Genomic DNA, 144,179 nt, shown 5'->3' with positions numbered 1-144,179 from the left:
CAAGCCACAGGCACTTGTATATCCCTCATGCCCACACTATTGAAAGAACCAAACTCATGTTATTAATCCTCTAAAGAGGATTTATGGGCAATATGGACATTGTACCCAACGAAAAGAGGGGTACACACAATTTGCATTGGTGTAGAGATGACCCATACTGATGCTATCACAGGTCCATCAAAGTAACAAAGTGCTCAGATTTTCAGTCTTCTCATCTATAAAACGAGGGAGTTAGACAAGTCTCTCTCTAAGGCTGTCTTTAACTCTGAGCTTTTCCAATTCTCTGATGCCAAAGGTGTTTGAGATTCTGTTCATTGTTTTTTCTCCTCCGTATCTTCAAAGTAACATTAGTTTACCACCTGTTATGGACAAGACTCCATGCTAGGGCAAACTGTAGTCCCTGCCCTCAAGGAGCTTATACAATATTCTGGCTGATGAGATCCTTTGATGGATCTGTGATCTCATGAACATGGCTGCTCCCTCTAATGGTGCAGAACATCCATATTTTCCTATCCTCTAGAGCTCTTACCCATGCCCCTCCCCCAATTCTTCATGCTGTTGGGAGAATTCCTCTAGATTTCTTGACACTGTTTGCATACTAAGGGAACTTTGGGTACCAATGGACTGGTTGTCCATATGTGTACCTGTCTTTCCTAGATGTCATTCCTTGGACAAAGAGACAGGGGGAGCCTCAGTAACAAACTCAGACCTATACTTAAATTCATTCTCAGCTGACCCTTAAGTAACCTTTATGACTCAGGCCCAATTTGAGTTCTTGTCTGGGGCTCACAGCTACGTAGAGATTAACGTAGTGCCTCACCAATGCTCCCCAACAAACACACAGAAAAGATAGCCTTCACTAGGTCAAATGCATATGGGTATATTCCCAGAAAAAACCCACAAACTCCTGCTAGGTAAAAAATGAATAGGACTTCTAGCCAAGACCAGGTGCAGATCTCTGGGGACAGCCAATATCACCAAATTAAGACAGCTTTCTTAGGTCAAGGCAGCATGGTAAAGTGGATAAAAAGTGATAGATTAGAAATTAAAGGACATGGATTCAAATTTTGATTCTGGTGCTTAATACTTGTGTTACCTTAGCCAACACATTTAGCCTCTCTGATTCTATTTGCTCATCTATAAAATATAGGGAGCAGATTAGATCTTAAGGTCTCTTCCTAAGATCATGGAGTACACACCTAAGAAGTGTTTTGTTTTGTTTTCATTCATTCAACCCTAGCAAAATTCTAAGGTAAAGAACTAACTCAGCTCAGTGGGTAGAGTGCTGTGCCTGGAGTCAGGAAGACTCATCTTTCTGGGTTCATATCTGGCCTCAGATACTTACTAGCTATGTGGCCCTGGGAAAGACATTTCATCCTGTTTGCCTCAGTGTCCTCATCTGTCAAATGAGCTAGAGAAGGAAATGACAAACCACTCCAGTATCTTTGTCGAGAAAACCCCAAATGGGGTCATGAAGAGTCTGACATGACTGAAAAACAATTCAACAGCACCAGAAGACCAAATTACCAGTAGCAGATATATTGTTGCTATTGTACTTTTGTGGATAAGGATGGCTCCCTTCAAGTTGTAGGTCATTATCAAGCATACCCTATCTGTACTGCCATAGCTACTACTTGGGCAAAGCCCCACAAATTTCTGGTCTCTTTGTCTCTGCTTCTTGGTTTTCTAAAGTTGGATGAACTTGCTGTTTGCTTGAAGTCCCGACAGGTATTTGTTATCAGGGAACCTCCTGCCTTATTTGTGCTTCCGGGCTAGGTATGGCTTTCATGACTTTTCCTAGTATTATTTGTTCCCTGTCCTCCTTCTGCTTGATTGGGAAAGGTACTCTTTCCTCCTTGGTCTAGTGGTGCTAACAACTGAAAATGGAACTAGGAGAAAGTGTAGTGGGCTTTGCCTCAGGGCACCAAGAGTACTAATAGCATATAACAGTATTTTCCCCACCTTTAACTTAGGGACAGTGCAGCTTAAGAGTTAGTTAGTTAGAATAATTCATTTAAATGCCAGGCTAATTTGAGTCAAAGGTCACTATTTGAATAAAAAGAATTTTGTAAAATTAGTAACTGAATGAATGACATACGGCTAAATCCCAGATTAGTGAAAATGGGGAATCCCCCAGAAGTAGTGCATTATTTGAATTTACACTGTATATTTCAATTGAACTGGAACCATTTACCATATTTTGTGTAATTATGACATCAAATACTTTTGAGTACTTCAGGTGATTCCTTACTCCCACTAATCCAGACCCAGCTGGACCTGGAAATTTTTTTGAAAATCTTGTTTTTGAAATCTTTTTTAAATTTTGAGTTCCAAATTCTCTCCCTCCCTTTGTGAAATTCTTATTTTACCATTTTCTTTGGTCAAATCACTTCAAATATTCAAATGCACAATGTAAGAAAATGTAATGGAAGATTAACTGGCTTGTATGAAATAAGAAATGAAATGAACAGTGATGTTTAAAATAGAATAAAGTAGGAGGCTGTTGTGTAGTATGCTTCCCTCTCCATCACTACCTCCCTCACCATGGCCATACCCCTGGTGAATGGCTACCCAGCCTGGTTCTGCCCTTCTCCCCAGTCCTTCTTCCCCAGGCAGCAGTGTCTCCATCACACTCCTCATGATGTCCTAGGGTCTTGGTCTTCTAACCTCCACCAATAAATCTGTCTTTAAAAGTTGACTTAAAGGAAAATTTTGTGAAGCTTTCCCTAGGTGTTAAAATTGCTAGTTACAACTCTGCTGACAACTATAGCAATGATTAGAATGTGAGAAAGAAAGAAAGAAAGAAAGAAAGAAAGAAAGAAAGAAAGAAAGAAAGAAGGTACAGTGGAAACAGCACTGGCTTAAGGACTAGAGTTCAAATGAGACTTCTTGAGGGTTTCCACCCATGTGACCTCAAGCAATTCATTGAACCTTCATGGATTTCTATTTCCTCATTTGTAAAATTAGGGGGTTACACCTAGATGACCTCAAAGGCACCTTCCAGCTCTAAATAATGTGTTATGAAAGCTGAGAAAGAGAAAAGGTTTATGGGAAAAGATGACATTTGAGTTGGGCCTTGAGAGTTGGATGATATTTCACTAGGCAGAAATGTGGCATAGGGAATGGCATGAGCATAGGACCAGAGCTAAGAGAGTAAAAGATGTGTTCTCTTTGAATGTCAGAGAGAAAGGTTGCAAGCTAAGGAAGATCTCAGAAGACTGGCATCTAAGGTTTTTGGCCAGGTTTATGTGGGGAAATGGGTTCCTACAATTATTTAATCTGTCACGTTGTATCCTCCCTATTGTTCCTTGCATATACAGCCCCATTCTCATAAAACAAAATTAAGAAAGAGAGAAGAGAGAGGAGAGAGGAAGGAAGGGAGGAAGGGAGGAAGGAAGGAAGGAAGGAAGGAAGGAAGGAAGGAAGGAAGGAAGGAAGGAAGGAAGGAAGGAAGGAAGGAAGGAAGGAAGAAAAGAAACCTAGTTACAAATGGCATAATCACTCTGAAAACACTTTAAAATTCCATGTGGAATTTCAAGTGACCTTGACCCTTTGCTATTGCACGTATCAAGGGGAATAACACAATATGGCTGGAGACATGTCATGCTTGTTACAAATTCTCAGCTGCCCAAACTATAAACCATATGTGGGAAAATAAAACTTAGGCCTGGGAGGTTTTAAGCAAGTGATTAAGCTATGAAATACTGGTTTTGAATTCCAGTACTATCAATGGTTTTGAGTTCCAAACAAATTGCTAAAGAATGTAGTCAAAGGGGCACTTTTAACCTCTTGTTGAGATACTCTGGCTGGAATGCCTGTTATTATTAGAAAAATAATCTAACATCAAAGGCATGAACAATCACCAACAGTTCCTATGCTGCCCCAGTGCTCAGGCTGGTAACAGGAAAACATCAAATGGAGGATAGAGCATGGATCTGTACTCAACAATAATCAAGTATTTCTACTGCAAACAGTTGGTTTCAAGTCATGTCTCACCCATTCATCTAGCTGATGAAATGCAAAAGCTAATTGGACTTAATATGCACGATGCTGTCTACCCCAGCTTTGCTCAGCCAAAAGATGACAGCTCAAATGACAGCAAGGACTATACTGGCAGAATCTTGGACTTGGACCTTAGAGACCACCTATTCCAACTCTCTCCTTGACCAAAGAGATGAAAATGGCTTGCCCTAGTAGTTGGCGGTACAGGGTAGCTAGGTGGTACAATGGATAAAGCACCAAGCCTGGAGACAGGGAGACCTGAGTTGTTTGGGGGTTTTTTGTCATGGGTACCCCATAGTTTATTTTTTAAATTTTATTCTGAACCTTGAGAAATAGAACAAGAATTTCCATAATATAGTAGAATAGGAAAAAAAAGATGATTGCACATGAAACCGCCAATCTATTATGCACAACTTGCTATTCCTTTTAAATGTATATTAAAGTTATCATGGAACATTTTTTTCCTTATTTCTCCCCTCCCACTCCCCCTGCCCTAGAGATGGCTACCATTAGACATAAATATGTATATTGTATAAAATCATTCTATACATACTTCTATATATCAGTTCTTTCTCTGTATGCAGACAGCATTTTCTTTCATGGGTCCTTTGTAGTTAATTTGTATATTTATAATAGTCAAAATGTGTTCTTAAAACAATATTACTGTTACTGTATACAACATTCTTTCAATTGTGCTCATTTCATTCTTTGTTATTTCATGCAAGTCTACTCATGTCTTCTAAGATCACTGAGTTCAGCTTTTCTTACAGTACAGTAGTATTCAATCATGATCATATTACCACAACTTGTTCAGCCATTCCCCAATTGGTTTCTGCAATTTACCAAATTATTAAATTATTAAATTTAAGACCTAAGTTCAAATCTGGCCTCAGACAGTTAATAGTTGTGTGGCCCTGGGCAAGTCATTTTACCCTGTTTGCCTCAGTTTCCTCATCTGTCAAATGAGCTGGAAAAAGGAATGGCAAACCACTCCAGTATCTTTGCAAAGAAGTCATACATGATTGAAAAGACTGAACAACACCAGTTAGTGGGTGAGCTTAGATTAAACTGAAGTCTCTTGGCTGCCTGACCAGTGTTTCACTACCCCAACTTTCAAGTAATATTCAGCTCTGTAGCAGTCTCAAAAACATGATAGGAGGGAAACCAAACTGTGCATACCCTTTGATCCAGCAATACCACTCCTAGGTCTGTATCCCAAGGAGATCATAAGAAAAGGAAAAGGACCTACATGTGCAAAAATATTTATAGCAGCCCTTTTTGTGGTGGCAAAATATTGGAAATTGAGGGGATTACCGTCAATTGGGAAATGGCTGAACAAGCTGCAGTATATGAATGTAATGGAATACTATTGTGCTATAAGAAATGATGAGCAGAACAATTTCAGAAAAACCCGGGAAGACCTACATGAACTGATGCAAAATGAAGTGAGAAGCACTGCTAGTTCTCCAGTGTCAGGTCCCTGAAGGCAGTCATGGACATCAGATAATTCCTAATTGATTTAGGAATCACCTCATAGCCGTCTCCTACTCATGTATATATCTTTTTTCTAGGCAGGTAGAACCCATGCCTTGCTTTAGCTAAAGGTAATGCTATGGCAAGAAGCTCTGTGGTACAGTTGATTAGAGGGCTGTCCTCAAATCCCCCCTCGGACACATCTTATTTGTGTGGCTCTGGAAAAATGACTTAAACTTTCAGGGCCTCAGGCAATGCTTTAGAGTTTAAGTCACTGAATCATTGTTGATCTGCTTTGGTAGAGGAAGCTTTTTAACTGGAAGGCTCCTACTCAATTAAATCACAGCTCTGGACCCCCGCCAGAAGAGCCATACTATTTAACTTGAGTTAAATAGACATGACAGTGTTGATATCATACTATCAGTATTAGAGCACGTGTTCTTTCTGTTAATAATCAGTAAATCTTAAAAAGTAAAAAGTGACATTTACTCTATGTTAGGTTATTATATGGTTTTCCTTTGGGGAATGGGAAAAGGTATATTTTATGGAGGAAATTGTTTGGTATTTGTCAAGAAATATCAATCATATAAAAACAAAAATATGTATTATATATATACACATACACACACATATATACACATATACATCTACGCACACACAAACATATATATGTATACATATACATATCTATATATCAATAAGCAATGTATATAAAGTAGGCTTGAGGTCCCAAAGACCTTTGCTCGAGTTCTGTCACACATTAGCGTAATATAACCATAAACAAGTCACAACACTGAAACGTCCAAAGCAATTAATTAAGATTATAATTTATAATAGGGGCATAGTTCCTCTACGTCACCAGAAGGAGTTTCAACACTGAGAGTCCTCTGCATGGATAAAAGCACAGGATCAAACTGAAGACATTATAAATAAATAGAAAGCAATGCAATAGGTGGCTCAGGGGATAGTGTGCTGGGCCTGGAGTCAGGAGGACCTGAGTTCAAATCCAACCTCAGACATTTACTAGCTGTGTAACCCCGGGCAAGTCACTTCACCCTGTTTGCCTCAGTTTCCTCATCTGTCAAATGAACTAGAGAAGGAAATGGCAAACCACTTCAGTATTTTTGCCAAAAAAAACCCCGTATTGGGTCATGACAAGTAGGACATGACTGAATAACACAGAGTAAATTTTATTTATTTAGGAGACACCTAGATAACTCAGTGGATAGATAGCACTGGACTTGGAGTCAGGAAGACCTGAATTCAAATTCTACTTCAGAGACTAAGTAGCTGTGTGACTCTGGGCAAATCATCTTAATCCAGTGAAGAAGGAAATGGTAAACCATTCCAGTATTTTTGTTAAGAAAAGCCCATGGACAACATTGGTTTACATTGTGGTCCATGGGTTCGCAAAGAGTCGGACAAGACTGGACAGCAACAATAATTCAATAGAACCAAAAAGCATACCATACCACTGGACGTTTTAATCCAATTAAATCCCCCTCCCCCTAAATGTGTGTGTATACATCTACAAACATAGATATACATATATCAAAGGCAGCGACTTGATTTGTATCTAGCTGTGAGCTGGTGGCGATTGGGTACTACTACACAATGCGATCATCTGAAGGGCAACACTGTCAAATCTCATCGCTATAATTGAGTTTCTGTCAAAGGGAAAGTTTTTCCCCTTGATTCTGGTCCAGAAATTAGAGACTAAGTCAGCAAGCACATAGAAAAATAGTCTTTCTCAACAAGGAGGAGAGACGCCTGTTGTATGGTCTCATAGGCCACATCAGCTCCATCACTATCAAATTTATCAAAACCTAATGGCAGTCAAGGATATGTTGCAAATGCGTGGTACGGGGCGACCAACAGAAAGTGTACTAGCATTGGAATATGGAAGACCTGGGTTTGAATCTAGGACGTGCTACTTACCCCTGCGTGACTTTGGGCCAGTCAATTAATCTCTCTGGGCCCTAGTTTCCTCATTTGTATGATGAGGGGATTGGACTAGATGTCCTCTAAGTCTCTTCTAGCTCTATTTCCCTATTCATGGTGTGAAATAAGGTAGGTTGAAACCAGAAAGACCCATCTCCCAGGGCCTATACGAAAGGCCTTGTGCCAAGAAGCTATCAAAGGCAGGTTGAAGCCAGAAAAGCAATACATCGGGGGAAAAAACTAAATTTTACCACAAGCATCTCTTAAGTACTAGTTGTATACACAACATTATGCTAGACACTGGGGCAGATACATTTAGATAAGTTATATCCCTGCTCTCATATAGCTTACAATCCACTAGGCTACCTCACTCATACCGAAAGTGAGAGAATGACTGGTCTAGTCAAGTGCCTGAGGCTGTTTTTTCTTTTTTTCTTGAATGATTTTTATTGATGTCTTTTGTATTTTGCTGACATTCTCCAGGAACTGAATGAAATGGACCCTGCTTTATCTCCATTAGGCAATTATTTGGCCTGGGGAAATTCAAGGAACACAATCCACACACCAAGAATCAAAATAGTTTGGATTATTATGCTACTACCAATAGAAATGCTGATAGCATTTTACATTTTCTGAAAATGTGTTTTTTGTTTTTTTTGTTTTTTAGGCAATTGGGGTTAAGTGACTTGCCCAGGGTCACACAGCTAATAAGGGTCAAGTGTTTGGTCTGAGGCCTGATTTGAACTCAGTTCCTCCTGACTTCAGGGCCCTTGCTCTATCCACTGCGCCACCTAGCTGCCCCTATTTTCTGAAATATGTGAATGGGAAGTAAGATAGATCAGACAAAGGCACTTAATTGTGATTTTCAGAGCTACGGTATTTATTTCCTTTCCCTTCTCTCCCAGATACACTATGAGGAAGAGACAGCTAGAAATTGAGCAAGCTGGTTCCCACTGGCTTTAAACATTTTATTGAGTCACTCACTGTGATATCACCATTTAAAACCTTTAAAGAACTGCTGAAGGAGCACATAGTCTGCCTATCTCAGAGGTGATGACAGGCTGAATGGGCAAAGTTCTAGTTCATACAAGGCCCAGGACATTGGCATTCCTGCTGCTGCTGGAACATCTTCTGCCCCAAAAAGTCAGGCTGAGGTGTAAGAGGAAAGTCTTTGCAATGTGAACCCATTGACATTCCAGTCACATGACATGGCACCAGGTTGAATGACTACCACCAGTTGTACTATGAGGGTTTCTTCTTTTAACTATAAGATTTTGCAAGCCTGGAAGTTCCAGCTATACAAAATAGATTGCTGGAGGCTTTCTGGTTTTCACTAGCACCCAGTTCATTTTATTGTCATACATCAAGGGTGGGTTGGATCTAAAGGAAAATGAAGGTTTGCTTTCCCATCTCCGTATAATTTCCATTTTTCTATTGTGGGGGCTTTGTCACTCTAGGGGATTCCAGAAAGCATTGTTCAATCCTTATGTAGCTAATCCTTTCAAAACAGTAGGTGCTTTAGCAATAAAGTGGGGTGAGAGGAAAAAATTTCTCCACCTGAGCAGACAATTTATTTGCTCGGAGCTAGTCTTAGGGATGAGGACTGGTGGAAGATGAAGGGTTCAGGAATAAAGTGCTAGACTCATGATCAGGAAGACCTTTCAGATCCTGCCTCTGATAATTCTGTGGTCCTCAGCAAGTCATTTAATGTCTCTGAGCCTCATTTTCCATATCTACAAAATGGGGAAAATACCTACACTATCTATCTCACAGGGCTCTTATGAAGCTCAAATATGACAATGCATTTGGTAAACTTTAGAAATCCAAATACATATGTGTATGTATGTGTGTATGTGTATATATATATATATATATATATATATATATATATATATATATATATATACACACACGTATATATACACACACGTATATATACACACACATATATACACATGTATATGTATGTATGTATACATATAGAGAGAGATATGTGTATTATTCTTATTGTGATCAGTGGAAAAGAGGGAAGATAGCTTTGATTTTGCGGAAAGTCTCTCTCTGTCTCTCTCATATACATATATATATATTATGTACTTATGCATATATATGTGTGTATATATATATACACACATATATATACACATACATATATATATACATATATATATATATATATATATATATATATAAAATTATTACTTAAGTTCCACCATGATCCTGAAGAAATGGATAATAGAACCATAATGAACAGTGCCAGACCTCACATAGTCCCCCTTAAGTTGATAACTCCACCTCTCTGATCAGTCTTATACTATGGGAACCGATGCCTTTGGGGCTTGGTGCATAAAACATGGTAAATATGGCATGTCCTCTGAAGGCTCAGTTGCTGATGGTTTGAACTTTGGTAACAAGTTTTTTTCATTCCCCACTATCGTACAGAACTAAGAGGAACATCTATCTATATTTGGGTAAAAGTGAAGGGAGGAAATCAGGTGAAGGAAAGTCCCAGTGGCTTAGCTAGTCTCAGTAGAAATTCAAGATATACCTCTTGTGACAGAATACAAAGTAAATATCAAAGTTTTACCCTTTGTAAATTTTAGTGGCTGTTAAGTATGGCTGGTGGAAGCTTTAATTCATCCAATGAACTAGAGACCCAATGGGTACAATTCTTTTCCTTTCCTTTTTTTTGGGGGGGGGAGGTACTCAAGGCTTTCTTAGTAGTCACTCCCCTTTCAAAGCTGTGGTATTCCCTTTCAAGTACCTTGTGGGTTTTCAGGTCAAAAGGGAAGAAACTGCATTGGCCTTGTTACTTATTCACTCCCACAACTATCAGGCTTTTATATGTGAGAAGTATCTGATCACAAGAATCAGCCTCTTTTTCCTTCAAATGCACTATCCTCTCAATTAAATATGTAGTTTGAGCCCCCAACTAGTTTGAACTGACAAAATACAACTTCGGATTAATAAAACCCCAAGACTTTAAAATCTGATTCTTTCCCAGGGTTTTCTCCTTCCTGTCTCCCCAGTCTCACTGCTAGCAGAATTAGCATAGATTAAATGGCCATCTGTATTTTAATATATTGTCACACGCATGCTGAGAAAACACAAAATGATGTAGTTTATAGAAATTTGGAACTTTAAAACTGGCCAGTGACTGCTATTCCAGGTGGGAAGAGGGGAGTGGCAGCTGACTGACCTTCCATCCAGTTTTTCATTAGAGAATGGGTAAAGCAACAGAATAGCTGAGTCAGACAACAGGTGTGAGGTTCTCGCCCCATCCCCACAGGCCCCCTGCACAGGGAAACCTGGGGTAAGAGAAATCTCCGGTTCTGTGCCCCTCCCACAGGCTCCCAATCTTTAGTCCCCCATTCTTGTTTTTTCACATCTCTTCACTTGCTTGGCTTTCTCTTCCCAATACGGCCCTTTCAAGGTCAATGTCAAAAAAATGCACTCTAGGTTTATCCTTAGGTGGGCAGAATCCTCGTGCAGCTTAAAGAGTTAAAGAAAGGGGCCTAAGGTAGTTCTATCCCTGACCCCCCTGTTTTATATCTTAGCTCTCTTTGAGGAACTCCAAAAGGTGGGCTACACATATATTGGGCAGCTCTGTGGTACAGAGCACTGTGCCTGGAGTCAGGAAGATCTGAATTCAAATCCAGCTTCAGACAGTTACTAGTTGTGTAATCTTGGGCATTTCATTTAATCCTGTTTGCCTCAGTTTTTTCATCTGTAAAATGAACTGGAGAAGAAAACGGCAAACCATTCTACTCAGTATCTATGCAAAGAAAATCCCAAAGGGGTCATAAAGAGTCAGACACAACTGAAATGACTGAACAACAAAAACACATATATAATCTTACTTGAACCTCACACAACATGGGCAGCTAGGTGGTGCAGTTGGTAGAGCAGTAGACCTGGAGTCAGGGAGAACTGAGTTGAAATCCAGCCTCAAACATTTGTTAGTTGTATGGCCCTTAGCAAGACATTTAACCTCTGTCTGTTTTAGTGGTTTCCTCATCTGCAAAACGAGGATAGTAATAGCACCTTCCAGGGTTGTTGTGAGCGTACATTGAGCTAATATTTGGACAGCATTTGGCAAACTTTAAAGCATTATAGAAATTCTATAGAGGGAGGGGGAAATGAGGCTCAGAGAAATGAAATGACTTATTTATCCATGGTCATACATGTAGTACATGTCAGAGAGAGGGTTTGAACCCAGGTCTTCATGGCTCCAAATTCAACACCCTCACCATCATGCCAGGTTGCCTCTTAACATATGCCAGAGTTCTAATAAAGCTAAATTTGCTAATCCACCCTAGTTAATTGCTTATTCTCATAGTCTGTGACTTTACTTCTTACTAGTCATTGGATCATAGGTAGACCTAGAGCTTAGAAGGGACTTTAGAAGCCATTAAAGCCAGTCACTTCACTTTACGGATAAGGTAAGTGAGCCCCTGAGAATCTGTGACTTATCAAAAGTAGTAATAGCTAATAATCAGATTGATGTCCTTTGACCCCAAATTCCATTGCTCTGCTCAGGGTACAATGGTCACCCCATTTCCTCATCTGTAAAATGCAGATTATAATATTTGAATCATAGTATCATAATTTCAGAGCTAGAAAGGAAGAGGCTATGTCATCCAACTTCCTCCTCTTGCAGATGAGAAACCTGAAGTCCTGAAGTCCAAGGAGGGGAGGTAACTTGCCTGACATCATACTAGTAGTTACTATCAGAGGCAGAATGTGAAGCCAGGTTCTCTTACTCTGATTCCTAGATCTTTCCACTGTATCACCACCTCCATGCTTGTGTGTCCTATCTCACAGCCCTATTGTGGGCAAAGTGCTTTACAAGCATTTAAACACGTTAGGAGTGAGCCATTTTTATTGATTGCAGAACTGATAGGCAATTCTGTCTGATGATGACTTTTTTTACAGTGGATTTTGATGGTTCAACTCTAAATCTATAATCTTAAGTAACTTTTATTTATGTCTGCTACTACAGAATAGGAAGTCTACACCTTTGGTGCAGTTAATAAATCCTCCACGGGGAAACTACTTAACTTGTAACTTCACTGTGTCCTCCCAGAGTTATCACCTATATTAGCTGGAATTAAGACATCTCAATTCCAGTGATTCCAAAATTTAGCAATTTGATGATATAGAACTCTAAACCCTCCACGGAAAAGATAAGATCTCTTAACAAGGCAGAAGTAGCTGGAACCACAAACCCAACAGTTTGTCCCATTGGTGTTTCATAATGTGGTTGCTTTTCAAAGAGCCGTCTCCTTCTTAACATCCTCTTCCTACTTCAACACCCACACTTTACCCTTAAATTACCACACCACTGAATATCAGGTTGGCCATAAACCATGTCCCAAGAATAGGCAAACAACTGGTTTGAGGACTTTCTGGGATTTCAGGGAAATCTTGCCTATAAATTCTCATGCACAGCTAAAGAGGAAACTAAAACAAAATTCAGATACCATCAACTTTGTTGTTGTTATTCAGTCATGTCTGACTCTTTATGACCCCATGAACCATAATGTTCATAGTTTTCTTGGCAAAGATACTGGAGGGGTTTATCATTTCCTTCTCCAGTGGATTAAGACAAAGGTTGAGTGACTTGCCCAAGGGTCTTACAGCTAGTAAGTCTCTGAGGCCACACTTGAACTCAGATCTTCCTGACTCTAGGCCCAGTGCTCCATCCACTGAGCCAACTAGCTACCTCCTACCAGCAGCTTAGTGTAAATTCAATTGTGAACCCTGGTTGAATTTGGGCATAGATACAAACAAGTTTTATGACTCCACCAAGGAAATCCTAATCGTAAGAAAGATTGTTGGCCCTAGGTTCAAATTCTGACTCTGTCACTTACTATCTATGTGACTTTGGACATGTTAATTCACCTATTAAAACCTCAACTTCTTCATCTCTAAAATGAGGTTGGACTAGATGATCTTTGAGTACTTTCCAGACCTAAAACTATGATTCTATGAATATCTTTATACTTCCATGCTTCAAAGATTGGTGGTTTCATTGGTGTGAGTACTTCCTTCATCAACGTGTGTCATAAGCACCTCAGTAGAGTGTCTTCATGAGTTATTGTGGCTGAAAAAAAATTACCATTTGGCAGCCAGCCTCTGGAGATGAACTCCCTGAACTTTGGTTTTTACACAACAGACAAAGTCCATCGCTGGGCTCATATGCAGTCTTTCTAGATATATAGATGTGCTTCCCAATGCTTCCATGTGGCCTCTGAGATCCCATGATCACCTTTACATCATTACTTGCATGTTGTTTCCCCCATTAGACTATGAGCTGCTTGAGATCAGGGACTGTCTTTTGTCTTTCTTCGTATTCCTAGCATTTAGCACAGTGCTTAGGACATAGTAGACCCTTAATAAATATTTGTTTGTTTGTTTGTTTGTTTGTTTTTAGGCAATTGGGGTTAAGTGACTTGCCTAGGGTCACACAGCCAGTGTCAAGTGTTGGTCTGAGTCCACATTTGAACTCAGGTCCTGCTGACTTCAGGGCTGGTGCTCTATCCACTAGCTGCCCCTCTTAATAAATATTTGTTCACTGAGTGACATCACCATAAGGACTAGAACCTTAGTGGAGGGGAAAATGTCTTTCCCTGAGGATAACCCAATTCAGCATTCCTTTACTACTTGCCATCTATGCATAAGATCTTCCCTCCACCTCCCACCCCCACCCCTCACACTACTCTATGCAGTGTTCTGAGCTAACTAGGGCCTTATGCCCTACTCTTTGACAAATATTAAACAAGGTACCCCAAGACACCACAGAAGAAAAAAATCAAAGTAAAAGGTTTAGGTCAGAATAATTGGATTTTTAAAAATAGAACAATTTAAGGTATAGAATAAGAATTTCAGAGCTGAAAGGAATAGTAGCAATCATCCAGCCCAATCCCCTAAATACTACTATTGAGAAAACTGAGTCCCAGAGAGTTTCAATGATTTGCCTAAAGTCACACAGTTAGTTAGAGGCAGAACCAAGACTCAGGTTGACTCTAATGTTCTTTCCACTACTTTAGGATTCCCCTTGCCCAGTCAAGCCTATGTTTGTGTGTTATAGGGACTAAAATCAAACACTTATCTGTGATGGTAGACCCTCAAGACATCATCCAACGAAAACACAGATTTACTAAGATTTCTGATGTTTGGTAGAGAAACATCAAGACATAATGAATAGAAAAATGCCTTTGGATCCAGGAGGAATGGGCTAGTCTAGAGCGGGGAGTTCCATGTTCATTATGAATCCAGTGAAGTGGCATGAATAAATGAATGAAAAGTCTTGCCCTTGACTTGAACGCATACTGGCAAGTCACAACTTCCCAGTACTCTAGGCATCTCTAAAGACTGTGAGCTGTATCAACAGGGAAAGTTACTCATTGGGAATTCCATATACCAGTGACATTATGAATCCAGATCCTATCCCTTTTGATATTAGTAGAATATAAACTTATTGAAGGCAGACATCATCTAGTTTTTGTATTCCCAGGGCCTGTCACGTTGGTGGCACTCAATAAATAATTCCTGATAGATTTATTGAATAAATAATAATAATGATAATAACAGCTGGCATTTTTTGTAGTGCTTTAAAGTTTGCAAAATACTTTCCAAATATTATCTCATTTTATCCTCACAACAACCCTGGAAGGTAGCTGTTATTATTGTCCCTATTTAACAGATGAGGAGAACTGAGTTGGACAGAGGTTAAGTGACTTGCCCAGGGTCATGCAGCTAGAAAGTATCTGAGACCAGGTTTGGGGTCGGGCCTCCCTGACTCCAGTTCTAGCATTCTACCCACTGGGCCTCTGAATTGTCATAAAACAGATGTAGATTGAACAAAGATTTCTCCACATAATGCCTTTTCGTGACTGACATTCTATTACTAATTATGGCACCGCATATGAGTATCTGTGCAAACATTTAAGCTTGACTCATTATAGTTTCCTTCTCATGTTCTCACTGGCCCTTGTCTTACCACACATCTCCTCAGTGGGGTTGCTTCTATTGGCAAAGGGCAGCTGAATGGTTAAGGAAAAGAATCAAGACATTAGTTCTTTCCAGTAATTGTAACAAGACCAAAAATAAGTGGTAGAAGTTGTAAATGAAAAGCAGAAGTCTCTGTTAATTCACTCTGGGGATTGGTAAGTAATATTTTAAAAAGTCACAGAGCCAGAGCTGTGGAATCAGTTGCTAGAAGTTTCCATGCTGCAGCAGCCTCAAGAGCTAGCTTATTTCCATATGTTGAGAAAGACTAGCGATCTTGTGACATTGATACTGTGGTTGTACCGTGGTGGGCCACCCCCAGGTGACAGATAATATAGAACTTAAGAGTGATTTTAAGGTGGTGAGAGGATATTTGAATAGGCTAGGCTAGAGCATGTGGTATCAGGGCCATGGTGAACCCAGTGAGGTGGGGATCTAGACTCCAAAAAAGAAAAACCCTGGACTTTCCCACATGGCCACATCTCTGGGTTCTCCTGAGGCTATAATCCCATCAACTGGCCTTTCATTGTGGCTATGCCCAATCTCTGTTACCCTTAACTTAGCCTGGCCCTCCATTGTCTTACCTCCCTATGGCCTCCAGCCATTTCCCACCCTTAATCCTAGCTAGGCTCCATTCTCCCTAGGCCACATGGTCCAGGTCCCTGGAGTTCTATTACCTCATAGACTACTTGGCCACTCCTAGATCCCTCCCATAGTCTTTCTGTATATAAGATCCATCTCCTCTCCATTAAGATGCTTTAATTCTTATAATCTAGCCACTGCTCAGATTCTTAGAATCTAGCCAATAGCTGACAGACTCAGATTCCTCAAGAGTCTGGCTAATATGGTGGATCTTTAATAAACCTTGTCTTTGGCTGAAAGAAAGGTTGGGTAGAATTCTTTCCATCAGGACCTGCGTGTTGTGATCTCGGGGTCCCAGAACCCCTACACCTCTAGATCTCATCAAGATGAATAAATGAATGAAAAGAATATATTAAGCACTTATTTCACGCAAAGCATTGTGGTAAGCTCTGGGCATACAAATAAACCTAAAAGCCATGGGAATATCAGCAATTTCCAGACCATTGGCACATTTTCTCCCCAGAGTCATCATCTAGAAGAGCAGCATCAATGGAGAGGAGACTCACCTCTACCACCACTGCCAACACATCATTGTGGACAATAACATTGTCCACCGAAATGATCAGATCAATTCTGTGTCTGTCTTTAAACTGACCTTATTTATAGTTAATTGATTTTGTCCTGTTACTGCCTAAGTCATGGTTCTTTGTTTCTGAACTTAGTTCAGAAATTTGGCTGGCCTGTAATGAATTAAGTTGAGAAATCCAGTTCTTCTGTTAATCACTATTCTATTCTTGCTTCAAGAAAATCCCTGAGAAGGGGCAGCTAGGTGGCGCAGTGGATGGAACACTGGCCCTGAAGTCAGAGGGGCCTGAGTTCAAATCCGGCCTCAGACCAAACACTTGACACTTACTAGCTGTGTGACCCTGGGCAAGTCACTTAACCCCAATTGCCTGAAAAATTAAAAAAAAAGAAAGAAAGAAAATCCCTGAGGGTTGCCAATGAGGAAATCTAATCTAGTATCTTTACACCACCAAGCTATCCATCTGATCATCTTACAATGTTGCTGTTACTTTGCACACTGTACATTTCACTTTGCATCAGCCCACGAAAGTCTTTCCAGGTTTTTCTGAGAACATCCTGCTCATCATTTCTTATAGTACAATAGTATTCCACCCTAATCACACACTACAACTTGTTCAGCCATTTCCCAACTGATGGGTATCCCCTCAATTTCTAATTCTTTACCCACAGAAAAGAGCTGCCATAAATATTTTTGTATATATAGGTCCTTTTTCTTTCTTTAAATCTCTTTTGGGTTACAGACCTAGTAGTGGTATTGCTAGGTTAAAGGGTATATGCATGGTTTTATGGGGCTGGCTATTTCTAATTAGTCACAAGGTCATGTCAGGTATTTTAGGACAAACTGGCACCCTACCCAATTTAATAATCCGCTTCACTAAAAGTATACAACAATTTCATGCCCTATTCTCATAACACCACTATCTTACTAATTTAGCACATGAAATCATGTCAAATCCTCACATATAACATCTCTTCCCCCATAAAATTTCCACAATAAAAATACTAGAAATAGGAAAAAAATTTGCAGTTCTTTATTAGGAAGACACTTATTTCTAGGAGTCTGGTTATTAACTTTCTGCACATCCCTTGGTAAATCATATCACTTTGGTGGGCCTCAGCTTCCTCATTAATAAAATGAAGGATTAGACTAAATAATCTTGAAAGTCCCTTCTGGCTCAGGTAATGAGCAGGCTGATGAACCTTCTTGAGGGCCTATAGTTGTAGCACTCTTTGGCAACTGGTTCCTCTAAGAAGCTAAAATCATTGAGTCATAGATTTGGAGCTGAAAGAGGCTCCAGAAATCACTTAGTCAAGACCCCTCATTTTTCTGATGAGAAAACAGGCTCAGAGAGATTTAATCATTTGTCCAAGATCACATAGGCAGTAAGGTATAGGACTGGGATGTGAACCCAGTCCTCTGGCCCCCAAATTAGGATTCTTTCCAACCAGTGCTATGCTAGTTAATGAGAGAGTCCCATGGTGTAGTGGATAGAGTGCTAGGCCTGGAGTCAGGAAGACTTATTTTTCTGAGTTCAAATCTAGCCCCAGACACTTACTCCATCATTCATATGAGTTTAAAGGGGGATAAGGGAAGAGAGATGTTTAATTTGCTTCTTTTTTATCCTGCCTCTTTCTTTCCTTCTCTGGTAGGAAGCCTGCCTGCTTATACATTTACTCTGGCAATATTATGACTAGTTTTTTTAACTTTATTTATTTTTTATTAATTTATTTTAATTTATCAATAATCAATTCCATAAGCTTTTGAGTTTAAAATTTTTCTCCCCCTCAGTCCCACCTCCCTTCCCAACACAGCATGCAATCTGATATAGGCTATACATATACATTCCTATTAAACATATTTTTACATTAGTGATGTTGTAAGGAAGAATTAGAACCAATAGGAGGAACCACAAGAAAGAGAAAACAAAACAGAAGAAAAACAAATAGCAAATACTATTCTTCGATCTGCATTTAAACTCCATAGTTCTTTCTTTGGATGTGGATAGCATTTTCCACCATAAGACCTTTGGAGATGTCTTTTAGATGCTTGCATTCCTGAGAAGGGCTAAGTCTATCAACGTTAGTCATCGTACAACGTGGCTGTTTATGTACAAAGTTCTCCTGGTTCTGCTCACTTCACTCAGCATCAGTCCATACAAGTCATTCCAGGTTTTTCTGAAGTCTGCCTGTTCACCATTTCTTATAGCACCACAGTATTCCATTACATTCATATACCCCAGCTTGTTCAACCATTCCCCAATTGATGGGCATTCCCTAAATTTCCAGTTCTTTGCCACCACAAAAAGAGCTGCTATAAATATTTTTGTATATGTGGATCCTTTTCCCATTTGTATGATCTCTCTGGGATATAACCCTAGAAGTGCTATTGCTGGGTCAAAGGGTATGCACATTTTTATAGCCCTTTGGGCATAGTTCCAAATTGCTCTCCAAAATGGTTGTCATTTCATTACTCTACCAACAATGCTTTAATGTTCCAATTTTCCCACATCTTCTCCAACATTTATCATTTTCCTGTTTTGTCATGTTGGCCAACCTGATAGGTGTGATGTGGTACCTCAGAGTTGTTTTGATTTGCATTTCTCTAATCAGTAGTGATTTAGAGCATTTTTTTCCATGTGACTATAGATGGCTTTAATTTCTTCATCTGAGAACTGTCTGTTCATATCCTTTGACCATTTATCAATTGGGGAATGACTTGTATCCTTATAAATTTAACTTAATTCTCTATATATTTTAGAAATGAGGCCTTTATCAGAGACACTGGTTGTAAAAATTCTTTCCGAATTTTCTACTTTCCTTCTAATCTTGGTTGCATTGGCTTTGTTTGTGCAAAAACTTTTCAATTCAATGTAACCAAAATTACCCATTTTGCATTTTGTAATGTTCTCTATCTTCTGTTTGGTCATGAATTCTTCTGTTCTCCATAAATCTGATAGGTGAACTATTCCTTGCTCTCCCAGTTTGCTTACAGTATCAGCCTTTATATCTAAATCATGAACCCATTTTGACTTTATTTTGCTATATAGTGTGAGATTTTGGTCTATGCCTAGTTTCTGCCATACTCTTTTCCAGTTTTCCCAGCAGTTTTTGTCAAACAGTGAGTTCTTATCCCAGAAGCTGGGGTCTTTGGGTTTATCAGATAGTAGATTACTATAGTCATTGACTACTGTTTGCTACCCAGCTACTGAATGACTTCCATAAGAGTCACACACCAGAAATAAAAGGTCTAATGTACCTTCTAAGAGAAGGACTACCTTAAGGCAGGGTCATTGCTGAATGTAAATGACTCATCTACCACTTACTCTCTGGGTGACCCTGAATTTTTTTTTGCATTTCTATGTTCATTTTCACAGGCTGTCCCTCATGTCTATCTTCTCTCTGCCTCTTGGCTTCACTGATATCCTTCAAGCCTCACAAAAAAACCCAATTTCTTCAAAAAGCCTTTCCCAATCCCCTTCAATACTAGTGCCTTTCCTCTGTGATTATCTCCAATTATGCATATGTATATGACTCGTTTGTACATAGTTATTTACACAGTTTCCCCCATTACACTATAAGCTCCTCAAAGGCAAGGGTTATGTTTACCTTTCTTTGTACCCCCCAGAGCTTACACAGGGGTGGGGAATCTGCAGCCTCGAGGCCACATGTGGCCCTCTGGGTCCTCAGGTATGGCCCTTTGACTGAGTCCATGAAGTCTGGATTCAGCAAGGTTGCCTGCAGATTCCCCACCCTGGCTTAGTACAAAGCCTGGAGCATACTATGTTCTTAATGAATACTTGTTGACTTGACTTGAAGAAGCCCATTGAATTTCTATGAGTTTGCATTTCCTTATCTGTAGAATGAGGAATCTGAACAGAAGATGGCCTCCAAAGTACTTTCTGGGTTCAAAGTTATGATTCCAATATCTTTTGATGTCAATCTTCCAAGGATTAGGCTGGACATGGACTATGAATGATAGATAACAAGGGGATTTCTGTTATCCATACGTCTAAGGGAAATCTGGCAAAAGCATGAAGCTAAGAATTTCTTGACTTGCCTTAATGATAATCTCATCCTTCAAAAGATAAAAGAGTCAATAAGGGGAAATTCTTTTCTGCATCTGATTCTCACTAAGGAGAAACCGTTTATGGGAGTGGAAATGATGAAACCTTAGGCTGAAGTGAGCACTCCATCTTAGAATATGTAACAGAGAAAGAAAGGAAATCTGGGAATAGCCTGATGTGCACTCCATATTTTGGGATAGAAGATTTCAAAGCATTCAAAGAAAAAATAAGTAGGATCCCAAGAACTAAATTCTAAAGAGGAAATCAGCTCATGAATTTTCAAGAAATTCTGAAGACAAAAAATAACCAAGGCCAGTAGGGAAGAAAAGGAGCTGTTCCATGAGGAATTCAGTAACCAACACACACACATACACACACACACACACACACACATACACACACACACACACACATATATGTGTATGTATATATACAAAATATATGTGCATGTATGTATATACATATATATGCACAGGTATGTGTATGTATGTACATATACATATACACAAATATAATAATAATAAAACAAGGGGATAAAATTTAGAATTAATTCAAAAGCACCATATGGTCTTATAAGAATTGTTTCAGGATAGAATAAGCTCAGGAAGAGCTACAGTTGATGACAAAAGTGAAGAAAAAAAGGGTTTTTTTGGGGGGGGTTAAAACTGTAATGGGTGGGAAAGGAGGATCAAAAGGGAATATGATGAAATAACAATAAATTCCTTGACACTTACTTTGTTTTCTCTGCCAAGGAGAATGACCTTTGAAATGGAAAGGACAAAAAGTGGCTAATTAGTTGTCAGACCAGTTGGAGGCAAGTCAACTAACTGGTTGATACCAAAGATAAGTAAGGAGATAACCAGAGAACACTTAGCTGCCTTGAGGAATACAAGTTACCAAGCATAGGTGAATAATATAATGTACAGAAAACACACACACACATCACTGGCAGATATGTTTTCTGAACCACTATCAGTGATCTTTGAAAGACCCTGGAGAATGTAACAGGTTATTCAGGACTGAGAAATTTCCCCGTTTTCAAAACAGAGAAGAGAATGAAATCAACAAACTGTAGGTCAATGGGCTTGACTTCAACTTCTGGCTGAATTCTAGAATGTACTGTTCAAAAGACTATTAACGATACTCTAGAAGGGAAAAGGTGACCAATGACAGATCATGCCAGACTAACCTTATTTTATTTTTTAAATAGAATAACTAAACTTATAGATCAGGAGAATGCTATACATAGTTAACCTACCTCTTAAGGAATTGTTTGATAAAGTAGCTCATGTTAGTCTTATGGAAAATATGGGGAAGTGAGCAACATGACAGCATAATTGGGTGAATTCAGAATTTGGTTGAATATCTAAATCCAAAGACTAGTTAGTTGGATATCAACTTGGAAGGGGGTCTTTGATCTAATGCTTCAGTGATCTGCACTTTTCCCATTGCTATTTAGCATTTTTATTAATGAATTCTAAAAAGGGGCAGAAAGAGAATATGCATTGTGCCAATGACATGAAGCTAGGAATGATGGTTAATATATTAAATGTGATCGGTCAGATTTTTTAAAAAAGACCTTGACATGGTAGAACTTTGAGCCACAAAGGCGAGAGACTAGGCAGCTAGCTAGGTGGCTAAGTGGACAGAGAATTGAACCTGAAGTTAAGATGACCTGAGTTCCAATCTGGCCTCTGATACTTCTAGTTGTGTGACTGTGGGCAAGTAATTTAACCCTGTTTGCCTCAATTTCCTCATCTGGAAAAGGAGATGGCAAGAAAGCCCCAAAAGGGGTCATGAAGAGTCAGACACCACTGAAAAACAACTAAAACTTTAAATTTATGACCTAGTAAACTAGGAATGTTTAGCCCTGAGATGAGGAGACTGAAAGACATATTCTAGTTTTTCGAGTATCTGAAGGCCGGTCATATGGAAGAAATTAGACTTGTTTTGCTCAGCCACAGAAGGCAGTACTATAACTAATCAGTGAAAGTTAAAAAGGGGGAGGAGAGAATTTACTTTTGACATAAGAAAAACCTTTCCAACAACTGAAGTTACCCAAGAGTAGAATGCCTCAGATGATCATGAATTCCTGAGGTCTATAACACAGACTGGATGACAGCTTGTCAGGTATTTTGTAGAGGGGACTATTTTTTTAGGTACAGGTTGGATTAGATGGATTCTGAGTCCCCTCCCAACTCTGAAATCTTGTGATCCCATAATACTGTGACTTTCCAATCTCATCTCTCTCATCTAAGAGAAACTCAATTGTAAAAAGCTATAGAGAAATTATTCAGGGAGCTTCCATCTCTTTTCTCTTGACCTTTACCCTGACTATCCCCTGGGCCTGGAATGCTCTGCTGTCTCACCTCCACCTTTTGCTTTTCCTGGCTTCCTTTAAGACTCAGTTCAAATCCTATCTCGTTTGGGAGGTCTTTACCAGTCAACTACAGCTACTAATGCCTCCCCCCTCTCAGAGTGCTTTCCATTACACCTCTATATGTCTTATATCTGGGAGAGATATGGTGAAAAATGCACTTGATATTTTTTAAAAATTTCTCAAAGCAAAACAAAAATCTTTCCTTCTCATTAGGACTCAATCTTAGTTCCCTGGAAGGGTTGAAAATAGGACCTTCTATATTTCAAGTTCTTTACCAATTTTGAAGGCCTTGACAGGTTGTTTCTTTTTCATAGATGGGTCAGTTTAAACAAGAGAAGCTTTTGTTCTATTTACCACCCCCACCAAACATACTTCCCCTGTCCAGATGCATGGCCCATCTACTGTCCTCTTCAAAGAAACCTATTCTAAACCTGCCTCGAACTGAAGGTGGAGTTGGCCTTAATGTTAAGTCCTCATGTCAAATATCTAGAATGTTAGTTGTCTGTCAAGTAATAATTACAATCCTACTTCTTAGGCCTGTCCACATAAGACAAACTTGTAAGGGTCACTTAATTATAAGTGGTCTCTGAAGGCTCTTTCACATTGTTAACTCTTACCATAAGAGAAAGGACTCCAGTCAAAATATGCCCTGTATAGAATATAAGGCTTAACAGTTTCAAGAGGCCAAAGAAAAATGTATATGCTTTAACTATAGTCATAAGCTATTCATTTTTCATGGAATATTTGAACTTGTATTTATTTATTGCTTTGCCCTGCTTTTTTAACAATCAGGCTGTTGAGACCAGTGACCCTTTGTCAGAATTCTATTTTTTATTCAGTTTTCCTTGTTCATATTTAAGAAAAATCAGTATTCTTCTTTCTGCCTGATAATACTTTTTTAGGGAAGGAGGAAAATAGAAGAAAAATAATCACAAATTATTTACCAAGTAGAAAAAGTACTTTTTCATGAGAGGCAAGAGTGATGCAGTGGGTTTAGAGAGCTTAATTTAGCATCAAGAAAAAAAAAATCAAGGTTCAAATCTCACCTCTGAGACTTATTCACTGGGTGACTATGAACAATTCACTAAATGTCTTCAAGCCTAAATGTCATCATCTCTAAAATAGCGGCAATAATAATACTCGTAGGACTTATTTCACTCAAGTTGATTCTTAAGGGGCAAGTGGGCTAATATACTGCAGACTTTAAAGCACTATGTAAATATTATTATTATTATTATTTCCACCTTCCCACCTCTGTCTTCCCTGGATTCATCAATTCCTCATTTTAAAATGGTTGAGTGGAGTTTGCTTAATGGAAAACAATTATAACCTTGGGAGAGAGACCAAACCACTGAATTTTCAGGAGCGTATACTTGAAAATAAGGAGGTAAAATATTGCTAGGTTCAACTTGTTCTCTCATAACAGGAGTACCAAAACGATCAGAGAAAGAGCCTCAGAAAATACTTTTAAGGAAATGCTTGAAGGAAGCCATCTGTAATTCTAAGTCATTTGCTCTCTAGGAAGGGTTTTGTTTTCCCAATGGGTTTTTATGCTACCCTTAGATTCAGAGGTTAGATAGAAACCTTAAGCAGGAAGAAATTTGGGGCATTCCCTTAATGATTCATCCATATCACCTAGTTATGCAATGCAATCATAATGGTACTGATAACAAAATACCTAGTTTCTGTGACCTACACTAACCTCCTAGACCATTCATTCAAGTCTGAAGACAGTTGAAGAAAAATTATTTAATATATCAAATGTAATCAATTCCATAATCTCTTCCACATAGAATTAAGTCATAAAGACTACTCAAGAATCAGAGAGTGAGAAAAAGGAAACCCTAAATTTACCCTACTACAACTTTAAGAAACAACCTCTGATTCTCAAAGGGAGTTTTTAATTTCCTTGTCAGACACTCTTGTCCCTCACTTTGGTTTCATTCAATGAATAACATTTATGAAGTATATCTGCACCCCAAAAAAGTGACTAGTTGATGCAATCACATTGATAATTCAGCACTTTCCTTAAAAGAACACAAAAAGCAAAAATTTTCCCTTGAAAAAATGCAGGGGTATTTTAAACTACATTGTCTATATTGGTTTTCTGTATTCATCAAACCTACTGAGTAATTACTTAAATTATTCAATGACAAAAGTAATATATGATGGCTCCCTAGCTCATTCTCCACAGTAGCTGTCCCAGAACTTTTCTATTCATAAGATTATATATTTAGGCCTGGAAGGGAACTTAGAGGTCGTATAGTCTAACTCCTTTCATTTTACAGGTAAAGAAACAGAGAGTGTCCAAAGAGATTAAGTCATTTGCTCAAGGTCACAGGTAGTAAGAAAAATAACAAGGATTTTTGCCCAGATGATCTGATCCAAATGCAGTAATTTCTCCACTGTAGTTCACTAAAGGTGAATCTATCCAGTAAAGAGAATCTAGTTAATGAAGTAAAAATGACGAGAATTTTGGAAGCTTCAGTAACTCCATATTGCCTCTTACATAAAAGAAAACCCTTTTCTGTTTCCAGTAGAATATGAGCTTCTTCTGAACGAGGACTGTGTATTTGTTTTTGTACACACTTTAATATTTTGTATACCTGGCTCCAAATACAATGCCTGGCAAGTAGCAGGTGATTAATAAATGCTGATTGATTGAAGTGACCACTACATCTTAGAATTCATACTGAAAGAGAAGAAAGTTTAGTCATAATGACACACTCTAGATTTTGTTAGAGCAAATTTAAAGACTTTGGAGAAAGAATAGGATCACAGTCATGAGAGATAGCAAGAAACTCAGGGGTCACATAACTCAACCCCCTTCCCCATATCAATCACTTTTCAGGTGACGGAACTGAGTCCCAGATTGGTTAAATGACTTGTCTAAGGTCACATCAGTAGTAAATAGCAGAACCAGAATAACTCTACTACTAGACTGAAAGTTCCTTTAGGTCACAGACAATATTTGTCTTATTCCCTTCAGTCTGTAGCAAGGTGCCTCATATATGTCTGGTGCTTGATTCTTATGTTCTGTTAAAAGGTGCTAGGTATGTATATTCCATACACAAGTCACAATATCCATTCTCTAAAATAAAAGTTTTTAAAAGTGAGGGAGAAGAAATGGAAGCAGTATCAGATTTGACTTGGGCTCAACAATCACTACAAATGGAAACTGTAGCCATGAAATAAAAAGACCCTTCTCCTTGGAAGAAAAGCTGTGGCAAATCTGGACAGCCTACTAAAAAGCAGAGACGCCACCTTGCCAACAAAGGTCTACATAGTCAAAGCTATGTTTTTTCCACTAGCAACATATGGCTGTGAGAGTTGGACTATAAGGAAAGTTGAGTGCCTTAGAATCAATGTTTTTGGTTCATGGTTTTGGAGAAGACTTTTGAGAGTCCTGTTGAACAGCAAGGAAATTAAATCAGTCAATAATACTTTTAAAAATTAATGCAGACTATTCACTGGAAAGTCAAATACTAAAGCTGAGGCTTAAAAGCTTTGGCCATATATTGAGAAGAAGGGACTCATGGGAAAAGACTCTGATTTTGGGAAAGATTGAAAGTGAAAGGAAAAAGGGAATGGTAGAGGATGAGATGGCTAGATAACATCGTGGAAACAACAAACATAAACTTGGATAGACTTCAAGAGATAGTGGAAGATCGACGAGTCTGCCATGGGTCATGAAGAGCTGGATATGATGGAATAACTGAACAACAACAATATTGGATCCACTAGGTGAGGGAAATCTGTGGATAGACTTCAAAAGGTCCATGAACCTGGACAGGAAAAAAAAATAGATCTTAATTTTCATTAACCTTTTATTTCATTTGTATTCTTATGTGTTTAAAAACATTATCCTGAGAAAGGGGTCATGGGCTTCACTAAACTGCCCAAGGAATCCATGACACAAAAAAGGTTAATAATCCATCCTCTAAGAGAAGGGAAGTCCTGCTAACCCCTAGAGTCCTCTTTCCCTCCTGCCTTTCCCCCTTCATCTTTCCCTTTCCCCTGGGCCATCCCGGAACTCATCTAAACTTCTTGACTGCTTACATAGCTTGAATGGGAAGGGAGTCAACAATGCTATACATTTTGACAAAGTCCTTAGCATTGCTACTGCCTCTGAAGGTCCTCTAGATGTTACCATCTGTGCTATCTACTCCCTGGAACATTCTGACCTACTGTAATCCAAACCCCAAAGCCCATTGATATGGCACTCTTTTCTGTGTCATGTGACTCCTAAAATCTCCAACTCTTAGTCCTTAGCCATGCTTTCTAACTTCTTTCTGCTTATATCATTTGCATGAATTAACAAAACTGGGTAGAGGTCATTGGATTTTAAGAGCTTCCTAACAGTTTCCATTGCACCCTATAAAGTGTCACAGGAATACAGAACTTTGTGTAGGCAAGTCATTTAATCTCTCTGAGCTTCAGTTTTCTCATTTCTAAAATGGGTATGATAGCATTTGTGCCACTTACTTCACAAGGCTGTTATAAGGAAAGTACTTTTGTAAATGCCAAAGTGCTATTAATAAATAATATTTATATTAAATATGAGTTATTAGTAATCATAGGATTTAGAACTTGATGGGACTCTTGATATCATCTATTTCAACTCCATCCTTTAATAGATGAGAAAAAACAATGCCAGGAGTGTTAAAGTGATTTGCCTGAGGTTATACAAACAATACACATCAGAGATGATTCATATCAGCTCCTTTTACTCCAAATTCAGTATTCCTTCTACTTGGAGAATGTTGCCACTACTATTATGATAACTTTCTAAGTGGTGCAATGATAAAAATAACTCACATTTATATAAAGTTTTAATATTTACAAAATACTTTATACTGTTCTAGCTTCAGGGGCTGCAAAGTCAATAAATGAATCAATTCCTCTTCTCAAGGAACTTACGTTTTAACAGTCATACTACAAACTTGTGGCCATGTATGGCCACATGAAATCATCACTAACCTTTTTTGTTTTCAGGGTTTCTCCAATTTTTTATCTTAGCTTAAGAAAAGGAAATCACAGTATAAAATAACATAGCAATATTTGCTCAAATATTTAAGAAGTATGATTTTTAAAGTATGAATTCATGCTTCCCAAGAACAATTTTAAAGCCCCACATTTTGGTCCCACCAGGGCCATTTTTAATATTTTATTCCTCTTTTTCCAGAAACAGGGAATTACCTAAAGGTTTTGAAAGGTCTGTGCTTTTAAGGTGGATGAATCGGAATCAGTATGGCTAAAGTCATCCATTACCAAACTGTATAAAAGGTTGTCATTCACCCCTTAAAAAGCTCCTAGAAAATGCCCCTGTGGGACATGTCTATGGGGATAGAATAAACGAACTGGCAGCTAACACTTGCTTCCCCCTTTCCTACTTTCCCAGTCCCCCTTGCAGTCCCACAGACTCACCCAATTTTCCAACTGGCTAATGAAATGCTGCCTTTTGGGCCTCACTAGTGACTCCTGGAACATTCAGTGACTTGTTGGGCCTAACTGTTGCCTGGCCTAAGAAGCCTGTGAAGAACTTTGCAGAAGAACTTTCACTCTCTAGGCTTCGTCTTCAATTTGCTCAGAAAACCTCACTACTGTTTGCCTAGAAAGTCTCAGTTACTGCCATAAAGTCTATTTCCTGGACTGTTTTTTTCCTTAGGCCTCTTTTGCATGTTTTCTCACCATTGTTTCCTCAGGAACATCGAGTTCAATTCCTTTATTTCCGTAAGGGGAGATTCTGTATCACTTCAAAAGCAAGAAGCCTTTGATTTTAAGGGCCAAACTAGTTCCATCAAAGGGGCTTTCCAGGATGAGCCGTACACTTAGGGGTGCAAATGACAGGGAAACCCTTTTGTGTTTCTTAGTCTCCCAACCAACCTAATTATTTCCAGGAAACAGTGAATAAGAGACCCAATGGAGAGTTGCTAGGACTTTATGAACCCCATGACTGTAGGAGAAAAAAAAAGACTGAGTCGGCAGTGATATTTATGCCTATATGCAGAGGTAAGAAGGATGGATCGTGAGGTGCCCAAAAATGGGAACAAGGAAATGGAAAGCTGATGGGGAAAAAAAAGGAGCTGAATTGTTAAGTCAGCCAGGCTTCCAAGGAAACCATGCATCCTGTAAAAGTCTTCACTACTTTTTTGGTCCCCTCTTCTCCCATTTCTTCTTCTGGTTACCATCAGAACCAATGTATTGGAGTTAAGAGACAAAAAAGCTGACTAATTATTGACCAAACTAGAAAACTCATGGAAAGGATAGCATTTTGGGTTTTCTAATCCTATTTTTGATATAGTTTTTGCAAAGGGCTGAACTGGCATTCATCCAAGTGAAACATTTCTAAAAATCTTGGATTAAGGACCAACTTTGAATATGAAAGATGAACCCATGGGGTTCAGTTTAGTGAAATTACAGAAGAACAAACTGTACCAGAAAAGAAGTTAGACTAGGAATTAGTTTATCTCACAATCAAATGCTTCCTATAAGCTCCAGGCTCTAGAAGTTTCACATGACTCCTTACATAATCCTCCATATCTTTTCTTAGTCTCATTATCATCAAAGCCAAATATAGCCAGACTAGTGCAAAACTGAGTAGTGGATGAAATAGCAAAACAATATTTGGATAGCACATTTCAGTGTTGTGTACAATGTCTAGAGGGAAAGGAAGGAATGGAGCTCAGAACCTTATATTATCTAAGAGAATTAATATAACAACTAGCAAATATTTTGTTGTTGTGCTTTGTTCATTTCACTAAGGTCCAACTCTTCATGACCTCGTCTGGGGTTTTCTTGACAAAGATGCTGGAGTGGTTTGTCATTTCTTCTCCAGCCAATATTTTGGCAGGGATCAACTTATGTAATAATTTTCCATTACCACCCATTGCCATCATGCAAATGGCAGGTCTTTAAAGGTTTGGGATATTACCTTTCCCCACTGTGGAATGTCCTCTCTCCCCAGTATATTTGCGTATTGAATTCTACTTATCTCAACCTAAATAAAATCTCTTCTGTAACATTTTCTCTGATTCTCTCAGGCACTAGTCATCTCTGCACTTTCACAATACATTATTTATATCTCTGTGGATGCTTCCCCCCCCCTTTTTTTTTTACAGTTGCATGTTTTATATTTCCTACTTTTCCCTCTTTTTCCATTAGACTGTAAGATCCTTGAGAGCAAGAACTGTTTTTTACTCATCTGTAATGTGGGGATGAAATTTACTTTGATAATTATTGTATCAAATAAAATCATTTATTCAAAGTGTCCTATAAACCTTGAAATACTATATAAATGTGAAGTATCATCATCATCATCATCATCATCATCATCATTATTTTCACCAATATTACCAATAAGGGTCAGGGGCTTCAAAAGAGAAATGTATATTTAGGAACTGAATAGCTAACTAAGAAAATGGAATCTGCCAGCCATGGTGGTGCATATTTGTAATCCCTGCCACTGAGGAGGCTCAGGCTGGTTGATAGCTTGAGCTTAAGAACTCTGAGCTACAGTGTCCATACTAAGTTCAGCATTAATATGGTGAATCCCTAGGGAGCTGGAGCATCATTAGATCACCTAAGTTAAGGGACAACCAGCCCAGGCTGGGAACAAAAAAGGTAAAGTTTCCTTCCCAAATCAGAGTAAGATCCGGCTTGTGAGAAGTATTTGCATTTTCATCCTGGGCAAAATAGGGAGGAAGAGAAACAGGAGCAGGAAGGAGTGGAGGAAGAGGAGAAGATAGTGGAGAAGAAAAGGAAAAAGAAGAGAAGGAAGAATAAGAATAAGAATGAATGAATGAATGAATGAATGAAGAGAAGAATAGAAGGAGGAGGAAGATAAAGAAGAGGAGGAAATGGAGGAAGAGGAGGAGGAGTGGTGCAGAAAAAAGAAGAAAAATAAGAAAGAGGAGAAGAAAAGGAGGAAGAGAGTAGAGAAAGAGGAGGAGGGTGGAGAAAAAGAAAGAGAAGGAAAAGGAGAAGAAGAATAATGATGAGGAGGAAGATTAGGAGGAGGAGGAGGAGGAGGAGAAGGAGGATTAGGAGGAGGTTTAAGAGTGGAAGTAAAAGAAGGAAGAGGGAGATGAAGAACAGAAGGTGAAGAAGAAAAAGGAGGAGGGGGAAGGGAAAGAGGAGGAACAGGGAGTGGGGGAGAAGCAGGAAAAAGGGGAGGAGCAGAAAAGAGGGAGGGGGAGGAAGCTGACAAGGGGACCATGGTTTAAAAATATAGGTATGATTTGCTCTTAGTGAAAGATGGAGTATGTATAATAATGGCTGGTGTAGACTTATTTATCTGGAATCTTGTGATTCTAATCAATAAGACCTTAAATCAATGAGGGCAGTAGAGATAGAGAACTACCCACATCGATATGAAAAGACTGAGGAATCACAGAAAGTAACAGGGAGAATATAATAGGAAGAATAGCAGGAGAAGACCAGTAAGTAATTCATGAGAGACAATGTTCAAGAAGAGAATAACAATAGAATTCATTAGATATCTATAAAGAAATGTAAAAAGCAAGGATACTAAACAGAGTGATCTTAATGAAAGAAGGTAAACTTAATCTCAGGTACACATGCCCGATAATTGGTAGGATTGGACTGTATCTAGAATTTGGTTTTGGAAGATACCCCTTTTTCAAAAGAAATACCGTATATCAAATTTGAGGCATGTGGGGATAGAGTAGTATTTTGTGAATGGGATTTAAATGAAGCAGAGTTGCTCAGAGTTGTCAACCTCCCTCTTTCTTCCTGAGTCATCAAAGTCCAGTAGCAGGACAAAAGTTAAGACAATTGGCAATAGTCCAAGATGCAGTAGGTGACCTTGATGTCTTCAATGCTTGACCAAGCTCTAAGCATAGCACCTGTTTCAGCTGCCTTCATGGCCATTGGAACAAACTGTTCTCATCCACCCATTCTTTCAGGGGAAGTCTTCACAAGCTTGGGGTATATATCCACCTAACTCATCAATGAATTTGAGGTCTGTAGGTTACCCTCAACCTGGTTTAGACCATCTGCCATGATGATTTTACTGGGGTGTGGCTGCTTTGCATGCTACAGACTCTTGGAGCCACAGGTAAGAGGTGGGTGAAAGGTGGACACCAAAGGTGGAAAGCAGCCCTGAAAAGGGCTCAGCAGCCCTCACACCAGAGGTACTAGTCCTTCCTGAACACCCCATATATCCCAATATTGTTATATAGGTATGCTAAAGGCCACCTAGATGAAAAGAGGAATTAAATGAAAAGTTAGACAAGTAGATTGTAAACCTGGCATGGAAGCTGCCATAGTATTTTAGTTCTAATGCTATTCCAGACTGCAAGGAGAGAGATTTAGTGTTCAAAGTAAGGGAGATAATAATTCCACCACAATTTTCCTAGTTAGACCACTCTATTATGTTGAGTTCTGGAAGCTATATTTTAAGAAAGACACCAATAAGCTAGAGTGTCCAGAAGAAGTGAACTACTCAAGTAAAGTCAATAAGCATTTAGAAAGCACCTACTATGTACCAGATACTGTGTTCTGGGGATACAAAGAAAGACAAATGATAGTCCCTATTCTCATGAAGTTCATAGTCTAATACGGGAGATAATATGCAAATAATGTACAAACAAGTTATTTACAGAAAAAAATGTAAATAATCAACAGGGAAAGTATTAGAATTAAGGGGAATCAGGAAAGGTTTCCTGTAGAAGGTGGGATTATAGCTGGGATTAGAAGGAAGCCAGGGAAGCCAAGGAACAGAGATGTAAGGAGAGAAAATTCATGGAATTCAGTGAAAATGCTCCTAGTCAGGAGATAGAGTATGTTGTTTGAGGAACTTCCAGGAGGGCAGTGTCACTGGATTGTAGAGTATGTGGAGAAAGGGAAGGATTAAGAACACTAGAAAGAAGGAAGTAGGTCATGAAAGTGGGCTTTGAACACCAAACAGAGGATCCTGAGAATGGGAGCCCTTGGAGTTTACAAAGTAAGGGTGATATGGTCCGATGGTCAGGCCCTTGAGGAAGATCATTTCAGTAGCTGAATGGATGGATTGAAGTGGAGAGAGACATGTCAGGGAGACCAGCCAGCAGGCTATTGCAATAGTCCAGACATGAAGCAATGAGAATCTATCCCAGGGTGATGGCAATGTCAGAGGAAGTATATTTAAAAGGGGATATATTCAAAAGATATTATGAAGGTAAAATGAATAGAACTTGGCAACAGATTGGTTTGGGGGGAGTGTGAGAGAGAGTGAGGAACTGAAGATAATACCTAGGTTGTGAGCCTAGTTAACTGGGAAGATGGTGGCGCCCTTGACATAATAGGGAAATTCAGAAGAGGAGAGGGTTTGGGGCAATAATAATCGAGTTCAGTTTTGGACATGTTGAGTTTAAGATGTCTAGGACATCTATCTAGTTCAAGATGTTCAAGACGTTGGAGATGTGAGACTGGAGGCCAGCATAGAGGTTAGGGCTGAATAAGTAGATATGAGAATTATTAGCATAGAGATGATAACTGAATCAATAGGAATTGACGAGATCAATGCAAGAAGGTAAACTTGACCTCAGGTACACATGCCTGATAATTTATACATGTATGTATACCATATATATATATATACACACACACACACACATACACACACACACACACACTCATATATATGCATATACATATCACAACAACTCTAAGGAAGGTTTGTTTTATTTTTTTGCAGTTAAAGAAGTCAAGGCTCAGAGAGCTCTTAAGTCTCTTAGAACTTTTCCAGGATCACACAGGTAGTAAGTGTCTGAGGCCAGATTTGAACTCAGGTTTTCTTGACTCCAGAATCAGAACTCTATACACTGAACCATCTGTCTACAAAGGGGGAACCTGCAGTGGAAGCATAATGCTAAATGGTTATTGAAGTCCTTTGACATATTTAAGAATGGGGGAAGAAGTAAGGGGACTGATTTACAAGGTTTCGTCAAGCCAGAGACAGGCCAGCCATTCATTGGGTGAGTAGTGTATGAATGGAATGTTAGTTACTTGGTGTAGAAATAGCAATTGGTCCAATTTTTTTTTTAATCATGTGAATATTGGGAAGGAGTGAGAAAAATGGTGAGCTTGGCCTGAGTTTTCTCTCTTTATCTGGTGATTGTAGTACATGAGATGTTCACAAAGTCATTTTGGGTCATGTCTCTTTCCTTTCCAGGTTGCATTTCTGACTCATCCAAACTTTCTCTAAAATGCCCCAGAAAACCTCTTTACCTTGGAAGCTCACTCCACCACTGCACTTCACACAATGGAAGTACCCTCTGCTCCTTTGGCGTCTCCCTTTGATTACTGGGTTCTCCAAAAATTTCCCTTTTAAAGAAGATGCCTGGGCCAAGTCTTCATTTCTCTAAAGGCTACACTTCAGACTGTCCAGGATTCCTATATGGTAATACCCCACCCTTTTCAGCTTCCTTTTAAGTGTTGTCCCTCCCCATTAGAAGTAAGTACGTTGAGGGCAGAGACTGTCTTTCTGCTTATTTTTGTATTCCCAGAACGTAGCACAATTCCTGGCACAGAGTAAGCACTTGGTAAATACTTGTTGACTTGTCTCATGTGAATAAATGCATATACATCTATAATGTACACAATATGCTCCCTACTCCACTTAAAATCATAGTGCCTCTCCCCATTTCCCAATTGTGGTGGGTCAGTGCTTTCCAAACTCCCTACAAGGCAAGCACATTGATGCACCCTAAGGATTCCTATGCATTTCCATCTGCCCTGATGTTGAACTTGAGAATCCCAGGGCCTTTCTCTCCATCCTTCAGCTGAATCTTCATATTTGTGTCTTCTCACCCAATTACAGTACAAGTTTCTTGAGAACAGGGACTATTTTCTTTTTCTATTTTTACCTCCACTGTTTTAGCTCAGTATCTGGCACATAGTATTTGATTTTTTTTTCATTCGTTCATAAGGAAGAAAACAAAGATGATGCCAGATCAGATCCAACCTAGTACTTTTCATTTGAATCATTTCTTCCTCTTTCTTTCCATTTATAGGGAAGGCATCCTCATCCTGGTGACATCACATAGCAACCTAACAGTTTCATCAACAAAATCATGAAGATAGATTATCCTCCCCCTCACTTTGGATGGGATAATAATATTACAGAGCCTTGGGAAACAGTTACAGAAACTATAGCCACCGGCTATGAGAATCATGGAAGAGTGCCCGATATACAGATGACCCTAACAACCTTCCTTCCAACCCATACCAGCTGACTCATGCTCCAGGAGCAATGATGAGAAACTTTAACATTTCTAAGACTCTTCTAGGATATCATGCTCCATACTTTTTTCAGTGATCAGGTTTAATTTGCTTTCATGGCTGATAAGCTAGGAAGGCATCCATGATAGAAGCACACATCACCAGGCAACTACCAAAGCTTTGAAGTAGAATTCTATTCAATGTTTGATGGCCCATTTGGAGCACAATTTATTGCAGCTTCAAAGCTAAGTATAAAAGAGTACAAGACCTTTGTTTGAACTCATGAATGAATTTCATAGGTTATGAATGATACACGATAGGGAGAAGGGATTCTGATGAATATTTTAGTAAGATCTTTAATACAAGGTTTTAAGTCCATTTAGCAGGCCACCCCATGTGAGATTACCTAGTATAATTTATGAACATATTCTTCCAGTTAAATGATTGATTTGAATACTAGAAGAGGTAACAATCTCTAAACCAAAAGCCATGGAGAATTTCCTACAGGGTTCCTTTTATAAAAGGCCTAAATTCATGACATTGAGGACCGCCTGGCTTCCAAGCATTAACAGCATGTTTTGTTATGCGTTGTAGGTGCTTAATGAATATTTGTTGGTTTGAATTGATTTGAAGTATTGGTTCATGACTCTAGTTTTATGTGTGGAGCCCTGGATCATGTGACTCAGTAATAATGTCTGTGGTCCTTTTCATCAGAAAAGAATGGAACTTTTGAAGAGGGAAGTGGGAAATAGTCCACTAGAGGTCAGTCAGAGACCTCAGTCCCACGGAATGTGGTTAAACCAAACCTCTTTTCCACTGTACAGACCGTGGTCACTTTGACCAGATGATCCAAGCAATACTGAGTTGATGGAGAACTGAGTAAAGCACTTTCCTCAGATCAGACTCATAATGATAGTTCTATTACCCCACCTACAATTCCGCTATTGTAGACGGAATGTAAATCCAGTCACTGGGATACAGGTTAAGACGTTTAAAAAAAATTTTTTTTTTAAAGAGGAATAGGAAAAAAATGGACCAGAATTCTACTTGTCCCAGAAAGGGAGGTTTTAGAGACCATGGGGATAGAATTGGGGATGGAATATAATCTTTCAATTCAGGGCTCCTCTAAGATGGAAGAAATTACACAGTAAAGATCAGAATTAGATTCTCTGTGGGAACCTAGTATATTTTTGGATTAGTAAATGAAGCAGCATGTAGATGTCATCATTTTTCAACATAAAAGGAAGGCTTCTTGGGAGAAGGAGGATAGTAAAGGAATGCTATCTTTTTTTTTTTTTGGTGAGGCAATCGGGATTAAGTGACTTGCCCAGAGTCACACAGCTAGTGAGTGTTATGTGTCTGAGGTCGAATTTGAACTCAGGTCCTCCTGACTTCAGGGCCAGTGCTCTATCTACTGCGCGACCTAGCTGCCCCCATAAGGAATGCTATCTTCAGAGGCATTATGTGACACTTAGATTAGGAAGAGGACTATGTATAAAATCAGGGGCAAGTAACAACTAGTCATTATTTGGACAAAGAGGGACTGAAAGGAGAGTGTGGGGGCGGCTAGGTAGCGCAGTGGATAGAGCACCGGCCCTGGATTCAGGAGGACCTGAGTTCAAATCGGGCCTCAGACACATAACACTTACTAGCTGTGTGACTTTGGTCAAGTCACTTAACCCATTGCTTGGCCAAAAAAAAAAAGAAAAGAAAGAAAAAGAAAGGAGAGTGTGTTGCATATGTCATGAGACCTAAACATACTCAAGAGATGAGTATTGAACTAAGTCACAAAGGTAGACACATACTATTACTAGTTTTCTTTTTATATTATTCCATTAAATGCCTTTAATTTATCCAGTTGTATACTTTGAGTTACTATTAAAAGTAAATGCATCAATGGGGACAGACAGGGACATCGAGAGTATATCGAACATGTTTCAGCTTGGAAGGAGAGATCCATATATGAGTAAGGGCGGCTTAGATACTAGGTGTAAATCCAAAGTGGAATGAAACAAGGGCTATGTGAATGTAACTGTACTTTCACCCATGCCTGGAGAGTTTGTGTGCTGTTGTTTTTCAGTGGAGAATGTGACTCAATCAGTGAAGAGAATGCCGAAACAACCCTTTAGACCTGCTAGAGGGGCAGAGCTGGTACCAGAGCTCTTAGGAGAAACATTATTAGGGAAAGAAAGACATACTTTAGATGCTGCAGATGTTTGGAGGAAATGGGCTCCTTGACATGTCCCTGGTATCCAGGTTGCTCTCTTAGAAACTCTGGAAAGAGAATTTATTTCCTCTTTGCGGAAATCAAGGCTTCTCTTCCTTGACTTGAGCTGAGATATCTCACTCCTATCTGGAGACATCATTTAATCTTGTGTATATTCTTTCATAGTACATTCTAATCCTTATAGCTTCTCTTATTTCTTTTTGCTAGAATAAATGGGTTCAGTACTATTCACTATTTGTGATGGATTTTTGGGGAGACAGTGATTGATATGAAGGGGCTATGCTCCCCATCTAAACTAAAGCATATTAACCAGGGAAATAGCTTTTGTTTTGAACTCCTAAAATTAATACTAATAGACCAGCATATCTGAAAGGGCAAAAGGATACAAATCTAACCTAATACAACTTTTGAAGATAGTCAAGGGAAGAAATAAGCACCTGGTCACAGACCTTCCACTTCCCTCAAGGCAGGAAATATCAGCCTTCTTCTGAGAGGAGTGGGTTGGACTCCAAAAATACACGCACATACCTTCCATGAGCCACATCTATATATTTAGACAACACATGTGGACATGCACACATGTGGGAACATACATCTTACACCTGCTAAACAGATATAGGATTTACCCATATGGCAACTGAAATAGGGATTGCCTGAGTGCTAAATATTTTAGCACGATGCCTATGATGAACATGTGCTTCTTTTATACATATCCCTAGAAAGTCATGAACCTGTAATTTCTATTCTTGGGCAATAGTATGCTTTGTCAGATTGTACTAAGCAATTTAGGGCAGCTAAGTGGCACAATGGGTATAGCCTTGGGCTTGGAGTCAGAAAGACCTGAGTTCAAATCTAGCCTCAGAGACTTACTAGCTGTGTGACCCTAGGCATGTCACTTAATCCCATTTGCCTCAGTTTCCTCATCTATAAAATGAGATAGAGAAGGAAGTGGCAAACCACTCCAATCTCTCTGCCAAGAAAACCCGAAGTAAGGTCACAAAGAGTCAGACAACTGAAACCACTTAACAACAACAAAACCCAAGCAACTCACACTATCATAGGTCTTTCTTTGAAAGCAGAAATGTAAGTTGATGAAGCAATAGACTCAAAGTATATTCTTATCATCACCATAACAATAGCTAGCATTTATATGACACTTTAAAGTCTTCAAAGTTTATCTCATTTGATTCTCTCAACAATCTTGGGTGGAAAGTGCTGTTATTATCTCTATTTTACAAATGAGAAAACTGAGGTGGAAAGAGGTTAAGTCACTTGCTGAGGGTCACATAGTTAATAAGTATTTAAGGCTTTATTTGAATTCAGGTCTTCCTGACTTGGAGTCCATCACTCTATCCACTATGCCATCTAGCTGCCTCAATCATATTGGGGAAATTTTAGCCCAAAGAAAAATGTTTGAATCTTTTTTTTTTCCATGAAAAAATATCAGACAACAACTTTGCATTTAGAACTTAACGTGAACGACTTCTAATCATAAATCATATATGTATGTATACACATACATAAATATATATATCATGAGCCTCTACCGGTGTTTATTATTAGTCAGACAGTTCCGCATTGAAAGATTCTTGCTGTGATTTTTGGAACAGCTGCTTACTGCTCCCCACTGAAAGACAGAGAGAGAGAGAGAGAGAGAGAGAGAGAGAGAGAGAGAGAGAGAGAGAGAGAGAGCGCTCTGAAATCCTTTTCATCACAAAGAAGAGGGAAAGATAAAATATAAAGTTACTCTATAATAAAGAGTAGAGAAAAGACAAGAGCAAAAACCCCACTATCAAAAAACATGCTTCTACTCTTGAAAAAAGTGTTTCTAGAAGTATAGGCTTGCAAGCATATACACATATAAAGTACATATATCTATATGCATACATACACATATAAATTCATATATATTTGGACAACATAATATATATTATTTCGATAGTATAAGAAATTCCCTCTAAAAATATAGATTGGAATGTGCACTGCAACTTAAATGTATGTATGTGTATATATACACACATATACACATATGTGTGTGTGATAGGAGTTGTACACATTATAGAAATCCAGAATAACTTATGGGAGTTGATATTCAGAACAAATGATAAGCCTGTGTACATGCTACCCCACCCTCAAAAACACCTTCCTTAGAATTTGTCATTTAATTTGGTTACGTTGCCTAAATTGTACCTGAGAGATTTATTTGGATTGAGGATATTTCTCCTTTTAAAAATGAAAATAAGGGGCAGCTAGGTGGCACAGTGGATAGAGCACCAGCCCTGAAGTCAGGAAGACCTGAGTTCAAAACCAGCAACAGACCAAACACTTGACACTTACTAGCTGTATGACCCTGGGCAAGTCACTTAACCCCAATTGCCTAAAAAAAAAACCAAACTTCTGAAGAGAGTTAAAGTGCCAATCAGTCATTTACATGTTAATAGGAACTATTTTAATTAGTCACTTTTCTCCTAGTAGCTAGTGGCTCTGAATGACACCGAGAAAATGGAAGTTTTTATTGGTGCGGAAGGAGAGGGAACATGGATGTAGAAAAAGCCTCTGCTAGACAGTTTGGTCAGCCAGGATCCCTGGGCCTTTTCCTCTGTGTACCCCAACTCCTGACAGCCAGGGCTAGGTCACCTTCTTTTATCCTAGAGCTCACACTCCTAAGAGCTGTCTTCTGCCTCAACTATACCTTAGAGAATATGTCTTGCTTTTTAAAGGATCTCCACTGACATAGTGGTGCCTTCAGCTAGCCAGTGGCTAGTTTCCCTACAATTCTGTTGAGGTTAACTGCAAAATTTGCCATACCTTGTAAAGGGCTAACAAAGTATATGTAACCCAACTCCCAACCAAACTGGGGGTGGTGGGTAGGGTAGCCCTGTGCTGAATGCTGCCTGTAGAGTGTGATTCGAGATTGGGGGAAAGAGTACTGTGTGCCTGACTGTGTGAAGGGCAGAGCTGGTGCAAGAGCTTTTGAGAGGAGAGACATTTTTTTATTGTTTCTTTGAGAGAGGACAGATGTGGTTCCAGATTCTCTTGAGTACTGGCTGCAGATACAGTCAGACTTTGGAAAGCAGACTTGAAGGAGAAGCCAGCATTTCAACATGTTTCTGATTTCCAGCTTGCCTCCTTAGGAACTTTGGGGAATTTCCCCTTGGAATGAAATCAGGGTGCCTCTCTTGCTTGAGGGAAGATCTTTTCTCACTCTCAATAAAGAACTCAGTCATTGAGTCGGCTAGCATTTATTAAAAACCTACTATGTGCCAGTTATTCTTGTGTATTTTCTGGGATATTCTAATCTGTATGACTTATATTTTTACTCACGACTTGCTCGAATAAATGGGTTTACTTATTCACAATTTGTGGTATTCTTTGTGTAACTAGCATTTGGTGGAAAGAGGCCAAGTAGGAGTGTGTAAACTTAGGTACTGTCTCCCTGTAAGCAATAGAAATGAGGGAAGCTAGGGGCTTTTTGTCTTTTAAACCCAAAAATCATGCCCCTATACCAACAACATGAGGTAAGAAAAGCAGAGATATAATTCTAGTTTGATACCTTTTTCTTGGTAGAAAATAGAGTAGTCAGCCTCTTGCAACCCTATTCTCCTCAAGGCAGGGATCATAGTCTCCCTTAGAAAGACACAGGCAAGATACAGAGACATCTATCAGTGTTTCCCCTCCAGTGTCCTGTTTATATGCTTAGACATCTCACGTGGATATAGAAGAGGGAGCTAGGTGGCACTGCGGCTAGAGTGCCAGGCCTGAAGTCAAGAAGATTCATCTTCCTGAATACAAATCTGGCCTCAGACACTTACTAGCTGTGTTACCCTGGACAAGTCACTTAACCTCTTTTGCCTCGCTTTCCTTACCTGTAAAATTAGCTGGAGAAGGAAATGGCAAATCAATCCAGCAAGAGTCAGACATGACTGAAAAATGACTGAACAACAACAACTTGGTTATAGACATCTTCCGTCATTGACAGCACATACTTATCTTACATGTAGATAATTCTTTTCATGTTAAAACCTTAACACATTGGGGCAGCTAGGTGGCATAGTGGATAGAGTACTAGCGCTAGAGTCAGGAGGACCCGAGTTCAAATCTGGCCTGAGACACATACTAGCTACGTGACCCTGGGCAAACTGGGTAACCCCATTGCCTCCAAATCCAGGAAAAAAACAAAACCAAAACCAAAAACCTTAACACATCTTGCTATTTAACTTCTGTAATTCTTAACTTGGTTTGGGATGAGATCATTTAATCATGAGTGTCGTAATACTATCCTGATCAACTGTGCCTCCCCTTCAATTCATTTATGACAGTGAAATACATTTTGTGACTGTGTCACTTGGCTCCCTATCCAAATTCATTCTTTTCAACCCTTCACCAATGAAATGAATCCCTTTCACCAACTGGAAAATTTCATATCAATGAGCATGCTCCTAATTTCAAGTTGGATATTTCATGATGCTGGTACAATTAAAGAAACTCAGGGAAATGTGGATACAACCTTATCTATGCAAATCAAGCAAAAATTACTTACTAGGGCGATGGAATTAGATGATGGATCAAATCCCTGCCAGCTCTACATTCTTTAATTCTGTAATTCAATGCAAGTTTTGTTGTATATAAGATTGTTAGGGGGTTCAAGAGCCCTTTAGAACTATGCATTAGCCTTTTGGCAGCACAGCATCTAAGGCAGTTCACAGAAACATTTGCATGTCACTTGCACCCAAGAGAACCTATGTTTTCCTCTTGTGGAGGAGAGAAAATCTTCCCACTAAACCCCTCCTCAATTCTGGTCTTAAACCAGGCTTATCCTAGTCCAAAAAAAAAATTGAGCCCTGTCATGTGCCAGGACTCATTCAGAAGGAGGAATAAATTCGCTCTCTTCCTAAACAGATCTCTGGATCCCCGTGGGAAGAAAAAGCAAGTCATGTTCTCAGGAAGTAAATGGGGAAGTAACCAGGGCAACTATGCTTTGAGAAATTTGGATACAACAAAATTTATGGCTCAGTGACATCATTCGGAGATCTTCCTATGAGAGGCTGGGTTTTGTGACCCTCTTCCTAGCATGTTGATTTGACTCCCCAGATGACACTGTTGACCTTGTGACTTTCTTCCTATGTGGACAAATAGAAGGAGGAATGCGTGACCTACTATCAGGTCTGTTTCCTCTTGACTTCCACATTGCGTCCATAGTTTACCCTTTGACTCAAAGTCTTAGCCACTGCTTCCAGGATCTGCAGCTATTTTTGTCTCCTTCTCATGCTCAGCATGGTGGAGCCACTGGGAACGTGCCCAGACTGATTAGCTGAACCAGTTCCATTGTTCCAAACCTTCAGACTCTAGCCTTTTGCTCAATGCCTTAAACAGTGTTTTCATGTGCGCTAAAGGCCTCTTTCCTACCCATCCTGGGCATAGGCTATATTTCTGTTATTACTGTTGCTGCTATTATTATTAATTCTGCAGCCTATTACAATAAATTGTCCCTGTATTTATTATTATTGTTGTTATTATCATACTATGTATATCATGCTTTAAAGTTTACAAAGCACCTTACATAAGTTATCTCATTTGGTTCTCATAGCTTCCCTATGAGATAGATGTTTATTAGAGCCTCTTTTACAGGTGGGAAAACTGGAGCTCCCAGAGGTCAAGTGACTTGTCCAGGTTCACATAACTAGTACCTGAGACAGGATTTGATCTCAGGTCTTTGCTGTCCATTTAATGTAGGACTGAAATCTGAGACTGAGAGAGAGCATGCTCAAAGGAATTTTTTTTTCAAAATATCTAGGTGTCTTTACATATTATGATATATGCTTTCTCTCATGCTTGTGAAGAAAGGGAACACCCTAGTAAATATTGGGGTGTGAAATTAACAACAGATCAAACCATTTCTGTTTGTTTGTTTGGGGTTTTTTTGATGGATTGGGAATGGATGAAAAGGCAGCAGCACCATGTAAAGATCATTAGATTGATAATAAGAGTTTGAGTTTAAATCCTGCCTCTCACATTTACTGAGTGTTTGACTTTAGGCAAGTCAATGCATCTCCCTAGGCCTAGGAAGACTGACTAATTTGCTTCTCAGGGCCCCAGCAGCTCCAGATCCATGATGCTACTGTTCTACTGTGAGCCTGTGCCTGTGAGAGACTACCAGTCTCTCCACAGACCAGCAAATCAAATGTGACATCATCTTAATAAGTTACCTGGGGACATTGAGATGTCAAATGACTTTCCCAAGATCACATACCTAGTATCTTCCAGGGGCAAGGCTTGAACTCAGGCCTTTCTGACTCCAAGGCTCGCATATGCCATTATTGCCTCTCAACTATTGATAAAGACATGCACAATTTTTATTTTCTGGGGACCTATGCAAAAGACAGTCATGAATTCTTGTTGGATCAATAGCCAACCATAGGCATGCCAGATAGAGATATGGATCATAGGTGGAGAGCTGGAAGGGACGCTAGAGATCATCTAATCCATTAATCCCTTTAAGATATGAATATAGAAAAAGAAATAAAGGCCTAGGGAGGTTAAATAGCATGCCCAAAGTCACAAGTAATAAACATCTGAGGCATAATTTGAATTTGGTTCCTCTGACTCCAGAGGCAGTAACTTTCCATTGTACCAGGGCCTACCTATTTGGTAAGGAAGGGACATGATGACAGTTAATGACATAGGAATAGCATGGGAATGGATTGTGTAAGAAGTAGAACTGAGGCTTAAATAGAGAATCTTGAGCAGATTAGTAGGTGTTCTGAAAAAAGAAGCCTTGTTGACTCCTCTCTCCTGACCAAAGATGGCGACTGTTCTTGTAAGTGCAGGGCTGATTCCTAATCTAGGGTTTGGAAGTGTCAGAGGCTAAGACCTCCCAACCACGTATTGTTGTTGTTCAGTCATTTTTGCAGTCATGTCCGACTTTCTGTGACCCCATTTGAGGTTTTCTTGGCAAATACACTGGAATAGTTTGTCATTTCTCTCTCTAGCTCATTTCACAAATGAGGAAACTGAGACAAATAGGATTAAGTGATTTACCCAGGACCAGTCAGCTAGTAAGTATCTGAGGCCAGATTTGAAATCAGGTAAAATAAGTCTTCCTGACTCCATGCCTGGTGCTCTATACCATGTGCCATCTTGCTGCTTTATACCATATATAAACTCATAGAAAAATGGGTGACCCCAGCAGGAAGTTTCCCATAAGCAGTGGGCACCTCGGTCTATGGAAATCCATCCAAACACTGGCCTATTCTCTTGATTTCTGCTCATTTTGAATACCTATTCTTTCTTCCACCACCCCAGATGATCAAAACAAGTAATCTGGAGACACAACACAATCCTTGGGGGTCATCTCCAGCTGCGAGGTGCCTTTGCAAAGCACAAAGAGATTCCACAAAACAAAAAGAAGCTAAGACCCGTTGTCAGCTTCCTCACAAGGGAAACCTCTTCAAACCTATTTCAATGGCATCGTATTTCCCTCTAGGGCTGCAGAATAGTGTTAGCCACTTAGAGAGAATATCAATAGCCTGCTACTGCTGAAGTCTTTTCTTAAATAACCTGGGATGATGACTGGTCCTCGGGCTCGGGATTGTCAGGTGGCTGATGCTGTTTCCTCCCTCACCTCCCCAACCCAGGGATGGCTACTCCTCCAACAATTGGCAAGGAGGAGATATGTGCTTGGTTTGGCAAGGTTAGATCCAATCATCTTCCATTGACCAGGCATTGCTAGAGGTCCCACATGTGAGCTTAAACTCTACTGCCTTCCCTAACTTTATAGCATTCTCCTTCCTATGTAATTTGCACTTGTTCCTTAAACTTCTAAGATGGTTTGTGTGTGGCAAAAATGAAAGGCAATGAAGATCTGTCAGTCCATATTCACTTATTAAGCATCTACTATGTTCCAGGCACTGTGTTAATCATTGGGGATATAAACTAAGGTAAAAAGATGGGCCCTGCCCTCAAGAGGGTCACAGTCTAATGGAGGAGGCAATGTCCAAACAACTATTTACAAATAGGACATATACAAGATAAATTGTAAATAATCAGTAGAGGGAAGGCACCAGAATTAAGGAGCATGAGAAGGAATGCAGGAGAGTTTATTACTCATGTTTTGTTCTAGAAGAGGACCAATGACATCAGGAGGGTGATGTCTTGACTTGCGAGTGAATTGGATTTAAGTGAGGCAGAGCTGTGCAAAGTCACCATCGTTACTCTCTCTTCCAGAGTCATCCGCGTCCAGTGGCAAGACATAGGTCAAGATGATTGGCAATAGAGAGTGAGAGGTCGGCAAAGACTTCATAGTGCTACAGCTTGTGGGCCAACAAAGTATACAAGATTCGTAAGGCCAGACCTCCCTTCAGACAGGTCAGGTTGCGATCCATGCCCCTCAGTTCCCAGGGCACAGTTCAGATCAAGCTTTTTGATTTCTAGTCCTCTTTTTTCTTTAGAACCCAGGTTCTCTGAGGCTAAAATATAATGCTTTTCCTACTCCACCATGCAATTAGAGATGGAGGTATGCTCAATATGGCACAAGAACAGAGCGGACATTTCTATGTTTCTATGTAGTAGCAGGTCATCAGATTCTCCTCTTTCAATTCAATTCAACAAATATTTATTAAGTGTTGACTATGAACTATGTTGACTATGAGTATGTACTGTTTTCTTACTGTAGTGATGACTTTTTCTCCCTGTTCTGGACCTTGGATGACATTGGCTTGAGTAACTCCTAGCGTGAAAACTCCCTGCAACATTGCATATCTCTTATGTCACCTGTAACATAGATTAACTTGTAATATATTGTTGCTTGGGTCACAAAGAGATTAAGTGACTTCTCATGGGGGAGGCAACATGCAAATAGCTATGTACAAATAAGATAAACAGAATAAATTGGAAATAATCAACAGAAGGAAGACACTAAAACTAAGAAACATGAGAAGGACTATAGGAGAGTATAATACAAATGTTACATAGCTGGTACCTGTGTCAAAGGTGAGGTCTTAAACCCAGGCCTTCCCGACTCTAAGACTCCAGCTCTTCTTTAAGCCAGGTTCTCAATGAAGTGGAACTCCAAAAGAAAGTGAATCTCCACAGTACAACTAAATAATCCACAGGGCTGGGTTTAACAGCAGCAACAACAGAGATTCCTTGGGCAGGAAATTTCAGCCCATTGAGCATAATGCTATGATAGTGGATTTGGAAGACTTCTACAATCCTTGGAGAGACAGGAGGGTGTAATGGTGAGAGAGCTGGACCCAGAACAGAGATCCCCATTTTCCATCAGCGTTCTGCTTGGTTTAGGCTCCACTGACCATCCCAGGGTAAGCTCATCACCAGAAATCTCATCACTTTGCCAGCTGACTCAGTTTTTGATACTGACCACCTCAACTCCCTCAGTCACCTGTCCTCTCCAAATGAAGGACTGGGGAACTGAGCAATAAACCCTCCCCAAAACCTTCCTTTATAAAAGGCTCAGAACTTTCTGAACTTTCCAGTAAGTTCTCCATCTGCCAGCAGCAGCTCTGCTTCATTTCAACTCCACAGACTTCGTGTCCCTGGGCTAGGTATCCCTCCTTTTCAGCTTCCTTTTGCAAGCTGTCTTCCCCCATTAGATGATAAACTCGTTGAGGGCAGGGACTGCCTTTCTTTTTCTTATTTGTATCTTAGTACTATGCCTGGCACATGGTAGGCTCTTAATAAATGTGTAATGAATTGAATTAAAAATTAATCTTGCCTCTGACACTTATTAGTTGTGTGATCATGAGCAAGTTACTCCCACCTGATGTCTCAGTTTCTTCATCAATAAGGTGAGAATAATAATAGCCCTGACCTTTCAGGGACGTCGCGAGTATCAAATAAGATAATATGTATATGAAGATATTTTTGTTAACCTTCAAACTCCTATATAAATGTCAACTGCTATTATTACCTTGCACCACTGCCCTATGTACCTTGCCAAATGAAGCATCGAGTTCCAAAGCCACTACTTTCTTGTCCACACCGTTAAAGCAGCTTTTCTTGCTGATTTGTGATTCTGTAAACTGGGACCCTTCTCAGAGGTGGCAGGCTGTAATGGAAAAAGTCAGTACCCAATTTTAAAAAAAGAAAAAACTGGTCAAAGGATTCAGACAAACTGTTCTCAAAAAATAATTAAAATTGTAAACAATCTTGTGAAAGATTATCCCAAACAGCTAACAAATAATAAGAGAAGTGAAAATTTAAAAAAAAAAACACTGAGTTTTCAACTCTCATGCAGCAAATCAGCAAAGATTATAAAAAAGGGAAATTGTCAATATTAGAGTTGAAGTCAGTTTCTCTATTGGTGGATCTGTGATTTAGTCCAACTATTTTGGAAAGCAATCTGTGATTATATTAAGAAAGTGAATGGTGTATTTATATAATTTATAATTATGCTAAGAAAATGACAAAAATATCTATACAATTTGGAATTATACTAAGAAAGTGATCAGCATATAACCTTTGACCCAGGGATCCATCTAAAATCCAAGGAGGGCAAAGAGGGGAGGAAAGTTTCCATATATAGCAAAAATATCTTTTTATATTAGTAAAGGACCGGAAACAAAGTTGGTATCCATTGATTGGGGACTAGATAAACAAACTGAGGTACATGAATGTAATGGCACATTACTATACCTTAAGAAATAATAAATATGAAGGATATGGAGAAGCATGAGATGAACCAATGCAAAATGACCTAAGTTCAAAGCAGGTCTCAGACACTTACTAGCTATGTGATCCTGGGCAACTCACTTAACCCTATTTGCCTCAGTTTCCTCATCTGTCAAATGAACTGGAGACAGAAATGGCAAACCACTCTAGTATCTTTGCCAAGAAAACACCAAAAGGGGTTACGAAGAGTCAGACAAAGCTGAAAACAACCACCACCAGGAAGGATTTCTCATATCAGTGTGGCAACTCCTTCCACCGAAGTAGATCACACGCTTCACACAACTGAAGAATTTTCTAATAGCTAGCATTTTTTTTGAGTCAATCAAAGGTTAAAGTGATTTGCCCAGAGTCACAGAGCTAATAAGTATCTGAGGCTGGATTTGAACTTAGGTCCTTTTTGCTCCAGGGCTGGTGCTCTGTCCACTGTGCCACCTAACTGCCCCTTCTATAGTGCTTTAAGGTTTGCAAAGCGTTTCAGAAATTTGATTTTCATAACAACCCTAGGAGGTAGGTATTGTTATTATCCCCATTTTATAGATAAGGAAGCTGAGAAAGAGAAGGCCTCAGTGACTTGTGCCGCATCATACAACCAGTAAATGTCAAAGAAACCCAGCTCTTCCTCCCTCCAAGCTTGACCTCCTCATAAATTGAGGATTGTGCCAGCCCTGCTACCTGATGGGATTGTTGTGAGAATCAGATGAAATTATAGAGGTCTACATAGCAAAAGTTAGAAAGGTTCTATGCAAATTTAAAGGTTTTGTTTTGTTTTGTTTTTGTTTGCTTTGTTTTTTACTTCTAGGGCACTTGTAATATAAACGTAATGTAAAATGTAAAAATGTAAAAATTTGACTGCTAAAAAGGAAAGCATGAAAAACAGCACTTACTTCAAGCCCACAGGCTTCACACTTAAATGGCATGAAACCATTGACATTCACACTCTGTCCCAATTTGAAGTTAATTTATAGCTTAAAAATTTGGCTATGATAACTAGTGAATAGATGAACTTGTAACATACAGGCCTGCATCCTGTAACACAAACATACTGAAATTAGAAATCATTCCATAAAAAGAATCATGATCCAATTTCAAACGTTAGCCTGGTGAGACATTTTCTTTTCCGTTATTTCTATACTATTGGAAGTGCCTAAGATAGGAGGGCTTTTATGACTGATTATGATATCACGGTGATAAATTCTGACTCTTTTCATGTCATACTAGTGGCATCCTGGAAGGATATCCTGTAGGGACAGTGGAGCTTCCAAGAGATCAAAAGATCTCTTACAATCAGTTCAAAAAAATTTTAAATAATTTAATCTTAAGACAACTTAATATGACTCTTCTTTCTCATTTACCCACTTACTGCATTGGTTTCTTTTTCTTCTTTTGTTTTTTCAACCACACATAAAAGAGTCTTAATATTGACGTCACATAAAACCTGAAATTTTTGACCCAAGTTTCTGGTACACAGATTATTAGACTTGAATTTTCATAAAATTTGTCTAACAGTACTCAGGATAGGAGGCAGTATGGCACTAGAAAAGCTCTCTGATTTTAGCATCAATGGTTGTGGGTTCAAATGTCTCAGATGCTTATTACCTTGAACAAGTGATTTAATGTCTTCGAACCTCAGTTTCTTTTCTTTTTCTTTTTTTTTTTTTGGTTAGGCAGTGGGGTTAAGTGACTTGCCCAGAGTCACACAGCTAGTAAGTGTTTTGTGTCTGAGGCCAGATTTGAACTTAGGTCCTCCTGACTCCAGGGCCGGTGCTCTATCCACTATGCCACCTAACTGCCCCTGAACCTCAGTTTCACATCTGTAAAATGAAGTAGGTGAACTTAAGGGGCTCTTCTAGATTTATGATCTTAATTTTAATAATCTGGTTACTTGTAAAGCCTGAATTCTTTTGGGGAGATAATTCATTTTTGTTTTTCCTAAACTTTTTACAGATTATTAATCTGGATAAAATTAGTACAATTCCAGTATTTCTGCTGAAGCCTGTTTGAAACTGTTCTGCAAGGATGGGGAGCGTCCAGCACTTGGATTGATTTCCTGAGGTCCTAGACAAGTAACCTATGAAGGAGACAATATTATTGCTCAGATCACAGCTGTCATGTGCCAGCAGAGGGGGCCCCAAATATTTCTGGATAGGGAGCTATGTTTTATTTGCTTTAAAGTCTTGAGATTACTAAGGGGTAAGTGGAGGGGAAAGGGTATTTATGGGACTGCAAGTTGTAAAGATGGAGGTGTAGGGTGTGGATGAGACAATGATGCTATGGCCTTTTCAGAGTATGCAATGAAATGACGGTATTTATTCAAAAAGGAAAGGACACGTAATGACTTTGTCTTATAGTTCAAAGGGGGCAGCTAGTTAGTGCAACGGATAGAGCGCTGGGTGGGATTCAGGAAGACTCATCTTCCTGAGTTCAAATCTGGCATCAAGCACTTACTAACCATGTGACTAGGCCAGTCACTTAAGCCTGTTTGCCTCAGTTTCCTCATCTGTAAAATGGGCTGGAGAAAGAAATGGCAAACCATTCCAGTATCTTTGCCAAGAAAACTACAAATGGGGTCATGAAAAGTCAGATACAACTGACACAAATGAACAATAACAACCACAGTTCAAAGGCATCAGACATGTAGCACACAGGTCACATGAAGAATACAAAACTCCCAAGTGTGGCCAAACTGGATTAAAATGTAATTGCTAAATATTTTTAAATAAATAAAAATACAACAAAACATAGGTAATATTATATTTTAAAGCTAAGTTAATATTTGGCCTATAGGAATCATTATGTATGGATTAGTTTTCTAATTGAGTTTGACACCACTGTTATGGTCATTAAGGAATGCAGCAAAGAGCTCCATGTCTCTTCACAGGATTACTGGATTTAGCATTAAGAGGACCTTAACCCAATCTCCTTATTTTCCAGATCCTGTAAGAGAAGGATGAAAAGGACCTTAAAAATATAGGCTGCTAACTCCCCATTTTACAGACAGTGACTTCAAATGACTTATCCACTCTGGCCTTCGGTTGTGAAAAGAAAAGGTTGGATGAGATGTTCTTCAAGGTCCCCTCTAGCTTTAGGTCGACATTTATGATCTTATGTTCCTATAACTTGAATAAAGTCACAATGATGTATTAATTCATTGCTGCCATTCCCACCCCTAAACCCCCTTTCAGCTCACTAGACACCACTTTGTTCCCTTCTACTCCCTATACTCTCTAAACACTTCACCCCCCACGAAGCTGATACTACCTAGGGCCATGGATTAGGCTACCATGGGGAGGTCATTTCCTGCAAAGAGTTAGTCCTTCAGGGTTGAGTTGAGACAAAAGTAGGGAGGCCCCTAGGAGAAAGGGGATAGATCTAGGCAAAACCAATAGAGGGAACAGAAAAATGGAGAATGCAGAATGAATTTGCTCTCTAATGCCATGGAGAACCAATACTTTATCTGGCTAAGGTTGGACTGAGGACTTAGGCAGATGGGGTCTCCCAGACAAGGGAAAGGAAGAAATGTTGTAGATAGCTCTGAGTAAATTTTTGCACGGTTTTCCCCAAAACTTCGAACAGGAAATCCCAATATCTTCTTCCTTCTTCTCCCCTCTCCACTCCCCAATAATGGGGGGAGGGCTTGAAGACTGGGCTTCTGATTCAAATCTTTGTTATAACAGGGGAGGAAGGGGGAGAGGAGGTGATGGGAGGAGGGCAAGTCTGCTACACGCTCTGTCTTCCTTCCCTGAGAACTTCTCAATCAGAGAGAAGTGACACAACTGAGCTTCCAGTACCCTTAATTCTTCCTAAGTGTTTCCACTTATTTCAAGATTTCACCCCAGCCAAGATGAAAATGAGCTCCCTACATGTGCCCCAGTGATTGCTTTCACCCACTTTAGGACTCTTTTATATATTTTTTCATACTAGTCATTGAACAAAAAAAGGCTCATCATCTACCCAAAGGATGATTTTGGCAAACTGTATTAGAATTCACAAAGAAATTAATAGAGAAAGAGAAAACTGCTAACTCCCATAGACTGTGATATGTGTATTCTTGTCTATGATATCCTTCATGTGTATATCATGGGAAAACTTCAGCAATATTACAATGTTGATTGTAATTACAAAAAAAAAGTATAATTTGGCCAAAAAAAAAATTCTCATGTTCAAAGAAAATTTTCCATAAAGACAATAAATGATAGTGAATGGAAAAAAAAGTTACCACAAAATAATTTAAAGTATATGTTGCTGAATGACAAAGAAATGGCATGGTCCCAAAGAAGAGAAATAAGAAGACACTCCCTTCTCACTCCTTCACAGAGGTGAGAAGTCCATGGGTGTGGAACATTACATATATTTTCAAACTTTTTCAATATATTGATCAATTTTGCTGATTTTTCCCTCTTCCTCTTTTTTCTCTAAAAAAAATATGTTATATGAGATGACTCTCAGAAGTAGGAGAGGTAGTAAAAACAGAGGGGATGTAAAAACACAAATATCAATCAATATTTATTTTAAAAAACAATTACAGTAATTCCTTTTTTAGGTATGGGTTGAACTATTTTGCCACTGAGACCTTTTCCAACTCTAAAATTTTGTGACTCTGCAAAATTTTTTTTAGCACTCTGGGCACTCTCAAAAAATTATAAATTTCTTGGGTCCAGAGGCAGTTTTATTCCAGCACCTATGTAAGATATTTGGTATCATGGAGAGATACCTGATCTGAGATCTAGACCACTCCTCTCCAAGGAAGACTTTGATTTCTTCCTTTTTTGAAGAACAGAAGGAAAACTATGGCTGGGTTCCTGTTCTTTCCCTCAATTAAATACTGAAAGGGGTATTGTCTATCGACCGAACTTCAAATATTGGCAGTAGTACTTGAGAAAGGGTCAAGATCAATGCCATTTCCCCTGATCAATCTCAAGGTAAGGATTATACTTAGCTTACTATTACCAGCTTAGCTCTCTTCCTCCAAATGCTGGTTAAACAAAAGAACATCACAAATATCAAATAATGAACAAACCCATTTATCCAAGCAAATGATAAGCAGAGATCAGAGAAGTTGTGTAGATTAGAATAGATCAAAGACAATGCAAGAGTAAATAGAATCTTTGGCTGAAATAAGATATGAGTTCAAACCAGGAGAGAAAGATTTCACCAAAGGGAAGTCTGATCTCAGCAGTCATTAATGTTGCAGATTGGAAGTCAAGGGGCATTAAGGGTTGAGAGTGGGAGTGAGGGACTTCCTCCACATGTCTTCAGCTCTGAGGGTTCCTTGTAGCTGTTCAAAAATTCATATTTTGCCTTCCCTTAACCCATCTCTTTCAAACTCCTTCTCCAAAATGTTCCTTCTCCCTCCACTCTGGGGCACAATCTTATGGCTCAATAATATGGACAGTCACCTGATGAATCTTTAGAAAAATCTATCCAGCTAATGTGGGCAGAGGTGTAATGCCTACAACAGTAGGTATGTGTATGCTAAATGTATGTGTATTGAGTAAGAAGTAATTGGGGGAAACACTTGGTCTGTTGAACTGGGACTCATCTCATGGTGTTCAGCATGCATTGCTTTTCCATGGAGTTGGATATATACATTGTGCTCTTGTTGAAGGATACACATTGCTTGGAGATGTCACAATAAGACCCATAACTTGAGGTTCAATCATAGAGGACTGGACTGGCCACAGTCATGGGGAATAGTCTATAGCTCATAGATTCAAAGCTGGAATTTACGTTAGAGGTCAACTGGTTTAATTAACTCATTTTATAGATATGGAATTTATGCCCAGAGAGGTTGAGCAACTTATTAAAAGTCACACAGATAGTAAGTAGTAGAACTAGAATTTGAACCCAGATTCTTTAATTCCAAATTCAGTACTTCGAGGCCACCATAATGAGTAGGCTATAGGAAGAATGATTAAAAACTCATACTGTTCTCTTTGGGGGAACTTCTCATTAAGGAAAGATCCAGTACTTTCTCTCCCTTGGACTTCCAGGGATGGGAAAAAGAAGGAAAGGGATTTCTCACTCTTACTGTCTCCCAGAAGTCATGATGGCCTGTAGGCCACAGTCAACATATCTTGAACAGTCAGTATGTCTTCACCTAATAAGCCTGACACAATACCCCCACTCTTCTGCATTGTTGCTAATGGGAAGTGAATATTGATCCTAAAGGATGGATGTTTCTAGACTTGGTCTCTTCCTCTTGAGTTCTAGAGTTCCTAGATTCCTGAGTCAGTGTCAGCTTTCCAGCAAGAGATTTGGTCTACCACTATAACACTCCTTAAAGAAGAAGATGACCCTTAGGGACTGAATGGTTATGCCTGGATGGCCAGAAAATCCAGGCCTTGTGAGTCATTGGGACAATGCAGATGTAAGGCAAATGGGGAGAAATCCAAGTGGAAATATCTAGTAGAAGAGATGGGATTGGAGCTGGGGGTCATTGAAATATTAGAAGTAATTTGGTTTTTAGGAATAATTTAGTCCTTTACACTCATACAGAGAGAATTTTCTCCCTTTTCCTCTTTCAGTTGCTTTCTTTCCTCTTTTTTCTTCCTTTTCTCCTCTCTTCCTTCCTTAGGATTATAGATCTAGGGCTGGAAGTCACCATGAGGTCATAGATTTGAGTTGGAAAGGACTTCAAAGGCCATCTAGTTCAACCCTTCCATTTGACAGATGAGAAAATTAAGACTTAAATAGTTAAGTGATTTGCCCAAGTTCACAAAGTAAATTTCAGAGGTGAAATTCAAACCCTGGTCTTCTGACTCCAGAGCCATTGCTCTTTCCATTGCATAACAGTGCTTGTTCTTTCCTTCTTTCTTTCTTTCTTTCTTTCTTTCTTTCTTTCTTTCTTTCTTTCTTTCTTTCTTTCTTTCTTTCTTCTTTCTTTCCTTCTTTCTTTCTTTCTTTCTTTTTTCTTTCTCTCTCTCTCTTTCTTTCTTTTTCTTTCTTTCTCCCTTTCTTTCATCCTTTCTTTCTTCCTGCCTTCCTTTCTTTTCTTTCTTTCTTCCCCCTCTCTTTTCTCTTTACATATTTGCTCTCTTTGTATTTTTCTCTTATTGTCTTTTTCTTTTTTTCTCTCTCTCTTTCTTTGTCTCTCTGTCTCTGCCTCTGTTCCCCCTCCCTCTTTTTCTCTCTGTCTCTATGTTTTGTCTCTGTTTTTTTTTTGTTTCTGTCCGTCTGCTCCTCCTCTCTCTCAGTCCCTCTCTATCTTCTTCCCTTTCTCTCTCCTCCCTCCCTCTCCCCTCTCTTTGTATGTTTCTTCTCTTACCCTCTCTTTCTTGGTGTGTCTTTGTCTCTGTCTCTCCTGGATCTGTGACTTCATCAGAAGAGGGAGCACCTACTGTGAAAGTTCCCTTCACCAGTTTTTGTTCAGTCGTTTCAGTCATATCTATCTCTTAGTGACCCCATTTGGGGTTTTCTTGGCACAGATACTGGTGCAGTGTATCATTTTCTTCTCCAGCTCATTTTACAAATGAGGAAATTGAGGCAAACAGGGAGGGTTAAGTGACTTGCCCATGGTCATACAGCCAGTAAGTGTCTGAGGTCATATTTGAACTCAAGAAGATGAATCTTCCTGACTCTAGGCCCTGTGCTCTATCCACTGTGCCACCTACCTGCCTCCAATCACCCATACATTAGCAACCCACCCATAATTTACAGTTTTAGAGAATTATTTTGGATGCTAAATGACTTGCCCATGGGCACACAATAAGTTTCATAGAGAGAACTTAAACCTAGTTCCTCCTTATTCAAACACTGGTTTTCTATCTACCACAACACACTTCCTCTTTCCTTTTATTTCTCAAAACAATGCGTCCTAATAAAGAAGGAAATTGTATGGGGTTTTTTTTGTTTGTTTTGCTTTGTTCTTGCTATCATTTGTACTTAAACTTTCAATGGTTCCTCATTGCCTACCAAATACGGCCCAAATTTCTTTGCCTGGCATTCAAGACCTTCTCAATCCAACTCTTACCTTCTTTTCCAATCTTACCTGTCTCTTGTATTTTTCATGAATATTAAGTCCCTACAAACCTGGATAATTCTCTGTTCCGGTGCTCGTTCCTTGAGCCAGGAAAATGTGCTTTGGAAATTCCTCCCTCTGTGCTCTACTCTCCCCTGGAGGCTTTGAGCCTTTAGTGTGATAAGACATGTGAGTTATCACATAGGAAATAGCGATGTGCTGCAGGCAAGTGGAATTTTCTAGCATGAAAAATATGTACACACTTCAAAGATCCGAAATTCCTTTGGTGTGGGTGCTCCTTCTACACCCCTATAGCTCCTATAGCAACCCCCTTCAATGGTCTTTCAAGAGTTGCCATGGAAAGAATTGGAAATTGAGGGGATGCTCATCAATTGGGGAATGGCTGAACAAGTTGTGGTATATGATTGTAATGGAATACTATTGTGCTATAAGAAACTATGAGCTGAAGGACTTCAGAAAAACCTGGAAAGACTTACATGAACTGATGCTGAATGAGATGAGCAGAATTAGGAGAATATTATACACAGTACCAGCCACATTGTGTGATGACCAACTTTGATAGACTTAGCTCTTCTCAGCAATACAAAGATCTAAGATAACTCTAAAAGATTCATTATGGAAAATGCTGTCCACATCCAGAAAAAGAACTTAGGAGTCTGAATGCAGATAGAAGCATACTATTTGCTCTCCTTTTGTTGTTTTGTTTTATTTCTTCTTTCTTGTGGTTCCTCCTATAGTTCTAATTCTTCTATACATCACGACTAATGTGAAAATATACTTAATACGAATGTGTAAGTAGAGGCTATATCAGATTACATGCCACCTTGGTGAGAGGGGAGGAGAGGAAGGGGGAGAAAATTTAAACTCAAAGTCTTATGGAAGTGAATGTTGAAAACGAAAAATAAATAAATTATGTAAAAAAGAGTTGCCATGACAATAATAATAATAATAATAATAATAATAATAATAATAACAATAACAATAAAAAATCCTTGAGGTCAACCAAATGATGAGCTTCTCTGAGATTAGTTAGACTGGACTTGTACAATAGAAATATCATCTACCACAAGCTTGGTGAGACCTGTCAAAGTTGATGATCTGCTGGCCTACTTCTTTGAGAACTCTGGTTCACCTCCACCCCATAGTGAGGTACTGGAAAACTTCAAGGAAAGATGTATTTGAAGGAAACGTCATGTTAAAGAGCCCCACTTGTTTACATATCCCTTAGTGTAGTTCCTGTCTTCTGCAGTCCTGCCTCTTTTCTCTCCCTACTCCATATCTTTACTCAACCTATTCCTCTTTCCCATCCTTCAAGGCCCGTTAATGTGCCATCTTCTCCATTTCTCTACCATCAGAATTTCTCTAATTCTTTCTGTCTCTGTCTCTCTAGTCATCTTCCTCCATCTCTATCTCTATTTCTGCCACTCTCTGTTTCTCTCTTTGCCCACCTCTTTCCCTCCTTCTTTCACTTCAATATCTCAAAGCATTTTCTTTGTGTCTCTTTAATAAATCTATCACAATCAGGTTTCCATTAAAGTAACTGTGTCTCTGTCATTTTCTTCAGTGGATTATAAACTGCAAGGCAAGGCTAGCATCTTAGTCAATTTTGCATTCCTAGCACCTTAGACATAGAAATTACCAACACATTTATTGAATTAAATCTTCCACTCTTCTTCTTAATTTTAAAAATAGATGCGTTTAATGTAAGCCACTGAAGGGCAGGGACTATTCAGTTTTGGTCCTTATATAACCATCACCTAGCTCAATGTCTGGCATTATAATGAAAAGTGAATTGATTGGTTGCCTAAACAATTTTTTTTTTGGTTTTTTCTCTGTTAAAAAAAAGTAACTTTTAGCCTGTATGTCCTCCTCAAGGAATCTTTGGGTTTGTTTGTGTCTGAGCCAGTCCTTTTTCTAAGGGATTGAAGGAGCCAGAAGGACTACCTGCCAATTCGTGGATTTGAGTCTGCCCACCCACCTACAGGCTATCTATTCAAATGTCTCAGTCGTGACCATAAATAAGATCAATGGATATTCATAGCAACTAGGGCTTCTCAATCACTAGCTTTCATGGGCAGTGGTCCAGACATCAGCTTCAGACAGTTTGTCCAGAACTCAGAAAAATTGCCCACCAATTAGCTGCTGTTTTTCTCATATTCAGTTTCAAGTCTTGTGCTCATGGGTTTTGGTTCCTTTAAAAACCACATCATGTGACTGCCAACAGTGCTAGTTGTTTTGGGTTTTTTTCGCCCTACTTTGCTAATTTTGCTAACAGCTTGAATCTGAGTGTATTTTCAAATGTGCATCTATGACAGGAGGCCAGAGAACAGAATTGGAGCTGAGAGGGACTTCTGAAATCTTGCTAATTCAGCAACTTCATTTTGTAGATGAGGAAACTGAGTCCCAAAGAGACTTCAGTTGGGCAGCGACTTGTCCAAGGTCACTCAGATAGATAGTATCACACCCAAGAGGCAATTCTAGAAGAGGCAGCATGGTACCTTGAAAAGACCTCTGGAGTCAGAGGATTCTGGGTTCAAATCCCATTTCCTGTACTTGCTACCTGCGTGACCTTGGGCAAATCACTTAAGTTCTTTGGGCCTCATTTTCCTCATCTATAAAATGAAAGGGATCAAACTAAATTTCCTCTGAGATCCTATACAATTCTAGGTCTTTGTTTCTCTGATTGCAAATGCACTTTCCAGTATGCCAAGCTAACTGATGACAATAAATGAGTTCATCTTGGTAAATAGTTTGCACTCTGAGGTATTGCTCCCATATTCCAGGCAAATTCAGTTTCCTTCGTATACCAGATCAGTCACCCATAAGTCCTGGTCCCTAATGTTTCTTGTCCTCTTAGGAAGAGTTTCCAGCCTTACCTCACTAAGTGCTAGAGACTTCACTTGAGCATGTCTGAGCAGATTGGTCCTGCTTTACAATAATTGGATGATTCGCATAAATTGCATGATTTGGGGATCTCCAGGAGAGCAGCTGAGTTGATCATCAACAGAGGAGATCCTCAACTGGCATTCAAGAACTTGTAGCTACATCTGAATTTTTAGCTTAGAGGGATCTTCATTTCTATTAGTGCTACTAAACATCTACTTATTATCCTTTGCCTCCGCTCAATCCCCATGATCTCAAGTTGTCCGTTACCTAGGCCAAAATTCCCTTCCTTAATACCAGCCTTTGTTTCTTCCACATCAGCCCCATTTATCTGGTATCCCCATCTTACTATTCCCTACTCTCTGAAATTCCCATTACCCCCCTAAGAAATTACTTTGTATATAATTTGAATTTGTATATGATACTACATAGGATCAAATGAGAAAATTTTTGTAGAAAACACTTAATGTAGTGTCCTACACACAGTCGGTGATATATAAATGCTTATTCCCTTCCCCCTTCTCTAACACCACATCACCACCCTCTAGAACATAAACTTCTTGAGGGCTTCTGACTTTGTATCTCCAGAGCCTGGTACAGTGCCTGGGATATATCAGGCATTTAATAAATTCTTACCAAATACTGAACATTACCTTAATGTCTACTTTGTTTTAATTTCAAACACGTGGGGAGGTGGGGTGTGGTAGGGAAATTAGACAGGGCTGGGACCAGTGCTTTGCCAAGAATGATGACTATGAACCATGCAGGAATAATAGTAATTCATTCATTATCTCTGGAGTATCACAAAGCATCGCACAATATTCCTAAAAAGGCTGAACACGTGAAGTTTCTGGCCTTGCGGGCACTACAAATAAGAACTCATTCCCCTCTCCCATTTCCGAAGTTGTTAGGTGTCTCTGTTACTCTTTTGCAAATGAGGAAATTGAAGATAAGTAACTTACCCTGGACCCATAAATGGACCTGAAATGTCACAGGTACAGAATACACATATTTGATGACGGATAAACACATATTGCTCCAAAGCAGGACCAATTAAATCACTACAAATTATAACTGTTGAGTCAGTGAAACGCTACTTTCTATAGGACCCTGGGAATTTCCTCAGAAGCCTTCCATTCAAGTACAAACGAGTCCTAACCCAAGCTTTTGAGATCTGAATAAGCTCACAAAAGAGAGCCATAACTAGACCTCAATTGTCCCTGGAAACATTCATATCTCACGGCTTGGTAGATCTTCAAAAACAAGGTCTGGAGGAAATAGAGAGAGGAGAGCGGTAAATTCAAAAGAAAATTCTAAATGGGAATCTTATTAGAACTCTTATTTCCTAATATGCTCTTCACTTCTAATGTTAGGTCTTCCAGCTTCTCAATGAAAGGGGAAACACACATCTGAAAGCTTAGAATAGAGGGGGAAATTTACAGAGTTTCAAGTTCCTATTTGAATGGCACTCATGAAAACTTATGTGTTACATTTATCCAAGTTTGACTGAAAGGACTTATTTCTTTGGGATTTTTGCAATCTTTAGGTGACAGTTGTGTGCACTAAATACCAAACAGTAAAGGCAAAGAGTAAGGATTACCCTCACCTCATTCTTTGAGGGAGCCATTGGAAGATTCCGAATCAGTAGAGACAAACACACATGATGTAGCTTAACATTTAAGGAACTGAGCCCCTGGTTTCAATAAGTATGTAATAATTATTGGGAACAGAGGGAAGAAGAAAATTAATTAGGAAGGAAAGAGCTTAATGATAGAGTTATCTAGCCTTTCCAAATTTTCTGCCAGGAGTAAATACCTGAAAAAAAATGATTTTCCTTTATTTTATGCTGAAAATATCCACCTGGGAATAATATTCAGTGTGTTTAAACAGCCAGTTGCATTTTTAAATAAATTATTGAGCACTAATAAAACAGAAGCCCTCTGTTAAAAATCTACCACAATCTCTCTTCAGGAAGTAGAAATGAATCTGGGTTCTTAACAGTCTGTAAGCACTTTAAAGGCAGGGATCCCTTCTTTCTGTTCATCTTTGTTTGCATGCCTAGCATTCAGCATAGTGCCTGTACATAGTAAAAGCTAAGATGTGCTACCTCTCTGCTCTAAGAATTTTTTTCTAGCTGTCTCCCATGCCTGGAATGCTCTCCTTCCCTAACTTCTTTCAAGTCCTATCTAAAATTCCATCTTCTACAGAAAGACTTTCCCAACCCCTCTTAATTCTAGCATCTTCTTTTTCTTAATTATTTCTCTGAGGGTCTTCCCCTCTTAGATTGATTCTTTTGTGAAGGCAAACTAGGACATCTTTTGCTTAAATTCTTACCTAGCCTTTAACCACTGAATGGGTGCTGCCTCAGACAAATTGAGACCTGGGAAAGAAAGACCTTAGCTTAAAAAGGCCAAGATCTCCCACTGTGTCCAGGTCCATCCCAAGTCATCCTGACCTATGTCTTGCCACGGCACTTCAATGACTCTGGAGGGGAGAGAGAAGCCAATGACTTTGCATTGTGCTGCCTCACTTAAATCCAATTTACTTGCAAGTCAAGATATCACCCTCCTGATGTCATCAGTCCTCTTCTAGAATGAAGGATAAGAGGTAGGTAGGTGGCACAGTGGATAGAGCACTGGCGCTAGAGTCAGGAGGACCTGAGTTCAAATCTGACTTCAAACACTTGACACTTACTAGCTGTGTGACCCTGGGCAAGTCACTTAACCCTGATTGCCTTGCCAAAAAAAAAAATGAAGGATGAACAACAATAAACTATCTTGTTTATCCTGTATATCCCTTGCTAGTATACATTTGATTGCTTGTTTTTCTTCCCCATTATATTATGAGCTTGAAAGCAGAGGCAACTATTTGCGCCTTTTTGTATCCCCAGCATTAACACAGTGCCTGGTACATAGCAGGCACTTAATAAATATTTGTTAACATTTATTAACTGCCTAATTGATGGATCAATTTAAGGCTAAGCCAGTGCTTAGTCCAACCAAGCTGAAAAAGCTACTGGTATAGATAAGCAGCTTACTGTAGTGCATAGAATATTGAACTTGGAGTCACAAAGATCTGGGTTCAAATCCTCAAAGCATTCAAGCAAAACACAAGTACATGTGAGACAGCTGATGTTCTGACCTTGGGGCCAGAAGATCAGAGTTCAAGCTTGGCTCTTGCTAGCTATCTGATAATGAATAAGTCAATTCCTCTCTCTGATTTATTAAATGAATGATTGGACCATAATCAGGCATTGGCAAGCTATAGCCCAAGAGCCGAATCTTATCCACCACCTGTTTTTGTACATCCCAGCAACTAAGAATGGGGTTTTTTTCACATTTTAAAATAAAGTTTTATGAGCTGTTAAAAAAAACAAACAAGCAGGAGGACAGGTTTGGCCCATGGGCCATAGTTTGCTATTTCATGGGCTAGATGATCTCCAAGGTTTTTTCCAGCTCTGACATTCTATAACAGATTTTATTCTTTATATGCCTTCCAGGAGGTCTTTTCAATTTAACAGAAATGAATTTCAAATAAGCAAAAGGTGGAGGTTTTGGTCAGGGCTACCATTTTCCTTTCCATCCCATAACCTTACTAATCTGACAGAGGGAAAAATTCTTATAATCAGTATTTCAGCCAAGCCCCACTCAATCCTCTTTTCATTTCTCACTCTAATCTACACCACCCCTCTCCTCTCCCTTTGCACAAGGCCTGGCATATAGGAGGAGCTTAATAAATGTCGATTAATTGATTGATTGATTGCCATAACACATATACACATACACAACTCAGTTCTCAACCTTCCCCCTTTGGAAATCTAAGAGTCATTCCTTGGAGAGAAATTTCAGGTGCTGGGAACGAGACACACAATGTTAGAATCAGGTTTTCCCTATTGATTTTGAGTTGAATTTTTCCAATGTTCATCTTTGATCACATCACTCAACTTCTCAAAAACCATCAAGAGCTCATTCCCTATCAAATAAAGTCACCCTCATTGAAGATACCAAGGTTAACCTTAGCACTGGAAGGGGCATTAAAAATCACTGAAGTCTTAGCCAGTACAGATAGTTTTGATAATTACTGACTTATAGTTTAAGATCTGGTACTGCTAAACTCTTTCCTTTACATTTTTTTCATTATTTCCTTTGATATTCTTGACTCTTTGTTTTTCCAAATGAATTCTGTCATTATTTTTTCTAATTCAATAAAAAATAGTATAATAAAAAAGTATAATATAAAAAAGTATAGCATCATATTGTCTGCAAAAAGACATAGCTTTATTATCTCCTTCCCTTTTCTGATTCCATCTATTTCTTTTTCTTCTATTATTGCTATTGCTAGGATTTCCAATATAATATTGAACAATATTGGTGACATATGTATACCTACTTGTGCCTAAAGTTAACCATCTCTAGGGCAGGGAAAGTAGAGGAGGAAAAAAAAGAAATTTACATGATAATTTTGCTGTATTTTTGAAAGGAATAGCAAGTTGTTCATAACAGATTTATAGTTTTATATGCAATCATCTTTTTATTGTATTATGTTATGGAAATGTTTGTTTTATTCCATAAATCAAAATTAAATTTTAAAAAAGAAAGATCAAGAAAGATGAAGATTGAATAAAGCCATTGGATTTACCCATAAAGAAGTCTAATCTCAGACAGAGTAGTTTTAATCAAATGGTAGTAATTCCTTCCCTCCTTAACTCCTTTGTATTTAACTCTATGTATTTATTTTGTATATATTTATATTATATTTGCTTATATATGTATATGTCTTAATGATAGAAAACTCATAAGCTTAAAAAAAAGGGAAAAAAAGAAATTATTTAAGGCAACCCTCTCATTGCACTAATGTAGAAACTGAGCACTCCCTCCCCCCCCCAAAGACTAAGCTATTTGACCAAGATCATGTAGCTAATTAATTAGTAGCAGAGACCAATTAGAACCTCAAATCTACTGGCCTTAATCCCAATGGATTTTTTTCCTACTACATTGTGCTGTATAAACTCCTTTGTCTGATATTAAATACAATCTACCTTTTCAACTTTATCTTATAATAATAATAGCTCATATTTATGCAGTGTGTTATAATTTGCAAAGCATTTTTTCACGACAGTCCCATGAGGAAGGTGGTAGAAGCTTTATTATCCTTAATAAACAAATGAGGAAATTGAGAGACTGAGTCACTTCCTCATAATCACAGGACTTGTGAGTGGCAGAGCCAGGGCTGAAATTTAAATTTCCTTATCCCAAGTCCACTATTTCCATTCTATCATGTCTCTCATTATCAAATGAGATGATATTTGTAACACACTTAACGTGGTGCCTGGCACAATAGTTTGTGCTTAATAAATGCTGATTTCCTTCTTCCCACTCTCCCTTCTACATGCCGTAGTATTCCCTTTCACTTACTCTGTATTAGTTACTCTGAATTACTAGCCATCCATCAAATAACCATACAACAGTTTTTTTAACTCCATGTTTTCTTTGTCTATGTCTAAAACATTTTTAGTCTATGTCTGAAATGTTTAGTCACTTTTAGTCATGTCCAACTCTTCATACCCCCTTTTAGGGTTTTCTTGGCAAAGATACAGCAGTGGTTTGCCATTTCCTTCTCTAGGCCATTTTACAGATGAGGAAATTGAGGCAAACAGGGTGAAGGGACTTGCCCAGGCTCACATAGCTAGTAAGTGTCTGAGGCTGGATGTGAATTCAGGTCTCCTGGACTCTAGACTCAATGCTCTATCCACTGAACCCTTCTGAATTCAAGTAGAAAATTCCAGGTATATATAAGCCCATATACCTAACATAACATCTATCCTCTAGCAGATTTGATTCTAAGCACCTTCCATTTTTGAACAACTTCAGGGATCAAGAAGGTCATCCTTACACTGAGTCAGAGTCTACTCAATTATAACTTTCCTTCATTGGTTAAATTCTCCTTCAGAAGTCATGCAGAAGAATAGTCCCTGTTCCATATTATAGTCCTTCAAATAAATAATTGAATACAGTTACCATGTCTCTCCATACCAAACATCCCAATATCCTCAAACATTCCCCTTAGGAAGTATTTTTTAATTGTCTCACCAACAATCCCCCAACTCATCACTGTCACCCTCCTCTGAACATGCTCCAAAAAGTGGGGAGGACCTGTGTGGTGTGGGGACCCTTCAATGAGTTCACTGGTGTGGGAAACTCTCTCTACCAATGTAATCTGCAGGCAATCTGTATTTTATAGTCTTGTAGAAGAATTGCCCAGGAGCACTGAGAGGTTATGTGCTGTGCCTAGCTAGGGTTACAAAATCAGTCTTTGTTAGAAGCAGGACTTGAACTCAAGTCTTCTTAATTCCAAGGCCAGCTCTCTATCCACTTTTCACAGTTAGTCAATAAACTGTGGTACCCAGAAATGACCAAATATTCCCAGTGTGGTCTGACCAGAGCACTGGTCAGTGAAGTTAACCCCTCCCTTGTTTAAATACTCCTTACTTTGGTGCTCTGATAGATCCATAATTTCATCAATGCAGGCACTCTTTCCACCGGTATACATGGTACCCTGTCCCTGCTTACTCATCCTATAAAATCTTTGTCCACATTCTTCCACAATTCCTCCATAAGGGATTCCCCCAGTGGACTGGAAGCCTTCCTTCTATTCATCTAATAGTTCATAGATAACTGACACGATACTTGGGCTAGCCATGTGGTAGCTCTCATTCTTGATGTTACTGGCTCACCCCCTTTTAGGGTTATAGTTGTCCTTAATGATAACTTTTATATCATTTCTCACACACACCTTTGTTGCTAATATGATGCAGCCTACTTATACCTACCATATGTCTTTCCATTGGCCTTTGGGCAATGGAAATTCTGGACTCTATGCCTTTATGAATGCACCCTATGATCACATTATCTTTTTTGACATCCATGTCATGCTATTGACTCATATTGAGTTTGCAGCCAACTAATACCCCCTAGGTCTTTTTCACATTAACTGTGTCTCACCACATATCCCCCGTCATGTATTTTTTGCAGTTCAAACTCCTTAGCTTGGCATGAAGGCCACAACCTTTCTCAGATTTCCTTTCTAATCTTATCTCCCACAATTCCCTTAGTCAAACTTCCAGTCCATTTAGATTATTCTACTCATAGTCCCCCTGAAGAGCTCTTTCATGCAGGCATTAGAAACTTAGGGATAGAAAATCTGTCACACATGTTTTCATCTACCAAAACCCTAGCACATTGTGTAAACATGAAATGCTAAATAAATACACACTTGTTAACTGGCAGTCCCTATAGCTACTCTCTGCATCTACCACAATCTCCACATGTTATTGACAGCAGGCATGATGCCATGACATACACTAGATTAAGAGTCTCAATATCTGGGGTTAAGCGCTAGCTCTGTTATTTATCTACCTCCAGAGCTGTTGTAAGGAAAGTGCTACCTTATAGAGATGAAGCTTTTGTTATTGTTTGTTTTTATGAAGTGGTATGGAGATAAAGAAGTTTCCATTTAAAGTACTTCTTACTAATCAATCAACATATACGTATCAAGAAGCTACTATGCATCAAAGGCAGCTAGGTGGCGCAGTGGATAGACTACAGGGGTTGATGTCAGGAAGACTTAGCTTTGGGAGTTCAAATCCAGACTCAAATACTTACTAGCTGTGTGACCCTAGGCAACTCACTTAACCTTGTTTGCATCAGTTCTTCATCTGTAAAATGAGCTGGAGAAGGAAATGGCAAATCACACCAGTATCACTGCCAAGAAAACCCCAAATGGAGTCATGAAGAGTCAGACACGACTGAAAGGACTGAACAATGACAATGCATCAAGCGCATTGCTAGATGCTAGAAATTCACAAAAAGCAAAATAACTACTCCTTTAAAAGAGTTTGCATTCCACTAGATGGATTCAACAGATAAAAAAAATCTAGGATTTAAACAAAATAAAAATTAAATGGGAAGGGGGTGGCATTAACAACTGTGTGAATCAGAAAAAACTTCTTGTAGGAAGCAGTTTATGAGCTGAGCCTTGAAAGGAGCTGAAGGTTCAATAAAGCAGAGGTAAAAAGGTAGGCTTTCCACACATGGGAGATAATCTGTGTAACAACAAGGAGGTGAGAGATGGAAAGTCATGCAGGGAAACAGCAAGTAGTCAGAGTGCATGAAAAGATGAAATGTATAATCAGTCTGGTGAGAATGAGGGTAGAAGTCCCTTTAGACTTGGAGATTCTATAATTCTGCTTATGAAGTGACATTTGAAATGTTTAGAAAGATAAGTAAGAATTCAACAGACAGAGACAGGGGAAAAGAGAGGGTATTCCAGCTGAGGGGAACAGCACAAGGGAAAAGTCATATGTGGGCAAATGTTTCAGAAATCATTTGATTTTCCCAGAATCTAGGGTATGTGTAGGGGAGTTTTATGAGGTTAAGACCTTGAACATAGATTGTGACCGTGTTGTAGGGACCCCTTCAGCTAGGACCATAACAACTTATTTCACAGCAATTGGCGTGTGGATTCCATAATGTTTTCTATGATGTCTATAAGGATATATCTTTGATTATACTTATGCAACTACAGATTCTATCATTCTTCACTCTGGGGAATGAAAATGAATTGATATGGCTCGCTATAAAATAAATACACGCGTGTTGTTGTTGTTTAGCCATTTTTTAGCCTTCTCCAACTCTCTGTGACTCCATTTGGGGTTTTCTTGGCAAAGATCCTGGAGTGGTTCGTCATTTCCTTCTCCAGCTCATTTTATAGAAAAGGAAACTGAGGTAAACTGAGTTAAGTGATTTGTCCAGGGTCACATTGCTAATAAGTTTCTGAGACCAGATTTGAACTTCAGGGAGGGTACTCTATCCATTGTGCCACTTAGCTGCTCCCATATATATGCATATACATATTTATATACAGCTATGTTAATAATTAAAGGCCCTTTTCCCCTTGTTAGGATCTTTGTATATTGAAAGTTATCTTTCCCACACACACACTTATACCCAAGATTCTAAGTTAGTACTCATATATAGAATGTGGAGGGGAAAAAGCCATAAGTACCATCTGAGGCCATCAATACTTATTCAAGGCCATCTTTCTGTCATGGACCAGACAATTTAAGATGAATAATTCTCTGGTAAAAACCCATGCCCATCTTACTTGTCCACTATCCTGTATACCGGTGTAGTTTTAGATGCTTGCTTATTTCTTTCTTTTGTTTTGACCCCTGAAACAAGCTGAGAAAGTCTCCCCCTGAATTCCCAATTAGAACTTCATAGAGAAAAGTCCATCTGCTTCCAAACAGCCCCAAAATGCCTGAAGCCATAGATAAGCTCCTCCCTCCTCTAGTTAGCGAGCCTTGATTTGTTTGGGAAATATTCTATCTAGTCCTATACTTTCATCTCCCTCAACCAATTACTGCATTCAAAGTTCTCCAAACATAGTTCTGGATGCAGAGTACTTAATGTTTACAAGGACTAAGTGTTTATAAGTGGGGAATATCTCCAGCAAACTTCAGAGATGGGATTTTTCCCATACAAAAGGGAAAGTTGGGAAGCTATCTTGGAAGAGCTCCCATAGCATCACATCATCCCTATCTGGATATAAATTTGGAAGATAGAAGCACTACCTTCCTCTCATCCCACCCAGCTATAAAAAGTATCCCTTAATACATCTCTTTTGGGTATATAAGTTTTATGCATGGGCTTCTTTCTTTATCCCTCTCCAGTGCTGACACTGGATTACCACATAATCATTCATTTAGAGAGGTATTTGCCAACAATATAGGAATTTAAGTGGATGAGAAAAACTAGTCAAGCTTCCTCATTTTAAAATGGCTCAAACTTATGAAGAGCTCTCATTCTAATTGTTGCTATAAATGACCCTAATTTAGATAATATTGTTGTGATCTTGAAAAATTGATGATCTCCTCATTTAAAAACTGCTCAAACTTACACAGAGAGCTCTCATTCCAATTTTTTTGCAGTAATTTTTAAAAAATTGTATTTATTTATTTGTTTTTAGTTTTTCAACATTCGCTTCTATAAGATTTTGAGTTCTAAATTTTCTCCCCTTCCCTCCACTCCTTCCTCCCCAAAACACGCATGCAATCTGATATATGCTATATATTTACAATTACATTAAACCTATTTCTGCATTAGTCATGTTGTAAAGAAGAATTAGAACCAAAGGGAAAACCCCAAGAAAGAAGAACCAAATGAGAGAGAAAGAGAGAGAGAGAGAGAGAGAGAGAGAGAGAGAGAGAGAGAGAGAGAGAGAGAGAGAGAGAGAATAGTATGCTTCAATCTACATTCAGACTCCATAGTTCTTTCTCTGACTGTGGATAGCATTTTCCATCATGAGGCTTTTGAAATTGTCTTGTATCACTGAGAAGAGTTAAGTCTATCAAAGCTGATCATCGATCAATGTTATGGTTACTGTGTACAATGTTCTGATTCTGCTCACTTCACTCAGCATCAGTTCATATGAGCCTCTCCAGGTTTTTCTGAAGTCTGCCTTTTGCAGTAATTTTTTACTCTAAATTAAATAATATTGTAGAGATCCTTGAATATCTTTGTGATGGATTTGGACTTCATAGGCAATGGGAAATCATTAAAGGTTTCAGGTCTGGAGAGTGATGGGACTGAATTGATACTTCCTAATCTTCCAAGATTGACCTGACCCTCATGAGAAGAATGGATTAAATGGAGAATAGGGAGACTAGTTTTGTAATGGGCCACGTGAGAGGCCGGCCTTAAAGGACTTTTAAGGCTCTGAACTAATAAGGCAGTTGGTATGAAAAAGAGGGGATACATGCAAGAGATATTTGGGAGGTAGAATCAACAAAACTTGGTGACCAAATCGCTGTGGGAAGTTATGGAGAGGTAAGCATCCAACATCACTGAGGTTTTGAGTCTGGGTGATTGGTAAAGTGATTATGCCATTGACATAAAGTAAAAAAAAAAATTTAAAACCCCTTCACAAGATGGGGGAGTAGATACTAGTCAGCAGTTTGTCTGAAAAGATATGGGGAATTAATAGATGGCAATCCCAGCATTACTCAACAGTGAGATAAGGCAGCTAAAGCAATCTTGATCTACATGAAGAGAGCAGGAGATCACCCCATTGCACTCTGCCCTGGTCAGGCCACATCTGAAGTAGGTGTTCAGTTGCCCAAGACCAAAATTTAGTGCTTTTCTCACTCCATTATGACAATTAGAGAGAGGGAAGGTAGAGAGAGAACAGTGTCCAAGTCACAACCTAAGGGAAATCCTTCCTTTAAGGAAAGGGAGAAGGAAGAAGAGCAGTTCAAGGAAACTTAGAAGCTATGGTCAGAGAAGTAGGAAGAGAATCAGGAAAGGATAGTATCACCAAAGCTATGCTAGAGAGAAAAGAGCACTGGTCTGGGAGTTTGAAGACTTGAATTCTAGTCCTAAATTTACCATATATGACATTTGTGCCTTGGATATATCCCTTAACCACGTGGGCCTCACTTTCCTCATCTGTAAGTTGAAGAGACTGAACTAAATGATCTCTGAGTTAGGTTTTGGGGCTGGAGATAGTAATCAGAGAGGAATGGAAAAGGTTTGGAGCAGATCTCAAAGAGAATAAACTCTGAGACCCTGGCTGTCAACTGGACATGACTGAAAGGATTGTGGGGCACCAATATTAGACCAGCTGAACCTGTAGGCAGTCATTTCTAGTGGATCCAACCACCATTTTTTCTCCAACAATCCTTGGCAGTGTAGGAAATGGAGCTAAGAAATTGGACAATGGAGCTTATCCAAATTTGAGTATTATTAAGGGGAGATAGCTAAAAGGTCAGGGGGACAAGGGATTCTAGAACATCTCATTAAAATGACTACAGTCTAAGCTTGATAGGGAGGTGAGAAAAGACATAACCAAATTTATGGACTGGGAGAATAGGGAAGGGGTAAGGGATTCCATGAGATCTCCATGAGAGTGAAAGACAGATTCAGTCTGAGTGAAAGGCATGGTTAGGATAGACAGATAACTATGATCAGTGAAGGAAATTTCAGAGTTCAGGATCTTCAGGCATGTCCACACCAGTGGGTAGCAAGAAGGAAGGAAGGAAGGAAAGGGAGAGGAGAGGAGAGGAGAGGAGAGGAGAGGAGAGGAGAGGAGAGGAGAGGAGAGGAGAGGAGAGGAGAGGAGAGGAGAGGAGAGGAGAGGAGAGGAGAGGAGAGGAAAAAAGGGAAAGGAAAAAGGGGAAAGGAAAAAGGAAAGGAACAGAAGGCGGGAAGTAGGAAATAAACATATAGTAAGCATCTATTATATACCAGGCACTCTACTGAACTTTATAAATATTTTCTCATTTGGTCTTCATTCACAACAACCCTGGGAGGTAGTTGATATTATAATCCCCCATTTTGCAGTTGAGGAAACTGAAGCAGATAGAGTTTTAGTTATTCGCCCAAGGTCACACGCTGGTAAGTTCCTGAAGCCAGATTTGAATTCAAATCTTCAAAACTCTAGGCCCAAAGCTTCTGAGAAATTATAAAGCAAAGGTGTTCAAATTATCATTAACATTCACTATCTCATTGTTATTATTCTATATTTAATGTTCTTAGGACAGTTGGATAAAATGACTTTTTTAAAATAATTGAATAAAAGTTATTGGGCCATAAACCCATCTTTTGTAGATCCACTTAAATTTCTGAAGATGATAATAGGAGATAGGAGAAAGAGAAAGACTATCTGAAATAGATACTGAAATGATTTAAGAAGATAGGAAGTATCCTGGAGGCCAGTAAGTGACCTACCAGGACAGAAAGATAGGTATAAATGGATGTCATGGCCATTAATTGAGAAATGGCTAACAAATGTGTGGGAATAAGTATTATTGCACCATAAGAAGCCATGAATGCAAGGAATTTAGAGATGCATGAGAAGATGATATGAACTGATAAACAGTGAAATAAATAGAACCAATGTGAAAAGACCACTATCTATGAAGGTTCCTCCTTCTGCTGGCCACCAAGGTTAGTTGAGGTTTTCCTAAAAAAGGAAAAACTTATTTCATTCCAATATGAAACTTAAACTAACAGGGGACTGTTCTGAGCCAAACCCACCCCATACAACTGGGAAATAATATAAATAATGACCCAAACAATGGTATTCATGACCTCTAAGATCTCTTTCAATTCAAAATCAAGTATCCTATTCCTGTAACGTATATGCAAAAAGAACAAAAGAAAACAAAAGAAAGAAACAAAGAAAGAGAGGGAGGGAGAGAGAGAAAGAGAGGGAGAAAGAGAGAGAGAGAGAGAGAGAGAGAGAGAGAGAGAGAGAGAGAGAGATTAAGAAACTGAATGTAGTATAATTATAATGACCAAACCTGGCCCCAAAAAGGAGATGTGAGAATGAACCCCTTCTCTTCTTTGTAGGTGTGGGGGACTATGGAACATTGCAAAATTGTCTCATTGGGATGTTCCCTTTCACCAGTCCTTGCCCCTCCCTCTGTTTTTTCCTCTGTTTTTCAAATAGGAACAACTCTCAGTTAGGCAAAGTGCTTCCTTGTCACCTTTCCACCCCATTTTAACCTATCAGCGAACTCTCCTAAGCTATCTTTCAACCCATTTCCCCATTCTTTATTATAAGGCTGTTGTTTATTCCATTCCCCAGTGTTGCAAGGAAGCAGCAGCCCCCCTCAGGACCTTATGTCACACTTGATATAATCTTCACAACATGGTGGGTGATTTAGCAATCCAAGAATCTCAGTTACCATGAGCAAGAAAAGGAACTAAGTTGTTCCCTACTCATAGAATCTATAGCCAGACCACCTTCTTAGAACAAAGATAAGGAGGATGTGGTTTTACTTACTGGCCTTAAGACACACCATAGGGGAAATAGATCCCTTACATTCTCCATCCAGATCAGGAAGGAGTGGAAAGCCCCTAAAGGAGACCAGGCAGAGGGAGAGAGAGGTCCATGCCAAGAAAAATCTTCACCAACCCTCCCTCCAAAATTGTAGATTTAATATAACTCCCCCTTTATTTTGCCCGGTCATGGAAGTAGCAGGGTTCATGTCTAGCACATGGTCTGGGCAGGGCTGAGTGTTCCTCAGAGGGGCCAGGGTAGGGCTTTGTTCGACAGGCAGGCTTGGAACTAAGCAATCATCAGCTGAGAGCAGAGCACTTTGGGAGATGCTGGAAAAGGGTAGCAAAAGAGGCTGAAGCAGAAACTTAGGCTGAGACTGCCAGAGCAGGGCCTCAGACCAGTGCCAGGAGTAGTTAAAAGAAAGTGACATTGGCAAGACCAGGGCTCAGACTGGGATTGGCGAGTCAGAAAAAGATTGTGAGACAGATGCTAAAGCCAGCCTCTTACCAGGAGCAGCTTGAAACTTCTCTCTCACTAGTGTACCATACAGATCTCAAAGATCCCATTCCATTGGAGAATGTCCTGTTTCTCCAGGGTCAGTAATTGTACCCTGCTCTATCTAAGACTTTTCCAAATATGCTTTTGAACTTCCATATCCCCAGGACCCATTGAGGACTTAAGCAAAATAAAACCTGTCATCTGATTTTTTCCCAGCCTCCAAACTTCCCTCTTCTCTCCATATATACAAGGCACAAAACACACACACACACACACACACACACACACACACTTGCAGGGGTCAAGGCTCAGGGCCAGGAATAGGGGGAGGGTGTGCCACCAGCTGCACATTTGTCCAAACCCTGACAACCTGAATTTCAGGACTAGCGTGGAATTTCCTGAGGTATTTCAAAGGAGGTCAGTAAACATAAATTAACTTGGTGAAACTGGATTTATGGATAAAACCTCATTTGAACCAGAGACTCCAAAGTACAAACAATTCTGTTAAATGTGTCATTGATCATTGTGCTCTATACGAAATGTACGCTGCACAGCCAAGCAGCTCCTAAAAGACCTCAGATACCCACATGCCTCCTGTTTGCCTTTCACAGCTAGGCCCAGGCTCTCATGGTAACTGGGCTCTTCCCTCCCAGACACACATTCTTGCAACTATGGGCCATCCTCTACTCTTCACCCTCACTCACTTCATACATTCAAGCCATTGCCAAGTCCTAGCATTTCTACCTTTGTAACAGCTTTGTATATATCCCTTTCTCTCCACTCAGAGAGTCACCACCCTTGTGTAGCCCTGTCTCATGTTGTATAACTTTCTATTTGTTTCCCCTCAAGTCACTCCAGGAGATGGAGTACTGTATGTGTGTATACATATACATATGCATATATACATTATACAGTGTATGTATTAGATAAAATCTATATTCCTATATAGATATCTAGAAATGTAATCTATCTATATGTGTAGATAGATAGATAGATAGATAGATTCTCTCAATATGTATGCATATGTGTGTGTGTGTGTGTGTGTGTGTGTGTGTGTGTGTGTGTGTGTATCTTGTAGCTACCTAGTTATTTTCATGTCTATCTACCCATTTAGAATGTGATCTTCTTGAGGGCAAGGACCATCTTTGCCTTTCTTCATATTCTCACTGTTTTAGTTCAACGCCCAGCACATAGTAAGCACTTAATGTATGGTGACTAACCACTACAATTACCTTTTCTTAATCTGTGCCTATTTTGTATATATTTATCCATGTACTACAAGTGGTACATGCTCTGGTAGCTATTGGCTGTGTTATCTTGGGTAAGTCACTTAATTTCTCAGTGCCCTGTGAAACTCTGTAAGTCAAGAAGTCGTCGCAAAAGTACTAATCTTCATTGGTAGAGAGAGTTGCCTCACTTGGGAGTTCTTTATACCAGTAAAATCACAGGTTCAAACCCTACTCCTATCATTTTATATATGCACATGCTTTTGCTATTGATACAATAGAGAAAATGATACTCCTTGACACTAGGTCTTGTTTTCTTTTGGGGGGATGGGTATCGCCACATTAACACCATGTCTGGCATATGATAAGCACTTAATAAATGTTTATTGATTAATTGCTATTCAGGCAGCCTAAGTAACTTAGAAGGAATCAAAAGTTGTCTCTTTAAGATATCCATATTTCATAGGAAGAAGTACCTTATAAAAATATTCAGATAGTCCTACCACTCTATGAGTTTATTAAATTGGTCAGAGAACTCATCCAATTGAACAAGGAATTACCTTAATCCATCCCCTTTACCTTATTCATCTTCGTAATGATATTCTCCCAACAGCTACCATAGTATCTTATACCTAGAGGATGATAAATACTTGAATTGAAGAACAGATAACTATGCAAATGAACTAAAAAGGTAGTAAAGACACTAACAAACAAACAACAACAACAACGATATTAACTAGCATTTACATAGCACCTGCCTATGGAGCATAGGTACTATGGAGCACCAGGAACGACGCTAATCACTTCACCAATATCATCTCATTTAATCATGTATGCATATATGCATAAATGAGTTCAGTTACTGGCTTTGGGAAGGGGCCAACTATGATTTATACTACTCCTGTTCCCAAAGATGAAAAACTCTGGTTAGGTGGAGGGCAGGGTTGTGACTGGGGATGATTTTCCAGGACAGTGGTATAGAGAATTAGAAACTTGGCTCTAGCATCAATGAATGAGTCATAGCCCAAACCCCCAAGAGAACAAAAGAAAGTGGGGAGGGAAGACGAGGTGCTGCAGGAAATAGAACTGGAAATAGTTCTGGAGTTAGTTGGGTGAAAGATGGAAAGGGTGTAGCAGAACATCTTTTGAAGGCCTTCTAAAGATGACTGGATACCCAGGAAAGCTCTTGTGAGTCATACCCTATGGAGCTGCCTAAATGCTCCACCTATGAGTATGATGGCTTTTGTCATCGGCTTTGGTCAAAACTTAATATTGATTTGTGAGATAATACTTGTAAAGTGCTTAACATAGAGCCTGGCACATAGTAAACACTATTTACTATGTTGTTATTTATTGTTGTTATTGTTGTTGTTGCACTTTTTGAGGTCAGGGATCTTTTTATAGAATCATTAAATACCAGAACTGGAGGAAAAAAAACAAACTTAGAAATCATGTAGTTCAGACCCTTCATTTAAAAGATGAGGAAACCAAGGCTCAGAGAATAAATCACTTGTCAAAATTCACTAATAGTAACTGGTAAAGTCAATACTAGAATCCCAGTCTCCTGACTCTCAGGACAGATCTTTACACTATACTATGCTATCTTGTGCTCCTTATAGGGCCAACATTTGACGTTCTGTGCAATACTAATACATGCATAATACATGCAATACGTGGTTGATACTTATTTTATCTTATTTTTTTCTTTTGGCTGGGCAATGGGGTTAAGTGACTTGCCCAGGGTCACACAGCTAGTAAGTGTCAAGTGTCTGAGGTTGGATTTGAACTCAGGTCCTCTTGACTCCAGGGCCAATGCTCTATCTACTACGCCACCTAGCTGCCCTGGTCGATACTTATTCTGATCATGATGTAGCTTATTCTGGGCTGCCCATTCATTTTTATAGACTGAGTTCCCCAAGACATAGTCACTTCTTGTTCAAAGTACTCTTTAGGGTTCACCCACCTGAAACTATAATTCTTTAATTAATTTATTTATTTTTAGTTTTCAACATTCACTTTTTTTAAATTTTAAGTTTTAAGTTAAATTTCCAATTTTCTCCCCCTCCCTCCCCTTTTCCCTCCTCAAGATGTACAATCTGATATAGGCTTTACATATATTCCTATTCTTGAGCCCCTGCTGGTACAGTTGCCTTTAACAGTGAGGCAGTAAGTGCAATTAGCTCAAAGCAAAAGCATTTACTAAAATGGCACATGAGAAAAGTAACTGCAAAACATTTCACCCATAAACCTAGGATACACTTTCCCACAACTACGTATCATGTCAGTGGGAGGAGTGGGAATATGTGTAGGCATGCATATATGTATATGCATGTATATTGCAGTTACTAGTACTGAGGCATGATACTAAGGAACATATGTGCTCAAGGCAACTTACGCTTCTAGTTCTGCGTAACACCTATGCTTTCGTAGTTCTCATTTTGTCCTTATGCTGCTCCACCTTGAGTACAACACCTCTTCTTGACAGGTCACTCAGCCCTGCTACCTGAATCTGCTCTTCTCCATAGCTCATCTCCCAGGGTTAATTCTCACTTAAACCTATAGCTCTCTTTTTTTCTGCTGCTAAGGGCCATTTCCCTCCGAGCAGACTCAACTGACCACCTTTTTTTCTTTTGGATGCTTCCCTCTGGGTGGATGCAGGTAGGCTCTAATATAAGATGTCATTTCCCATGGGGTAGGAAGAGGAGGAGAGGAAAAGTTCACCCCTTCCTCCATCCCCCCACTACCTTATGGGAAAGGCAAAGCACTCCCTCTCAAGAGATGGGGTCTTCCTTTATAGCAGGCTCCACCATAGGTGACTAGGTGTCAAACCTCTCAGTCTGCTTCCTGTCCCTCTAAGGAGTGTATCTTTTTGCTTGCTTTTTTTTTTTTAGGCAGTTAGGTTTAAGTGAATTGCTCAGGGTCACACAGCTAGTAAGCGTCTAAGGCCAAATTTGAATTTAGGTCATCTTGACTTCAGGGCCACCTAGCTACCCCTACCCTTATTTTTTAAAGATCACCAGAAATGTGTCCTATTCTTGACCAGCCAGTAACTAGCTGTTCTCTAATTCCATCAAAGATTACTTCTTTACTCTTTGCAAAGTATTGGCTAGTATACTTCATTTAATATATTAATATCTTGTGATCTCTATGATCTGACCATTCTGTGTTTTTATCAACTGGACTGAGGATAAGGGGCAGGGAGTTAGTTGATCAGGGCTGTCCTGACCAATCCTCCTCCCCAATAACAATGATAGAAATCTCAGGTTTTAAATAAAGCAGGATGTCAGAATCCATGTCTTTCAGAGCAAACCAAAAAATAAGCCCAATAATACATATCTACACTCCCCTTCAAGGTTTATAGAGGCTTATCTTCCCAACAAATCTAACAGATATGGAATACAGATATTGTTATTCTCATTTTAAAGTTAAAGAAATAAACTCAGAAAGATTAAGTAATTTGCCCATAGTCACATAGTACTTGTTGAAACCAGAATTTGAACCTAGGTCTTTGGATTATGAATCCAATACTTTTCCATAAAAACCCAGATGTGGGCACTCTTTCTTTAGTTGGAAAAGGTCAAAGAAATAAAACCTGGGCTTATGAAGCAAGGTAAATGCATGGGAGCCTGTAGGATATGGTGTAAAGAAGACTAGGGAGACAGAAAGCCTAAATTTGAGTCCCTGGCTCCTCCCACTCTTACCGATTGTGGTGTCTTAGAGAAGTCTTTTGGTATCTCTGAGCCTCGGGGTTTCATTATCTACAAAATGAAGGGGTTGGACTAGAGGATATATGTTTTCTTCCATCACTAAAATCCCACCGTTCTTTGATCTTTCAGTTTTACTACTGCCAGTAAGATCCATTGTTTACTCACTTCCTTTGAAAATGGTATGCCCAGCACACATATTCCAGTAGAAGGAAGAGCAAACAGTTATTTCCATGATGAGTAAGCATGTGTGTGTGTTAGTAAAAGTTTCTTTCAAAAAGACATGTGTCATTGTTAGGAAATGATGTCCATGTTAACACTGATAAAGCTACAATTAATATTTGATATTGTAGGTGTGAAAGTCAGTATGCATCACAAAATTCAGCATATGATACCACATGAAGCATTTCTTCCTTGCCAGAGAGATATCTTCTACAGATGTAAAATTGTAGCTACTGTTCAGTAGCCCCAGCAACGTTGTGTGACCTAAAGGACTCCCATGAGAGCACCCTAAAAGATACAGTAGCTTTGAGTCAGTCAGTCGATAAAGTATCTACTGTGCACCAAACACTGTGCTACGTGCTGGGGATACAAAGAAAGGAAAAAGATTTTGTTCTGTAGTAGCACATAGTCTTAATGATATAATACTTTGATAGTTTTGAAGGGTATACCTGAAGTTTTAAAAAGGTATAGAGAGTTATCAGAGATTCACTAGCCTCCAGAAAGTATCATATACAACAGAAGCCAGAGGCATCGTGATATAATTTGAAAGGGCACTGAAGTTGGAGGCAGAAGACCTGAGTTCAATCTGACTCAGTCACTTACTATGGAATGCATGTTCCCTACTCCCACCCCCACTCTGTGCTCCAAGCATTCTTGGCTCAAATAGATACTGCAGTTCTAAACATTTGTAACATCTACATGTAGAATGAAAGAAAAGAAAAGGAAGCAAATAAGGAAGGAAGAAAGGGAGAGAGGGGAAAAGGAGGGAAGGAAAGGAGGAAGGAAGGAAGGAAGGAAGGAAGGAAGGAAGGAAGGAAGGAAGGAAGGAAGGAAGGAAGGAAGGAAGGAAGGAAGGAAGGAAGGAAGGAAGGAAGGAAGTATGGAAGGAGGGGGAAAGAAAAGAAGGAAGGAAGAAAGGTAAAAGGAAAGAAGGAAAGGAAGGAAAACAGTATGTAGGGAAGAAGAAAGGAAGTAAGAAAGAAGCAAAGAAGGAAAAAAAGCTAGCAAAAGAAATCAAAATCATGTGGGACTGGGAAGAAGTACATAGTATCACCATTGTCTGTTCCAGTACCGGAGTTTCCCCAAGGATACTTAAGATGAGGCTACAGAAGATGGACCTACCTTCTAGTATTTGTATTCAGTTGTAAAGTCAAACATTTTATCTGCCTGCCCAACAGGTCATCAAACACTCAACACAGAAGAATAGTCACTTATTCCAGAACTATTTATCTCTGCGGCACCTTCTCTGATTGGTGAGTTCCTGCCCAGTACTACTATTTCATGAAAAGCCCAGGACATCCATGCTCACTTCTCTCCTGGCTCTGCTCCTGAAACTCTAGCCTCTTCTACCTCTGTGCCAACAGCCTTCTTCCCTGAAGATGCCCCTGCTCTTGGGGCCCTTCCTTGATTGGTGAATTCCTGTCCAGGATCGTTATTTCATAAAGAGCTCAGGCTACCCATGCTTACTATTTTCCAGGCTCTACTCCTCACTCTCTGGACTTTCAATCTGGTCCCTACAGGGATATTCCCATTTCCACATGGCTACCCTCTTTTCCAGTTCCTTTATGTATGTCGTCTTTCCCCATTGGAATGTTCACTCCTGTAGGCTCTTAGGTAGCTCTCCAGATTAATAAATTATTTAGACTACCTAAGAGCTTGTGCTTCCATGCAAGAATTCATTCCTGGCATTTCTCAGGAAACATATATATTCTTCCAAATCCTGAATCCCAAGAAAAATTAGTCAATAAATTGGGGGAAGGTGTTATGCAAAAATTAAAGGTTATGTTCAATATAGAGACATTACTAATTTGAAGGAATCCAATGATGTCAAGTTGAAAGCAAAAGTAAGAGATGCTGACAAAGTCTAAGGTTAAAAGTTGACATTGCCAGGAACCAGGATAGGAGTCCATTGGAAAGAAGTAACCATGATCTAATCCATTAGTCTTGCTTATAACTGTTACCGTATCATAAGTATGTATTCATGTCCTTGTAAGCTGCTAATGGTGGTTCATTCTTGCAAATAAAATAAACAGTTATAAGTTTATGCACATGGTATACTTGGTATAAATCCTGAGTACTTTTCCAAGAAACAGAAAATTTTAGAATCAAAATAAGTTCTTAATTTGGTCATTTGCTTTTAAGTAGTACTGTTAATCTTGCTAGGAGATCTGAATATTACATTATTCAAATACTACCCAATGACATGTTCCAGTGTGAATATTTGCTACAGGCCACAGTTCATTGTAAATACTACTAAATTTAGTATTTCCTTATTTGTTTTTTAAAATGTTTTGATATTCACAAGACAGTGAAGAGAATATTAAAGGTATTTAAAGAAAGATAAAGGAAATCAGTAAGCTTGTTGCCAGATGTGTTTGAAATCATTGTCACACTGTATTGGTTCATAATAACAATAATAATAAAAATTATGAATATATTATTACATTTTTTTCAAATAGAAGACCTCTAAAACTTTTAGCATAACCCTATTACAGAAAAATGATTCACTGTTTATTATTATGGTCACTCATTATTTTAAAAAAAACATAGAATGTTACAAAAATAAATTTGAATAACATGATCTTGGGAATTCCCGTGATTCCCCAGGAATTTTGATTTATTGTTTCCAAATTATGAAGATCAAAATTCATCAGGAATCTGGAAACACTACTTGGTGCTAAGCTTTATTTTTTCTATGCAGCTGAAATACTGTGCTATCAGTACACCTCTAAATTCAGTGTCCTGCGGAAAAGCCCTAAATGTCCTGCCATGATTAGAGCATTTGTCTTACATGTTGAGAACAAAACTCAAACACATGTCTAAATACAAATATGATAAACAAGAATTGACAATGTCCTCCCTCAAGTGGGCTTTTTGTTCTCACTCCTTTTTATGGGTTAGAAGAAGAATCATTTCCATTAGCTAAAGCAGTTCTTTTAGTAAATGTGGAATTATTATCATCATAGCTCTTTTTTGTTGTTTTATTTATTTTTTCAAGAATTTATCTCTCCCTCCCAGTTACTGCCCAATTGAACAATAAAAACAAACAAACAAAAACCCTAAAACTCTCAAAACTAATATACCCAGCCCAGCCAATCAAATCCACATACTAGTTACACATACATACACACATACACACATATACCCATACATACACACATACATACATACATACATATATACATACATATTTGTGTGTATTATATATATATACACACACACACACATATATACATATATATATGTATATATATACATATACATGTTTTTTTAAATTCATGCCTCTTTCTGGATTTAAAATCCATCACCTCTCTGGTAGGAGGTGGTGAGTGATACATGTTTTAGACTCGTGGTTTATGATTGCATTGCCATAGTTTTTAAACAACAAAGTAATGAAGTCCAGAAGATCTCTCTCTTTCTTTTTTTTCCCCTTATTACACAAAGGGAGGAGAGAGTTTAATTTCAATAATTTGTTTTTCCTCCATTACCGGAATAAAGCTGAAAAATGGCAACAATTAAATGAAGGAAAGCCCCCTCTCTGTCATTTTTGTGAACATCATTATTAGCATTCAGTGTATCTGGCTCTATGCTAAACCAGGGTAAATCCAGAGATAATCCCTGCCCTCAAGGAAGTAATGCTATATCTAGGGGAGGCATGTGAATGCATGTGAGATGCACACAAATGCAGAAAATTGAAGAACAACTAGCAAAGGGAAATATAGAAGTATAACCATGACATTATAGGTATCTATCCGGCTACGCCCACAGTATCTTAAAGATCAAGGGAGGTCTTAATTTTAATTTGGAAGAACAGCACAGAGACAAGGATTTGTTAATCCTCAAACTCTAGTCTAGCATGATTTCTATATAGCAGCATAAATTTAAATTCTGCTCTTCCAAAGCAAAAGTTTTGCAAAGGATCTTTTTAAATCTTTATTTACAAAATGAAGATCATGGGCAGAAAAAGATCTTCCTTTGATCACTTTTCTTCTCCCCCTCCCTCACCCCATGCTACTCCTTGCCTTCAAATTCAAGGACACTTGAGAATATTAATCTCAGTGAGGGAGAAAAGAGAGACCACTGGCTAAAGATGGCTTCCTTGCCATTAATACAGCTTCCTTTTCAATACTTTTCTACTTTCTCCCCATAGACCTAAGCATTGTGAGAAATTAGAACCACACAATTTTAGGGTTGGAATAGTTCTCAAGAGTAGTGTTTCTGAAACTTTCTGGTCTCAGAACCCTTATACACTCTTAAATATTACTGAGGACTCCCCAAAGGGCTTTTGTTTATGTAGGCCATATCTATCAATATTTAATGTATTTAATTCATTTTAAAATTATTATAATAAATCCTTTACTTTATGGAAAAAATAACTACATTTTCCAAAACAAAAAAATAGTGAGAAAAGTGGCATTGTTTTACATAGTTTTGCAAGTTATCTTTAATGTCTGGCTTAATAGAAGACAGTCATTTTCTTATCTGTTTCTTCATTCAATCTGTCAGACATGTTGGTTTGGTCGAAGTATTTAAGAAAATCTGGACTCACACATATGTAGGTGGAAAAGAGAGGAGTATTTTAATAGGTAGATAATAATTTAGTGTTACTACGAAAATATTTTTTTACCTGACAGACCTCCTGAAAGAGTCTTGGAGACCCCCAAGGACCTGTAGAACATACTTTGAGAACCATTGATTTAGTTTAATTTCCTAATTGGTGGATAGAATTGGACTGAATATGAGATTAGTTTATGAAATTTGTTCTCAGAAAACCCATGATGACTCCCAAATGTAATCAGATTCTTTTCTGAAATGTTCATAAATCATTTGTTTAATTAATATGCTTTGATCAGCATCAAGCTGACCTACTTGAAATTCCAGAAATCTGCTTTCCTCCTTTTTTTGAAAAACAGATCATTTACCTATCTCCAGTCTCCTAGTCCTGCCATTCTCTAAAATATCTCAAAAATTATATATCGATCATATGTACATTTATAACAGTGTTTCTGAGGTTAAATTAACCTCAGGAAATAAAAAAAAATCTTCAGAAAATGAAAACTTCCTACCATCATAAGAAGACATTTATAAGACATTTGAAGGTTACAAAACATGAAACATATTATCTCAGTTCTCATAATAGCCCTGTGATTCATACAGATTCATACAGTGGGTATCCTTGCGCAGAAAAGAGTGACTACTGATACTATGCACTTTTAACTTAACCCTATAGGCTTTTTTTTAGTTATTATTAGAAATAATAATGATAATGATAATAAGGCAGAAAACTCCCTACCAAAAAGAAGCAGCAAAAAGCATTCCCTGTCTTTTTCTCTTAGAGCCTTGGCTACTGGGACCTCTTATCTCCCTAGTGAGAGATTCTCAGTCCCAATTTGCCAAGCTTTTTGGCACCTCAAAGACAGATCCTGACAAGTAGCTAATGTCTTTGGATTTATTTGTTTTCTTTGTACTCTTCTTTCTATTTCAGAATTTGAGCCTCTCAGTTAGAGGACTCAGCATGGTTAATGGGAAGTATTCCATATACTTCCCAAATTTTAATCTCTGAAGGTTAGATGATAAACCAGGTACTTACAATTTTTCTACTTAGTACCAAACAGCTTTAGAATTCTGGATTCTTCCATTTTCAAACTTTTAAGTCAATCCATCAACAAGCATTTACTAAGCACTTACTGTGTGCCAGGCACTATGCTGGACATCGCATATACAAAGAGAAAAGGAAAATAGCCCCTGTCCTCAAGAAAAATTCTATTCAGAGAAACAACATATTCATATGCAAATATATACAAAATATAAGCTAAGTGTGTTGGGGGAGGTATTAGAAGCTGGAGTTGGGATGGGGATCAGAAAAGGCTTTATGTCGAAGGCACTTGAATTGAGTCTTGAATGAAATTAGGGATTTTATGAAGCACAAGTTATCAGGAAGTCCATTCCAGACAGGAGGGACGGTGGATACAAAGACGTGAAGATAGAATATGGAGTGCCATATATGAACCAATTTAGCTGAACTTTAGAGTGATTGAAGTGGATTAATGTGTACCAGAGTTGAAAGACAGGTTGCGGTCATGGCCTAAATGCCAAAAGGTAACAGGGAGCCACTAGAATTTACTAAGCAAAAGAGCCAGAGCTACACTCCAGGAAAATCATGTTGGCAACTATGGAGTGGATGAATGGAAACAAGGAAAGACTTGATGGAGGTCATGCCCATTCTTCCAAGTAGACGAGCAGCTGGGGAGGGAAGCACAGAGAGGTAAATGCCTAACCCAGGGGTCAAGATTGTGGTCTCTGCTACCAATTCAGCCACATAGCCTGCCCTTTCATACCCTTCATATGCAGACATGGCTAAAGTCTGAAAGGGGTATTTGGCCTTGTAATTAACAAGGTAGCAATTTAAGGCTTATAAAAGCACTTTAAAGACTTCTGACTTAATCCAGGCTAAAGAATGCCCAAGTTGCTGGAGAAGATACTATAGGCCCCTGGTGTGTTGTTCTCCCAAGTACATAAGGACTTAGGTCTGAAGAAGGGACTAGGACATTCTGAGGACAGGGGTAGAGTGACATCCGTGTGCTTTAGGGGCAATGGATGGGAGGCTTAATGAGTATGCTTATTTGTGTCCAGAACAGAAGTGGGACATGAAGAGCAAACTTACTTCCTACAGCTTTTAACAAGAATTACAGGGTCTGTAGAGTATTCAGGGGGAACTAGTACCTCTAGTGCAGGGGCTTCCTGAGCCCTTTTCAGGACTGCTTCTCTACCTTTGGTGTCCACCTCTTAGCCAACTCTCAGCTGTGGCTCCAAGAAGCGACAGAATGCGCAGTGGCCACACCCCAGTAAAACCATCTCGGCAGATAGGCTAAACCAGGTTGAGGGTAACTGATAGGCCTCCAACCCATTGGTGAGTAAGGGGAATGTCTACTCCATGCGTGTGAAGACTTCTCCCAATGAATTGGGTAGATGAGAACAATTTGTTCTAACAGCCACGAAGGCAACTGAAGCAGGAGCTGTGGAGCACTTGGAGCTGGATCAGGCATTGAAGACGCCAACATTATCCACTGCATGCCGGGCCGTCATCAGCTGTCTTGACTTTTGTGTTACTACTAGACTTGGTGACTCCAGAAGAGAGAGTCTTGAGTCTCACAACTTTGCGCAACTCTGCCTCATTTATATACAATTCATGACCTCACCCCATGATGTCATTGGTCCTCTTCAAAAACTAGGTGGCACAGTGCATAGAGTACCAGGCCTGGATTCAGGAAAACTCATTCTTTTGAGTTCAAATCTGACCTCAGACATTTACTAGCTGTGTGACCCTGAGCAAGTCACTTAACCCCATTTGCCTCAGTTTGCTCACCTGTAAAAGGAGTTGGAGAAGGAAATGAAAAACCACTCTAGTATCTTTGCCAAGAAAACTCCAAATGGGGTCATGAAGAGTCAGACATGACTGAAAAGACTTAACAACATCAACAATCTTCTGCATCATACTACCTCTTACCTTAACTATCTGAGTGAGTTTAGAGAAGTAAATTTTCATTTCTCCGGGCCACAGTGCCCTCATCTGTAAAATGACAAGTTTGTACAGGCTCAGGGGTTCTTAGCTTTTCAGTATCATATTTTTAACTGTATAAAATAAATACATAATATTAGAAAGGAAACCGATTATGCTGAAATGCAGATATTATAAAGACATCTTTTTTCATGGACCCCAGATTAAGAACCCCTGCTCAGACTAGATGATGGTCTTTAAAGTTTGCTTCAAAATTCTTTGATCACCAGCTGGGATCCATGTGACTGAATGACCTTTTGACACTTAAAAGTTGGGGGAGGGGGAAGAGTTGAGTGGTTTAGAAGGATTGCTTTTACTTTCCTTCTCTTCCCTATACATAGGAAGACCAATATCCATTGCCCTCAACGAGTTTCACTTTCATTATTCCCGCAACAACCAAGTTCTTGAGAAAGTCTGGCAAAATGGAAAGAACATGACCTTTGCAAATTAAGGGGCTTGGGTTCAAATCTTGTTTATGTCACTTACCAGCTCTGTGACTTCATGCAAATCACTTTTCTTTCCTGATTCTGTTTCCTTATCCATAAAAGGATGGAGATCCTTCCATTCTTCCACGTAGATGAATTGGGACTGGCTTTTAAGGTTGCTTTCAGCTCTAAATGTATGATCTTAGGTGAGGGAGGTATTACAATTGCACATTTGTCATTGTTCAATCATTTTCAGTCACGTCTGACTCTTCATGACCCCATTTGGGGTTTTCTTGGCAAAGAGACTAGAGTGATTTGCCATTTCCTTCTCCAGTTCACTGTTTTTTACAGATGAGGAAACTGAGGCAAACAGGGTTAAGTGATTTTCCCAGGGTCACACAGCTAATACGTGTCTGAGGCCAGATTTGAAATCAGGAAGATGAATCTTTCTGACTCCAGGTCTGGCACCCTATCCACTGTGCTACCTCACTGCCCCATAATTGCACATACAAATTTTCAAAAACCCCAGAAGTTGAATCAAGTCAAGACAATTGGGTGGCCAGCCCTGGTAAGGAATGGCTACAGAAGTAGTAGAAAATCCAATGCCTTGTACGGAGGAGTTTATTCTTTAGACTTCAGCAAATCAATGACTTCTCCTTTTGGTACCTCCCTTCCAAGTAACATTGTTCTTTTAAATGAGAAGTGCCTTTGCAGGATGCTGATAGGGGTGCTAGCCATCCCTTCCCTGTCCTTCCTCCCTCCCACCCCACAAAATAGACCAAGGAGGAGGGGCATGTACTTCCTGGGGGAATTCAGACCTAGTTTAAACTAGTTACTGTTGACAGGGTGTATCCTCAGCCACCAGCACCTGGAGAGGATGTGGTGCTGTGGACAAGCTCATGTTTGACAGACGGGGGAGATTTCATCTGCCACCCAAGGTCAATGTCATCAAAAAGACTGTTCACCAGTTAAATATGGTACAAAGCTTCACCAAACTCCATTCTTCCCTCTTCATTTCTCCTGTCCTTATTGAAAGTCAAGAGGAAAGTTGAAGAGGAAAGGCTAGTGCTGCCACTCTGGCCACCACTTTCCCAGGAAGCCTGGATACACTCCTGTATATGCTGTACTCAGTGCTGTATAGCATGTAACCTAACTGAAAATACGCCTTCCCTCCTTCCTCATCTCTTAATCTGAGGTCCAGGGCAGTACAGAGGAATGAGCACTAGAAACAAGGCCAGAAAATGTGGGTTCAGGTTCTGGGGTTGTGCTCCTTACTACCCATGAGACCTTGGATACTTGACCCGTATGAACTTCAACTTTCATTATCTATAAAATGGAGCTATTAGGACCACAGCCAGGCTGTTATGGGCAAGTACTTTGTAAATCCTAAAGTGCTGTAATACCCAAGCTACTGTTGTACTTAATTTGGTCTGTGCTTTGAACTACTATGAGGAAGTATAGGCTGCCAGCAACGTTGTTTTTCTGTGTAGTATGAATTGACACTTCCCTCACTCCCCTGCCATGTCCTTTCCATTCAACATCTGCATTCTCCAATGCTGTCTTTTTCCCCTGTCCAGTTAGCCCCTTATTTTGGTCTCTTATGTAGTAGGTTGCGGACCTCTCTTCTGTCTCCATTTTTGCTCGTAATGGGTTTCTTGCTGTTGAATACAGCAAAACTCAGAACCACGGTGATTCGAGAACTAAGCTAGCATGTACTGTCCATCTTTTTATGTATACGTGAGCCCTGTCACTTGGCTAAATATGAATCACTATGTTAGGAAAAGTTCTTAGCCAATCTTATGTTTTGCTGGGTGTACTGTTGGCAAAAATAAGAAAGCCTAGTAAAACCACCAGAGGCTGATGAATAACACAAGTTAATTTTTTCCCTCCAAGTTTCTAGCCACTGGTAACTGTGATCACATAAATATAAAATATATTAGCCTCTTCCCCACCACCTCATTTAAAACAATGCTTGTTGAATTGAATGCCTACTATGTGTTGGACACTGTGCTACATGCTGGACATAAAAAGACAAAAACAAGAGTCCCAGCCCTCAAGGAGGTTAGATATATTAGAGGAAAACAACATGTAAATAGACAAGTAAATACCAAACATGTTATTCAGTGGCATTGTGTCACCCCCCACACAGAGCATAATACATCTGGATGGAGATAAGGGCTTCACTTAGCAGTCTGCCTGAAACCTTTAATGAGAATATTGAACTGAACTTTCTTTTGATTTTTCTGACTCATTAGTCAGACCAATTTCAGTTCTGCTAACACATTCTTATCATTTCCAGTGACCTCCCACTTCCCCCATTAGGACTGCTCGGCTCCGATAAGGGTTGATCTTATCCATGGGAAGCGTAACAAGGACAAGAAGACTTAGGGTACTCCAAGCAGGTGCCCAGGCCTAGGATGCTTACCATGAGAACTCTGTTTTTCCTTTCTCTACTGCTGTGACAGAGAGACTTTGCTCATAGAAGAGCTAACTCTGAGGGTGTGTTCGCTTTTCTTTTGCTTTTCTATTATTATTTTTTATTCTTTATAAAATTTTCATTTCCAAATACATCCCTCCCTCCCCACCTCATCTTAGAGAATCATTTGTGAATAAAATAAAACAAAAGAAAAGAAAGAGGAAAAAACAGTTTGACAAACTGACACATAAGTCCACAGCCCAACCCTTTCCACCCCCATCTCTGCAAAGAAGGTAAAAGGAGGATAAAATGGGAGTTAGTTCTTCTCAACGAAACCAAAAATCGCTGCCACAATTCCAGAGCTTTCCTGTAATTGAAAGCATCCTATATCTTTCTGCTTAGTCATGATGTCAGCTAGTTGTACAAACTTTTTTTGGAGAAAGTTGACTGTGTCATCTCCCAGAAAGAACTATTCACAAGTTAAAAGAAGTATATGTTCTGAAAATACATTTCCACCTTTGTTGAGACTGTCTTGCATAGTTAAACCTAAATATTTTAATGTGAAAAATGAGATTCTACACTAAAAGCAAAAAGTGATATATGCATACCAGCTGTGGTCATTAACATACATTGTAACAGTGATTCTGATTCAGGTTGCCGTTCTTTTCGTTGTAACTTCAAGTATTTATACCTGTGGTGCTCTGGACAGGAAATTGTATTGAAGCCTTTTGGCAAGCTGTGGAGCCATCCTAATCAACCATACCCTGCAACCACTTACTCTTATCTCTACCCCACCCCAAATATATTCCAGTTCAATGACACTTCAGAGACAACCTTTTATTTGGCACCAATCAAAAGAATGGATTTCAATTTAGAGCAGCAGTCCCCATCACTCACGGAAAGACGTCTGCTGTTATAGAAATAATCTTTACAGTTCAGTGAAATAAGATAAGGATAATTGACTCTCCAGTTTCACAAAGCAGGAAGGATTTCCCCTCACTCAGCATAGTACATTAGGTGCATTACAAGGGGGTTTTCTGTGAAACTCAAGGCATCGACCATTGCCCTAGGAAGTGTATCAGATTTAACTTGACAATAAATAATACCTACTAGGTATGTCAGCACCTATGTTCCTAATAGGGGGGACTTATTGCCACTTCATCTGTTCTACCAGAATCCAGGGTTTTTCTAATAATAGAACACATCTTGGTACCGAGAGTCAGTGTCCAGAGAATATTCAATTTGGAGGCAGAAGACCTTGGATCAGTTCCAGGATACCAAGTTTACCAGCCAATTTCACTTAACCATATCTCACATGATTATTGTGAGGAAAGTGTTTAGTCAACCTTAAAGCACTTTATTAATGAGCTGTTTCTACTGTGCTACTTTTTAATACATGAATCCCTTAGTTGTGTGTGTGTGTGTGTGTGTGTGTGTGTGTGTGTGTGTGTGTTTTCCTGATTCAAGAACTGCTTTTAATTCCTTGGTATTAGATTATCACTGGGGAAGGAGGAAGGAGGGAGAACTTAAGTATTCTACATTCTGGTTTATAAGATGGGAGAAGGTGCTCATAATTTTTCTCCATTGCCCAAGAAAATATCAAGTGTAGCTCCCCTCCAACTACTATTCTTTTCTGGCTTTTTTTTGGAGTGGGATTCATAGGATGATAGAGCTAGAGTTAGAAGGGCCTCAGAGGCCAACACTCTCCTTTTCTCAGAACAGGAATTTGACTGAGGCCCAGAGAAATTAAGTGACTTTTCCATGATCTCATAGTAAGCACCAGAATTAGCATTTGAACCCAGGTCCTCTGACCTCAGAGCCAGGCACTTTTCTACCTTTATTACTCTATCTCATGACTGGAAGTCCAAAAGAAGGGATCCTAAGTTTTGGTACATTAAAAGGAAACAAGTCTACCAGAGTCTCAGGGGAGATTGGTCAGATGTCACATCTGGAGCCACATTAGTACAATTCAAATTGACTTTCAGTTTTTACTTTCTTTCTCTAAATGAAGATTTTGACAGGAATACAGTCACTGTACAGAATCACATCCTGAAATAAATCCTGTTTGAAGGATATGGAGAACAGCACTTGTGTATTTGAATCACAGAAGCAGAAAGTGTGAAAGTTAGAAAGAACCCTAGACATCATTGAGTCCAACCCTTCTTTTGGAACAGAGGGAAGTAAGGTCCATTGCCACTCTTTGCTCTCCAGAAATGAAACTCCCCTCCACCTCCCCATACAGCAAGCTCTCCATGCATGGCTTTGCAGGTGCTTCGCCTGCAGGGTTGGGGCGGGGGGGGGGGGTGGAATGGGACTTGCACCTGTCCAGAAGGGAAGAGAAACAGGTCCCAAATGACCCAGTCAGTCACTCTTGTAAGACTGCAGGTTAGAAACTCATTTCAGCTTTTCTCTGGTTCTATTGATAACGACCAGGTCAGCTACCAGCAACACCAGCCCCATGCTCTGACTCTCCCCAGTCCACTCCAAGTCCCCACCAAAAGTCTTTGTTATCATGCAGCCACATGGTCAGCTTTGAAAAGAAAACTCCATGGGTTTCTAGATCTAGTAAAGAAAATTCTATAATCTAGATAAGGGAACTAGTGAGAGAGGGTGAAAATTTTGTCCAAATGCACCATAAACTGGCATATCCCCCCCGAAGCTGCAAAAGTGTGTGTGTATGTGTATTTGTGTGTGTGTTTACTTTGTGTTTCCACTACACTGACTCAAGGGAGCTCCAACCTGGACCAAAAACAGAAGTATCAGCTATTGTGGGAAAAGTGTTCCCGGGGTATTTCCCATGGACCTGGCAGCAAGAAGCAACAAATATAGATCTAGGAAGTCTGGTCTCATGCAATCCACAGCCCTGTTTTTCTGCCCCGACAGGTTTCAAGAATCTATAAAAAGCTTTAGAAAAGTATTGGAACTCTTGGGGTATAAGCTGGTATAACAGAAAGAAGAAAGAGTGAGGAACCATAGAATCTGGGTAACAACGTGGGTCAGTAGACAGAAGTCAGAAGACTTGGGTCTGAGTCCTGACTCAGACCTTTACTAGTCATGTGACTGTATCTCAGTTTTTCTCATCTGTAAAATGGGGATAATAATAACACCTACCTCCCAGGGTTATTATGAAGATCAAACAAGATAATTTATGTAAAACACTATGCAAACCTTAAAGGGCTATAGAGATGCTAGCAAATATTTGCCATCCAGTGCCTTGGAAAAGGATTATAGTGGAAATGAAAAGCAAATTTGCTTGAGAGTTAGAAGATTCTGCCATTGCCTCTGGACAGTTTTATTTTCTTTAAGCCCAAGCTTCCTGAAGGTAAGTGCTATAGCATATAGAGCTCTGGACTTAGAATCAGGGAGATCTAAATTCAAATCCTGCCTCAGTCACTAATTGGCCGTGTGACCCTGGGCAAATCGTTTAACCTCTGTGCCTCAGTTTCCTCATTGGTAAAATGAGGGACTTGAACTCAGTAGTCTCAGTGCTTTTTCGAGCTCCAAACCTAAGGTCCTGTGGTCTCTGAAATGGAATGATATACATAGTACACTCTAAACTAGGGGTAGGCAAAGTGAGGGTGCATTCTAAATATTATGGACAACCTTTGCAAAAGTTTGGAGGTGAGAGAAGAAAAAAAAACAAGGTTGGTTTAGCTTGACCATACAGTACATGAAGGGGAATAATGAATAATGAGACTGGAAAGGCAGGCTGAAGACAAGTCATGACTGAGTACATAAACACTAGTCAGTTAAAACTAAGTAGGGCCAACAGTGCTTGACCACCCTATATAAACATGAGGTGTTTTTGTTATTTATTTTTATTAGCCCAGCCTTGGTATGGAATTCACAGTTCCCTAGCATCCATCCTTCTCTCCCTAGACAGTGCACACAGTGGACATCTGACTAAACCAATGCTGCTAATCTGATCTCCCTTGCCCTCTCACCCCCATGTTTAACTCCCAACCACCAATGATCCAGTAACAGCTTCCATTTCAATATGGGGCCCTGCAATTTACAAATAATATCCTTTCAGCAAATCTATAAGATGGGTAGGACATACATGACATTTCTCATTTTATGCATGAGGAATTTGAGCTTCAGAGAAATTATGTAAATTCTCTTACTTTCAGGGTTGAACTTTGTAACTGAACCAAGACTTGAACCCCAGTGTTGACTCAAAACCCAAAGATCTTTCCACTACATAATAACTGTGATGTCGGTCAATGGGCCGGAGGTGGTGATTGTTTGGGACTAGAGAGAAAAGCCATCAAAGGAAAGAAGATGGCAAATGAAACCTCTGTTGTTTTCCAAATAACAGGAGGTGAGAGGGCTCCCAAACAGAGTGCAGAACTTTGTTACTCCACTGTTGTACTGGTGGCAATTGCATAGGAGTATAACAGTACAGAGGCAGCCAGATGGCTCAGTGGCCAGAGCACTGGGCCTGGAGTCAAGAAGACCTGAGCTCAAATCTGGCCTCAGACACTTACTACTGTGTGGCCCTGGGCAAGTCACTTAACCCTCTTTGCGACAGTTTTCTCGTGTGGAAAATGAGCTGGAGGAGGAAATAGCAATCCACTCTAGTATTTTTGCCAAGAAAACCTCATGGTCAGTATTGGCATGCTAGGGTGTCTGGGGTCACGAAGAAACAGACATGACTGAACAACAACGTAACAGTACAAAGTGGGTTTCATTTTCTGTGTGCCTTTTCATTTAGTGATATTTGACAGTGAGAGGAAAGAAGGAGAGGGGAAAAAAGGCACAAGTCTATGGCAGTCCAGATCTTGGTTGACAGAATCACAGACCTTCATAATTGGAAGGGACCTCAGCCATCATCTCATCCAATTCAAATCTAAGCAGGAATTTCCTCTACCGTATCTCTGCCATGTGGTCATCCAGGCTCTACTTGAAGACCTTGAGTGTGGAGAACTCACCAATTCATCGGTCAGTGTACAGGACTTTCGATAACGTTGATTTCATTATCCATTCCTAAGCTGCAACAAACCTATAGGGAAGACTCTTCTAGTCATCCTTCTCACCCCCTTTGTCTTTTCCCCTTTCCTATCTCTCTCTGCTGTCTTCTCAAAGTCTGAAGTTGAATCGGGTGGGGTAAACCCTGGACAAGTCACTTAATCCCTCATTGCCTAAAAAGAACAGACGGAAGAATGAATAGGAAGAGGTATCCATGGTTTAGGATGAAAGGGAAACCAGTTCTATTCCTTTCTTCTTGCCTCAAGAACTGATCCCATTTGAATCACAGAATCCAAGAATCAGAAGCGGCTTTAGGAGCAACCTAATTCATCCCAACTCAGGAATCCCCTTATAACATCAATCAGTTAGTCAATAAGCATTTGTTGAACACCTACTATGTGCCATGCATTGTGCTAGGAACTAGGGTTTTCACAAACCTGAAATAGTTCCTGCCTTCTGGGAGCTTGCAGTCTTGGATGAAGGGATAAAAAGAGACAACATGTAGATATATATACATGTACATGCATACATTTATGTGTGTGTGCATGTGTGTGTACATATATGTGCTTCTCTGCATCCCTTCCCTCTCTCCACCACTTGAATATATATATATAGCATATGTGTATATATAAACATATACACATGCACATACATATGTAACATGTATGTAATAATATCTATAACATTTATAAAACATAGATTCCAAAAAATGGGGCTGGTGGGGATAGAGGGAGAGGCGGGAAAGACATAGCAAATGGAACTCACTCCTGTTCAAAGATGTCTGGCAGCAGAGAATTCACTCCCATACGAAGCAGTACATTCCATTTTTTAGAAAGCATCAAATGGTATTGAGCTAGAAAATACTTCCCTGTAACTTCAACGCATTAGTCCTAGACCTTCCCTCCGGAATTTTATAAATCCAATCCCTCTTCAACATGCTGGTCTTTTCGCTATTGAACAAAAGCTATCAAGGGGCAGCAAGGTAGTGTAGTGGACAGAACATGGGGCCTGGAGTCAAGAGGACCTGAGTCCAAATCTGGCCTCATACACTTACTCTGTGTGACCCTGGACAAGTCACTTAATCCCTCATTGCCTAAAAAGAAAGAAAAAAAGCTATCGTCTCCCTTCCTCTCATCTCCCTATCTCTTCATTAGGATAAACGGCTCTACTCCTTTCACCATTCCCTATAAATGGATTTTGAGTCCCCTCACTGTACTAACCACCCTCTTCTGGGTAAAAACTAATTTTAAAATGTCTTAAAACTAAGCATAACACTTCTACAGGACTTTTCAAACTCCTTGCCTCTCCTATACCCTACTTGTTTTCAAAAATATTTTAAGTAAATGGGCCGTTGAGTAGCTAAGGCTTGGGAGCCATTTTTGGTAGATGCTCTGGATACATGGGTAGTAGGTTCTGATGCATGATAGAGCAGAGAAAGAGGCCTTAAGAAGAAATACTAAGGCAGTGGTTCTTCACTGTTTTTGTGTGTCATAGATACAATTAGGAGTTGGAGGAAACCTATAGACTCCTTTTTCTCAGAATAATGTATTCAAATGCATAAAATAAAGTACAAAGGACTATAGCAGAAACCAATTATGTTGAAATACTGTTATCGAGATTCAGAGATTCCAGGCTAACAACATTCACACTAAAATCAAACAACAAAACTCAAGAAGTCTGATGGTGTTATTCTATTAGAACTCGGACTTGTTTGGAGGGGTGCAGAATTACTAGTGGGGATGTTTGGCCTTTGGCTCTTTAAATGTGGTCCATTCTCCTTTATTTCATCTCATTGCTTTCAGGGCACACTGGTAGGTGATTACTTTGGTAGAAATTCTATTATTTCTTTTCTTCCTAGTTATTTCAACTGTTTAACTATTCCTTGTGTGGCCAGTTCTCTTCTTGGTAACCTGTGCTGCCTCACTTCCTTCTAGTCACATTTCTCTTAGATCTCAGAATAAATCATTAACTGATCCATGCCCTTAAAGGAAAAAAAAAGGGGGGAATCCTACTGACCCCTCTTTATCTTGTAACTAGAGACAAGGATCTATTACATGTGTTTGAAGTGTTCTGAACTTCTAAGGAGAAAGTATTTTAGAAATAAGATATTTTTGAGCCAAACCACTGACTGTTTGGAGGTGTGCCTAACACTAATTCCTGTCAACAGCTGCTAGAACACCCAAGATGGTAAATCAAAGTGAAATAAGTGACCTGTTCTCTCTCTGATCTGGGCCTTTGTGTAAGCCTGAAGTGGAACCTATTGAAAAATTCACTCTAATTCCACCAGCTATCATTATTTGACATGCATAACTCTGCTCATTCAATAAACATCATGGTATCATTATAGAATTTTTTATCTGAAAAGGGCCTTGGAAAACATCTAGTTACACACCTCACCCCCACCCCCACCAAATAGTTATACAGTTAGGGAAACTGAGCCCTGGAGAAAATCAATAACAAGACCAAGGCCACACAATGGGTTGGTGGCAGAAGTCTGGATCCCAATTCAACAATTTTTTTTGTTTGTTTTTTTGTGAGGCAATTGGGGCTAAGTGACTTGCCCAGAGTCACACAGCTAGTAAGTGTTATATGTCTGAGGCTGGATTTGAACTCAGGTCCTCCTGACTCCAAGGCCAGAGCTCTATACACTGTGCCACCTAGCTGCCCTTTCAACTATCTGTATACTAAGAAATTTAACTGGCTCTAGATATAGACATTAAGGTGGGTTTTTTTTGTTTTTGTTTTTGTTTAGACCTATGTTCTAAACAGCCTAATTGAGGTTAACTAGGGTGAAACTAGGTATATATGACCCTTATGAGGTTGTAATTGATGATAGCTGTCCTCTTCCCCTAAATCTTTTCTTCTCCTGATTAAACTTTCCCAGTTCCTTCAGTTTGTCCTTATATTACATGATCTCTAGATACATGCATCTCTAGATATCCAGGTTCTTCCTAAAATTGGGCACTTAGAAACAAGCACAACATGCCAAAGCAACCTGAGTAGGGCTATTATCTCACTAAGCCTTTCCTGTTTGCTCCCCTGAATGCAGCCCAAAGTTGCAATAGCTTTTTTTTTATCCTCATATCACACTGTCAACTTTTTATAAGTTTATAATCCAATCATAAATACCCAAGATCTTTTGTAGGTTACCTGCTGCCTAGTTATACTCCCTCATTTGTATTTGCAAAGGTGATACATTGAACCCGCATGTAAGATTTTTACCAATTAAATTTCATTTTATTAGACAGCTAGGTGGCACAGTGGATAAAGTGCTGAGCCTAGAGGAAAGAAAACCTGAGCTCAAATCTATCCTTAGACACTTATAGCAGAGTAACCTCTATCTGCCTCAGTTCCCTCAACTGTAAAATGGGGACAGTAATAACACCTCCCAGAATTGTTGTGAGGAGCAAATGAGGTGACATCTGTAAAGTGCTCAGCACAGTGTCTGGCACACAGTAGGTGCTTTAATAAATGTTTGTTCCTTTCCTCTTCTCCCCTACTCAGTTCAATGTTTAGCCTCTCAAGATGTGTTTGAAACTTGACCTTGTCATTCATTATATTAGCTATGTCTCCTTGCTTTGTGTCATCCATTAGCTTAAAAATATAGCATCCATGCCTTCATCCAAGTAATTAACAATAATATGAAGCAGCAAAGAATCAATTACATGCCTGGACCACTACTTTAGAGACCTCTAAGTTGACATGAAGCCATGAATATAACTACTCTTTAGGACCCTCCATTCAACTTCCTGCCTAGCCCATGTTTCCCTATCTTCCCCATAAAAATGACATGAGAGACTTTGTCAAATTCTTTGCCAAAATCCAGGCAAACCAAATCTATTGTGACTGCCAGAGAGTCAACAAGGTGTGGTAGGCAGAGAGCCAGACTCAATGCCTAAGAACCTGGGTTCAAGTCCCACCAAACCACTTAACCTGTTGGTGCTCTAGGTGGAGAAGGTGTTGCCCTATATTGCTAAAGAAAGTGTCCTTACTTGGGAGTTCCCTGTACTAATGAAATCATAGGTCTGATTACTATCCCTATCCCTGTTATTTTAGTAACCTGTCCAAAAAAAGGTCAACACAATGTTAATCTGGCAAGACCTGTTCTCCAAATAGGACAGGCATCACATCTTGCTTATTTCTATTCTCTATCTCCTCCATGTTCTTGCATAGGGCTTTACACATAGTTGTTATTAATAAGTGTTTTTTGAGTGGATGAACAAACCAGACTTTTTTTTTTGAGGCAGTTGGGGTTAAGTGACTTGCCCAGGGTCTACAGCTAGTAAGTGACTGAGGCTGGATTTGAACTCAGGTCCTGATGACTCCAGGGTCAGTTGCTCTATCCACTATGCCTGCCCCATGAACCAAATGTTTCGCAATTCTGACAAGTCATTCATCAAAGGAGTTGGAATGGCATAGGGCCTCTAGAAATAAAGCAGGAGATGGAAGCAGTTTGACACCACAATCTCCCTACCCCCCCTTCTCTACTTCCTAGTAATGTCACATACCATATAAGCAAAAGGTATGAGGTTAGGGAGGGAATGGGCTTTGAGGGGGGTAAAGATGGGGTAAGGATTATAAGTGGTAAAGAGGAGATGTGGTTAATAGAGTCAACTGGGGATAGGTTGGTTCCAGTGGTCAAGATGGTGACCTGTCATGTCCTGTTCCTCCTCAAAATAGATACTAATTGTGAAGAGGGCCAGGAGAAGGCTGGCAGTGGTCAATGAGTGGTTCATATCACTCCCCGCAAGTTAGAAGTCATGTATATTATTCATAAGGAAATCAGGCCAAAATGAAAAAGCCAAGGATCTGGATTGGTATATATGCTATTGTATTCCCCATCATAAATGAAATCTTTAATGAAAGTTCAGTTAAGATCCCTAAAGGATTTTTGAAAGAATGTTAATGAGTGTGGCCAAAGGCCAGTTACTTCAGTTAAAATTCCCAGGTCTATATACCACAACAGAAGATGGGTCTGCCCTGGAAAATTCCCATTGTAAAGTTCAATAACAGATAGATGAATTGAAATAATTCTTAATTCTTAATTCTTTCCTAATTGATATGGAGAGAGAGACAGAGACATAGAGACAGACAAAGGAAAGGGAGAGACAGAGACAGACAGAGATGGAAAGACAGAAACAAATGGAGAGAGAGAGAACATTTGACATAAGTTGGAAACTACTTTACCAGAATTCTTCAACTACTTTGACTAGTTAACTATGGTTTGGTAACTTGGATGAAGGCAGAAGTAACATGCTTGTCAAATTTGTAGCTGGTATAAAGCTAGGAGGGATTGCAGTGTTATCCTCAGAACTGATTACACAGGTAAACTGTAGAGATTTGGGAATAATGCCACTATAGCTGTCTCATATTGTGTAAACCCCTTAAGTCACCTTCATTAAAGGTCTATTGATTGTTCAGCCCAGTTGAAGACCCAATCTTTGCCCTGGCAGAAGCTTAGTTATGGAACAGCTGCTAGAAGAAGGTGATTATATATTTGTAGCCTTGGTCATAATAGGCATCAACTTCTCATGTGTCTCAACAAAATAGAGCTTCTATGAAACGTGAACAAAAGCAAGCAGATAGTTTCCAGAAGATGAGTTGCCTTAAAGGCTTTTTGCTCTTAGTACATTTATTATTTCCATTGAAGTGTACATTACAGACACATTATTCTTATATTATGTAAGAGTGGGAGTCAATTCAATCAATCAATCATTTCACCCTACTTAAAGTAATTAAAAAGAGGCTCTGAAATCCTGACATCTTTATTAGTGGATACCAAGACTTTAAACCAAGTTTGAAAAATACTTGATCAGTTTGGAAGGAATGAAAGCCAGTGGAAGAAATGAAATACTGTTACACAGCAGATGTATTGAGATTGGCTGAAGAGGCTCGGTCATGCCGTGTGGATAGTGAATAAAATAGCAAGCCTACTTGTATTCTGGAAATCCAGTACGAGGCCATCCCAGTGCTAGAAGCAGCTTCCGACAAGCTTCTGAGAGATAATTGCTTAGGAAAGAGAAAAGAGAACTTCAGTAAGAGAACCCCAGGACCAGAGGATGATCTTATCAATTTTGAAAGGCTCAAAGATTTCAGACCTCTCATGAACATCTTCCCAATGTCTGCAGAACAACAGCAGCTAATAGGAATGTCTATGTGGAGAGCTGAGGAAAACCGGATGACCAATGAAAGATAGCTCAAGATGCCCAACAGCTTTAAGCTACCTGAGGGAATTTCATGAGTATACCAGAAAAGTGAGGAAAAGATTTTCTAGAAACTAAGACCTATGAGTTGCCCTTTGCCAAATGTGCTCTAAAGATAAAACTTTGCCCTTTTCTCTACTTATACTTATGGGTCCATGACTATGCTCCCAGGTTGGGGGGATATTCTGTACTAATCGTTGTTATTATTACACCATTATTATAAAGGTCTATCTTTAAAAGCTAATTAAGTATGGATGGCAAATTGATATCAACTGATAATCAATGGGGTCGGAGAGGTGCTGGCTTGTGACCAATGGTACAGAAAAAAAAAATCCAAATGTTCAAGTACTCCTGGAACTCCGAGGGAAGAAATATTAGCCACTCTCTGGGGAACCAGCTTCTTAGTCTGAGTACAGGCTGGGAAAAGGAACTCAGAGCTCACCCTATATGCACAATGGAAAATGTTTCCTTATCACAACATTTTTTTGTTCCAACCATAAATCAATAATTAATCATTTATTAAGTACCTACTGTGTGCCAGGCATAGTGATAGGTAATGGAGATATGAAGATAAAACAGAAACAGTCCCTACCCTTAAGGAGCTTGCATTCTATCAGTACAGACTCTCTCTCTCTCTCTCTCTCTCTCTCTCTCTCTCTCTCTCTCTCTCTATATATATATATATATATATATATATATATACATAAATATGTGTGTATATGTATATATATATATATGTATATATGTGTGTGTATACGTATGTATGTATATATATATATATACATACACATACACACACATATATGTATATATACATACACACATATGTATATGTATATACAAAATATACTTCTCAAAATATAAGATAGGTTTTGGGGAGGGGAGGAAAGAGGGTACAGCTATATAGTACAGTCTGAAGTCAGGAAGACTCATCTTCTTAAGTTCAAATTCAGCTTCATATACGTACTTGCTATGTGACCCTGGGCAAGTCACTTGACCTTGTTTACCTCAGTTTCCTCACCTGTAAAAGGAGCTGGAGGAGGAAATGGCAAACCACTCCTGTATCTTTGCCAAGAAAACCCCAAATGGGGTCACGAAGAGCCAGACACAGCTGAAATGACTGAACAACTAGCTAGTGTGTGTTGCAAGGGGATTGTTCTTGTTCAGGTGTTCTCAGTTATGCCTGATGCTTTGTGACCCCATTTGGGGTTTTCTTGGCAAAGATACTGGAGTGGTTTGCCATTTCCTTCTGCAGCTCATTTTCCAGATGAGGAAACTGGGGCGAAGAGAGTTAAGTGATTTGCCCAGGGTCACACAGCTTGTAAGTGTTTGAGGCCAGATTTGAACTCAGGAAGAGGAGTCTTCCTGACTCCCCAGCTAGCGCTCTATCCATTGCGCCACCTAGCTGCCCCTTGGGAGGGGATTAGAAGCTTCCAAACAAAGGATTTGTCATAAGGCTCAATAGGAAAAGAAACCGTTGAATGAAGAAATAAAAAATTCCTAACAATTTAAACTGTCTCAAAATAAATTAGGTTACATTAGGAGATCGTGAGTCACTGGAGGATTTCAGACAGGGTCTGGATGACTATTTGCTGATGTGGTAAACAGATTCATAGTTTGAATAGAGTTTGGACTATATGAGCTCTGAGGTTCCTTCCAAATCTGGAATTCTATGAAATAGTATTAACTACCAAGCAATTAGGAGGCAGCTAGGTGGCTCAGGGGAATAGAACAGTTGGCCTAGAATCCAGAAGATCTGAGTTCAAATCTGGCCTCAGACACTTACTGGCTGTGTGACCCTGGACAAGTCACTTAACCTCTGTTTGCTTTAATCTACTAGAGAAGGAAATGGCAAACCACTCCAGTATCTTTTCCTAGAAGACCCCATGGACTGTTAATGGGGTCATGAAGAATCATGGACACAACTGAAATACAAAGCATACCAAGCAATGTGGTATAATGGAAAGAGTAATGGATTTAGAGTCAAGGGGCCTAAATTTGGATCCCAGCTCTGATAATTAAGATCCATGGGACCTGATACAAGACATAACCCCTCTGAATCTCAATTTCTTCCTCTGGAAAATGAGTGGGTTAAGCCAAATGATCTAGTCTCTTCCAGTTCTAGATTCGGTTAGTACATTTTTGCCGTGTCAAATTTGACAAGTACTTATTAAGAATAGCCCTGGTGTAATGGTTTGAGTGCTGACCTCAAATTTCTTAGTTCAGGTCCTGCTTCTGGCATATACTGGCTATGTAACACCGGGGAAGTCACTTATGGACCAAGTGCTTCAAGCAATCTCAAAGACTCAACATTGCAGAGCAAGTCCATGTAGGGAGTTATTTCACTGGGAGTTCCCTATCCTGATGAACTCATGGATGCAACCCTAGACTTCCTCTCCCCCCAAGCAAAAATGTGCTTTATATGTACAATGGAAATACAAAAAGAAGAGTTTACAGTCATCTGTGAACAAAAAATCACATATCACCTCTCCCTCAGCTTTGGTCTTGGCTTCTACAGCCTTTTCAAGTTAAATAGTTTACCATCAATGTGGTAGCCTTGATGCTATTTTCCTCCTTGTTGAAGATGTCCCAAAACATCATGCTAAAAAGCATGAGAGCAAGCACACAACCCTGCTTCACTCATTGGGAAAGCATGAGAGCATCCTCTATCCAGAATTTATGCAAGCATGTCATTGTGAAACTGGTGTACAAAACTGATGAACTTCTCTGGGTAACCAAATTTCACCATGATCTTCCACAAGCCCTCATGATTGATAGTGTCAAAGGCTTTGGTCAGGTCAATGAATGTTGCATGCAGTCCTTTGTTCGGCTTCTGGCACTGCTCCTGGAGTTATCGGGGAGCAAACACCATATTGACTGTTCCTCTTTCCTTTCTGAAGACAGTGGCTCTTGGCTGATGACCATCTTCCAGGTGAAGGACCAGCCAATTAGGGAGAACTCTGGCAAAAATCTTGCCAGGAATGACTAAGATAGAGATTCTCCTATGATTCCTTCTCCTTTATAGAGATGGACAATGGAGGCATCCTTGATCTCCTGAGGGATTTAGCCTACCTTCCTAATTTTACAGATAAACAGAGACTCAACCAGTGACTTGCCTGAAGTTACGTAATTGGTGGTTGGACCAGAATTAGAACCAGTCATTCAATAAACATCTATTAAGAAAATATAAATGACAATCTCTGCTCTTAAGGAGCTCATAATTTAATGGGGTGGGGGGAGAACAACAAATAAAAAGGAGCTGAAAAGGGAGGAGAGTGGAATGATAAGGCATTTGCCCTGGAGCATGACCCCCACCTTAAATAAAGGATCTGGGAAGAGCTCTCTGATATCCACCCTCCACCTCCAATCAGAGGGAGGGAGAGTCCAAGGGGCAGAAGTACTGAGGAGTTAGGAGTTTCAGAGCTGACATATTTCAGAAAGATGAGTTTCAGGAGACCATGGTGAAGCCCAAGTGAGCAGCCAAGTGGGAAGTTAAGAAAATTATCTTTTTTCTTTCACATCTCTGTTCTCTGATATACTCTGCTTGGAGTATGGGGAAGGGGAGATTGTTTTGTGGCCCAAAGGGAGGCAGAACAGACATCTCTAGCCTTTTCTCCTCCAACCCTTCTTCAAGTGGGATTTTAATTCCTGTCAGGAATTGAAACAGGAAGTTGGGACCATAGGCTACCACTCTGCTGTCCTCAGAAAGAGGAGTACTGGGCTAGAATTACATTTATCTATGCTCCCTTAAATATAATCAGTATATTTATAATATACTTATTATATAATAAATTTATATATTATAAATTTATTATGTAATAGTATTTTATAATACAAATATAATCACTATATATGTAATCGAGGGTATGATTCGAATACTCAAGTTAAACTTCTGATCACTATTCATTAATGGGAAAAAGAGGACCCCATTAGGCTTTATAACCAAGGCTTGATTTCCTCCCTACTGAATAACCATTTCCACAATGAAAACATACATAGCAAATAACAAAAAAAAACCCATTTATCCAAATTGATAGCAAAATAGAAATCAGAGAAACTATGCATGTGAGAATATGTACCAGGTAAGACAGTGAAGTAGCTCTTCCATTGGGAGCAAAGTAACAATTCAACTAAGAGAGTCTAAGACCTCACTCAAAAGGGAAATTCCCACAAGTCTCTAGTATTGCAAGCTGGGGACAGGGACATAATGGAGACTGTCTTCTCAAGTTAGCTTCTTCCCAGAGTTTTATTCTTCTTTCAGCAACCTGAAGTGGAGTTGGCATTATCCATCTTCTCTCTCAAAGCCGGAAGCCAGAAGCACCCAAAATGACTGCAGAGACCAAAGACACTGATCAGACCAAAGATCCCTTCTCTCCTGCTCTCACTAAGTCCACCCCTCCCCTCATTCAGGCACCAGCACTGATCTGTACTAATGAGGAGATGGGCTTTGGGACTCAGGACCTAGGAGCCCAACTAAGGCATAGTAATCCCAACATTAGCAACTAGCCAAATTAGATGGACAAGTACACACAAGTGGACAGAGGTGAGATTTGAACTCAGGTCCCTGACTCCAAATCCAGTGTTTTTTCTATTGTACCCTTCTATAATTCTTTTTTTTTCACTATCCCCCTGCAATCAAGAAGCAACTTATCACATTATAAATATCTCAAGAGGTTTAGCTTCAATGTTTCTAGAGAATAAACTTGTTTAGCAAGAAGAGGTGTTGTTGGTTATGTATGCTGTTTTGAAACAAAACTTTTTTTAAAAAAAGATCACTAGACTCAGAGTTCTAGAGATCTGGGTAATAGTCCCAGTTCTACCACGAACAAAATACATCACCTTGTGAAGATCCCAACCTTTCGGGACCACGGTTTTCTCAACTTCAGAATGAAAGGGTTGGATTAAATGATCTCCAAAGTGTCTATTACCTTTAAATCCTATAAGTGAGCTAGCAAAGCAATTGCTGTTGTGTGTCAGTCAGTCAACAAGCATTTATTTTGTATGAGACTATAACATATCTCGTATGTGAGAATTCATTGATTTACATAACCAATCAATAACCATGCATTTATTATGTGCTTACTCTGTGCTAGGCACTAATGATTCAAGTACAAAGAGAGAAGCAGTCCTTATTTGCAAGAACTTTGCATTCTAATGGGAGAGACAAATACATATTTATATATGCATCTATAGATATATATCATAAATATACCCTCCCAAGGAGGTACACCATGGAGCAAAATAGAAGACAAGTGAGGTGTCTGATTTATTCTCTTAGAAGATTGTGAGTCATTTTGAGTGATTAGGCCAATATCTAACAAGGTGCTGAGGAGTAGGAGTAGTTACTACTACCATAGTAGTAGTAGTAGTAGTAGTAGAAGTAGTAGTAGTAGTAGTAAATAAAAGTCGAGGGATAAGTAACAATAGAAGTTTAAACCAAGTGGGAATAGGACAAGGTCCATATCATCTCTGTATCTTGTCTGCTGCTAGAATTATTGCGGAGATGATTTCAGTGAATTTATAGAAAATGAGCTCACATCCCAATACTCTTATTCAATTACAAAAAGTGGTTGTATACATTAATGAGGACAGTTAATATCCAGGAATCAATCAATCAATCTATAAGCATTTATTAAGCTTCCTCTCTGCTAGGAACTATGCTAAATGCTGAAAACGCAAAGAAAACACACACACACACACACACACACACACACACACACACACAAAACCAGTCTCTGTCTTCAAGGAGCTAGCATTGTAATGGAGGAGACAGAATATATTAACCAAAACATACTAAGTAAAACAGTATCAAAAGGCCAACTGTAGATGGCATCTTCATGAACAAAACTGACAAACTGACAATATGTCAGAAATGAAGCATTGGACAAATGGCTGAGCCATGTGAATTTGCTTATGGAAATACAGAGGTTTATAATGGCCATCTAGGAGCAGGTCATTGTTACAAGAAACCACAGAAGGGTTATCCATAAAGAGCCTAGAATTAACGAACAATATAGATTATGCAACAAAATAGCAAAGACTGAGCAACATATCATTGTAGGCTGGAAAAATTTACCACTTACTGAATACCTAGAAAGATGTGACCTGGTTAGAATTATATGTTGTTGTTGTTCAGTCATGTTTGACCCTTTCATGACCCTACTTGGGATTTTCTTGGTGAAGATACTGGAGTGGTTTGCCATTTTCTTCTCCAGCATATTTTACGGATGAGGAAACTAAGGAAACAGGGTTACATGACTTACCCAGGGTCACACAGCTAGTAAGTGTCTGAGGTCAGATTTGAACTCAGGAAGATGAGTTTTCCTGACTCCAGACCTGGCACTCTATCCACAGTGCCACCTAGCTGTCCCCTAGAATTATATATCAAAAGCTTATTAGAGAAGCAGGTAGGTGGGTCAATGGATAGAGCACTTCCTGGAGTCAGGAAGACCTGAGCTCAAATCTAAATTCAAATACTGACTAGCTGTGTAACCCTAGGCAAGTCACTTAAATCTGTCAGCCTCAGTTTCCTCAAATGTAAAATGGGGATAGTAACAGCACCTACTTCACAGGAATGTTGCAAGGATCAAGTGCAGTAATACTTGCAAAATGCTTAGCATAGGGCCTAGCACACAGTAGGCATTTAATATATGCTTGTTCCCTCTCTCCCCTTGTTACTTGGTATGGACTGGCAGATGGTAATTTCTACACATGCAGACTCTGCTAGACCTGATACATAGTAAATGCTTTTTAATTTATTCAAAATATCTCAGAGAATTTGGTCAACAGACATGAAATGAAACTGCAGAATTTGTCACAAGTCAAGGTGTTGCCTACAACCACCCAGAAAGAACAATGCTGATCCATCAAAATTTAAGAATAACATTTTTAACAGATGTTGTTCTTCTAAGTACTCAATCTCCAAGCTCTAGGAAATCAAAAGCATTCAAATCATAGAGACCTAGCAGAGAAAATCAAAACCATTTGGGAACAGGGTGAGGTACATATCATCCATGTTGTCCCATCTGCTACTGCAGTGGTACCAAGGATATTTTCAATGAACCTATAAAAGAGGAGCTTACATCCTTTTACTCAGCTATGAGAAATAGTTATTTTATCCCCTCGTACGATAGTCTTTTGAACATTTAATATTTTTTAATAGCAAGATAGCAATTTGTCCCAAAACTATTTCTATCTGTATTTCATGAAAAAAAGAAGAAAAATAATATAACAAAAATAAACTCAAAACTACACAGAATGAAAAGCTTTCAAACTATTGAGACCTAATAGAAGAAACCAAAATCATGGGGAAACAAGATTAGGGACACATAATCACCATAATTCTGTCTGCTACAGGTATTGTACCAGTACTTTTATTCAGTACAAAAGACAGTTATTTTATCCAATCAGCAGAGCATTAAACATAAAAGAATAATGACAGGATAGCAACTCATATTCCAGAACCATTTCTATCTGAACTCCATCTAAAAAGATGAGAAAAACAAATGTTAAAAAATTGTTTTTACATGTGACTGGGGGAAAATAAAATACCAAATAAACAAATGAGTCAGAAAACAGTAACAAATAAAAAGGTGAGAAAGATACTCATTGTTCCCATTTCTGTTGCACTTTACAAATTACACATTTTCCTGATATCAATTCAATGATATTAATTCAATGAAGTAGGTAGCATAAATATTTTAACCCCATTTTATAAATGAAGAAGCTAAAGCCAAGAGAGATTATATGACTGAAGGAAGTCATCTAACTTTAATTTCATTTCATTTTGCTAATAGGAAAGACTCATTGCACATAGTAAATACTTGATTTTTTTTTTTGGTTTTTTCTTTGCAGGCAGAAACATGTACATTTTCATTTTTAGTTACCATTTGACCCCATGTATAGTCTTTATAATTAACACTAGGGCTATTACTAGTTTGCTTGTAAGTACATTGTCCGGGCAGGAAGGGAATATGGTGCTGATACCTCACCCAGTAGCTCTCTTCAAGATCCTGATCTAAGATAATCCCTGAAGGACAAATGCAATTGTCCACTAAGGGAATACCAATCATTCATCAATATTGAGCAAGAACTAGAAACACTTCATTTTCTTTTGACAAATTCACAAGTAGCTTGCAGGCTTAAGGGGGCAATTTCCTAAGGGGCAAAGACAAAGAAAACAAGTAGAGTTTTGAAATGGAAGACATGTAGAGCGCAGGCAGAGACATAACCTGCTTGGAACAAATGTGGCTTTGCTCTGAGGTGGCCACTTTTAGGGAGGTGTGGTGGGTGTGTGTGTGTGTGTGTGTGTGTGTGTGTGTGTGTGTGTGTATGGTGGGGGGGGCACTGACATGTTGATTAGTGGAGAAGAGATACTTCCTCCAAGGCAACCATGGTCCTCACACCTCACCTCAAAATCCTCTGCTGGCCTGCTTGCTACACAGTCAAGATCCCTGGCTTCGGGGAGGGTTTGGTTCTCACTGAAAGCCTACTCCTCTCCTGACACAATAACCACCCAGGTGAGCCTGCTGCCCCACCCCACCTCTACTGTTACTGGCCCAAGTGAAAAAATTCCCGGTTGTGCCTGAGAACCTGTGTTTTTTAACTGGTCTGGCCACTAAACACACTAATTTATACTCCAGAGTCGAATGGGGTGACATCCTTATCCTAAAGCTTCCCATTTTTATCTCCTAGCTTGAATCTTAAGTCATTCTCTGCTTCTGGACGATCTGACCTATGGCAACTCCTGGCCTTCACAGGTACTATCTTGATCCTACACGCACTGGAGATCAGAGGAAGCCCCTTTCCAAATGTGGACCCCCAAAATAACTTCCTTGGTTTAGCCAATTTAGCAATGACTTTGAAAGCCCCCCTGCTTTTGCATTCTTTGTCATTGAGTCATTTCAGTAGAGTCCAACTCTTCATCAACCCGTTTTGAATTTTCTTGGCAAAGATGCTAGAGTGGTTTGCCACTTCCTTCTCCAGATCATTTGATAGATGGGGAAATTGAGGAAATGGGGTTAAATGACTTGCCCAGGGTCACACAGCTAGTGCGTGTCTGAGGCCAGATTTGAACTCAGGAAGCTGAGTCTTCCTGATTCTAAGCTAAGTGCTTTATCTGCTGCACCACCCAGCTGTCCAAACGCGTACCCTAACATCACACCTTTTACATGAACTTATCCCAGATCCTGATGATCCCTTTGGAAGGTAGGTAGTGTAGTGGATGGAATGCTGGGTCTGGACTCAGGAAGACCTCAGCTGGAATCCAGCCTCAGACCTTTACTTGCTGTGTGACCCTGGGCAAGATGCTTAGCTTTTGTTTTGCCTCAGTTATCTCGACTGTAAAATGGGGATAATAATAACACTAACCTCCTAAGGTTGTTGTATGGACCAAATAAGATAATATTTGTTAAGTGCTTAGCACAGTACTAACTTTTGTTTGTTCATTTGTTTAAGAAGCAGGTGGCACCGTGGATAGAGTGCAGGGTCTAGAGTCATGAAGACTTGAGTTCCAATTCAGACAGACATTTCTTAGCTGTGACCATGAGTCACTTAATTTCTGTCTGCCTCAGCTAAGGAGACCATAATAGCAACTACCTCACAGAGTCTTGAGGATAAACTGAGATTCTCTTTTTGGATCTCCAGTATTTAGCACAGATACCTGGCACATAGTAGGTGCTTAATAAATGTTTATTCCCTTCCCCTTTGTTTGAGGCAGGTTCACTAGCTAGTTGTTAAGGATGGTTCTGAAACCTTTGGGGAAAGGTAGACTTCTTTTCTACAGCTAGCACTGAAATAGTAGAATTTTCTTAGCTTGAAAGGATCTTTGAGAAACCAATCCGCTCCTTTTACAGATCTTGATTTTACCTCACTAGGGGCCACAGTGCATTGGAAAGAGTGCTGGATTTGGAGTCAAAGGACCTGAATTCGAATCCTAGTGTAGTCTCTTACTTACAAGTCAATTAACCTTTCCAGCCCTGAGTTTTGTTTTGTTTGTTTGTTTTTAATCTGTAAAATGAGGGTTTTAAATAACCACTGTAGCACTAAAACTATGATCCCATAACTCTCTTCTACTTTCAACCTCTGAACTACCTTTGAAACCCACACATAAAGCTCCGGTTTCCTGTCTCTTGAAGAAATGCCTCCAGCTCTCTATACTTCAGAGTATCTATGACTGATGCGCTCAGATCTCAATGGATAATCAAGGACCACCCTGACTGCCCCTCCTCAGATTACCAGCTCCACCCACTTCCCCAAGGGACTCTTGGATGATTCATCACTCAAGTGCCCCCAGGGGAGTGATTTCCTGGAATTCCCAGAATGTTAGAACTGGAAGGAATTGGGCTACAATTTCACTTTACATATGGGGAAACTGAGGTTCCAAGAAGTTAAGTGAATTGCCTAAGGGTCACAAAGCTTGTTAGTGGCACAGTATGGTGGTGGAGCCCTGGGGAAGGAAGCCAGTTCTAAAGACAAATTCCCATTAATTTTGTGATTTTTGCCTAGGGTTCATGTTACCAAGATCCTAGCATTTTATTACAAAAATGTTTATTTTAGCTCTTTCACAAATGAAATTTCTTCTGTCTTGCCAAAGGTGCCGTTCTTTTCTCGGCAGACCATAATCATTAAAATAGCTTGGTTCTCATATTAAAAATGATTTTATTTTGGTGCCTTCTTTTTCCCATGAGAATGGTTGGTACTGAAGTATTGAGTGTACACGGGCTTTCTGACCTTGTGACATACTGCCCATGAGCTTTAAGACATTTTTTTTTCCCTTTTCTTTTCTAAAAAGTACGGTCAATTCACTCTGTACTTTCCCGGCTGTCAGTGCAGCTCTAGGTTACTTCCTGCAAAGTCAGCTGACCATGAGTCACTTTTACTGCACTTTAGCAAAGCAATATCAGTATCACAGGGAAGCTTATCTATCTCAGGTCTGAATGCTTGAGAGAAAGCTTTTGGGCCTCTCTGCTTATACCTCCTCAGTTCCTCATCTTTCATTCATAAATTCTCATTGAATTGCAGTCTTTTGCTCTCCAGGCTCTATTAATGCAATCACTCCTTAACAGAAAGGAAAATCAATTTACCAATTTCCAGAAAGAAAAAAAAAATCCTTTAGTCTTTGTAGTAGATGAATCATTCATTTGGGCAATCCATTTCCCTGGAGAGAGATCATTCCTTTGAAAGAATATTCAAAGACTTGTTTTCTGTTAAGACAAATGATGATGATAACATAACATAGTGCCCTGATATAGTGATGCAAGGAAAGGGGGAAAAAGCCATAATTTCTAAATCCCAAAGACAAAGCTTAGATGTTAATGAGTAAGGGTTGGACAGGTGGATGGTAAGACTCTCTGATTTTAGAGAAAGCCATTTGTACAAAAATCATGGGGAAGTATGTGGCTGCGGGGGTTAAAACCAGAATCCATTCAGTTATGGATGCCTAGTTCCTTCCTTGACTGGTTGTATGAGAGTCTGGACAAACATTTTAACCACTTGGTGACTCAGCTTCCTCGTCTATAAAATGGGGACAAGGCAGCTATTTCATTTGCTTCTTGTGAGAAAAAGGCTAGATGAAGATTACAATAAAACTCTTTGCAAATATAAGGATTCACATTTTAGTAGTACAGAAAATAGTTCAGAAATAAATCAGAATCTGGAGGAGATGTAAAATCATGTTGCAATGTCATCACTTGTAATTTTTCTGGAGAATAGAACTGTTTCTAGTTGCAAAGGTAGTGATTCTAATAAAGAGGAAGTGATGAGTGACCAAAAAAAAGAATTTGGAGGAAGCAGAAGAAACAGGGGAGGAGGTGTATGGGGTAGAGCAGGATAGGAGATATCACTTATATGAAAAAAAATCTTTGGTTTGGAATCTTTGGTTTGGTATTGATGAAATACAATTTATTTCCAACAACCTTCTGGATCTAAGACATAGAGGGCAATTGATAAACCTTAGGTAAATTTAGTAATCTCTAGATTAATAGCTAGAGTGTCCAGAGGAGGGTGAACAGCATAGTAAAGAGAGTTAAGGCCTTGCTGTATGGGAATCAGTGCAAGGATCTGGGGATGTTTAGCCTGTAGAAAAGGAGAATTAGGGCACATGATAGCTTTCTTTAAGTATCTGAAGACTGTCATGTGAAAGAGTGATTAGATAGGTTTGGCTTGATCCCAAAGGGCAGAAGAATGAGCAAAGGGAAGAAAATGAGGAGGGGCAAACGGGCATAATGTCAAGAAAAACTTCCTGACAATTAGAGCTATCCAAATGTGGAATCAGCTGCCTAGGGAGGTAACAGCTTCTTCTTTAGTAGAGAGAGGTCTCCAAGCAAAAGCTAGAGGACCACTGGTCAAGGGAAAGTACAGAGAGTGTTCATTGTTGAAATAAGGGTTAGACTACATGACCTCTGATGCCCCTTCTGGCTTTGTGATTGTGGTATGTTGATATAGCTTTTTAATAGCCAAAAGGATTAAGGTCCCTCAATCTGAGATCTCTCATAAGTTCATGAGTCAGCTTATATTTGTGTCAATAATGATGGGTAAAGGATGTCTATCCAACACAACTGAAGGATTTCCCCTTATATGTCATATATTTGGTCCAGATCTGTGATTTCATCTGCGTGGGGAAAGACCCAGTATGGAAACTCCCTTCCCCTGATGCAGATCAACTCATCTGTCACTTATTAAGAGAGCTGCCTGAGCAGAGAGGCCAAGGAAGCTTTAGAGGCCTGGGCACTTTCCAAGGAGGCGGAGGAGGAGGAGGCAACAACAAGCCATAAGGAAAAAAGACAAAGTTTGAATAGCTTCCCTGCTTCTCTTTTCCCTTGCCATGTGAATGGACTCGGAAGGTTTTATCCTGTCAAATGATCACTGACAGAGCCTTCTCAGGACATTCCAAGACAGATGAGGTGCCTGAGGTCACCTTGGAAAAAACTGGATGACATTTCAAGGGACAGAGTGGGGCAGTTTTGATTGCATGGATATTCAATATAAACTGAGGCACTGAGAAGCTAATAATTTGCTACAGCCTCCCAGCCAATATGCGTCAGAAACAGGAATTCATCCCAAATATGACTCTAAGGCCATCCCCTTTATCCACCATGTGACATTGTTTCTCTCTGAGTTTATTATAGACTAATTTCAAAGCAGAAAACTTATACACACAAAAAAAGTATATGGCAAACAGTACACAAAAAGCCCACAAATTATATGCAACCTCAGTGATAAGAAGGAAGGATGCAGCAGCTAAAGAGGACAATGAGATCCTAGGGTCTTGACAGACACATCCATGGCAGAGGGGGACCTACCATTCATTATTGGAGAAGGGGTATGCCGAGTGGTGCCCTTTGTCTGGGAAGCATCCCTATCACAGATCTCATGGGAATTCTAATTTTAGGACAAGGGGCCATGATGCTTAACATGGCTGCTGCTTCAGTCTACAGGCCAAGGATATGTCTCCTGGGCTGAAGGCACTGTGTTTGGGCCCTGAGAATGCTAGCTGTGGTATCACTTGCAGCAACAGCTATGGTCCAGTCCCTGATAATCTTGTGTGAGCTTGGGCCATGGAGACAGCGTATGGCATGCCCGTTCCTGCTACTTTCCTGATCCGCCAGCTAATGACATGATGGCAATGCCCATATCATTGGGTGAGAGTGGAGAGTGCTTCAAAGTTATAGAGACCAAGTTCTCATGAAACTTACCAGTTCCAGAACCCTCATTTTCTCATGTTTCATTTGTTTTGCATCCTTTAGCTTGATTTTCCTGAATTCATTTTACTCACACAGTTTCATCTTCACATGTCCATCAAAAGCCTTAGATAAAGCCTTTGATCTATAGAGAATTGACAAAGATGTAGCTTTCTTGCAGAATAAGCCTCATTTCAACATGGATATCTTTCAATATCCTGCTGCTCTTGTCCATATCATGACGCTGTGTCTAATTTGCCCAACATAAATATCAGCTTCAACCTCAAAGAGTGATGGACAAAAGAGCCTGACTCAGCTCTTCCACATGTTATACATTTGTCAGACCTGTGTATATAACTATACATACATACATATAGTGAACATACATGGATATAATGTAAAGTCAGGTAAATACTCATCCAAAGTGACCAAATTAGTAGATTATGCCTCTAGTGACACTTCTTTTCTCAACCTAATGATCAATGAGTTTAACTGAGGCTTTTTTTTTTTTAGGCTTAGGGTTATCATCCTTATTAAGGACACCTGTCCTGACAACCAATGGCTTTGTAACAAGCCTTAGGAAATAAAAAGAAGACACAGTTTATCACTTTGCCACACTCTACTGACATCCTTTGCATGTACCATTGAGTCCAGTAGTACTTAAAGCAACAATTAGGTGAGACTGGAAGTGTTTATATAATCAATCCTCTGATTTGTTAAATAAAATAAACAGCTATGTTGTATATAGGTCTATATATTGCCTTTTGTAAATTTAAATACATTTATACCCACAAGAAAGTCACAATCATTTTAAAATAGTGGAATTCCATTTCCTAGTAGTCCTATTAAATGAGAATAGAGGTGGCCTTTGACCCTTTATATTGCTCTCTTTTTAACCTCAAGGGGTAAAGGGTAGTAACCTTAATGAATGAGACCTCTGATACTCTTAAGACAGAATTCTGTAAGCTCCCTCCCACCCCACCCCCAAAGATATATTTGGCATCCCAGGGTACCATGACATTTAGTTTGAGAATGTTTGGTTCACCCAATATCTCTACAGTTGTTTGTTTTGTTCAAACAGAATAAGAATTTTTTTTCTGTCTTCCTACACTAATTTACAGAAACTCCAGAAATCTTAAATGGGAAATATGACAGGGAGCCAAGATAAAATACATTCCTAGTCAGATTTTCTTCAAGTCATTTAACATTTCTGTAGTAGCAGTAGATTATTGTGGGAATACAGAAAAAAAAAAGGAAAATACTACAATTTTTAAAAAAGGAGTTGCTACATATTATTTAGAAAGAATTGACCCAAAGAGAGTGAACTGCCTTAGGAAATAGTGATTTATTCCTGAGTGTTGGGTCACAGGATCTAGATAAAACATCTTCAGCTGAAAAGGACTTCTGAAGGCATCTAGTCTGAATCCTTCATTTTACATATACCGAAATTGAGGCCCAAGTTCTTCATTATCCATTGATCTTAATCCAAGAAGATCCTGCAATATTTGCAAGAAGGTATATAGGATTGCTCAGCACAACTTCCTTTGACCTATATCTATATTCAGGGGGACAAATGTGACATACCTACTAGGTACCTTGGCATGACCAAGAGGGGAAGTGAATAATAGCTTCTCCATTTGAAACTTTGTGGGGAATTTCAAGGAGTTGGCTCATGATTACTCAAATTCACACATGGATAAAGTATTCCATGCCCTCAGATCCCATGGAAACATGTCATACCTGCACTTAGTCAAGATCTCTGTGTTTCCAATACCAATCAAAAGACCTAGCTCCTGGGCAAGCCCAGCTCCCCCAAATCAGGCTCAGATTGAAGTTCTGTCTTGACTCAGAGGGCAACATTCCATTACCTGAGTCACCCACACTACCTCAACAGTACCCTGGGTTTTCCTCCAAGGTTTCCCAGCCAAGTCTTGAACAGGTCTAACCATGTTCCTCTTGTGAAATATACTGACAACACAGCCACAAGGATTATGGCTAAAAGGTTATGGGCTGGGCAAGGGCTATCCCCAGAAATGACTTTTGTGCTCACGGAGAGGGAGTTTAACTTCATTTGAATACCAAGAAAACTTTCTAGAGTAAATATCTATGTTGTCTTTCACACATGGCAGTCTCACACCTTCGGCCCATTTTGCTTCTCCTGCTCCTAATAGCTAAGGGCATCTGGTCTACCTGGGCAAGATTGTACTGGGCCCTGAGCTAATCTTCACAGACATTCACAGAAAGCAAGAGTATTTTCAGATGCTAACAGGCAATGTGCCTCTTGGACTTGCTGCTCCATTGATGAATCAACTTAAAATTTTATGATGAGAAATCCAGCATCCTGAAATATGTGTTCTGTAGAGCAGCCTAGAAAGAACGCACTTATTATCCATGCTAGCTATATTTGGTTAGTGTTACTGTAGGTGGCTTCTCTGTCATTATTGGTCATTCAAAACAGACTGAATGCTGATTTCCAACATTTTATGGACTAAAATTAAATCCAACCAGGACTGATTACTCTCTCTTTCTAAGGTCAATACTCTTCACCAATGGTAAATTACAAAAATGGGATTTATTTTTTTTAAGTGATAAGATGATTTGATTTCATTCTAACTAGTCTCTTAAATTGTAAGCTGCACCCAAAATGCATTAGGAAGTTTTCACAGTCCCACTCTTTACCTCCATAACTGCCAACAAAATGTTGACCATTGGCCACTGCTGAAGCTGTTTTCACAAAACTTCCCTCCTCCCAGGTTGTTAAACATTCTAACTATCAGTACCCCAATTATGGACTGGGGATGCTGAATTAGCCATTTTGGATACAAAGTCCTGATAAAAAAGTAGTGAGATAATTTCAGTTCATTGAAAAAAAAAGTAGCACCTCCTAACTCATTTAGTCCCTTTCTGGTATTGCTATTGGCTCCTCCCAAACTATTATTGACTGGGTTTATGGTTTGTGCCTACAATAAAGGAGGTAATAGTCTCATTGTATTCTAGCTTGGTCCAACTGACTTTGGAGTATTATGGTCAACTGTGAGAATCACGTTTTAGTAAGGGAATTAATAAATTAGAATTTAATAACTCAGAGAAGAGTTATCAGTATGGTGAGAATACTAAACAAAAACAAAAACAAAAACATAATATGAGGCTATTGAGGGGAAATCAGTAATATCAGCCTGGGGAAGAGAAGACTTGGGACAGGGGCAAGTAGCATGCCGGTAAAATGTTTAACAACCAGTTTCCAGAAGAAAAAAAAAGGTACACATAGCTCATTCATGCATCTAGCCACAGGGGAAGCTAGGTAGTACAATATGCATAGAGAACTGGGCCTGGAGTCAGGAAGACCTGAGTTCAAATGCTGCCACAGACACTTACTAGCTGTGTGACCCTGGTCAAGTGACTTAACCCTATTTGCCTCAGTTTCCTCATCTGTAAAATTAACTGGACAAGGAAATGGGGCAAACCACTCCAGTATATTTGCCAACAAAATCCCAAATGAGGTCACGAAGAGCCAGACACAACTGAACAACACATACACAACACACTTTAAAATTGAATCTGCATTATTAACATTTTCTTCATTACTTTCTTAAGTTTAGGGAACCAACAAAACAATAAATCAAGCCCTGATATGTAGTATTTACCAATTCTGAGGTTTAAATGGTCACACTAAAAATTTAACAATCATCTCTCAGGAGTCCAGGCTGATTCTAGCACACTCCTGGGCAGGGGTCACAATATTGTCCTCAAGTATCTGAAGGCTTTTGTGAAGAAGGATATTAGAACTCATTCTACCGGCCCCAGAAGTTAGTACTAGAAGCAATGAGTGGAAGGTGCAGAGGGGCAGATTTTGGTTCAGAAGAAGAAAAAAAATACCAACAATTAATGCTGCCCAAAGCAAAATGTTGCCTCAGGAGTCACTGAAGATCTTCAAGCAGAAAGATGTCAGGGACATTGTAGAAATGACCCCTATTCAGGATGACATTTGGACAAGATGGTGTCAAGGTCCCTTCCATTTCTGAGATCTTGATATTTTAGTTTTGTGTGATCACAGAACTACCAGTAAGAGAAGTAGCCATGGATATATTTGATTACATTTAGGATACACAAAACATGTTGAGGCTTAATGACATGGAGTTGAAAACTAGATTGTAATGTATGGGTGCAAGAATGAGACTTGAAATATGAGGTTCATCTGTGGCAAGAAAACACATGCTTAAAGAGAGAGTTCATAAGCCTAAGAGTTTTCTAAGATCTCAAACCCAGCACCTTAGTTTCATTAGCACAGAAAGAGATGGTATTACCCTTTAGCTGACCCAAGGAGAGATTCAGAAACTTATAGTTTATTATTAAAATCCTGAAAGAGCACTGTTTCAATAAGGAGTTCACCTGTAAATCATGAGAAGAATACAACAGTGACAAGTGCACACATATAGGGGAAGACTACATGGTATAGACTCAGACATTCAATAGTTGTGTGACCCTGGGCAAGTCATTTAACCCTGTTTGCCTCGGTTTCCTCATCTATACAATGAGCTAGAGATGGAAATGGCAAACCACTCCAGTATCTTTGCTAAGAAAACTTCAAATGAGGTCAGAAGAGTCAGATAAGACTAAAACAACTGAACAACAAAACTTGTTATAGTGGAAATGACCCCTGGGTTTGAGGTCACAGGATCATAGATTTAAAGCTGGAAGGGACTCAAAAGGTCATGTAGTCCCATGCCTTTACTTTACTGATAAGGAAACTGAGTCCCAGACAGAGTAAGTGACTTGTCTAAACTCAAACAGGTAAGTATCTGCATCCAGCTTCCAGCCCAGGTCCTCTGACCTTCACATAAGCCAGTGCTCATACCAAGCCGCCTCTTAGTAATTTAAGTCAAAGGAATCTAGGTTCAGTTCCTGGCTCTGCTACTTACCAGCTGTATGATTTTGGACAAGAGCCTCAGTTTCATCCTCTATAAAATGGGAACAATAATAAGTTCACTGTCCAGCATGAGCTCCCAAGTCCCTTTCAGCTCTAATGCCTCTAAGCCTATTTCTTTTTCCTTTTAGAGTCCTAGGAAAATATGTGTGGCACATATAAAGAGGTGGTGAGTAGGGTGCAAGAATAGGATCAAAGACATTGAGTTTCCATTTCTGGTACAACTATTCACAACTATTCGCTATTCACTTGCCTCAATTTTTCAAATCTGTTAATATCTTTTCACGGCTTTGCATAGTGCATGGACAAGGAATCCTGTAATCTCTCCTTGGGCCAGAGGTGAAGTTTACAGAAAGACCAACTTCAGACATGATTCTAGTACTTTCCAAACTGTAGAGTTACCCACAGTGCAACTGGTGCTGAAGCATCTTTTGGTAGAGTCCATGTTATTCAGTGGCTGCAGGAGCTGCTGGCCACATGCTGAGAGGATCTCCACATGTACACCTTAGTCCAGCAGGAGAATTTTCTGAAGACAGAAGGTAAATAAGGCAGAAAGCCTTCAAAATAACATGCTGTCTCAAGAATTCAGCCAAAAAGCATTTATTAAGCATTTGCTGTGTGCCTGGCACTGTGCTAATTTTATGGATGATGAAACCGAGGCCCAGAGAGATAAAATATTTGAGAATGCAAAGCAAAGACAGTCCCTGACCTCAAGGACCTTGCATTCTGGTTCTAGATCTAGAATCCTAAGAACCCATCAAAGAAATGGGCAAAAATACTGTACTCAAAAGGTTAGCCACAGTTTGGGAGAGCATCTTTCCCTTGCTTTCAGTAGACTATTCTCCTGACCTCCTTGTGAGTCAGTTGTACCTGACTCTTGAACTCACCTGAAGTAGGATGGTGGGAAGAGAGAGGAAAAGAAGGAAGAAAAAGATACTCATTAATCTATTCTATTCCCAAGTTATTCAGTCATGTAAACCTACTTGAATACAGTTTTCTTGAGATATGCTATTTTTAAGGACTCTTGGGTCCACCAGATATTGCGTGTTTTTTTTTAAGGTGCAAAAAAATGAGCATGGAATGCAACAGATGATTGATTAATTTTTCTAAGATGTGAGAAGGTAGAAAGAGAACTATATTTTTGGATAAATTCAAGACCAGCTTTTAATTTATCCAGAACTCTAAAAAAGCATTCTTAAAAATCCATTTAAACTTGTCTATTCAAATCCAGTAGCATTTTGAGATCATAGAATCATATATGGAATTAGAGCTGAAAGGGAACTTAGGAGTCACGTAGGAAACTGAGGCGCATATGCTGTCCTAGATCGGCAAGATTGTTGTTGTTCAATCATTTCAGTCGTGTTTGTGACTCTATTTGGGTTTTCTTGGCAGTGATACTGAGGTACTTTGCCATTTCCTTCTTTAACCCATTTGACAGATGAGAAAACTGAGGCAAACAAGGTTAAGCGACTTGTCCAGGGTCACACAGCTAAGTGTCTGAGGCTGGATTTGAACTCAGGTCTTCCTGACTCTAAGCCCAAAACTCTATCCACTGCACCATCTAGCTGCTCCATTTTGAGATCACAGGACAGTAGAATCAGAGCTGGAAGGGACCTTAGAAGTCACATAGGAAACTGAAGTCCATATACTGTGCTAGATCAGTAAGATTGTTCTGCCTCAATTATTTCTACTTGTTGATGAACATGAGAAGCTAGTCAATACTCTTATTTTTGGTTCTAATCTTGTGTTAAGTACCACAGTTTATGGTAAATTTTCAGAAAGGTGGAAAGGTTAACTTCTGCTACTCTAAATTTTCCCAGGGATAAACTTCCAAAAGCTACAATGATATGCAACAGAGCTTCTTAAAATAAGCACAACTTGCACTTAATATAGATATGTTTGCTCCCACCCACCTTTCTGAGTCTGTGGCTAGTGACTTCCTGTAAAGGAAATATTTTGTCAACTTTTGCCTTTGTTAGTTAAGACTGGCATTCCCCACTTAGTACAAGTCCAGATGTTGTGTAAAAGGAGATAGCATCACCATAGAAATCTTTTATCTCTTGAACATTGGAGATAACCACAGGTGTCTCTGTAAATCACCCTGGCGCTTACCGCTTCTAGGGGTCATCTCTTTCTAAGGCGCATGGCTGTAACTAAGATAACAGATAACCCAAAGACACAGTCTTGTAATCAATTTAAAAATTTATCAATCTAAATCAGTTTAAATTAGCCCAGTGGGTTTTCATACAAATGTCACGTGGCCTACTAATCTCTAAGTCTGATTTTGAGTTATTGGGCCTCAGTTTCCTTAGTTATAAAAATGAGGGAGTTGGATTAGATGATTTCTAAGGTTTCCTCCAACTCTTTCTCTATGATTCTACAATCCTTCCAACTTCTTGACAATGGACCCCATATCCAGTTTTGTCTCAGATTTGCCATAGCTACAGATTAGCTACTTATGGGTAGAGAAGAAGCCTGGGATTATAGAGAGATGGGGGTGGGGGTGGGGGGAAGTAGCTTGGAAGAAGAAGGTCTTACTTCTCCGTGTGCCCTGGAATTGTGAAAATGTCATCCTGGAGTTGAAAAAGTAACAGATTAAACCAAGTTTTGGAATACTTTAAAAAATGGACCAGAAAAATTTGCATTGACTCCATTCATACTGATCAAGGTTCTATCTGCATTCCCTATCCTTTTGACATTTAGAATGTGAAAAGATTTAGAGATCATTTAATGCTTGAAGATTCTTAACCTGGGGTCTGTAAACCATTAAAAAAATTTTTATAAGCTCCATTTCAATATAATTGGTTTCCTTTGTAATCTTATGAATTTTGTTCTGTATCTTTAAAAATATTATTCTGAAAAGAGGTCAAATGGCTTCATCACACTGCCAAAGGGGTCCATGATGTACAAGAAGTTAGTTCAACCTCATTGTTTTGCCTAACAAGAAACTGAGATCCTGCTTACAGGTTCTAAGTAGGATTCAAACTTAAGCCTTTGTCTCTACTCCAGTGTTCTTTCCATTACACAAATCTGCAGGAATAAAATATTAAATCGATTAGACATCACTATTCACATTGACAGGTAGGTGAAGCAGTGGATAGAGCTTAAAGTCAGGAAGACTCAATTTTATGAGTTCAAATCCAGCCAAAGATAACTTACTAGCTGTGTGACCGTAGGCATGCCATTTAATCCTGATTGCCTCAATTCCTCATTCTCTAATGATCTGGAGAAGGACATGGCTAACACTCCAGTATCTTTGCCAAGAAAACCCCAAATGGGGTCACAAAGATGGGACACAATTGAAATGACTGAACAACAATTCCTATGCTTTCCCATTTAGGATAACCATCAGTTAAAAAACTAGTCCACGATTTATGCTGTTTCTGTCTCAACAGTCTAGGTACCCAAGCATCACTTGATACATATTCAGAATGTTATCCATCCACCTCTAACGGATGACCATGGTAACTGACAAGTCGTATGAGAATACAAAGAAAGAGGAAACAGTATTTATTGGGAAAGGGGACTGCTTACCATTTCCTCTAAACTCTATCTACCAGTGCAGTAGAAAAGATACTAGCTTTGGAGTCAGAAGACTTGAGTTCAAATCTAGATTTTTCGATTTATTATATTTAAGACAGACAAATTTTCAGCCTCTCAGGAGTCAGATTCTACATCTACAAAATGAGGAAGTTAGATTAGATGATTTTTGAGATCACTTGCAGCTCTAAATCTATATAGGATCATAGATCTGGAATTCTAAAGGATACTCCATCCCAAGGACATCTACTTCAATCCCTTCATTTTATTAGTAAAGAAAAGAGATCCAGAAAGTTTTAAGTGATTCATGCAAGGCCACACAAGAAGTAAGCATGGAGGTTGGCATGGGATCCCAGATCTGCTGAGTATTCTTTCTATGAGTCTATGTTTAGTTTTTTTAGGCCTTGGTCTGTAATGTTGATCTGTAATGAGGTTGTTTCGTGCTACTTAGCTGATGGAATAGCATTAGTTCAGAACATCTGGCAAAGTAAAGCAACAGATATGGTCCCAGAAGCCTCTCCTCTTAAAATGCAAAACAAACAACAGCAAAGAAAAATGCTCTATTATTCTGGTTAAAAATGTCTTCAGTGAGATGTGTGAATGGTTTCCTACTAGGTGAGAAGCAACAAGAAATCATGTTTGCCACACCAGGCAACGGACACATTTTCTGAAATGGGTATGATATTAAGATCAGAGCATTGAGCTAAATAGGGTCTCCAGGAATACAACAGTCTGAGTCAATGAGCAGTGATGGGAACTTCTATTTATGTATACAAAAACACCTAGTTTTTCTTTCTCCTTTTTCGAGTGAGTTGTCCTCCCCACCAAAACAACTTTAATGTCAAACAGCAATCTATTGACAATTGTGGAAGCATATTTTGTCACTATTAACGTATCAAATACACATGTTGTTAAGATCTAAGACCAATCGTCTGATTAGGTTTCACCCACAGGAAAAGAGTGGCTTCTTTATGCCACAGCACAGTACAACGTGACGCACAGAACAGCCCCTGTGAGACCTCAGGCAAGCACTTTGCTGCTGGAGCTGATGCTGACCACGAAATACACCTGATCCAATCTGGCCTCTATGGTAACTGCACCTCTCAGTGAACCAGATAATGATAATTCATCATCTGGAAGATGCCTATCCCATGACTAGAGGGAGGAATAAAGGGCAATACGTCAACAGCAACTCCTAAACAACAGCTGTTTGTTATGGTTGTAGACCAGGATACGGAAAGAGGGCAAGGCTGCTGAAATGCCCTGCATCTGAAACAGAAGACTCATCTCCTGGGAGGAGGAAAAGGATACATATATAAACATTCTGATATCCTCTGAAGGGAGGAAGCAAATTAGGGAAACAAACGGGTAGAATTCTCTCCACCTGCAATTCTTTCTAATTTAGCTGAATCCTAGCTGAATCTGTGCCTAGGGTAAATTCAATAAGGGCAAGGGTAGCAGTGCCAAGCATTGACTCATATCCAGGACAGTAGGAGTCACCTCTGTAGCTAGGTGGCACAGTAGGTAGAGTGCTGGGCTTGGAGTTCAGAAGACCTGAGTTCAAATACTGCCTCCCATACCTATTAGCTAGGGGACCCTGAGCAAATGACTTAACCATTCTGTGTCTCAGTCTCCCCATCTGTAAAATGAGATTGAATTCAATGGCCTCAAAGGTGCCTTCCAGCTCTAATGCTATAATCCTGTGAGAAACACTTCGAGGGGTGGTGAGGGGAGAATTGTTGTTCTCCAAGACTTCAGAGGACTGTGAAGTGAGAGGCTGGGACTGCAGCTGCATCAGGAATGAAGCATGAGGAGGAACAGCCAAAGCCCTGTTTGCCCCCAAGTTTTTACTGGTGTGGTTCATAATGCTCAGACTGCATTTTCTCTAAGAATCAAATGGCTCTTTATAGGAAATTTTAAACTTAAACCCTTTACTTTGTCAAGGTGTGAGGGTGACAGAGTGGGGACAGTAAAAGGAAAAACTTTTCTGGATTAAATGGAAAAAAAAGAAACTTTAACAAAAAAAAACCAGAAACAAAGGGAAGGGAAATAAGTAGAAAATGCAGACAACCATATGTCCAGCTAATAACAGAGGAGATCATGGGTCAGGGTCATAGATCTAGGGGAAAAGGAACCCTGGAGGACATCTAGGTCAACTCTCATTTTACAGAGGAAGAAAGGGAGGTCAAGAGCAGAGGTATCAAACTCTCTTTGTGCAAAATTCCTGAGTGCTACAGAACCAGATTAAAATATAATAGGAAAATGTTTCACAAAATTAATAAAAATACAATGTTCAGTCAAGTCTTTCTGACCCCATTTGGGGTTTTCTTGGCACAGATACTGACTGGAATAGTTTGCCATTTCCTTCTCCAGCTCAGTTTACAGATAAGGAAACTGAGGCAAACAGTGAAATGACTTGTCAAGGGTCACAATACAATATAAATAACGTCAATTTATGATTTTCTAAATCAATATGAAGCCCTCAGGGATCTGTCTCCATTTGAGTTTGACACCACTGGTTTAGAGAGATCCAGTATTTTGCTGAAGTGGGTTAGCAAGTGAAAGAGCCAAGGTTTGAACAGATTCAAGATTCAAACTCTGGTCTTCTAACTCCACAACTAGTGTTTTGTTTTGTTTTGATATGACTTATTTAACTTCCCATTGTACCATAAGAAGCACAAAGAGAAGCAGGTTTAAAGAGTCAACCTGGATGTTATCTCCAGGGCTGCTGCAGTGAATTCCAGAACGAAAGACAAAAAGACCATATGGCTGAAAGCATTTCCCTGTAATACCTACCATTTTTCCTCCACAGTTGACTTTTGCTATCTCTTATACAGGCATCCACTTTTCTAGATAAGGAATTATTAGACCCCCAAGGTCTTTCCCTAAGTTTGGGTTCAGATGGCCTTGCCTGCCCCTGGTTTCAGCAGTTCACTCTGAGCATTACCTTCTAATTTTATTTTCTAGAAATATATATTGACAATACTGAACCTTCTCCTGCACCCAAAGTAGAAACTTAACTGTCAGCAGTCAGTCCCCTAGAAGATCATAATCAGTCTATAAATGGTAAGACTTAGACCTTTGATTTCTTTGGTATAGGGAACGCCCCTCTACCAATGTAGGTTAGGACCTCTGCAACTCACAGAATTAAAGAGTTGCCTAGGGCATGGAGAGATTAAATGACTTGCCTGGGTTATGCAGCTAGCACATGTCAGTAGCTGGACTTGAACCCAAATCTTTCTTTGCTTTGAGGTAGACTCACTATACACCACTCCATACTGCCTCTCAATAAGTCTATGGGTTAGTAAATGAGTTCTAACAAATGAACTGAGTCTTGAGTAATGTGGAAATGTGTTTAATATGATTGTACATGTATAACCTGTATCAGATTATTTGCTCTCTTGGGGAATGGGGAGGGGAGGGAGGGAGGAAGAAAAAAAAATTGGAACTCAAAATCTTATAAAAGTGAATGCTGAAAAAATTTTTTTTAAAGAATAAATAAAAAAAAATTAACTGAGACACATAGAGGTCAATATGCTCAGTGTCACAAAGCCATTGAGTCAGAGGCAGGATTTGAACTCAGGTCTTCCTGACTCCAAATGCAGCTCCATATGACACCTCCACGACCCTTCTTATGCAACCCTAATACACCATGAAAATGTGAGCTGTTCTTATTAAAGTGTTCTAAGCAAAATGAAGGAAAAGTTGATTGATTGATTCATATATATATATATCTATGTGAAGAACTGTTTTCCCATAATCCCTTGCTTCTTGCCATTTTTCAAACAATCCCTTAATAAAAGTTCAAATAAGTACATAAGTAATTTATAAAAAATCTTTTCCTTTTTTTTTTTTGGTTTTTTTTGTGAGGCAGTGGAGGTTAAGTGACTTGCCCAGGGTCACACAGCTAGTGTCAAGCGTCTGAGGTCACATTTGAACTCAGGTCCTCCTGACTCTAAGGCTGGAGCTCTATCTACTGTACCACCTAGCTGCCCCCATAAAAAAATCACTTTTAAGACTTCCAAAATAAGGCAATCCATCTAACCAAACAAATTATTGAATTTGACTATATTCAAGCCAGACTAACAAAAATAGTGTTCACAAAAAGCTAAAGCAGCCAAGCACATAGGGGCTCTGTGATCTCAAAGAATTTTTCAGACTTGCACCAGATCTTTTTCTTAGCTAGGAGCATGCCACTTGCCATTGCATAATGAAGCAGATGAACCTCCCACCTTGTTTTTAACACCAGCTATAGATATGCTCCTCTGTAGTATTTGTTGTATTGAATGCTTGCACAGTAGGTACACACATACCAAACAAAGCATCCTTTCAGAATTAAATCTATGGAGGGCGCTTGGACAGGTCAGCCACTCACTCCGTCACCTTGGATAGAACAGTTTTCAAGACATCCCAGAGAAGTAGCTACTTGATTGTTTGCATAAGGACTTCTTAGGAGGCAAAGTGCTATACAGCAAAAGATCATCAACCCCTGAGTCAGAGGGCCTGGGTTTCAATTGCTCCAATGTGTGACCTTGGGGAAGTCACTTAATTTCCCTCATCTGTAAAATGAGGGAGTTGAATTAGAAAGCCTCTGGGGTCTAAGATCCCATAATATTCTAGAACATCCATTGGTAATATATTCTAGAATGACAGTTGGGAAGTTCCTCCTCATGTCTAACTTGAACACCTCTTACTATAGCTTAATACTCTACACTTATCTAATGAGGAACAGCAAAAATGCTTACCATCACCTACCCATTCAAGGGGTCCTCCTTTTGGTCTTAGACCTTCTCTGTCTCTCTCCCGTAGTGCCCCATAATGGCACAGAAAAGGTCAGTAGCCTGATTTCTTGGAAAATTTATCCAAAAATTTGATAATTAGCATCCCTTAACAAAGTGGGAATTTTAACTAGATACACAGAGTTTCAGTGCTGGCCAATATTATTCACCTATTATTACTTTATAGGAAACTCTTTATTTCCCAAGGTGATTAAGTTGAAAGGTATGCACTATATTATATCTCAACAGATTCATACTCCCCCATTGTGATGCAAAGACTGTACAGTCCCTTATGCAAACATTGTTGTGTTATGAAGGGTCACTGTTGCTTCTGCAACCAATTCTTCTACTCCACCTTGGTGGTGGGGAAGATAGAGGCATATTTTCCAAGGCAAAGGGCTCAATTTTGATGACTACCACCTAAGCAAACTCAACCGGGGACTACCCAGTTGTTTGTTTGATAGGGGGTTCCTCCTCTATCCTTTAGCTGTTACCATCATTAGTCATACACTCAGGGTTAGTAACCTGACTGTACAAAGTCCTGGCAACACAGATTGTCAAGTTCACCAGCCTCCCAGTAACCCCTCCCTGACCAGGTTACAACAAGTATTTCCAGGAGAAAATTATTCAATTCAATCTGCATTTTCTTCTACTTTCAGATGGTTCAAATAGTAGCAAGTTGGTTTTTTTGTTGTTGTTTTGTTTTGTTTTACTTAAGTTAATCCTATATCTGCTTCTTTGTATTTTCTTTCCATTGCATCTAGTTCTGCCTCTGGGACAAAGAGGAAAAAGTGTAAGGCCTCTTCAGTCTTCCACATGACAGCCCCTAAAATACAAAAAAGCTACCATAGCTTCCCCCAAAACATATACATCTTATTTTTTCAAGCCTAAATATGTTCAGTTCTTCAAGTTTTTTTTTTAAGTAACAAGTATTTTTTTTAGAGGCAGCTAGATGGCTTAGTGGATAGAGTGCTAGGCCTAGAGTCAGGAACACCTGAGTTCAAATCTAGCCTCAGTCACTTACTAGGTATGTGACTCCGGGAAAGTCATTTAAATGCTCTTTGCCTTAATCCACTGGAGAAGGAAACGGCAGACCACTCCAGTATCTTTGCCAAGAAAACCCTATTGACATTACTGGCATGCTATGGTCCACAGGGTCACAAAGAATCAGACATGACTGAACACTAATAATCTTTAGGGCAGCAAGGTGGCATAGTGGATAGAGCACTGGGCTCAGAATCAGGAAGCTTCATCTTCATGAGTTCAAATCTGGCTTTAGACACTGAGTGCGTGATGCTGGACAAGTCATGTAACCTTGTTTGCCTCAGTTCTTCATCTGTAAAATGAACTGGAGAAGGAAATGGCAAGCCACTCCAGTATCTTTGCCAAGAAACCCCCAGTTGGTTTCACAAAGAATCAAACACAGCTGAAAAACAATAAACTACAATAGCATTTTTTTAAATCTATGCCAGTCACCTAGTAACCCCTAATTTGTTCAAATGAGGAAACTAAGGTCTAGAGAAGGCCTCCTAAGACATGATCCTGAGGCCGTGCACCATGTTGGTTGCTTTCCTTTGGAAATTCTACATTTCGTCAATGTCCTTCTTGTTCCCAAATCTGAACACATAGTATATCAGATGTGATCTGATCAAAGCTGAATATAGTAAGACTACCATAGCTCTAATCTGGAATCCTGAATTCAGCAATTAAAATTTTACAGTGTTTTATAAGTTGCATTTTTTTGTGCATTTTTTCCTATAAATTCATCATCAATACAAATATTTATTGAACTTATCCATACTAAATATAATTACTTTTCATAAAAGACTGTGCTTGGCTGTAAATAAGCAAAAATGTATAAGCTAATGATTTCTGCCTTTAAGAAATGTATAATATCATCTAGGAGTCATAGGCATAAAAGAATAAATAATAATTCAAAGTTACATATGCTATATGCCAAATGACTGGTATAGATGAGATGTTATCAACTATTTCTGTAATCACTACTTTGCCTTTGACTGTCTTTGAGAGAGAATAGCTATTTCCCAGACACCTCATGACTAGATAATGGAAAGACCACTGGCTCTGGGGTAAGAGGAGCTAGGGTCAGATTCCACTTCTGATGCCTACGGCCTGTGTGACTATGATCAAGGCATTCAGCTTCCCTGGACCTCAGTTTCCTTACTTGTAAAATAAAGGACTTAAACCAGATAACCTCTGGGATAGATCAATTTTTTTTAAGTACTTGTTACTCAAAAATAAATAGATAAACCTTGGTGACTAGACCTTAAAAAAAAAAAGAAAAGAAAAAAGGAAAAGAAAATAGGTTGCCTCTGAGTTCTTTCTTGAACTATGATATTATGGATGGTGGGTGCTATTGCTGAACCACTGCTGGTACCTCTGAAATATGAAGATACAAAAAGGATTGGAGAAAGTCAAATATTATCATAATTTAAAAAAAAAAAACACAACAACCAGACTTAAGGGAACCTGTAAACTACTGATTAGTGATCTTGACATCGATTTCTGGCAAAATTCTAGAAATATTTCCTTAAAGGAAGAAATGGTGAGTATTTATAAAGGGAAGCAGTATTTATTAAGAGCCATCATGGCTCCATCAAGAACAGGTCATGCCAGACTAACCTCATTTCATTTTTGAACAGGGTTACTAGATGAGTAGACCAGAAGAATGCTATAGACATTTACCAGCTCTCTGAAAAGCATGTAAAAGCCTTTAAGTCAGGAAGACCTGAGCTAAAATCTTACCTCTGACACATACTGTGGTGTGCCCTTGGACATTAACTTTACCTTGCAGTGTCTGCTGGCAGCTGTATAAATATATAAGGATCCCCATGCCAAGACTACTTTTCTCTTTTTACTCATCTCTTTTTACTCTTAGCAGACACCCTATTTTCCAGAGCTATGGCCCACCAAGCAAGCTGTGCCCTGAGCTTGGCATTAACAACAATCCTTTCCATTCACCCCTTGGAAGAATTCTGTTCTAGAAAAAACACAGAATTGTTTCACACCAGGCCCAGGTAGTCCCTAAACTTGGACAAGCACCTGCAGGAACCATATTCTGGTCATGAAGCCCTGCTATGAATCAAACTTGCCTCATTGTTACTGCTACTCACCCATTTCCACAGCTACAGTCCACTGTGTGTTTCTTTGTCTAGCCATTACTATATGTATATCAAGGCTTAGCCTCATTGCAGTGGGTCTCCTTGAGCAGACCACGGCATACATGTCTAGTTTCCCTCCTCCAATGGAATAAAGAAATTTTTTTTCTTATAGCCACTGTTAGGTCTTTGGTTTTATTTTTACTTTATTTTTCATAGTTAACAGTTGTGATGACTTCTGTGAGCTCTTTGGTATTTTCAGAGTTAACAGTTGGTGTAATAACATCTGTGGGTCTTTGGTCATTTATTTTCAGAATCTGACAAAGATGAAGAATAGTTGCCAATCTGTATTGGCAATCCCAAAATCAACAGGAATTACTGGTATCAATTAAATAGCAGATTAACCATCCTACCTCCCTTTCAATCCTCCCCAGTACAAGTGAGAAATACAGATAGATAAAAGTTCTAGTGAGAACAAAATTGGGTGTTTTCAGTAAACTACAATCTCAAAATGATGGGATGTTTGGCACAGAAAGGAGAAGAGAGAGGAGAGGAGGAGAAAGAAGAAAAAGAGAGAAGAGGGGAGGGAGTGACATGTTGGTTGTCTTCAAGTATTGAAAGGCTGTCAAGAAAAATAGGAATTATTTATTCTGCTCAGCACTTAAATGAAAGCTGTATGACTTGTAAGAATATTTCAGAAAAGATGACTTTTATCATTACGGCTTGGGTAACAGTGCCTCTGAGGTGCCTTCAAGTTCTGCGATTCTGTAATTCTCTGAAATGCTGAAGGAATTTAGCAGAAGGGCACCAATACACAGTGAAAGGAAAAGAAAAAAAGGTCCTGGTTTTCACCATGGAGGAAACCTTGCAAATTCTTGCAACTGCTTACATCTCAGGGATTACAAGCTTGTGGGAAGATGATATTGGTCTTGAAATGAAAGTTAAAGATGACAAAGAACAGAGCAGAGGTAAAGGGACAGGGAAGGGCAGAATAGGGTGAAAGCAGAGAACAGACAACTTCGTGCCAACAGCCTGCAACAGCTAAGACATGGTCAATTTTGCAAGATGCAGTAGAGTGGGGCCCCATTTGAGTAAAAAAGCAAAATTATACAGCTGTCTTAATAAATACTTTATTAGAATGAATATAAACTAGGGAAGGGATGTTTTCATTTGATTGGACAGTTTTAATTTGCTGGTCATAAAAATATAAGGCAGTCACATGATGAAAACTCTTCAGTAACTAAGACAAACAGCAATGATTTGGTTGCAAATAAGCCATTTTTCTTATCTATATAAGACGTATAAAGAAAAGTCTTTATAAAAGACTGTATAAGATGAATAAAAGTTACAAGTGGAATCTAGTTATCTGGATAAGCTCCACTGTCCACTTTGGGTATATAGTATAGAAAAATCTTAATTAAGTAGCATATTCCAAAGTTAGAATGTTCCCTAAAATCATTCTTTAAAAAAGTTATGATGTAAATCATTTTAAAGAGTGATTGTTGTGTGTATATGAAAAACATTTCTAAATTAATTAGTGAGTGGCAGAATACCAAGCAGGCATATCAACCAGATGATCTCTTTGGGATTTTTGCATTTCAGAATAGTCTGATAGGTTGAATCCCAAGATACTGAAGTGGAACTAAATTACTTAGCTAGTACTTTTGTAAAAATTTTTCCTTTGCTTTTTTTTTTTTAAACTGTAGTCTGACTGGGTTGATGACTATGACTCAGATGATAGACTACTGTGGTTTCAAGGGTGTCACTTTAGTATTATAATCTCTTTTCTCATTAGCCATCCCTGGGGATTCCACACACCATTACTAGGTTAAAAGGAACTCCCCTTTCCTAAATAAACCACTATACCTAAAAAGGCCTCTGTATTTTTCTGACAGTGAAAATGAGACTCAGGAAAAACTTCAATGAATGGTCAAAATTGGGTCAGAAAAGCTCCTCTTGAAAATCATTACTTAACCATATTGGGAAAGACAAGTGAATGATGGGCAGTCTGAAAAATAAATTAGCTTTGTTAAAGGTTTTTTTTTTTGCTAAAGTTCTATTAGCAGGTACATGTGCTATTGGTGAGATTTGGGGTTTTATTGTTGTTTTTTAAATAATTGAAGGTATCAATGAAGCAAAGGGAGAGTCTGTCACCTAAGTTATAAACTATTTGTGTAAAGATTACTCACCTTTGACTATGTATAGAAAGGAAATAGCCATTTCCCAGACGTTACAGAATTAAAGGCCTAAATCTCAAAATAGTGTATGAGACACAATGGTTTTTTTTTCTTCTATAGACAAGGATAGATCATAGACATTTAAGGCTGGACTGGAACTTAGAGACTAATCAAAATGCCTCATACCGAGATAAGGCTATTAAGGCCCAAAATGATGAAATGACTTGCCAATGGTCAATTCAGTTTCAATTCAGTTCAATTCAATAAACATGTATTAAGCACCTTCCATATACCAGTCACTCTACTACGTGCTAGGATGCAAATAAGAAAGACGGTCCCTGTTCTCAAAAAGCTTACAATCCAATGGGGAAAGACAAGGAAAGGAAACTGAAAAAGGTCAGGGACAGGGTGGGGGGAGGTGGGGGGGTGTAATGGGGGCTATGGGGAGCGGAAGACCCACCCCCAGGTCAATGTTCCATTGAGTTGAAACCAACTAGAGCTGTTGATAAGTTGTTGAAGAGTTACCTGGTGACTTCTGAAAGTTCTGAGTTCTCTATTGAATAAGGTTTTGGAAGCTTGTTGCTCCACTCTCCAGCCCTCCAGTCAGAGGGGTGAGGTGATTGAGGGAGTTGACAAGGTGTAGAGCATCAAAAACCAAGTCAATCAGGATGGTGATGAGATTTCAGGTGATACTGAGTATGGCATAATGTTCCATGAAGTGGAAACCCAGTACAGTGGCTGATGGAAAATGGAGAGTTACCTTGAAAATCTTGAGCCCTCTATAAAGCAAGACTTTGGGTATTTGTTGTTCCACCCTCCAGCCCTCCAGTGAAAGGAGAGAGGTAACTGAGGGAGTTGAGAAGGTGTTGAGTATCTCACAGATAGTAAATAAGAGAAACGGGATTGAAATGAAAGTCTTCTGACTACAAACTCAGTATTCTTTCCCTTTCACTCAATAGCTCTTTGAATAAAGACTAAGGATGGATGAATAAAAATTCCCTTAAAATTTGCTAGATCTAACCAACTCTTCACATTCCATTTAATCATCTATCTCTATGGGTATCTTAACATCTACCCTGACACCCTGGCATGTATACCCCACTCCCAAAGTCCCTTTCCCTTACACACACACACACACACACACATACACACACACACACACACATACTCACTCACAAAACATACACTCATGGATTTCTATCTGTTGTTTTTGTTCTGAAAACAATAACCAAACCAATACTCCCATCGCTACTGGAAAGATCATGACAATCTACTGTTCTATGGCTCCACTCACCACCCCTGTAATTTCCCTGAACACACTCACCCAATGTGTATTGTATCAGGGGCTCTCTCACTTTTATATTTGTATGCCCAGCACTTTGCACAATGCCTGGTGTATAACTGATTCTTAATTTGATTGGTTAGTCATCAAATGCAACAAGCATCTACTATGTACCTACAAGGTATTATGCATCATACTAAACATGAATGGACAAATAAATTAACTTCTGCAATATACCCTGTATAAAGTAGGCATCCATGAAATTTCATTTAGGACTTCATATTTCCTTACTTTCAATTCCAAGTTGCATTTTCATTTACATATAGCCCTGTCTTTAGGCCCAGCTATAAAATGAGAGGATTAGACTCAATCACCTCTAAGACTCCTTCCAGCTCTAAATCTATACTCATTATGTTCCTATGATATCTGCCTATTGCATTCATCCTGAAAGGCTCAATACTATGTAACACAATATATTTTGTTTGGTTGTTTTTCAGTCGTGTCCAATTCTTCATGATCCTATTTGGGGTTTTCTTGGCACAGATACTGACTTGAGTGGTTTGCCATTTCTTTCTGTAGCTCATTTGACAGATGAGGAAACTGAAGCAAACAGCATGAAGTGACTTGCTCAGGGTCACACAGCTAGAAAGTGTCTGAGGCTGGATTTGAACTCAGGAAGTTGAGTCTTCCTGACTTTAGACCTGGCACTCTATGCACTGTGTCACCTAGTGACACACATAATATATTACATTTGTGTATAGGAACTAGCCAATAACCCTAGTCCTTAAATGCTTGCACTGAGTTCTTGACTAACATAATCCCTGAGTAGACTTTCTATAACTAGTTCTAGTCTGACAACCACATGCTGCTATGCAATCTCTTTAAGTGGCTGTGTAGCCAGAACTGGGATACATTCAAAATAAGACTAGTGAACCAGAACCTGTCCCTCCTTTTGATCTTCCTCCTGAGAGTTCTGATGAAAGAAATTGGAGACAGAGGTCCTGGAATTGGGTCTATACTGGGTTTCTCAGTTAGCTAGTCTAGCAATGAGGTCCCAAGGAATGAGGATCAGCTTTTAAGATCCAGCCCAGGAGTAGATGTGCCAAGGATTGGTCCAGCAGCCACGTCCCATTTGGGTGTAACCTTGATGGGACCAACACTACATAGAAACAGCATTAAGTCTAAAACCAATTCATCCAGAGATTGAGGCGGTATAGGGAGAATGTGACTCTTGAAGTGTTAGAGGAAATATTTGTACTTCTGTTCTTGTTATAGCTTTAAAGTAAACATTCCTTTGTAAAAGCTAAGTAACGTTAATGGATAAAATGGAATTGGAATGCTAGCCACTGGCAGTTTCCAGTTGGGTAAATGTACCAGAATGGGGGCTTGAGATAATAGCATTAGAGAAAAACACCCCAGTCCCTCAAGGGTATCTCTGGAACCTTGGGTAGGGAGAAATGCAGTCAGTCTGGCTCTGGTACTCATCATACAAAGAATTTTCAGCTAGCAAAGTGCTTTCACATATATTATCTCATTTGTTGCTCATAACCCTGTGAGACAGATAGTATGTCTTGTGATTTCTATTTTACCAAAGAGGAAACCGAGACTCAGGGGAATTAAGAATCTTGCCTAACATCACACTGCTAGTATGCACAAGGCAGGTATTCAGCACCAAGGCTTTCAGTTCTAAGTTTAGTACCGTTTTACTATACCATGCTGCTTCTCAGGATCACTGTAAACCCTTGACTTTCACAAAGGAAAACTCTGATTGCAGATTGAAGGTCCAGCCTCAAAAGTGATGGTTCCTCAGCTAAAAGTGCAGTGAGAAGTGAGTGTGGCCAATTTGTGTCAAAGATATCCAAGCCATTATTGCCTAATCAGCCCACTGAATTTCATGAAGTCAAAATAAATTTTGACTTGAGCAATTATCAATTGAGTTAAAATACTAATAGGAAAGTACTTTTTGAAGAAAGAAGAAAATGCACCTCCATCCCTTCTTTCCAGGGGTGGAGGATTATGGGTGAGGAACATTGCATATTCAGTAAGAATTGGTTGATGTATTTGCTGGTTGGTTTTACTGCTAGCTTTGTTTTACTCCCTTTTTTATTCTGTTACAAAGGGATGACTCTCTGGGGAGTGATACATTTGAAAATGAAAGTGATATAAAAACAAAAGACATCACAAATTCATTTTGTAAAAGCAAAACAAAAAATAAAAGGAAAGCGTTTTATAAGTATAAATGCACACATTACTGCTGTTTCATATATATAATAAATGTGTATACACATATGTAGTATATAACATATACATATATATACATTGTATGTTTGTATTTTGTGTGTATGTGTGTGTGTGTGTGTGTGTGTATATATATGTGTATATATATATATGTGTATATATATGTGTATATATATATATATATATATATATATATATATATATATATATATACACACATAGAAAAAGAGACAGAGAGACAGAGAGAGTATGTACGTATCCCCAGGGCCTAGAAAAGTGCTGGCAAATGTGTTGCTGTTCCACTATTCCTAAATCATGTCCAACTCTTCATGACCCCATTTGGAGTTTTCTTGGCAAAGGTGCTGCAGTGGTTTGCCATTTCCTTCTCCAGTTCATTTTACAGATGTGGAACTGAGGCTGAATTAAGTGACTTGCCCAGGGTCATACAGCTAGTAAGTGTCTGAGGCTGGATTTGAACTCAAGAAGATGAGTCCTCCTGGCTCCAGGCCCAGCATTCTAACCACTGGGCAACACAGCTACCAAATAGTAGGCATTTAATAAATGTTTGTTGACTGATTGATTGCTATTATGAAATGTTTTAACTATTCCATCCTAGAGCTCCAAATAAGAATTGAATTACTATCCAAGGAATTTAAATAATTCATTTACCATCTGAATGGTAAATGACTCTACCATCTGAATTCATACTATGACAGCCTAAACATCAGACTCAATTTGGCTATGTGGACCAGACCATATGCTCATATTCCCGAAGTAAGTTTACAAATTTTATGAAAAGGAGGCATATAATTAATTGCTAACTGAAAGCAGAGAAAGTAGAGAACATAGTATTTTTAATTGCCCACAATACCTTGGTTAGTAATACACAGACATTGAACAGATACCATTTGAATGAACAAACAGAGAAATATCTTCATATGTGTGGGTACAGAAAAACCCTACCTAAAATTATTAAACAGTTCTGCAGAAACACAAAGTTATGTGAAACAATGTTACAGGGGTCCTGGTGGCATTCCTGTGGCATTTCAGAATGTTGTGGCAATTTGGACTACAATGTATTAAATTATTATTACTAGTAGAAACACCTCCATATGGATTAGGTCTAAGTGTATACATATTTTGGCTGAAGACAACTACTTTAAGAAAAATGCAATTAAATAATTTATTCTGCTTCTATTTACATTTTTTATAATAAAGTCTAGGGTCTTTTTGTGGGAGGGAATCAAAGATCTGATTTCATTCCTTTTGGTAACTTCACTGACCAATGCAAATGAATACTTGCTCTTTAATTTCCAGTCGGTGAATTGCCTGGGACATCGAGATCTTTAAGCAACTTATCCATGGTCTCATAGCAAGCAGTACCTGAACCTGTCTTCCTCACTCTGAAGCCTGCTCTCTATCCGCTATGCAGTACTGTCTCTCAAGTACTAATGGCTAAATTTATATGTACTTTAAGATCTTGTCTGATGTGGGTGTTCCCCCCCAAAGGCCTTATCTACCTCTACTCTCTTCCTAAGAAATCTAATAAGCTATAATTTCTGTGGAGATAAATCCCAAATCTCTGGCTCTGACATTACCCTCATACTTTAGTTCCACATTTCCAGCCTCAGTTGCCTGCTATACATCTTCACTTGTATGTCCTTCTGGCCCTTTAGACACCAAATGTTCAAATTGAACTCACAATCTTTGTCCTCCTTCTTTGCCCTATTTATATTAATAGCAACACTATTCTGCCGATAACCGAGGCTTGAAATCCTTGGAGAAATGCTAACTTCCCTCTCCCCCTCTACAGGTAGTTGCCAAGTCTTCTGAATTCTTCTCTCACAATTTCTTTTCTGTCTATGGGAACTGGCCAGCAGAGGTACAATCCTTGGAGCATGCTCAATGTGTTCTCTACCTGCCACATAGCCACTTGGGGACAGGTGAGGCTGCTTCTTGACATGTATAATGAAAGGATTTTGCCTTTCATTTTAAATCATGTATAAGTATTCATTCTACAGCTATTGGCTGATAGCCCACTGCATCAAGGTGAAAAGCCTTTTAATTATCTGCTGAGCTAGAACTGAGTGTACATAAAAAAGATAGGACCAAGACAAAAGCTTTCTCCACCAGTGACTTCAAAGTTAGGAGAAATAAGAAATGTTGCAAGTCTCCAAGTGGGCAGAGGTAATAATGACGGCAGGGGCCTATTGCCATCAGCGGCCAAATCTCCCCTCCCTTACTATGTGGGAATGTATTTCACTATTGTTTTTTCTGTCCCTGATGTGTTTCTTTCCTGACCTTAGTTGAATAAATGTCAGAGACAGAACAGACCAAGCTACAACCTTGTAAGCTTGGAAAGGTCAGAAAAGCCATCCGCAGTCCAATGGCAGGAGTCCATAGCAGTCAACCAACAGGTGTAGCAACTAAGCCTGGGAGATGCCAGCTCTGAGGAGTAACCTGGTCGACCTTTTTCAGCAATGAATCAATTCAGGTTCTTCCTCCTTATTAAATGAGAAAGAGGGCAGAAAAAGACAGCAAGAAAGAGACACAGAAAGACAAAGACAGAGACAGAGAAGAAAAAGAGGAGACAGAGAGAGATGAATACCTTCGCATACTCCGAAGTGGAAAGCAGAGCCCCTCCATTATACATGCCCATAATCAGGCTTATCAGCCTCCATGCAGATATGCAGAAGGCAGAGAATACTAAATATGCTTCATAGACTGGACTTCCATTGACCTTACCCATGTGCCCCTACTCTGTAAACACTTTGTCCCTTTTCCTTTCTGTTTTCAATGGACTCATGTTAGTTGAGGTTTGAAAGTACGCTTGCTTTGTGTTCAGAACCAAGGCTATAGTGAAGTTGTGGGATGCAACATGGACAAGTGACCCCAGAAATACCTTGGATTCATTATGCATTTGATTTTTAACTAATTTTTGGTTGTAGCACGTTCAGAAACCTTTTACTGTTGCCAATATGGGGTCGTGACCCACAGTTCAAGAAGCACGGGCCTAGAAGATGTATTCCAGATTCTTTGACCAAGCATTCAAGGCCCTCTATAATTTGGCCCAAACCTACATCTCCCATCTTTTTGAACTATCTTTCCCTGATATGAGTCCTGGGTTCTAGTCAAATCCATGTGTTCACCATCTCTCAGAAACACCTTGCCTCTTTTTCCTTCACAAAACTTGTTCACACAGAAGTTTCCTTCACTCTATTATCCTTTCCTCCTAAGTCCAGTCCCAATAACCCCAGATGATGACTATCTTCTGTTCTCACTCTTAGAAACTCTTCTGGTGCTTTGTTTATACCATCCATACATACTTGTCAACACTTATTGTGAATTGTAGTGATTTGGGTTTTATGACATCTCCCCTATTAGAGTACAAATGTTGTACAATAGCAACAACATTGTAAAGACAAACAGCTTTGAGCAACTTAACTCTAATCAATGCAATGACTAACCTCAATTCCAAAGGATCTATGATGTAGCATGCCACCCACTTCCTGATGGAGAGATGATGGAGTCAGGATGTAGAAGAGGACATGTTTGTTTCTTAACATAGACAATTCATGAATTTGTTTTGCTTGATTATCAATAGTTGTCACAAAAGTTTAATTAATGAGGGGGAGGGAAATGGGAAGGGAGATAAAATAAATTTTTGCTCATTGAAAAAAATTAATTAAAAATTTTTAAAAGATTTTTAAACAAAACATTCAAAAGGTAGGAATTAGACCTTAAATATTTTTGTGTCACCCAATTGTTGCTTTGCACAGACTTGCCTAGTAGTCAACAATTTTGAGCTGACTAAATCTCTGTTAATATGATGTGAAATTCAAACAACAGTTCTGAAAATGAAAGCATACTTTCATTTTGTAATGGTCATAAGCAAGACTGAAAAAAAAGCTTTTTATCAATTAACTTAGAGAGTTGATGTATAAATAATTCATGAATGTGCCACATTTATTTTTTTCTGGCTTTAAAGATTAATTATCACTCACACAAATATGTATTCATAGTGGAAATCTATCTTCACATGCTTTGTTTTCTGTTTTGAATTTTATCAATGCTTTTTGTTTTTACAAAATTCATTTCCAAATATATCTTCCCTACTCAGCCCCAACCATGAACCTTCCATTGTCACAAAGGAAAAAAACATCTAAGGAAACCCAAACAACACAACAATGGTTCCTAAGAACATACATAACATTCTACACCCATAGACCTCCACCTCTTCAATGAAAGGAAGGGGAGAGAGGTAAATTTACTCATCTCTTTTCCGAGGCCAATTGGTTTTCCCTTATACATAGATTTTGTTCTTGGAAAAGTTTTTCAATTTTATGTGATCAAAATGTCTATTTTTTCTTTTATGATCACCTCTACCTCTACTTTGGATAAGAGATCTCCTAGCCGCAACATAAAAGATTCACATGGTTTATATTTTATGTTAACTTACCACAGGTTAAATCATGTCCTCAGAAATATAATTGACTTGGAGATGTTTTTTGGGGTTTTTTTGGTAAGGCAATTGGGGTTAAGTGAATTGCCCCAGGTCATACGCTAGTAAGTGGCAAGTGTCAGGTCTGAGATCAGATTTGAACTCAGGTCCTCCCAATTCTAGGGCTGCTGCTCTATCCACTGTGCCATCTAGCTGTCCCTAGACTTGGAGGTGTTTGGAATACAACAGAGATATTAGCCCTATCATCCAATGATGGTATATATTCTACTGGGTGACAGATGGATATTTCTGTATGTGTTTGTGTGTGGGTGTCTGTTTGTAAAAGTCTGTTTAATTCAAATCAAATACAAGGATCACATTGGTTACCATTTATTAAATTAAAACACTTGTTCTCCATTCTGTCAGTGAATAGAGTACAGAAGACTGAGTCTAAAATCTGGCCTCGAAAACATACTTGCTGTGTGACCCTGGGCAAGTCACTTAAAAGGATTGCCTCAGTTGCCTTACTTATAAAATGGAGATAATAATAGCACCTACCTGCAAAGTTGCTGAGAGTATCAAGTAAGATAATATTTGTAAAAGTGCTTAGCATAGTATCTGGCTCAGAGTAAGCTCTATATACATGTTAGCTATTATTATTTTAATAAAGGATAAACTACTAAAGCATAAATTCTCATACACTCTTGAATCATGATCAATCTTTTTTGCCTATTTTCAAATTGTATTTTCTGGAGTGGTTAGTTGCATGTCGCATCAAAATGAAACTTACCAATCAACCAACAAGAAGACTGCTCCCTTTTCATCTCTTCATGAAGGACATCTTCAATATTTGGATAGATCATTCTCATGAGTATTTTTTTTTTGGCAATTGGGGTTAAGTGACTTGCCTAGGGTCACACAGAGCTAGTAAGTGTCAAGCGTTTGGTCTGAGGCAGGATTTGAACTCAGGTCCTCCTGACTTCAGGGCTGGTGCTCTATCCACTGCACCACCTAGCTGCCCCTATGAGTATTTTATAAAGATGAGAAAGTAGCCATATGGATTGGTAGTTCCAGATATCCTATCAATCACCTTCTTTGACAAGAATACTGCCCATCATATTTTCCCAGTCATTTGGTGTCCTCCTGTCCTTGAGATAACTCTGAAATAAATCCCTCAATACTTTCAATATTTTGTGATCTCTATCTTAGATTCTTTCTGTGTGAACTAGCAGAGGGGATACTGAAGTATTGAATACAAATGTGTTCCACTGACTTGACTCAACATTAAAGAATAGATTGCTTCTATCTAACAGAACTCATTACCTTTTCTCCTAAGCCCTGCCCCTCCCTTACCTTCCCTGTTACTGTAGAAAGCAACACCATCCTCCCAATCCCTCAAGGTCACAACCTAGGAGTTATCCTGGACTTTTCACTATCTCTCTCCCCTGTACCCAATCTGTTGCCAAAGCCTGTCAAATTCACCTTTGCAACATCTCTCTTATATCCCCCCCCTTCTCTCCTCTGGCACTTCCACTACTCTAGTGAAAGCTTTAACCACCTTACACCAGGACTATTGCTGGTTGGTGGGTCTGTCTACTTCAAGTCTCTCTCCATTCTGATCCATCCTCACTTTGGCCACCTAACATGATTTTCCTAAAACACAGGTCTAATCTTTTTCACATCCCTACTCAATAAAATCCAGTGACTTCCTACTGCTTCCAGGAGCACATACAAAATGATCTGTTTGGCATTCAAAGCTCTTCATTACCTAACCCCTTCCTACCTTCCCAGTCTTCTAATACCTTACTATTTCACATGTACTCTTTGATCCAGTGACAATGGCCTCCTGGCTCTTTCCTTGTCTCATCTCTGAGCATTTTCCCTGGCCATCCCTGATGCCTGGAACACTCTCCCTTCTCAGCTCCAACTACTGACCTCCCTGGCTTCCTTTAAGTCCCAACTAAAATCCCACCTTCCACAGGAAGCTTTCCCTAACCCTTCTTAATTCCAGTGCCTTCCTTATGTTAATTATTTTCTATGTATCATGTGTACAGTTTGCTTTGTATACATGTTTGCATGTTGTCTCCCCCATTACAATGTAAGCTTTTTGAGGGCAGGGACTGTATTTTGCTTTTTTGTATCCCTAATTCTAAGCACCGTGCCGGGCCCATAGTAAGCACTTAATGTTTTCTGATTGATTATTTGATTGATTTCTCAACATATATCTTTGATATATCATATTGCAGTCTTACAGTAGGTGTGTTTTTTTTTATCTGACATGGTGTTCCATGATCTGAAGCCATATAGCATCACTATTAGAATATTTTTGTTAAACAGAAGAGATGTCAAATGTTGGTTATAACAACTAATTGCTCACTTTGATTCTAATAAATATACATATAGGCATGCATACATGTTACTACATTTGTGACAGTACGAGAACAATAGCAAATTTGTTTTGTTTCTGACATGTCTTTTGCCAAGCGTATATTTTGTAAAGGGGAAAAATAGTTGTACTGTTTACAACTTCAAATTAAATTACTTATGTATTCAATCACTAACTTTGTATTTTTATATAATGTTTTATTTTTTCCCCAATTACATGCTAAAGTAATTTAAAAATACTTTTTATAGAATTTTGAGTTCCAAATTTTATTTCTCCCTCCTTCCCTTCCCTCTTCCCTCTCTGAGATGGTAAGCAATCCAATATAGTTTATACACTATTTTAAAAGTCTTGTATTTCACATCAAGCTAAGATACTCAGCAAATATAGTTTCATAGCCTAACAACTTGGGTCCGGGTAGAGGTCTGTATTAAAGCAATTAGCTTTAGAAATGGAAAGGTAAACTGAAGTACAATCTTTAATTTATAAAATATCTCCCCCTCCCCTTTTAAAACATTTATTACACATATTCTTTGGTAATATAATAAGCTCCCAGATGTACAAATAAAATTTGAGGTCAAAACATGTTTGGTAGACTGCTGTTTGGAAATCAAAAAGCATCTTCCCATTAAAAAAAATTTCTACCTAGGTCATAAAAAGTAATTCAACTCACAAGTAGCTCTAATATTCTACATCTGCTTTGTAAAAATAGTAGAAAATTATATCATGGCAAAACTAGAAGTGAAATTAGTAGCAACACTAAGACACAAAGTTAGAAATAAAATATCATTCACAAAACAGAAAAAAAGACAAATAAAAAATAATTTTTAAAACTTATTTTGAATAATGACATACTACTACCCTTCTTCTGCTTTCACAGTTAAATTAGTTCTGAAGAAGGAGGTTTATCAGATGGCTGACCTATGTGTGTTGTGGGAAAGGGGGGTGGCGCAGAATGTCAAACAGATGGCCTGCTGTGAGGGAAGTTCTGTTTACTTTAGATAAGAGAAGAAACAAATAAATGATGAAAATGTATAAGAAAAAAACCAGAGGCAAGAATATCAAGGAGAAATAAGGGTAATGGGGAAGAAGGAAAATTTATGTGGACAGATTTCAAAATATTTTTGTTGTTATTGTTCAGTCATTCAGTTGTGTCCAACTCTTCCTGACCACGTGGACCATACCGTCCATGGGGTTTTCTTGGCAAAGATCCTGAAGTGTGTTGCCATTTCTTTCTGGAGAAGGAAATATACCATTCAAAATATACTATCAAGCAATAATTATCAGAGCTATCTGATGCTGGATAAAAATTTAAAAATAGATCAGTAGAACAGCAGAGAGAATTCGGAAAAAGAAACAAATTATATTAAAAATCCATATATAATTCTATATGCTATAGTAAGTTCCAATTAGAATCATTATTTAAACACCAAAAATTTTTAACTGAAATATATGTATATATATGTTACAGAAAAGAAAAATGTCCCTTTAGCAAACACAAGAAATAATTGAAGATG

This window comes from Phascolarctos cinereus, unplaced genomic scaffold (assembly GCF_003287225.1).
Source record: "Phascolarctos cinereus isolate Bilbo 61053 unplaced genomic scaffold, phaCin_HiC Scaffold_5;HRSCAF=322, whole genome shotgun sequence".
NCBI lineage: Eukaryota > Metazoa > Chordata > Mammalia > Diprotodontia > Phascolarctidae > Phascolarctos > Phascolarctos cinereus.
The sequence above is the reverse complement of the archived record's forward strand: the minus strand, read 5'-3'. Positions refer to the sequence as shown.